General features: G+C 48.1%; 10 protein-coding genes and 1 long non-coding RNA gene across 13 annotated transcripts; 7 read left to right on the top strand and 4 right to left on the bottom strand.

The window, feature by feature from the left end:
- The first annotated feature begins 40859 nt into the window (after positions 1-40859).
- Positions 40860-41635, top strand: LOC100827576 (histone H2B.1). Its single transcript, XM_003568548.3, has one exon. The coding sequence runs from the start codon at positions 40928-40930 to the stop codon at positions 41387-41389; it is 462 nt and encodes a 153-aa protein (XP_003568596.1). The 5' UTR covers positions 40860-40927; the 3' UTR covers positions 41390-41635.
- Positions 41636-43064: 1429 nt separating this feature from the next.
- Positions 43065-47107, bottom strand: LOC112270731. Its single transcript, XM_024458796.1, has 5 exons — positions 46919-47107; positions 46432-46767; positions 45962-46321; positions 43281-43335; positions 43065-43216 (listed from the first exon to the last, which is right to left on the bottom strand). The coding sequence occupies exons 1-5, from the start codon at positions 47105-47107 to the stop codon at positions 43065-43067; spliced, it is 1092 nt and encodes a 363-aa protein (XP_024314564.1).
- Positions 47108-48628: 1521 nt separating this feature from the next.
- On the top strand, positions 48629-51482 carry LOC112271010. 3 transcript variants are annotated; one of them, XM_024459888.1, is made up of 6 exons: positions 48629-48825; positions 49673-49833; positions 49916-50709; positions 50817-50938; positions 51113-51191; positions 51270-51482. In XM_024459888.1, exons 3-6 carry the CDS (start codon positions 50573-50575, stop codon positions 51367-51369), a joined length of 438 nt encoding a protein of 145 aa, XP_024315656.1. In that variant the 5' UTR covers positions 48629-48825; positions 49673-49833; positions 49916-50572; the 3' UTR covers positions 51370-51482. The 3 variants fall into 3 exon arrangements, with proteins under 3 accessions (XP_024315656.1, XP_024315657.1, XP_024315655.1); XM_024459889.1 differs by having other exon boundaries at positions 48967-49833; positions 50671-50709; XM_024459887.1 differs by lacking the exon at positions 48629-48825 and having other exon boundaries at positions 48836-49833.
- Positions 51483-52668: 1186 nt separating this feature from the next.
- LOC112270616 lies at positions 52669-55513 on the top strand. The gene is made up of 2 exons (XR_002962921.1): positions 52669-53027; positions 54941-55513. It is a non-coding gene; the product is annotated as an uncharacterized LOC112270616 (long non-coding RNA).
- A 1158-nt stretch (positions 55514-56671) lies between these two features.
- Positions 56672-59877, top strand: LOC100830205 (nucleolar protein 16). Its single transcript, XM_010233191.3, has 3 exons — positions 56672-57080; positions 59358-59479; positions 59577-59877. Exons 1-3 carry the CDS (start codon positions 56729-56731, stop codon positions 59685-59687), a joined length of 585 nt encoding a protein of 194 aa, XP_010231493.1. The 5' UTR covers positions 56672-56728; the 3' UTR covers positions 59688-59877.
- A 5665-nt stretch (positions 59878-65542) lies between these two features.
- LOC100828791 (histone H3.2) lies at positions 65543-66229 on the bottom strand. Its single transcript, XM_010233190.3, has one exon. It carries the CDS (start codon positions 66127-66129, stop codon positions 65719-65721), a length of 411 nt encoding a protein of 136 aa, XP_010231492.1. The 5' UTR covers positions 66130-66229; the 3' UTR covers positions 65543-65718.
- A 1331-nt stretch (positions 66230-67560) lies between these two features.
- Positions 67561-68297, bottom strand: LOC100829292 (histone H2B.1). The gene has a single exon (XM_003568555.3). The coding sequence runs from the start codon at positions 68205-68207 to the stop codon at positions 67746-67748; it is 462 nt and encodes a 153-aa protein (XP_003568603.1). The 5' UTR covers positions 68208-68297; the 3' UTR covers positions 67561-67745.
- Positions 68298-70500: 2203 nt separating this feature from the next.
- On the bottom strand, positions 70501-79670 carry LOC100828492 (thiamine pyrophosphokinase 3). The gene is made up of 6 exons (XM_003568552.4): positions 79340-79670; positions 79161-79257; positions 78241-78313; positions 71267-71368; positions 70910-71159; positions 70501-70831 (listed from the first exon to the last, which is right to left on the bottom strand). Exons 1-6 carry the CDS (start codon positions 79491-79493, stop codon positions 70716-70718), a joined length of 792 nt encoding a protein of 263 aa, XP_003568600.1. The 5' UTR covers positions 79494-79670; the 3' UTR covers positions 70501-70715.
- A 7876-nt stretch (positions 79671-87546) lies between these two features.
- On the top strand, positions 87547-88567 carry LOC100826123 (NDR1/HIN1-like protein 1). The gene has a single exon (XM_003566278.4). The coding sequence runs from the start codon at positions 87595-87597 to the stop codon at positions 88363-88365; it is 771 nt and encodes a 256-aa protein (XP_003566326.1). The 5' UTR covers positions 87547-87594; the 3' UTR covers positions 88366-88567.
- A 7131-nt stretch (positions 88568-95698) lies between these two features.
- On the top strand, positions 95699-96567 carry LOC104582695 (NRR repressor homolog 1). The gene has a single exon (XM_010233189.3). It carries the CDS (start codon positions 95850-95852, stop codon positions 96285-96287), a length of 438 nt encoding a protein of 145 aa, XP_010231491.1. The 5' UTR covers positions 95699-95849; the 3' UTR covers positions 96288-96567.
- A 7453-nt stretch (positions 96568-104020) lies between these two features.
- On the top strand, positions 104021-104930 carry LOC106866115 (NRR repressor homolog 1). Its single transcript, XM_014898845.2, has one exon. The coding sequence runs from the start codon at positions 104148-104150 to the stop codon at positions 104667-104669; it is 522 nt and encodes a 173-aa protein (XP_014754331.1). The 5' UTR covers positions 104021-104147; the 3' UTR covers positions 104670-104930.
- Positions 104931-141218: the final 36288 nt, after the last annotated feature.

Raw genomic sequence — 141218 nt, 5'->3', positions numbered from 1 at the left:
TTCTTCCTTCGTACGGGGAGGAAAAGGAGCTCGTTCTTCTTTCCTCTTTTGCAGGTGAGCTCGTCACCGGGGTGACGTCGGCGACCACGTCACGGAGCCAAAACGGCTCAGACCCTGGTCCCGTTAGCCGGGCCGCCTCCTTTTCCCCTTTCCTTTTCCCATTTTTCTCTTTTGCTCTGTGTCTCCTGCTCCTTGGTCGGCTTGACCTTGTCTTCTTGCTGTGACCAAACCGACCGGCGAAGGGCTAGGCCCGGACGTCGAGGGGAGCTTCCGCCTATAAAAATGGAGCCATGGAGCATGAGTGGGGCATAGCCCAATCTCGTTTTTCCTCCCCTCCGCTGAAGACACGTTTCGGCGGCATCCGAGGACGAAGACAAGACCGGTGGCTCCTAGGTGCTCCCTAGGGGCTTGTAGCCATTCCTACGGGTTTGCTAGCCCACCGCTGGTGTTGAAGATCGTCAAGTCCTCGTGGGGGACACGATTTTGCCGAGCTTTGGGTTTTAAACGGTGTCGGCATTGCCTGCAATTTGAGCCGAGAAAAGTGGGTGCCCGGGTGTACTCGTGTCCCTGCCAAGGTGAGTCGCGTCTGGAGGTCTTCCCCCTGTTCAACGGTGGTGTGTAGGGCGCGCGACATTGCGGTCGACGGTTGCGGAGGCTCAGGGCATTTCGTCGAGCAGCTTTGGTGCGCGACCACAGCAGTGCGAGGGCGCGCACATTGCAGCCTAGGCACGCACCGGGGGGTGCTCGGGGCGTAGGCGTGGAGCTGGGCACGTCTTGCATCAGAACCGGGGATACATGGCCGTGGAGCCGGCGCGGCGCAGGGCACGGCGTCGAGGCGTGACATAGCGGGAGCGCGCCCGGCGCAAGGAGTGCGCACGGCGGGACGCGGAGCTGGGCGCGTCGGGGGCGCCGGTCACGGCGTGGCCAGAACGCGCGTGGCGTGTTCCGGGATGTCGGCCATTCGGCCGAACACCCTATGGGCGTGCATCTCCCTTTTATCTTTTCCTCTTTTTTTTTACTGGGCCGTCCGAACCGCCTTGGGGACTTGGGCCGTGGACGAGCGCGGGGCCTCAGGCCCATCCTTCTGTCAGCCGAGGTGGGCCGGAGGCATGTAGGCCGCGGGCCGCGGAGGCAGGTTGGGGCGGAGATGCCATCAGGGGGAGCTGGGCTCCTCCCTTCTCATTTTTTTTTGCTTCGTCGTTGCATTGGGCTTGGGCTGACGGTATCGTACTCGGGCCTGGGGCCGTTTCTGAGGGGGATTCTTTCGCTCCTTTTTTTTACCGACGGTTGTACACGACCTTGCGGCGTAGATTTTCCCTAGTTGCTTCCTTAGGAATTTTCTTGCAACTTGTACTAATCTTTTTGCATCTTCTTGTAGGCGAGATGGCGGGATCCGACGTGGAGCGTCGCGATGGCGCCGGCAGGAGCATCGAGAGGGAGGCTTCCCACGGGAGCGGGGCCGAGGCGCGGACGTCGGGGGGCAAGCCACGGAGGTAGAAGAAGGTCACACGCCCGGAGAGAGGACCTTGGCATGAGCCGTATCCGGTCGTGCCGGGATGGGCTCCCAACATCCTTCCGGCGTCGATGATGACCGAGAAGGACTTGTCGGACCTTGTGGAGGCGGGCTACTTCTGCAAGGGCCTTGCCTCGCTTCTTGACGAGGAGCTTCAACTGGAGCCGCAGAGGCGTCGAGGGCACATCGTCGTGTTCACCAGCTGGTTTCACGCCGGATTGTGCCTACCCGTCCACCCGTTCCTGCTGGAGTTCCTTGATACCTATGGTATCGAGTTGGCGCAGTTGCTTCCTTCGGCGATCCTGCATCTGAACGTGTTCAGATGGCTTCGTGAGACCGCCTTGTGGGAGCCCCCGACCATGAGGTTGTTCTTGTTGCTGTTCACCGTCCACGTGGAGGAGCGTCGCACCCTCGACGAGAGTACTTGGAGTGCTTTTGGGTCGGTCGCCGTGAGGCTCCGTCCCGGCTTCCACGACGAGTTCCCCTAATGCTGGCGAAGAGCGCGGTGCGTCTGTTCGACGGGTGGGACTCACAGTGGTTCTTCCTCAACGTTTCGGAGACGAGCTTGCGTCACTCCGGTAGGCTCCCTCGACACTCTGGGCCTTGGGGGCTTCGGGACGTCGTCCGTCCCATGGGCACGTCCTTGGTCGAGGAGTGGGAGCTTGCCGGGATCAAGTCGGCTCGTTCAGAGCGTAGCTTCCGCGATCTTCTGGAGGAGATGGTGATAGCGGGCCGCTTCATGATGAGGGCGCGACCACAGGCGGAGCTGGGGATCCCCTTGGCTTTTCGTCACCCACGCCGCGCGGCTAAGCGTGAGTTTCGTGACACTTGAGTCGTTGCTTCAAGTATTCTTGTTTGCTTGACACTAACCCTGGCTAGTGCTTGTGCTTGTTTTTTCAGCGGCTTTCTCTTGAGAGAAGGCGGCCGAGTGGGCTTCACAGACGGTCAGGCCGTACAACTCGGTGGAGCATCGGGCCTACGTCGATACCATCAGCGAGGGAGGAAGTCACAACATCGTGGCGGCGTGCTTCGATGACTCGGTACCGATGCTCCCGGATCCCAAGTACGGGAAGCTCATCAAGGCCGGCGAACGGTACTCTCGTCTTGCGACTCCGTCGATGATCGCCGTTGGTTCTCACCTTAGAGATACTTGTGGGAAGGTGAAGCCTCAAGTTGTACTTAGGTTGGGTGTGCCGGCGGCCCCAATGCCCAAGATCCCTCGTCCTCCGAGTTCACGCAAGAGGAAGGCTCCTTCTCCTGACCTTGCCGACGTGGTCGAGTTGAGGTCTCCCTTGAGAGAGTCCATGGACATGCACCTAGCCGGGAAGATCGACATTGAGAAGATCCTGCCTCCGTTGCCTCACGAACGTGCGGTTTTTGCCCAGAGGACCGGGCTTCAGCTTGTGGTGGATACCTCCTCGGAAGCCAGTGGCGTGGGTGTTCCAGTGTTCTCATTGGCTTGTGGGCCTGTCGAGGAGGAGCTTCCTGCCACTGGTGAGTGCGCGCGTGTGGAGCGCTTTAATTCCCTTTCGGGAATGTTCTCACGGGGTTTCTTGTCTTGTTTCAGGTACAGGGCCTGCGGCGCCTGATGCTCCCGAGACCGAGCCCCCGATTCCGGAGGAGGGGGAGGTGCTTCCGAGGACTGAGGGAGGAGTGAGATGTTGGGAATATGCCCTAGAGGCAATCATGTATCATGTAATTCCCAATGTATTCATAAATATTATTAAGTTGTCCTTGTTTGAACATCTGATATGTATCATTGAATATGTGATTTGATTGTGGAACTATGTATTCATGTTGTTCATACTAAATTGTCCTTAGTCATTGAGGTTGTGCTGGACACATAACCTAGACTAATGTGAAAGTTGGCTGATGACTCGGTTCCACTTGTCATGGGCATGGTGATGTCATTCCAGCTTACACGGACTCGGCTAAAGAGTTTAGCGAGTCGGACTGACCCATATTGAGATGCAACGAGTAGGTCGTCATTTGCATGTCTCAATCAATGTAATCCTTAGACCTGAGGTTATCGCACAATCCGAGTTGTGGATCACCAACTTAGGTTCTGTCAAACGTTGTTCCGTAACAGGGCAGTTATAAAGGCAGAGTTCGGGTTGGCTGAGAATCAAGCTGTGTGATGTGGATAACCAAGATGGGATTTTGCCCCTCCGACTGGAGAGATATTATCTGGGCCCTCTCGAGTGATATGATTTGGGAAGCATGGCCATGCGCGACTTGGTTAACTGTTAACCGGGTCGATCGACTAAGAGTTAGTCGGATGAATCGTATATCACAGATCGAGAAGAGAGTTGAACTATTAAAGGGATGACGATTAATCGCCTATAGTTCGACAAGGTATATCGTGAGGCAAAAGGGACTAAGACGTATGTCACATTGGAAGGTACGTCGTCATGACTCGATGGTACTTGGGAGTCGGCACGTTCTGCTAGGAGCCGCTACCGATTGATCCATTGTGAGTCGGACTCCAATCGTGTCCAAGTTGCCATGAGCCTGCGGGGTCACACACTTAAGAGCGGGAGCAAGTATTTAGTCGGGTTGGACCCGAACTGGAATTGGGCTGACAATGCGAGTTGGACTCGCAGGGTGGATGGGCCACAAGGCTTGGAGCCCACTTCCACTCGGTATATAAGCAGGGGCGTGGGATGCCTAAGGTACACGGTTTTTCCACTCTCATGCGTTGAGAACCCTAGCCCGATTCAGTTCAACCGTCGCACCGGACCTAGCAGTCCGCCGCCGGAGCTCCTCCTCGCACGTGTGGATACCGGCAGAGGTGCTGTACGTTCAGCACTTCGACGATCGCGGGATTGGATCGGCTGGATCGGATCGAGGGACTGCACTGCATCAAGGCGCCGCATCGATAATCCGCAACTGCGCGTCTAGTGGTAATCCTCGTGGCCTTCTACCTCGGCTAGATCTTGGGAGTTCGCGTAGGAAAAGTTTTTGTTTATCTCTACGCGTCCCTTCATGAGAGACCCGCTCGAGGCGTTGGAGCTTGTGAGTCCGCTTTCCCTCGTCTCCCTTCTTGCTAGGTCCATTTTGTCGGTCAGCGCTCATGATTTCTTTTCCTTTGCCAGGTGAGAGGCTTGGTCGAGGCCGTGGGCACTCTTCCCTCTCTCAAGGCTCAGGTTGGGGTTTTTTCGGCGGCCTTGGATGCCGAGACCTCGAAGGCTACCCTTGCTGATGAGGACATCCCAACTAATGATACAACCACAGCCCCTACAGCACCTACACCTCAAGTACCGGAGCTACATGGACCAATTACTAGAGCTCGTGCACGATAAATAAATTATCAGGTACTTTCGTTCCTCGATACTTCATTTAATATTAATGAGAATATGATGCTGCCTAAGATGGGTTCTTTTATGTGTTTTAGGAATGAAGGACCTAGCTTGGACCTCAAGGATCAGCGTTGGACAGCAAACCATGGAGGTGGCAACAAGGTGGCGGGAGCTAGCTCAAGTGATGATTTCAGAACATTAAAACCGCCATAACCAGGGATGAGAAGAAGGCCGCATCCTCTTCATCAATGGGATTTCGGCCAAGTGAAGAATTCCCCCTCCAATGGGTATCTATGGGCCAAAGATGAGGGTTATAACCTTACTTTATTGGGCCTAAGGCCATGTCATAGGGCCAGCCAATTTTTAGATGTTTTTGTTGTGTTTTAGGAGGATTCCTAGGCCGTTTCGGAGTCCCTCAAGGGCCTGGCCGAAAACCACCTAGTTCCCCTCCTATTTATACCCCATGAGCCCCCCTATGGAGCCTTGGGTTTTGATTAGATAAAGTTTAGCCTTTGCTACTTTCGTGTAATCGCGCGTGTCGGTTAGACCACCTGTTTTACCGTCATCAAGACTCCAACTATATTGAGTATTCAGATTTGAGAACCTTCATATCTCTTATTCGCAATTTCAGATTGCTTTTCATCTTGTTCTTGCTTGTTCTTCGATTGCTTGCAAGAACAAAGACCTTCGTGGTCAGGTTGATCGTGCCCCCGCGGGATCAATAACCTTCTGGAGTTGGTGTATCAATCGCTAAGGCGCTGCCTCCTAGGTTGTAGTCGGATCGTCAACGTCACCTCCTACCAAATCGATAATTAGGTATCTCATCGAAAAATCGGGACACCCTCGAGGCTATCTCTTGCCCTGAGTGAGGTTGCTTCGGAGAAGGCACGGCGGGAGGCCGTTGAGACCGAGGTTTCTCAGATGTCGGCGGAGCTTGCAGCCATGGAGGCGAGAGCTCACCTTGCCGAGGAGGGCCAGAACGATGCGATCGCGAAAACCCGTCGTGCCGAGGAGGACTTGGTGGTGGCCAGCCTCAACGTGGAGCACGCTCGAGCGGAGGTCGCCGCCCTCAAGGCGGGGTCCGAGGACGCCGGGTTCGGACCAATGTTCGCCCCTCGTGCTCGCACCCCCTCGCATAGCCGTTCGGAGGTGGTCTCGCTCGTGCACGCCCAGGCTTCGAAGATTCGAGAGATGGTACTCTGTTTGAAGGGCTCTCCTCAGCCGGATCTTCCCCCGTGTCGTACGACGGACGAGGCGAGTAGGGTGCTTACTTCATAGGTGGAGCTCCTTGAGTCCGCCATGAAGAGGTGCTTTCTAAGTACGGGCGCTCGACTTGTTTCGTCGGCAGTCGCGGCTGTCCTGGACGGCGGTGCCGGGACGAGTGGACTTGAGGGTGAGATGACTCACGGGGCAAAGAAGTTTCTGGCGGACCAAGGAGCTCCTCTTCGCGCTCTGGCTCGACGCTTCGTGTGTTGCCTTGAGCCCGCTCTTCAGGAGAGCGACGGTGGGGCTTGAGTGTTGTTGCCTTTCGAGGCGACAAGGTACCCCAGCTTCTTACTTATGCGATGTTGCATATCCACTTATGACATAGCCTCATGACTTGCATGTTCTAGGCTTAGACATAGAGGTTGTAAGGCAGCTTTTTTGATGTGTTTTATGCTTTGCTATGTAGTCAACATTGTCGGAAATGTCAACTTAACTCGGCATGTATTTTCTTATGTTTTCACCATGTAGTCAACATTATCGGTAATATTAACTTGGCTTAACATGTGTTCTTTGGAGTACTATATTTCCTTCTTGGCGAAGTACTATATTTTCTCAATTTATACAGCTTGCGATCGTTCGCTATGATCACACTTTTGCGTAATCAATTGCTGTCGCCGTTGGGATACGACTTGGCTTTGGTGCCTTGGGCCATGGTTACGAGCCATGGATCCTAGTACCCTTGTGGGGGTCGCTATCGATTGGCCGGTATTGATCCGGACATTTTGACCTGCCGTTCGAGTTAAGGCACATCACCAGAAGCCAGCAGGTTTGCTGCAACCCCTTCCTATACCGGAGTGGAAGTGGGATAGTATTGGGATGGACTTCATCACTGGACTACCAAGGACCCGTTCCGGGTATGATTCCATTTGGGTAGTAGTGGACCGACTGTCCAAAGTCGCACACTTTATCCCAGTCAAGACAACCTATGGTAGTGCCCAGTTAGCAAAGTTGTATATGTCTAGAATCGTGTGTTTGCACGGAGTACCCAAGGAAATAATATCGAATCATGGAACTCAATTCACATCCAAATTTTGGGGTCAATTACATGAAGCCCTAGGAACAAGGTTAGAATTCAACACAGCTTTTCATCCTCAGACAGATGGTCAGACTGAAAGAGTGAACCAAATTTTGGAAGATATGCTAAGAGCCTGTGCTTTGGATTATGGATCGAGTTGGGAAGATAATCTACCGTACGCGGAGTTTTCTTATAAAAACAGTTACCAAGCTAGTTCGAAGATGTCCCCGTTTGAGGCTCTTTACGGAAAGAAGTGTAGAACGCTACTCATGTGGGATGAGGTAGGCGAAAGACAGTTGTTTGGGCCAGACCTAATCAAGGATGCCGAGGAAAAGGTCAAGTTGATCAAGGACAGACTGAAGGTAGCCCAAACAAGACAGAAAAGCTATGCAGATCCTAAGCGTAAGGCAGTCACATATGAAGCAGGAGACCGAGCATATTTGAGAGTTTCACCTCTTAGAGGAGTGAAGAGGTTTGGAATCAAAGGAAAGTTGGCACCTCATTTTGTTGGACCTTATAAGATTATGGGAAGACGAGGAGAAGTATCATATCAGTTGGAATTACCTGAAGCATTGTCTAGTGTGCACAACGTTTTCCATGTATCACAGTTGAAGAAGTGCCATGCAGAGGAATCAGACATACCTCTCAGAGATACAATACCTTTGGAAGCAATACAGTTGAAGGAAGATTTGACTTATGAGGAGAAACCAGAAAAGATTTTTGAGACTACTGAACGGATCACCAGATCAAAGACTACCAGGTTTTGTAAGGTTCAGTGGAGACATCACAGTGAAGAGGAAGCAACCTGGGAACGAGAAGAAGATCTGAAGAAGGACTACCCTCACCCTTTTGCCAGCCAATCCGAATCTCGGGGTCAAGATTCACCTTAAGGGGGGTAGGTTTGTAACATCCCAAATTTTCAATTTCGGATGTTCGCACCTTTTCATTTCTTATGCATATCACCTTGATCATATCTTAAAATTTTGGTGTTCGTTATGATGCATTATTGAAAATGTTTGAAATGGTGTTTTGTAATGTGTTAGGTTGATAGAATTTGATTTGAAAATTTTCTAGAATTTAAAAATGCATTCTAGGATTTTATTTGGATTTATTTAAAGCTTAAAAACATTAAAACTATTTTTGTTACTTTAATTTTGAGTGGGAATAATTTTCCTGGAATCTAAATGAAATATATTATTTTACAGAATTTTTGGGAATTTTTCTGAACCAATTTGGTATTTTAAATGATTTAAATGGACTTTGGGTGAATTATAGATCCTAAAAAGCATTTTATATTCTTTTTCTTCTATTCTTTTCTTTTTCCTCTGAAAGCACGCTTTCTCCGCGGGAAAGCGTATTCTCAGAGAAATACGCTTTCACTTAAAACCCGAAGGGGTATCTTCTAATCTCGGCCGTTCATCTCAGATCCAAGGTCGCTTTCAATCTTTCTCTTCTCTCTCCTTCTCTCTCACTGACAGGTGGGCCCCACCTGTCATCTTCTTCCTCCGGCCAAACCGGGTAGCCTAATTCGCAGTAGTTCTTCTTGTTATCCCTAGCATCACTTTAGTTGATTCTTTCTGTAGTTTGAACTTTAGGCACACCCCTTCACGGAAATTTCCTAGTTGGACCATTTCAACTTCACCTTCACTAGCAGCACGACGGTAGAAGTTCATATCCTGTACTGTTCTGTTTTAGAGTAGCCTTAATCACCTGTTCATAGCTACTGCCTCATATCTCCATAGTTCGTGAAACCAGTGCCATATGGAAGAGTAGATCATATTCTTGGATTCCTATGTTTAGTTCTCTGTCATTGGAATAGTTTAGCACCAGTAGCTTTTCAGTAGAAGTTAGTATTCTTTGTCTGTCAGAATTTGAGTAGCCACCTTTGCAAGCCAGTAACTTTTGATCTGTTTATCCAATTGACCGGAAACCTGTTGCGTTAGTTAGTGCAATCTTTGTAATGTACTTTAGCATATGTTTCATGCCATGTACTGTACTTTAGCACCTTTTACCTGTCAACCCTAGTTGCAATCTGTTAACAGTAGCAGATTACTGAATCTTCAGTCTTAGCCACAGTAGCCTTAACCTTAGACTTCAAAACCTTGTTTGTTGATACTATAGTCTTGTTTGCATGAAGTCGAGGTTCTGTTCTTGAATGTTTGTAATACATTCCTTTATTCGAAGTTTATTTGGAGTTATATTTGGATTTGGATATATATTTGGAACTATGTATTTATTTTGTTTTGTTCTTCGTGTTAGATTATTCGGACTGTGATTGCAACAAGTGCCATGGGGTTGACGACTGCAACAACTTTTCTGATCCAGGCAAGTTACACTTATTGATCATGTAGTACCTATATTTTGCTTAAGCTATCTTGTTTACAAGGTCATAGGGATGCATGTTAGAGTTATTTCTTTATGAAGTATTTATCAAATGCGTTTTCAACATGTTTAGTTATTCCTAGTAGATTGCTTATAGGATTTTATTGCCATGCCACCAAATACCATAAGTTATGTATTTACATTTTTCCAAAGCATGCTATACTATTATAACGGGACGGGACCCAAACTATATTGAAAAGTATTAAGTGCTCTTTATGAGCAAGTATGATTTTGGAAAAATGTTTTCAAAATAAAACCAAAATGTTTTATCTGGATGGAGTGGTATGATTGAGGCCAGTTGGCTGTCGGCAAGTGTTGTAGCCCCGTAACGGGTACACGCTCAGGAGAAGGTGGGGACTGCCGTCCAGAAGTTCAAGAGTTCAAACCTTCTCATGTACCCAAAGGCTTATTGTGCAACCACTTGCTATTATGCGCTCTGGCTTGGTCGACTAACTAGCGGGAAACCCTTACCTGGGTATCGCCATCCGGAGAGGAGCAATGTGCTCATATGGGGCGGGCGGTGCCAGAATTAGGTATCGGGAGGCTTCTAGTGAAAGACTTCGTCACGTTCTTTACCTGTTGCGCACGCTTGTCGTCAGGCAACACTTTGGACTGATTGTGTCAAGTGGGTAAAGTGTACAAACCTCTCGAGAGTGTCAATCTAATCGATTAGCTATGCCCCTGGTTACGGGCGACTTTGAGTCATTAAGTCAGGAGAAGTGGAGATCTTCAGGTTTTGTTTTCAAAAACCCCAAAACTGTTTTGACTCGATGGAAGGTTCCACAGAATGAGTCAGGGAAAAAAGGGATGCTATGTGAGTGTCAGTTGACACAGAGTGCATAGCTAGGTCGTGGAGTGAACTTCCACAGAATGACCATATTATTGATCACACATTGTTTTATCAAAACTCCAGGATTAGAGATTTTCAAAGGAAAGTACTATGAGTAATTCAAAACCCCAAAAGCAGCATTTTGCAAAAACAACCCTAGTAGCCAAACTAGGAAACGCTTCATCATTTCCATGCATTCCTCCTAACCACACATGTGTGACTTGCAAGTACATTCAATGTACTGACCTGCACCTATCATGTGCAGAGAGTGACGCTTAAGAAGAAGACGCAGGGTCGCGAGTCTACACGCAACCTGCCTGTGGCGTTGATGGGACTCCCTCTTTATCAGTTTGCTTTATTTTGAACTTCCGCTTGGTTTATATTAAGTACTCTGGATTTGTAATTCGAACCGATGTAATAGAAATGTGTATGGTACTTCATCAATGGAACTGTTTGTGCTAGCATTTGGCGCCTGGCCCTGGCCTGAACCATGACAAATGTGCCATGGCCGAGGAAGGGCATTTGGCGCCTGAACCTGCAGCCAAGGCTGCCGCGAGTCCCGCTGAGGGCTCGTAGAAGAAGGGCTCCCGGAAGCGCAGCGGGAAGCAAGTCCTTGCCGCGGAACCGGGGGCTACCTTGAGGCCTGCGAAAAAGGCCTCGCCCGCCGGCTTCAACTGCGGGGACATCGGGCATCTCTCCCGCGACTGCCCGAATGACCCCAGAGCTGGAGCGAAGCCGGCCGGCGAGGATGCCGGCAGAGAGGAAGCTCAGGGGGGTCGATCCCAAGTCCGTGCCGGTAGGGAGCGGCCTCACCAGGGACGAGACAAGGCTCGTGCTGAGGAGCAGCGCGGATCCGACTGCAGTGAGGGCGACGAGCCTGGCTTCCAGGAGCCTGCATCCATGGGGGAGCTTATGCTCTCTCATCCCATAGCGCGGTGAAGCGCCTCACCCGGGAGGTGTGTGCGCTGTTGCCGGACATGGAGCCACAGCAGCCGTTGAAGTGGTCGCACGTGCCGATCACTTTCAACTCTGACGATCACCCAGCCCGGCAGCTGGGGTCAGGGGTTGTTCCCTTCGTGGTCTCGCCGATCATCAACAACATGACAGTGACCAAGGTGCTGGTGGACAATGGAGCGGGGTTAAACCTCATGTCCGCCAGGTTGGAGGAGAAGCTTCAGCTGCCGCTGGAACAGATGAAGCCCACCGACCCGTTCCGGGGAGTAAACCCCGGGATCGTGCGCCCCTTGGGGCGCATCACGCTGCCGGTTACCTTCGGCCCTCGGGAAGCGTTTAGGACTGAGCACCTTGTGTTCGATGTGGCTCACACCCCGTTGCCGTACAACGGAATCCTTGGTCGGCCAGCGCTGATCAAGTTCATGGCGGCAACCCATTGTGCCTATGGCGTGATGAAGATGCCGTCCACGTACGGAGTCCTCTCCATCAAGTGCAATCTTAAAGACGCGGCTTGGTGTGTTGGCGAGGTCGTCAAGTCGCCGCCGCAGCCAATTCTAGTGAAGAAGGCTCGTGTTACCCCGCAGCAGCTTGCCGGGGGAAGCACAAGCTCGAGGTCACGCCCCAGCAAGGGCCAGAAGCTCAAGGAGGAGGCCGCCAAGGTGAAGAAGCTGCCCCTCCAGGCCGGCAGCGAGGAGCGCACCGTCACCATCGGTGTGAACCTCAATGCCAAATAGGAAAGCGCCTTCATCACTTTCCTCTGGGAGAATGCTGACGTGTTTGCTTGGGAACCATCGGATCTTCCTGGAGTCCCTAGGGAGGTGATCGAGCATCGACTTGCGGTGCGTCCGGACGCCCGCCCCGTCAAGCAGAAGATCCGCCGGCAAGCACAAGAGCGCAAGGACTTCATCAAGCAAGAAGTGGACAAGCTGAAGGCTGCGGGGGCTATCAGGGAAGTACTGTACCCCACTTGGTTAGCGAATCCAGTTGTAGTACCCAAGGGGGAAAATAGATTACGCATGTGTGTACACTTTACTGATCTTAATCGTGCATGTCCCAAAGACCCTTTCCCACATTGATCAACTAGTAAATTCCATGGCCGGTTGCGATTTGTTGTGTTTTTCGGATGCTTTTTTCAGCTACCATCAAATCAAGATGGCAGTCGAGGACGAGGAGAAAACGGCGTTCATCACCCCGGTTGGCTGCTACTGCTACACGTGCATGCCTTCCGGGTTGAAGAGCGCGGGCTCAACATTCCAGCGTGCATTGCGCGAGTGTTTGGGACCCCAGCTGGGCCGAAATGTTGAGGCCTACAGGGATGATATCGTCATCAAGTCAAAGCGCGGGGACTCGCTTATTGGTGACTTGCGGGAGACGTTTGATAACCTCCGCAGGATCAAGCTCAAGTTGAACCCTGAGAAATGCATTTTTGGTGTAGACTCGGGGCAGCTTCTGGGCTTCTTGGTTTCACACAGGGGGATTCAGGCCAACCCAAAGAAGATGGAAGCTATCAAGAAGATGGAGGCTCCCCGCAGGATGAAGGACGTCCAGCGCCTCAACGGCTGTGTAGCCGTGCTGGGGCGCTTCATTTCAAGACTGGGCGAACGCGCCTTGCCTTTCTTCAGGGTAATGAAGAAGAAGGGCCCGATTGATTGGACCCCCGAGGCTGAGGCGGCGTTCCAGGACCTGAAGCGGTACCTGAAGTCGCCGCCAATCCTCGTCGCCCCCAAGCCGGGTGAGCCGCTGCTGCTCTACCTAGCGGCGACTGACCAAGTGGTCAGTTCGGTGCTTGTTGCCGAGAGAGAGACAGATCTCCTGGGGCTGAGCCTGCGGGGCCGAGGGCTGAGTCAGCCCCGGCAACCACCTCGAACCCGGGAACCGCCATCGAGCCGGCGGCGTCGACGCCACGCAATCGACTCGTGCAGCACCCTGTGTACTTCGTCAGCACGGTGCCACGCGACGCCCGCGTACGGTACCCGCAAGTGCAGAAGTTCTTGCTGGGGATTCTGCTTGCATCATGCAAGCTGCGCCATTACTTCCAGGCGCACCGCATCACAGTGGTGTCAGCATTCTGCCTCGAGCGGGCCCTCACCAACCGTGAAGCCACCGAGAGAGTGGCCGAGTGGAGGATAGAGTTGTCAGAGTTTGATCTACATTTCACGAACACCAACAGTATCAAGAGTGCCGTCCTGGCTGATTTCGTTGCAGAATGGACCTCGACAGGCATAGAAGAAGAGGAGCAGGAGACCAGCCTGCCCGGCAAGCTGGACGAAGGCCACTGGATCAAGTACTTCGACGGCGCGTTCAACCTGCAAAGGGCTGGTGCCGGAGTCGTCATCGAGTCACCTACGGGCGACCAGTTGAAATTCGCCATCCAACTCGACTTCCCCAACTCCACCAACAACACAGCTGAGTACGAGGGGTTGCTCGCCGGGTTGCGGGCGGCCATCGCCCTAGATATTAAGCGTCTGGTTGTTCGCGGGGATTCCCAAGTCGTGATCAACCAGGTTAACAAGGACTACGACTGCCCGCAGATGGCAGCGTACGTGGATGAAGTCCGCAAGCTGGAACCCAAGTTCAAGGGTTTGCGATTCAAGTGCAAGGATAACTTCGCGGCTGATGAACTGTCCAACTGGGCAGCGGAGCGCCGGAAAGCCCCGGTGGGAGTGTTCTGGCACAGGCAGATTGCACCTTTAGTCACTCTCAAGCCGGCTGCCGGGGAAGCCCCCCCGGCAACCGAAGGAAACCCCGCAACAGCGGAGGTCCATGCCACCGATGTGGCGGCATGCATGAGTAGGGAAACCCCACCTTGGGCAGTGGACATCGCCCGCTACCTCAAGGAGGGAGCCCTCCCTGAAGACGACATTGCCGTGGAGCGCGTAGCCCGACAAGCCAAGATGTACGCTCTGGTAGACGGGGATCTCTACCGGAGACGTGCTAGAGCTCCTCTGCGTGCCCCAAGACGAAGGGCGTGCACTTCTGGAAGACATATACCGAGGCACATGCTAGCACCATGTGCCCTCCCGGAATTTGGCCTGCAAGGCTTTTCGGCACGGCTTCTACTAGCCTACAGCATTAGCCGATGCTGGGCAACTGGTCAAGGCATGCGAGGCATGCCAGTTCCATGCAAAGAAGAATAAACAGCCGGCACAAGCCCTGCAAGTTATTCCATCCTCCTGGCCGTTCGCAGTCTAGGGGCTGGACATCGTCGACAAGTTGCCGAGAGCGGTTGGCGGCTACGAGTATTTACTCATGGCCATCGACAAGTTCTCCAAGTGGGTGGAAGTGGAACCAGTGCGGAAGGTGACCGCTCAGGCGGCCATCAAGTTCTTCAAGAGCATTGTGTGCCAGTTTGGTGTGCCTAACGGCATCATCACCGATAATGGCACACAATTTACGAGCGCCGTGTTCCGAGCTTACAACGAGAACATGGGCACCAAGATAAACTTCGCCTCTGTTGCTCACCCGAGGAGCAACGGACAGGCGGAGCGAGCCAACGCAGAGGTGCTGCGAGAGCTCAAAACGAGAACCTTTGAGAAGCTCAAAGGCCACGGGAAGCACGGGGTTGAAGAACTCCAGCCTGTGCTGTGGTCGATCAGGACCACACCTAGCCGGGCAACGAGTGAAACTCCTTTCGCCCTTGTCTACGGGGCAGAAGCGGTGCTGCCCCTCGAGCTCAAGCATGGATCCCCTCGGGTATGCGCGTACGGCAAGCATAGTCAACACGAGCAGAGGGTTGACGATCTTAACTTCATCGAAGAACTTCGATGCCGGGCTGCGCGCTATCAGCTGTTGGGTTCGTTGCATAGGAAACAAAAATTTTCCTACGAGAAGTGCGGAAGAAACCCAAGAATATATATACTAGATGTATGTAACGAGAGGGATCATGAACACCATACCCTCGTAGACCGTTAAGCGTTACGATCACGAGATCGTTGTTGGTGTAGTGGAACTTTCAATGAGATCAATCTCAGTGCCGAACGGACAGCACCTCCTTGGTATCCACACGTTCAGCTTCACGTTATCTCCTCCTTCCTCGATCCAGCAAGCGAGAGGGAGAGGTAGACGAGATCCCGGCAGCACGACGGCGTGGTGACTATGGTGAATATTCTCACGGGCAGGGCTACGCCGTGCGCGTGAGAAGAGGAGGAGAGGAGGGCTCAGGGGAGAGAGAGATCCAACTGAAAGCTTGGGGTGTCTCTCTCCCTTGCCCCTCCTTCTATTTATATAGGGGTAGAGGAGGCGTGGCCGGCCAGGACTATCCCGCGGCCAGGACTCTCCGGCGGCCAGGACTCTCATGCGGCCAGGACTCTCCCGCGGCCAGGACTCTCCTCCTGGCCGCATGGGCCCTGTGGGCTAGCCGCCCCTCGGCCCATTAAGGCCAGGGTGCTCCCTCACAGGCCCATTTAGCCCAGGGATAGGTGGGCCTCAAGGTGGAACCCTCCGGATCCCTCCGGAACCTTCTAGAAGCTTCCCGGTCAAAACCGGGAAATATTCCAAACTTTCCAGAACCCTGAAAACAACTTTCCATATATAAATCTTTATCTCCGGAACATTGCGGAGCTCCTCGTTGCGTCTAGGATCCCATCCAAGACTCCGAATCATAATTCGATATCATCATCATTTATCTCATCTAACCCAAGCAACATGAAACGTTAAGTGTGTGACCCTACGGGTTCGAGAACATGTGGACATGATCAAATATCAATAACCAATAGCGGGACCTGGATGTCCATAATAGTTCCCACATATTCCATGAAGATCTCATCGGTTGAACCACTATGTCGAGGATTCAATTAATCCAGTATCCAATTCTCTTTGTCTCGCGATATATTACTTGCCCGAGATTTGATCGTCGGTATCGCCATACCTAGTTTAATCTCGTTACCGGCAAGTTCTCTTTACTCGTTCCGTAATATAATACCCCCGCGACTAAACACATTAGTCGCATGCTTGCAAGCTCATTAGGATGTTATATTACCGAGAGGGCCCAGAGATATCTCTCCGTCACAAGGAGTGACAAATCCCAGTCTTGATCCATACAACCCAACAAGCACCTTCTGGGATACCTGAAAAACACCTTTATGATCACCCAGTTACGAGATGACGGTTGATGCCCACAAAGTATTCTTCCGGTACTAGGGAGTGGCATGATCTCATGGTCTAAAGAAATAATACTTGACATAATAAAACATAAGCAACTTAAACTTAAGTGACACGATCAAAAGCTATGTTTAGTTTTGGGTCTGTCCATCACATCATTCTCCTAATGATATGACCTCGTTATTAAATGACAACACATGTCTATGGTTAGGAAACCTTAACCATCTTTAATCAACGAGCTAATCTAGTAGAGGTGTATTAGGGACACGGTATTTGTTTATTTATCCACACATGTATTTGAGTTTCCAATCAATACAATTATAGCATGGGCAATAAACATTTATCAAGAACAATGAAATATGATAATAACAAGTTTATTATTGCCTCTAGGGCATATTTCCAACATCAGCAGGGACTCCGCCGTTATTATGATAGGCGGGTCCGTCCCCGGGAGCTCGAGGTCGGAGACCCTGTCCTGCGCCGGATACAAGGAACGAAGGCCGGGAACAAGTTGGCTCCGAAATGGGAGGGTCCCTTCCGGGTACTGCAGGTGACCAGGCCGGGGGCTGTGCAGCTGGAAACCGAAGAAGGCTTGCCGGTGCAAAACAGTTGGAATCTTGAGCACTTGCGCAAGTTCTACCCGTGAAGCGGCGGAGCCTGACCCACAAGTGATGCTGTTGCAGCATGCCTCTTGAACTAGTGTAGCCGGGCAACCCCCTGTTGTAATCCGCAAGTTTCTATAAATAAAGATAAGTGATGTCCTCTGAATTTCAAGTTGACTCGATTATTGCATGTGTTTTCTTCTGTCTCCTGTTCTAGGTGCACAGAAGTCTCTTCTTATCCTTGGCTGTGAGCAGGGGCTGCCGGAGACTCGAAAGCAGAAATCCCGTTGCCGAATCACTCCGACACGGGATCGTGCCATTGCGGGGTGCCCCGCAACGCGCACCACGTGACAGCAGCATCTTGGGAACGAAAGAGTGCTCACACCCAAGTTTGTTATCGACCCTTTTGTGCCAGGGGGCTGGGAGGCGGGATGGTTGTCTCTGCTATACCGTTTTTTCGTACATTTCGAAAAAAATTGCACCATCTCGGGCTTGGTAAGAATCTGACATGCAGGATAAGGATAGGGATCAGGCACATTGTGATGCTCGTTGAGTACTCACGGGCCGTGTCGTCTAGCGGGATGATGAGGACATCCCAAGTAATGATACAACCACAGCCCCTACAGCACCTACACCTCAAGTACCGGAGATACATGGACCAATTACTAGAGGTCGTGCACGACAACTAAATTATCAGGTACTTTCATTCCTCGGTACTTCATTTAATATTAATGAGAATATGCTGCTGCCTAAGATGGGTTCTTTTATGTGTTTTAGGAATGAAAGACCTAGCTTGGACCTCAAGGATCAGCGTTGGACAGCAAACCATGGAGGTGGCAGCAAGGTGGCGGGAGTTAGCTCAAGTGTTGATTTCAGAACATTGAAACCGCCATAAAGAGATGAGAAGAAGGCCGCATCCTCTTCATCAATGGGATTTCGGCCAAGTGGAGGATTCCCCCTCCAATGGGTATCTATGGGCCAAAGATGAGGGTTATAACCTTGTTTTATTGGGCCTAAGGCCATGTAATAGGGTCCAGCCAATTTTTAGATGTTTTCGTTGTGTTTTAGGAGGATTCCTAGGCCATTTCGGAGTTCCACAAGGGCCTGGCCGAAAACCACCTAGTTCCCCTCCTATTTATACCCCATGAGCCCCCCTATGGAGCCTTGGGTTTTGATTAGATAAAGTTTAGCCTTTGCTACTTTCGTGTAATCGCGTGTGTCGGTTAGACCACCTGTTTTACCGTCATCAAGACTCCAACTATATTGAGTATTCAGATTCGTGAACCTTCATATCTCCTATTCGCAATTACAGATTGCTTTTCATCTTGTTCTTGCTTGTTCTTCGATTGCTTGCAGGAACAAAGACCTTCGTGGTCAGGTTGATCGTGCCCCCGCGGGATCAATAACCTTTTGGAGTTGGTGTATCAATCGCTAAGGCGCTGCCTCCTAGGTTGTAGTCGGATCGTCAACGTCACCTCCTACCAAATTGATAATTAGGTATCTCATCGAAAGATCGGGACACCCTCGAGGCTATCAGAGCCACTGGTGCGTGGCAACCGCTTCAAGGTTCTTACCGCAGGAGGGTGTCGCCACGGGTGCCGTGGTGGCTCGGCGCGCGTGGTGGCAGGATTCTTTGCCATGCCTACAAAAGGGCATGGTGGCCACGGAGCAACTCAGGGCAAAGCTAAGGAGATGGCTACAAAGGCGAGGGAGGCCACAGAGACACGGTGGGGGTGCATGCAATCCGTGCTCAGTGCCGATGGGTGCACTGCCACCGTGCCCTTGCCACATCCGTCCAGCAGGTGGTTCCGAGGTGAGGGTTGCCGCAAAGACGATGTGGTGGTGCATGCCATCAGTGCTCAGCGCCGATGGGTGCACTGCCACAGTGTCCTTGCCGCGCTCCTCCAGCAGGCGTTCCAAGTGCAGAACTGATACATTCAACATGAGAACAGACAGCTAAGTGCATTATCCTAGGCGCCCAGCTTTCTAATACTCAACGCTGGCTCATTGCTGTGGGTCGGGTCTGGCGTGTGGCTGGAGTGTTAGAAGGACGTTTGCGGGGGGAGTGTGCTCCTCATGCTACTTGCGGAGTAGCTAACCTGCAAGCGGAGTGGCTTGCCGCTGCTGCTTGGCCCCAGGTTGGCACCGCGGGTCCGTCCCGGGTCCCTGGTCTAGTTAAGTGGGTAGCGTGCGAGTCCCCAGCAACACAAAGCGCAACACACGAGGACAGGAAGATCCACCCCACGAGTCAATTCCAGAAGCAAGTGCCAAGTAGAACCAGAAAGCAAGATTTCTAAAAGTAGCAAATGATTACATGGACTAATGAAACCATAATTGTTCAACGGCGCCAAGCGCCACTTGCAGGAAACAAACGGAAAAACAAAAGCTTGTAGGGGACTATGACGGCTGGTTGCCGAGGTCTTCCGCAGGGGGCTCCGGCTTCCTCTGCATCCGCTCCACCACTTCGTCGACGAACCTGCCCACTGTCCTGGTGTGGGAGGGGCCGTCCTCGCTGATCATGCGTCCAGCAGCGTCTCGAAGGGGAAGTCGGGGTGGTGGTAGTGCACCCGGGCGAGGATCGTCTCGGTGATCTCCCTGGCGCACGACGCTATCTCCCCGTCGCGGAACTTGGAGATCCACACTTCCAGCGCCCCGAGCTTCCCCACCATGTCAGAGAAGAATGGGATCAAGGTGTTGACGTCCGTGTCGTCCACCTTCGCGGCCTGCAGCTCGAACCTGCGGCAAGTGCATGATAAGTACTCCAAACTAAATTGAGGTGCCCAGCGACGAGCGCAAGGGACTTCCGGACAAGTACCTTGCAGGGCCGCCGCGCTTGCGGGGGTAGATTTGTCCCCCTCTGTCCCGGCTTCTGCTACCGGGTTGTCCATTGCAGGCCGGGTTTCGCCTGCAATCCAAGGTAATCACACGGTCACGGGTCAACGTGAAGGGGGAGCGTATACAATGGAATCAGGAGAGGGGTCTGTACCTACTGCGGGCTCCTCCTCCTCTGGGATCGGGTCGGCGGTTGGCGTAGTGGCGGCGACGCTGGCCCGCGTGTTGGCCTAGCTGGCACCAACACTGGCCCGGGTGCGCGGCTTCTTGCTAGACGCGACGGGTGCAGCGTCGGTTCTCCCCCTCTTGCCGGCTCCGGCCGGAGCGCTGTCCCTACAAGGCGTCGATGAAGAGGCGATGGAATCAAGGCAAGCACGAATTTGAAAGTAAAGGGGGAGGATAGACGTCAGCTTACCTTGGGGGGTTGAGCTTCAGAGAGTAGCCGGTGAAGATTCCCTGCTTGGGCAGGACCGCGGACCCTCGCGGAGTTGCCACAGCCCCGGTTGCTGCAGAAGCCACCGAGGCGCCTGCGGCCGTTGCAGAGGTGGCCGCTGCCGCTGGCGCTCTTGGTCGCCGCACCAGCGGCACGTCATCCTCGTCCTCACCCTCCGCCTCGGGGAGGATTGTCCGGGCTCCGGCAACACCGCCAGCCTCGTCGGAGGAGGACTCGTCGCCGGGCCAGCTGGAACTCGATCCCCCCTCGCTTTCCTCGGCCACTTGCTTCCCACGGGCTGCGGGTGGCAGAGGCTTCGGGGCTGGGACCGGGTGTGGCGACCCAGACCATTAAGGTCCTGGAATCACTGTGTTCATAGTACTAGTCCCTGGATCAATGCTAGTACACACAGTTCACGATGAAATATCATAATTCATATCTTTATTACAACGTATAAAAGATAACAATCCAGAGTATTTTTACACAACGAAAGTCTAAAATATCAAATGAAGATAAATGAGCTTCCATCCACGCCACAGGCAAGTTGAATGTAGACTCGCGACCGTGCGTACCTCCTTCCTTTAATTATCACTCTCTGCACATGATAGGTGCAGATAAGTACATTGAATGTACTCGCAAGTAAATACCTGTGAGGTTAGGAGAAATGCAAGTACATGCTTATTGGATAGTTCCTAAGTGGCTTCTATGGTTCTTTTGCCAAAACAGCAAGTTTCATTTTGAAATACTCATAATAGCTTTTCTTTGCAAAACTCTAAATCTAGAATTTCATATAAAATAGTTTTGAAAAGTAGATATGGTCTTTCTATGGAATCTCCACGACCTAACTATGTATTCTGGGTCAAACTGACACTCACATAGCAACCCTTGATTTCCCTGACCCATTCTGTGGGATCCATCGAGTAGATACTCATTCTGTGGATGCTTCCATCGAGTCAAAACAGTTTTTGGTTTTTGAAAACAAAACTAGAAGATCTCCTCTTAACTAGACTTAGTAGCTCAAAGGTCGCCCGTAACCAAGGGCATGGCTAATCGATTAGATTGACACTCTCGAGAGGTTTGTACACTTTACCCACCAGACACAATCAGTCCAAAGTGTTGCCTAACGACAAACGTGCGCAACAGGTAAAGATTGTGACGAAGTCTTTCACTAGAAGCCCCCTATACTTAATCCTGGCACCGCCCGCCCCACATGAGCACATTGGCCCCTCTCCGGATGACGATACCCAAGTAAGGGTTTCCCGCTAGTTACTCGACTAAGCCAGAGCCATAATAGCAGGTGGTTGTACATGTAAGCTTTTGGGTTCCATTGGAAAAGAATTGAACTTTTAGATTCTGGACGGCGGTCCCCACCGAAAATCCTGAGCATCTGCAGAGCCGAATTGGATGCTTCCCTTGTCGACAACCAATAATGGTCTCAAACTTACCACTCCACCCAGTTGAAAACATTTTGAGGATTTTGTTTCGAAAACATTTTTCCAAACACATACGACTCAATTCTGAGCACTTAGTACTTTGAAAATAGTTTTGGGTCCCTCCCGGTACAATAATGTAGCAAGCACTTTGTAAAATCATACAAGTAATAACTTAGGGTAATTGGTGGCATGACAATAACCTATAGGCATACTACTTAGGACATAGCAAATAAATTGCAAATGCATTTTATAAATACTTCATAACAATATAAACCTACACATGCATGCCTACAACTTATAAACAAAGTAGCATATGCAAAAATTATAGGATTCTAGATGATCAAAGGTATCCACTTGCCTGAGCCTGAGTTGCTGTAACGATCAAAATTTCCCTGGCACTCTTCGCACTCACACTCGGGATAATCTATCGCGAAGAACGAAAGCAACAATGAATAACTTGTTCAGCAACTCCAAATTATAACTCCAATAAGAGCCGGATAAGAATTACAAAAACTTAAATTTAGAAAAGCAGCTAACAAGGCACAACCAATACTAATCCAACCGCAAGCACAGATTTAAGGCTAGGGACAAGATTTGGAACCAAGTGGAGACAAATGATAACCTACAAGCTGATAGCAGATAGCGAATCTAACGGGAAGGGGACTGTCGAAACACGTCTGAATTAACGGTACGGAAGGTACTCAAACTAATAACGTAACTTAAGGCTTATAACACAGAAAGTTTCATCTAAAACGGAGCTACGAAACAAAAGATACAAGCCTACGAAAGTAGCTAATCAAAAACAGCATTCTGTGAATACAGTTTTCAATTATTAATCTAGTAGTGTAATCTAATTACATGTTACGTGAAAAGTGTTCTGAGGTGTAGATTTTTAACCAATATTTACATTACAGAAAGAATAAACCAAAAGGGGTTTATAGGTTTTAAACATTAATCTCTACAAAGTGTCTAATCAATAACAGTGCTGGCTAGACTAAACCGGTGTCTAAGTTCTTTTTAACAGGTAGCTAGTTTTGACAAACTTTTAGGTCATTATCTAAACCTACAAAAGGTGCAAAAAATTAACAGGGTGTAACACAAGACCTACTCATCATCCTACAGAAACTTACAACCTAAACGGGTCTACAATCTACTCAACAAGAACGTCGAAAGGTATCTAATCTAAAACAGACTAACTGGGAATACCAATTTGGAACGATGATGCACTGCTGAAGATGATAGATACGGGGCTTCTAAAGAGGTCTAATTTATAGAGCAAGATGTAAGCTACCAGATGCAAAAAGAATTTCTTAAATAGGATCTACGGAACAAAAGATATGGAGTATAGAAGTAGGATAATCAAAACAGACTGCAGCCCGAAAACAGAGCAAGAAAGCTCACCGGAGAAGATGGAGTTCGCCGGAGTTGATGGGAGTCGGCGAAACAGAGGTTTCCGGAGGCAAGGCTGTGGTGTATGGTGTTCTAGGCATCGATAGGGATCTAAAGGTGGTGGTGGCTCGGGCTAATTTGGGGCGAGGCGGTAGGAATTGCTCGCCGGAGTTTGCGTGGAAATGGCGACAAAACTTGAAATTGGTGGCAAGGTTGACTGCGGCTTCGAGCTAGATTTCGAGGGATTGGTCCGGGCTCTCGAGAGCGTCAGCTTGGGATATTTATAGGGCTCGGGGCGCTCGGGATAAGGCCGGCGGCGGGTGAGATTCGAACGGGATTCGGTTTCGCTTAAAATTCGGACGAGATAGAGTCCGGGAGGGTTTCAATCTTGTTGGGATAGATTCCTTGCTGTGTGGGTCACGAATTAGCGAAGAAATCACGGAGAAAAACGGTTCGGAGGATGGTGTTCAAGGTGGACGGCCATGGACGCCGGCGACTCGAGCTCGAGCTCGGCTCGGCCATGGCAGGGGCAGCGCGGGCGGGTGGCGGGGCTGCGGGGCTGCGGCGCGGCGGCGGCGAGGGGCGGAGCCAGGGCGGCGGGGCTGGGCCGGCGAGCAGCAGCGGCGGCCGGGCTGGGCTTGACCATGGATGCAGCCAGAATAGGCTGTGCCTGTGTGCGTGAGGAAGAAGAAGGAGGAAAGAAGAAAAGAAAAAAAAAGAAAAGGAAAAAGGAAAAAGGAAGGATGGCCGTTGGATGGGAAATGGATGGATGAGATTAAAAGATACCCCTTTGGTACACTTGAGTGAAAACGGGTTTCACAGAAATACGCCTCCGTGTAGAGAAAACGTACTCCGCGGAATAAAAGAAAAACAAATAAAGAAATAGCTTTTTTTGGGTCTCTAAATTGCAAGAAAATCAAATAAGGCAGATAAAATACCAAACGGCATCGGAAAAATTCCAGAAAATTCCTGAAATTCTATATACCTGTTTGGAAGCTAGGAAAAATAGTTTCCTCATGAAATGTAGTTTATAAAACTATTTTTAATGCATATGCAGCTCAAATAAATTGTAACAAATGCATATAATCACTCTTAAGGTCCAAATAAACTCCCAATTAAATTGTAAGATCATCTCCAAACTTAAATATGGTCAAAATGATATGCACGTGACATGAAAAAGGTGATAACATCCAAATTAGAAAAATTGGGATGTTACACCGGGGTATCGGACATCAGCCCCCACTCGTTGCAGGGTGGGTAGCTGCCGATGATGTCATGAAGGCCCGCGACGCCGGCGTGAAGGGATGGAGCCCCCGGGGGCAGCTCCGTGAATGGAACGTCCTCGCCGGTGATTCCCTTCACCCACTCCTGGATCACCTCCGGCATCACACCCACGCTTTGCAGGCGCGTGGTGTTGCCGGGCCCCGTGTACATCCACGCGGGGCGGGACCGTAGCTGCAGCGGCACGATGCGCCGGCTGATGTAGGTGCGCGCCACATCCAGATCGGTGAGCCCCGCTAGCTGCAAGGCCTTGATCTTCTGGATGATGGGAAGGAGTTCCGCGTCACGGCTGTAGCAGTCCCGCCAGCTGCCGTTACTCGCCGGCAACTCGGTGGGCGCATGGATGAACTCGTCGGGCTCATCCACGCGAACCCAGCACCAGCTCCCGCGCCACTCCTTCTCGATCTTCTTCTCGCTCCGCACGATGAACTCCGACTTCATCTTGTCGCGGGCGCGGAACGAGACCCCCGACGACATCGCTCCCGACTGCTCGACGCGCGGGTAGAAGTAATGGTGGAACAACGCAACCGAGGGCATCACCCCGACGAAACCCTCATAGAGGAATTCGAAGATGGCGAGAAGGAAGAGGGAAGTGGTATGGAGCTGTGCAACCTTCAGCTGGTATGCTGCCATGAGAGCCTGGACAAAGATGGAGTACGGAGGTACGAACCCGGCAAGGATGAAGCGGCCAAACACCCGGAATTCGTTGTCCTAGTGGTCGCCGCCGACGGGGAAGATGAACGTCTCGCCGTACTCGTTGAACGAGGAGGCGATGGCGTGCCGGAGCTTGTCGACCCCCTCGCCGTTGTACCCGGGCTTGAAGAAAGCCCGCGTGGCCCTCATCTCCCGGTTCTTCTGGTCTTTCTCCGGCAAGGGCTTCTTGGGGGCTTTCTCGCCCTTATCGACCGCGGAGCTTGTGGAACCCTTCCCTCTCTTGGGGGCCTTGGGCGCCATGGAGAGTGTGGGTGGCGATGAACAAGATTAGGAGCGCAAGGAGGGATGGGGATGAGGAGGATGAACTCGGGGCTAAGTGATTGCCCCTCAATGCGGCGGTGGAGTTTTATAGCACCACCTGCGCTGAGCAACGGTTACATTCGCACCATACGGGTGCGCTGGGGATAACTACATTTTAAGAGGGGAATGCGCGACATGGCCTTAACCACCCACGATTAAAGGGAAGGTTAGGGCGGAAATCTCGCCCCCACTGCTCCGCCCGTAACGACGGAGTCCCTGGAGCGGCGCATGGTCGGAAGCCTGAAACGACCCGTGACCCACGCGTCGATTAGGGCGTAGCCCGGCAACCGACCAAGGAAGAATTTTCCCGGGAACAGGCGTTGCCGGCCCACGCCCAAGGGCTATTGTCACACCAGTGGCACCCGGGGTACCACCGTTGCCCAACGCGTGGGTCGCCTCACTTGCTCCCCGCAAGGACGGCACCCCGGACAGCACAGTGCAAACTGCCCGGGAAGCCACCAGCCCGGCAGGTAGCCGGGCTGCGGGGGTTGCCCCGGGTGGCAACGTGGAGGTTCCCGACAGGGTGCCCCCTGGGAAGGACACTTGCCGGGGAGGGTGTGCCCTGGCGCAGGCGCTTACAACAGGGTCGGCTCCCAATGCAAGCAGAGTATTGGTGCCATGTGGCCTCCCGGCAGGCTCCTCTTGTGCAGGGCTGGTCAGGGCGTGGAGTATGGCACAAGCAATCATTAAATGCTCCGACAGAAGGGTGGTTCCCTGTCTAGTCAGCCCATAGTGAGTGGCTCGCAGTGAATCTAAGGCACGTACCGCCCTAGCTACAGCGCTTTGCACCATGCATGCGTGCCAGCGCAGCGAGGGCAAGCTGCCTAGGGTCTTTGGTCGACACTTGTCCCCCATGCATTGAGGCACCTGTGGTATCCCCTTGAGTATAAAAGGAGGACCCGCACCACCGGACAGGGGGTTCCGTTTTCTGAAGGTTAGACTCGAGGGTAGATTGCAATCCCGAGAGATTTAGTCTAGAAGTAGCAAGTAGCCACTTAGCAGAAAGGAAAGAGAACACCCGAGGGCTCCCCCGGCAACCTTGTAAACGCCTATTCATTGGCTAATATAACCTCAGAAGAAGGACGTAGGGTTTTACACCTCCGGGTGGCCCAAACCTGGATAAACGAGCTTGTGCATTGCACGCTCGCCATTGGCCTTGCCGGCGATCGCCGGAGCGATCCCCAACGCCCACTGCCGAACCAAAAAGGGGGTGCCTCGCATCCCCGGTGTCTAAGCCCCGGGCTACGACATCAACATTCGTCAAAAGGAGAACTTTGATCTTTGACCGCCAATGAAGTTCTTGCATACTTTGTCACTCATGATGATATGATAAGGAATGCCGAGAAGTTGCGTGCCATGTCTCAAAGTAGCAAGAAGATGAATCTTGCTTTGAAGCCCAAGCAAGTGAAGATTCAAGAATCAAGTGAAGAAGAAGATGAAGAGGAAGAAGAGGAAGAATCTCATGACACTAGTAAAAGTAGCTTTGAATAAGAGATGGCTCTCCTTGTGAAGAAATACAATCCTACCACCTTCAAGTCCGGAGACAAATTCTCCAAAGGCAAGAAAAGGACTTGCTACAATTGCGGTCAAGTTGGTCATTTTGCAAATGAGTGTCCTTGTGAGAAAAGAGAAGATCCGCCCAAGGTTGATAAGAAAGATACAAGATTTGTCAAGAAGTTGCCCAACCCTCTCAACAAGAAGACATTCAAGAAGAAAGAGGGTAAAGCATTTCTGGGCACCACCTACACATCCGACGACTCCGACAATGAAGATGAAGGAGATGTCGTAGGAATTGCCGGCGTGGCAAGACTTGCCAAGCCCGATTCACTTTTCAAGTACGACTACTCGAAGGACTACAAGGAGGGGTCCCACATGTGCTTGATGGCAAGGGAAACCAAGGTATCACCTCCCTTCATCTCTTCTATACTGAACTCAAGCAATGATATATCTCCCGATATTAATCTTGATGATGATGATGATGATGATGATTGTGTTGAGGATGATGATGAGGAGTTGGAGGAGGCTACTAAAATCTTGAATGGGCTAACCACTTTTATGACTATCCTTCATGGGGAATCTCTCTCTAAATTCCAATATCTCATGGATTTCGTTGTTGAGCGCAATGAAGTCATTATGAGTTTGGAATCCCTCAACATTGAGGAGAAAAGGAGAGTTAAACTACTAAAGAGAGAACTTCACGAAGAGAAAGTCAACAATGCTTCTCTTACTATGACTATTGAAAGTTGTGAAAGTGATAATGTTAAATTGTTGGAGTCTATTAAGCATGTTGAAAGTGTGTCAAGTGAACTTAGTGTTTCAAAGTTAGAACTTGAGGATGCCTATTGTAGACTCACCAAGGATCTTGAGCTCTCCGAAAAATATAACAAGCGTTCTCTACTAGAGTTCACTAAACTTGGTGATTCTCATAAGCAACTTAAGACTTCTTATTTGAAGCTCCTTGCTACACCTAGTACTCCAACTATTACTTCTACTTGTAATACTTGTGTTACTAACTCTACTTGTGATAAAGCATCACTTATTGAATAAAACAAGAAGCTTAAAGCCCAACTTGAGAAAGGGCTTGTCACTTGTATTCAAGGTGAAAAGAATCTCAATGAACTTTTGAGTCAACAAGCTCAAAATATGTCAAAGCATGGGCTTGGATATGATCTTAGGCCGACCAACAAGAAGGTCAATAAGCCTCACAAGACCGTGGTTGTTCAAGAACAACAAGATGAGGATGTCACTATAACGGGTAGTAGAGCCACAAAGGGCAATGCTACTCATGAAAGCTTTGCTGGGGAATTCAACCCATCTTATGTGCTTCGTAAAAGCAATGATGGATATGTCTATGCTTTATTTGTTGGTCCTCGCAATGCTTATAGAGATTATGCTATTTAGGTTCCTAAGACCCTTGTGACTAACGCCAAAGGACCCATTCTCAAATGGGTACATAAAGTTAAGCATTGATCTCTTGTAGGACTATGTCTCCGGTGGATCTTCATGGATTGTGGATAGTGGATGCACAAATCATATGACCAGAGCCTTAGAGTTGCTTGAACAATTCGTTGAATATATTGAATCCACTTCAAGCATTGTGTATGGTGACAATAGGCGTGGAAAGGTAATGGGTTTGGGTAAGGTGGCAATCTCCAAGGATCGTTATCTAGAGAATGTCATGCATGCCATTCCCCTTCATTATAATTTGCTTTCAATTAGGCAACTTACTTTAGCCTGCTATGACACTTATTTTTCAGTGTTTTATGTGAAAGTCTTTAAGGGTGACACTCTCGAATTGGTTTTTATTGGGCATGTGGAAGGTGATCTTTATGTTGTGAATTTCTCAAAAGAGTATTCTACACTTGAAGCATCCCTAATGGCCAAAGCCGATGTGGGGTGGCTATGGCACCGTAGGTTAGCCCACGTTGGTATGAGAAATTTGTCAAAGCTCTTAAAGGGTTAACCGATATATCTTTTGAGAAAAATGGTGTGTGTAGTGCTTACATCGCCGGAAAGCAACATGGAGCCAAGCATCCCATCAAGAATGTTATTTCAACTTCAAGGCCATTGGAATTACTTCATATTGATTTATTTGGGCCTCCATCATATGATAGTCTTGGTGGAAAGAAGTATGGACTTGTGATCGTTGATGATTACTCAAGATACGCTTGGGTGTTCTTTCTTCATTCGAAGGATGAGACTCAAGACTCTTTCATCACTTTTGCCAAACAAGTTCAATGTAAACTCAATCAAGAGATTATGGCAATAAGGAGTGACAACGGCACCGAGTTCAAGAACTACACCATGCAAGAGTTTGTTGAAGATGAGGGGACCAAGCATCAATTCTCCGCTCCGTACACCCCTCAACAAAATGGTGTAGCCGAAAGGAAGAACCGAACACCTGTGGAGATGGCAAGGACCATGTTAGATGAATATAAGTCTCCATACAATTTTTGGGCCGAAGCCGTCAACACCGCATGTCATGCATCAAACCGGCTCTTCCTATGCAAGATCTATGAGAAGACACTCTATGAGCTACTCACGGGAAACAAGCCTAACGTCAAATACTTTCGAGTCCTCCGGATGAGTTGAAGAATCTTGTGATGTGGAGTTTGCTGAGAGTAATGGTTCCCAAGTGGAGCAAGTTGTTCCAAGTGTTGTAGGTGATGAAGACCCATCTCAAGCTATAAGGACCATGGGTGTTGGAAACATTTTGCCCATGGAACAAATTCAAAAAGGAGATGAGTTGGGCTCTAATCATACGGAGCCATCTTCACCACCTCATGAAGAACAAGCAACTCAAGAGGAGTTACCTATCCAAGAACAAGCATCAAACCCTCATGAGCAAGATCAAGAGGTGAATCAAGTTGTAGATCCAAGCCCTCAAGATCAAGCTCAAGGTGGAGAACAAGTGCAAATTGAAGAATCTTCATCCCCACCTAGAAGGATCCGTCTTCAACAATATCAAGTGGTCTACAAGTAGACAACGTGCTAGGAAGCCTATCAAGGGGAGTAACCACTCGTAGACAATTAGCAAACTTTAGTGAATTTCACTCGTTTGTTTCTTGTCTTGAACCACTCAAGATAGGTGAAGCCTTGGAAGATCCGGATTGGGTGATGGCTATGCATGATGAACTTAATAACTTCACCCGCAACAAATTTGGTCTCTAGTCGAGAGACCAAGAGGAATCAAGTACAATGTCATTGGAACAAAGTGGATTTACAAGAACAAGCAAGATGAGCATGGTCAAGTCATTAGAAACAAGGCAAGGTTAGTGGCACAAGGTTTTTCTCAAGTGGAAGGTATGGACTTTGATGAGACCTTTGCCCCCGTTGCCCGTCCTGAGGCCATTCGTATTTTGCTTGCATATGCTTCTTTTCATAATATCAAGTTATATCAAATGGACATGAAGAGTGCTTTTCTTAACGGTCCTTTGAGTGAAGTGGTATATGTTGCACAACCTCCGGGTTTCGAAGATCCTCATTTTCCCAACCATGTATATTGTCTCCATAATGCACTCTATGGACTCAAGCAAGCGCCAAGGGCATGGTATGAGCACCTTAGAGATTTTTTACTTAAAGATGGTTTTGAAATTGGGAAAGTCGATTCCACCCTATTCACCAAATGGGTTAAATGAGGTGGTGTTTTCTTATGTCAAATATAGTTTGATGATATTATTTTTGGCGGTACTAACAAGTCACATAATGAAGAGTTTCCCAAGTTGATGACTAATAGGTTTGAGATGTCAATGATGGGAGAGTTGAAGTTCTTCCTTGGATTTCAAGTGAAGCAACCTAAGAAGGGAACTTTCATCTCTCAAGCTAAGTATGTTCAAGACATTCTCAAGAAGTTTGAGGTCAATGTCAAAGGATGCAAGACCCCAATGCCAACCAGTGGACAACTTGGTCTTGGAGAAGGAGATAAAGCTATCGATCAAAAGGTATACCGTTCCATGTTTGGTTCTTTGCTTTATCTTTGCGCATCAAGGCCGGATATCATGTTAAGTGTTTGCATGTGTGCTCGATATCAAGCCCCTCCAAAGGAGTGTCATTTAGTTGTGGTCAAAAGGATCATAAGATATCTTGTTCACACCCCATGCTTAGGCTTGTGGTACCCTAAGGATGCAACCTTTGATCTTGTTGGTTATTTGGATTCAGATTGGGCCGGTGATAAGGTTGACCGGAAGTCCACCTCAGGAGCCTGCCAATTCTTTGGTAGATCGTTAGTTAGTTGGTCCTCCAAGAAACAAAACTCTGTTTCCCTTTCTACCGCCGAGGCCGAGTATATCGCCGCGGCTAGTTGTTGTGCTCAATTGCTTTGGATGATACAAACTTTGGAAGACTTTGGGATTGAGAAAGGGACAACACTTCTACTTTGTGACAATGAGAGTGCAATCAAAATAGCCAACAACCCAGTCCAACACTCCCGAACCAAATACATAGATATCCGTCATCACTTCCTTAGAGATCATGTTGCTCTTGGAGATATAGAGATTGCTCATGTGGTGACGGAAAACGATTAGCGGACATCTTTACCAAGCCATTAGATGAAGCTAGGTTTTGCGTGCTAAGGCGTGAACTTGGTATCTCGGATCCAAAAGACTTGGATTGAACTTGTGCTCATGTTTTTACTTATCATGCTATCTTGTTTGGATGTGGCACACATATAGAGGGAGCATTTTATCATGTCTTGACATAATGCATACCTATGTGTGTAAGAGTATTTAGAGAAAAGGTGCCTAGTGTATCTTATATCTTGTTGAACAATGTCCTTGAGCTCAAGAATCTATATTCGCAGTGTCAAGTCATATTTGTTCATACATGGGGACTCAAAATCCCCAACCAATTGCCTCTTATGCCTTAGTTTCAAGTTAGTTTGAGGTTTGTGCGTTTTTGATTAGTTCGAATCATATCTATTGCTGCTATCTTGTCGTTTTTCTTCCAATGGATGTGCCTAGAACAATATTTATCTTATCTTGGTGTCTATGCTACTATATCTTGCCCTCTATCTATTCCAATCAAGCCATTTGGAACTTTGTGTGTTGTTTGAGGCTTTGTGTGTGACCCGGAGAGCTTTCGGAGGGTCCGGACAATTTCCGGACGGTGCCCAGCCTGCTCAGAATCCGGACAAGCTTCCGGATGGGCTTCCGGGTGAGTCCAGTAGCTTCTGGGCTCAGTCGGACGGTCGTTCGAAACCTGTCCCAGAATCCGGATGGCCCGGTTGCTGCCCGGAGCTTCCGGCCGGCCTCCGGGGTGCGCTGTGCGTGCGGTTAAGGCCCGAAAGGGTCCTTCTCTTCCTCACACAGACACCCACCCGCATCACCTCACCCGGCCGCCTCCCTCTCCGCCGCCACCCACCTCACCGCCACTAGCCGCCGCCGGTGGTCTCTCCCTCCACCTCCCTTGGGTACCGATCTTCATTCTTGTGCGATTCCATCCACGGATTTGGGAGTTCTTGGAGGTTCTTGGTGTTTTCTTCACCAAATTTCGTGGGCGTGCTCCTAGCACTCATTGGAAGCTTCTAGCATCAATTTTGGAGGAGTTCTTCGACCTCCTCCTCATCTTTCAAGCGATGTCTTCGGGCATTGCTCCTTTGCTCTTCCCTCCCTCTCAATCTCTCAATTCTACACTTATTTGAGATTGTGAGTATATTGTAGGAGATATATTGCAATGTATGATCATTCCAATTAGTTCATGGTCATAGATTCCCTGTGTATGTGAATTTTGTTGTGTTTTGGGGATTTTTGGTGAAACCCTAGCCAGTTTGCTCCGTCCGGATGTCTCCTGGAGGTTCCGGCCTTCATCCGGACTGCACCAGAATACCCAAATCACCTCAAAACTCATGTATTTGCTTGTCCTCCTTCCCATATGGCTTGATATCTTACCTATGCTTCGTTCCTATATGCTTTTCATAGAGGATGAGTCTAGTGGTGAGCAAAGGCAAGCGGCTCGTGCAAAGAAACTCAAGGGTCCTAGTTCATCAGGAATGAGGTCCAATCCTCCTAGACAAGCTGCTGCTCCAAAGCAACCCCCTGCTCCTCCTACTCGCAAGAAGAGATTTGCAATTCGGTCCAAGGGTTCCTCCTCTCAAGCTTCACCTGCTGTGGAAGTCACGCCCGATCCAGATCCCAATACCGATTTCAAGTCCCTCCCTAGGAAGAAGTGGATTGAAGAGAGGAGGATCAACCCGTACAATAAACCAAGAACTTCTGATGATCCTCGCTTTTGGACCAAAGCTCAAGAGATGTATTGGAATCAAATCTTTGAGAGCTTGAAGACCAAGTTGGTGGAGCAAAAGGCTATTGATTTTGATTTCATTGAAGACAATGATGAGTTTGAAGGTATCATTGAGGTTTGTGAAATCTTGGATGGTTACAAGCTTATGAACTTGCAACAAGACTTTTGCCCAGATTTGGTGCGCCAATTCTATTGCACCGTGCACTTTCATGATGATGAAGATAGATCTATGTCGTGGATGTGTGGTCATGAGCTTATTCAGCAAAAGCCTCTTTCCGTTCTAGCTGAGGCCATTGGATATCCTTATCGGTTTTACCGTGACTACCGTGGAGTAAGAATCTTTGATCAAGAACCTTGTGATATGAATGCTATTATGGACTTTTGCTATCCTCCACGGGCCAAGAATATTGGGTTCACATCTACTATGTATCCTTTCTATGATGTGATAAACAAGCTTTTCCGCAACAGCATTGATCCAAAAGTTGGTGATCTCACGGACGTGAGGGGTCGTTTGATCAATCTTATGAAGTATGTGGAGCCTGGCAAGGAAGAGAAGATTGATGTGCTTGATTATATCTATAAGGGAATGCAAGCCATAGTGTATGAGAAGAGATCTCCATCTTATGCTCCCGTTGTTCAAGCTTTCATCAATGCGTGTGCATCGACTAATGTCATGGACAACAACTATGTGATTCATCATTCAAGGCTCAAGCCTCAGACTCCGTCTCAGACTTGTGTTGAGCCTCTCCCCCATGGTCCGATTGCTACAGCTGCTTGGGAGGAAGCTAGAGCTCGTGGTGAAAGACCCCATGGCAAAGGAATTGCTTCTCCAGAATCTTTTGTGCCCAAGCCAAAGAAGAAGAGGAATACGACATATCGTGCCATCCGGTCCATATTCAAGTATGTGCGTGCTATTCACAAGAGGGTTTTCAAGTCTAGCCAACGGTCCAAGCGTGCTTTGAGCCTTATCAATGAAGAGCGTCGCAAGAATGGTGAGGAGATTCCATATGGCTCTGAAGATGAGGACAGCGAAGAAGAAGTGATTGAGTATCCGTTCTCTAGTGGAGAGAGTGATGATGAATCTACCACCTCTGCCCCTCTTGTTGGTTCCGAAGAAGAAGAAGAGTGAGGGTTCTTGGACGTGTAGCATCACTCCTTTGTGCTTTGCCTCTACCTTTTTGAAGCGACCGCCCCCGTACACGGGTTTGATCTCTGTGCTTTAGTGCTAGTCCCTGGATCGACTCACTAGCACACACAGTTTTAAGATGTAATATCATAGAACAAAGGTCTCAATATTACAACGAATCATCCAAAAATTAAAAGGTACTTACAACTCGCCTAACCTCACGGGTTAGCTGGAAATAAAACAATTGTTTAGCAGCGGAAAGCGGAAGATACAAGGGCACATCAACACCACGGTGAGAGCGTGTTGGAATGTAGGCCCGTAACCCAAACAAGCAGAACGTACATCTTACTCGTCGTCGGAGCTCCCTGCATCATTAAACGATGCAGCCACTAGGGTCAATACATTGAATGTATTGGCAAGATTCACCAGGAGTTATAACAGAACCTACCAAGTATATGCAATATTTGGCAAGGTGGAGTTCAGGCTGTTTGTGTGGAAGCAAAACATAATGTTAACTATTGGACACGGGGTAGACACACTCATGCTCCTATTAACCTAGAGCACATTGAAGTGGATTCACCAAGTGCCCCTACCCTGTTCAAACCATTCATTTTATTTAAGAAATTGGAATGAGTGAGACTTTCCTTACAGCTCCACATCTATTTGCTCAAATTGTCCGTTGCCGGGGACACGGCTAAGTACTTAGTTTTGACGCTCTCGAGAGTTTGTACACATTCCCCACAAGAAACCGACGTGTTAATCCCTTGCTGTCCTCAGGGTAGAGTAGCAACGGCATTGATTACGAGATTTTCAGAGGTAATTCCCTAAACCACGAGAGAATCACGCTCCCCCTACATGGCTACCTCAGTACAATTCCTCAGGTCTAGGTTCATACAACTTACTCTTGTCTCGCCAGAGCCCATATAGCCTTGTGGTTGTACTGGAAGCTACTAAATAGGAAACTAGTCTAGTCTCGGTTACCCCAGGTGGCATTCCACATTTGCAACGTAGGCGCTCCCCGAATCCACGGGAGAGACGTCCATTGACGATCCATTCCTGAATCCACAGGAACTCGACTTAGAGGACCCATAGAAATGGACCTGACGCCGCTAATCCTCAAAATCCTCAAAGCAGCCCACCCAGGATGGTTCATTGAATTAGTTGTTTTGCCTTACATCTAACAAAAACATTTCATATAGCCAACGGCATAACAATATCATAATGTAGTTATTTCCCCCACCATACTACCATAGCTTAGCATTCAACTAAAATCGATGGCAATTTGGTGGCAAGGTAATGGTGAGGGTAAACTGTACTACCCGGGATTTATAGCTAGCATAGAGGTACGAGTAATAGTCCTATCAATACATCTCTACCAACAAAACTAATGCATAAGTATTTTAAAACAACAATAATAATGGGATATGATCAAAGTGAACTTGCCTTGTCCAAGGTTGTGATAGTTCTCGCACTCTTCGCAACAACAAGGAATACAGTCCACACAATCTAAAATAAAAAAAACATGCACACAATAAACACAACATTCAATGCAAAAATGATGCCATGATGCATATGCTATGTTAATGCACACTTGGTTACTTTTAATGTAACAAGTTTTGTTTCTGTTTTGAAAAGTTTTTCAAAAGGTTTGGGCAACTTACACATTAACAAAGAGGTAATTAATATGCATGAAACAAGGATAGGGTTTAAATTAAAAAATTGTGTGGTTTTTGCAACATAGAGTAAGATTTAAACTTGTATGCCCTTATTATTCACAAAATAATTTCTTTTCTGGTCCTAGTGGACAGAGAACAAGATTAAATAATTTTACAGCAAGATAACAAGCTCAAAACTATTTGGAAACAATTCATTTGAAATTTAAACCATATTCAACCATTCTGTAAATAGCTTCTTACTAAATTGTTCAAAACTGAAATTAGACAGTGCCAAAATATTCTACAAGTTGTGACGATTCCAGAAAGGTGCAGAACGCAATTTTTGGACAAACGTTTTGAAAAATATGAAGCTTTGAAGTTGTAGGGGCCTTTCTGTAAAAGTGCATTATTTATTTCGGCCGAAAAATAAAATAATAAAAAAAAGCTCTGCCACGTGGCAGAACCTGGTTGGCCCGGTCCTAGGGTTCCTGGCCGGCGGGGCTAGCTCGCCGGACGACGGCGGCGGGCGGCGCAAGCGCGGCGGAGCGACGGGCGGGCGGCTCGGGGTGGCGCAGGCGGCCGAAGGCGGGGAAGAAGACGGGCGGACGGCTGCGCGGGCTGCGGCGCTCCAAAAATAAATCGGTCCGCGTCACTACGTGCGCAACGAAGAGAGGAAGAGGATTAGGAGGTCGGCACGGGCAGAGACTCACTGGAACGGCGGCGAAACGCGAAAAACGACGGCGGCCGAGAGCAACTCCGGCGAGCAATTAAATTGAAACCGGGGCGAAACTGTACGAGCGGTTTGGGGGAATTGGAGGAAAAAAGGAAGAGATTCGGGGTGACGTGCACACTTTTGAAGATTGAGGTCGTGGGTGAGCGGAACTCGGGGTGGAGTCGTGGGCGTCGTGGACTCGGGCGCGAGCGGAAAAATCCGACGGAGGTTGAAGAAGGGTGGCGGGGTCCACCGATCAGTGGCTGCGGGCGGTCCGGGGGCGGCTGAGCCGGTCAGTCCGGTCCGGTTTGGTCCGGTTTTCTGGGTTCTTCCTTTTCTTTTATCTATTTTCTATTTTTGAACCTCAAAATTGATTCGAAGCTCCAAATCACTCCAAATAAAATGCAACAAAATTTGTAAAATCATATTTTCATATAATCTCACTTTTGGAACAAGAATTTACTCCAAATAAAATATTTAAAAATACATTTGCCTATAAAATGGCTTTTAGGGCCCTTAGGCTATCAAAATAAATTATTTTTCAAAATAGTTTCAAAAGCCAACTTATGGGATAGCTTTATATATGCATTAAATCCCTTTTTATACCAATACCCCCATGGGTTAAAATGCATATACTCAAAAGAAAGATCAAAGCCCAAAATCAAATAAAAGCATTTTTTGCAAAAGGGTTTTCTGGGCAAGTTTTAGGGTTTTCAAATGTGGTTAAATGCAGAGTGACATGATGCTCATGATATGCAATGCATATGAAGGATTTTGAAAATTGGGATGTTACACTTTTTGGTGTTTAGATGCCAAAGGGGGAGAGGTAGAGTAGAAGGGAGCTTATTAGGTTGTGCCGGGTCTCCTTTGGTTATGTTTTCAAGCCCTCGTTTTTAAGTTGGTTTTTAGTTGGGCTTGTGAACTCTATTTATGTTTGTGTGAACTTGGTTGGCTTGTAATAGCTTAAGTACTTCATCGTGTGGTTGAACTTGCTAGCATGTTGGTATTAATGCTTTATCTAGAGACTTTGTTATATTGCTTATTGTGGTGTTTGTCTCTTGATATATCCCTTTGTGCATGCTTTGTGATATGCTTATAGATTATTTGTTGCACACATGACTTGTGAGATTGTTTTTTGTTCATTGCAATTGTCTCACTGTTTGGGTACATGGTGCTTATATTGTTGTATCTTGTCACCATGTATCTTCCCACTTTGGTTTGAGTAATTGAGATGTATTCCTCTCTATTGTGTGTACATTGCATTCAAAGCAAATTCTAAATTTGTGCACAAATTTAGGGGGAGTGCTCTTAGTTGCTTAGATTAACTTTTGTGCTTCATATATAGATATTTTGTTATCTCCTCTACTCATGTTGTCATCTACCACCAAAAAGGGGGAGATTGAAAGGACATCTTATCCCCTAAGTGGGTTTTGGTGTAAATGACATCATGTGTAGGTATTTAACCATGTGTGCTAAGTGAGTGAACAGGTTTTAAGTTGACAAAATCATCAAAGCATATGTGGTGTATTTGCTACAAGGATAAAGGATGAAGAAGGCGGTACATTTAAATTTGTGTTATTTTACCTTCTTTGAGTCATAAGAAAGCCGTACTGTTAAAGGGATCATGTGATGAACTTCAATTGGATTTACGTCTCCTTTACACATCCCTAATCCATATACTTACCCCTACAAACAGCCAAAACAATGTCAAGTTCAATTCCAAACATAATTCCTATTGAAATATATCCTTTGTGCTATTTCTGTGAATGCCGGAAGCCTGCCGGAGGTTCCGAGCATCCTCCGGAAGGCATCTGTGCTGGCCGGAATCCGGACGGCCCTCCGGGCGTACCTCCGGATGGGTCCAGTAGCTTCTGGACTCACCCGGAGGCTCCTCTGGAAGCCATCCGGAATCCGGTCTGTACAGGCCTCGTCCAGAGCCCACGTGGAGCCTCGCTACAGTGCACCGTCCGGAATTTGTCCGGAGGTTCCGGGTGAATTCCGGGTTGTGCATTTCAGCTCCAACGGGCAGATTTCTGGCTGGACCATTAAATAGGCCCCAACCTTCTTCTTCGTGGGTGCCTTCTTCCCCACACGAGCTGAGCCTAATCCCAAGCTTCCCCATTGTTGCCCAAAGCTCAAAAGCTCAAATAGCTCTCATTCCCTCGCTCAAATCGAATCGATCCTTTGAGGGAAAAGAGAGAGGAGCCCTAGATCTACACTTCCACCAAAGGGATTCGTCCCTCTTGGAGTTCATCACTTGATTTGTTACTCTTGGAGTTGTGGGGACTCCTAGACGGTTGGAGTCACCTCGGGAGCATCTATTCTCTGTGGATTTGTCCCGTAAAGTTTGTGAAGGTCTGGTGGCCACCTCAAGGCCAACCACTTAGTGATTGAGCTTCTACTTTGGTGTGGGAGGCTCAAGGAGATTGGGTGTGCCCTCTCACGGCTATTAGGGATACCTCTCGTGGTTCCCTCACCCCTCCAACGGTGACTAGCTTCCTCCCAAGGAAGTTAACATCGGAAAAAATCCGTGTCTCCTTCGAGCCCTTCGGTTACTTCTTTACCTGAGCTTAATTACTTTGTGTTTGTTCTTGTTGCTTGATTATATTGCATAATATAGGTTGTTTCACTTGGTTGCATTTAGAAAGCCTTTATATTCCGCTGCGCCTAAACTGCTAAAAGAAGTGAAAATTTGTAGTTGCCTATTCAACCCGCCCCCCCCCCCCTCTAGTCAACATCTTGATCCTCTCAGTAATCGTGTAGACTTTGCGGCAAGTTGGGCACCCGATGAAGTGGGCTTCGTCGGTGCCATCAAATCTTCAATTGCAGCGAGGGTTTCCCACGGTCGGCGCCACTGTTGTTGTTCCAGAAAACAACAGGAGTAAGGGGTGCCAATGCTTGATGGCACAAGTGCGAGAATAGGATGTAGGGGGTGTACGCCGGCCTTATAGCGAAGGTCGCCGTACACTTGAAAAGTTGACACGTCGATATTCTTTAAATAGGTTCGGTCGACCCTGCGGGTACGACTTAGTCATATGTTAGGAGAGGCTTCGAGTGGGTCGTTAGCCGGGTGTTTGGGCCGAACTCGTCTTCCCAAATCACCTATGGCGAGAGATCTCTAGGGGCCGCCTCGGACTTGGGCCGAACTTGTCTTCCCAAGTAGCGAGGTAGGGATACCCTCGAGACTCTAACCCGATCCCTCTACTTCGAGTCGAGGTCGTACTAGACGGCCCAGAACCTCCAAACTAGGCTTCCTAAGTCGCGTCTCCGAGGTCGAGTTGAGACTAGGCTCGACCGAAGCACTCGAGAGCGGGCTCCTTAGATTGCTCTAGCACTCTCCCTTTGATCTTATTCCAATGGAGAGTGATTGATACGTGCCCCCCATGGGGGGGTATTTGTAGCCTAGGGGTTCATGATAAAAAACCATGGTTACCCTTGAGGGAGGGAGAAAGTGAGGACAAGTGGTAAACTCATCCCTACATCTTTCTTGACCCCTACTCTAACTCTTTTTCTCCTTTGACCATGGCATGTAAGGCTTGACCCGTTGACTCCTTTGACTGGCGCCTAGTTGGCATGGCTACACCTTGTTGGCAATTTGACCGGTCTTTGGGATTTGTTGACTTGGTTGTCGCTATGTAGGATTACGACCCGGCCCATGTAAGGATTTTATTATATTACAACACTCATATTTTGAAAATGCCGCTACAAATTTGTAATTTTTTTGAAAAACGCCACTCTAATGGGTTGAAAGATATCAATGCGGTGACATTTTTCAAAGAATGAGGACGTTTTTTAAATTTGCGAAAACTCCAATGGTATATATCAAATTAACCTTCTATGCCGCTTAAAGGAGTCCAGATTTAAATGAGAACTGTTGTATGTCCGACGATTTCTTTTCCGATACTTGTACGACACTAACATATCACCCTCAGATCAAACATGAGACTCAGATCGAACGGCATAGCTTGAGTATCGTACAGAGATCGTACGTGAATGGTGGTATGCAGAGCAATTTCGAATTCAAATTCTGACCACAAGGCACACTATTCTCGCTGTCACTTCATTCATTCCACGGGCGCGTTGCGAAATCGACTAGCCCTTCCGGTTCCCGCTAGTTTTGGCCACCCCATCGATCCACGCCTAAAACAATCGCGACCGTATAAGCAGCCAGCGACGGACGAACCAGGCTTATCCACGTCATCGATCCGGAACACCCAGCCCACGACCAATCAACGCCAACCTCCCCCCTGTATAAACATCCGCCGCTCCTCCTCCTTTCCCCACATCGCATCGCATTCCAGAATCCCAGGATACACAACCCACCAGCGAAATCCCCATCTTCTCTCGAACAAGCGATGGCCCCCAAGGCGGAGAAGAAGCCGGCGGCGAAGAAGCCCGTGGAGGAGGAGCCCGCGACGGAGAAGGCCGAGAAGGCCCCGGCTGGCAAGAAGCCCAAGGCGGAGAAGCGGCTGCCGGCGGGCAAGACCGCCTCCAAGGAGGGCGGCGGCGAGAAGAGGGGGAGGAAGAAGGGCAAGAAGAGCGTGGAGACCTACAAGATTTATATCTTCAAGGTCCTCAAGCAGGTCCACCCCGACATCGGCATCTCCTCCAAGGCCATGTCGATCATGAACTCCTTCATCAACGACATCTTTGAGAAGCTGGCCGGTGAGGCAGCCAAGCTCGCCCGCTACAACAAGAAGCCCACCATCACCTCCCGGGAGATCCAGACTTCTGTCCGCCTCGTCCTCCCTGGGGAGCTCGCCAAGCATGCCGTTTCAGAGGGCACCAAGGCAGTCACCAAATTCACCTCCTCTTAGGTTACGTTGCCTGTATCTAGTAGTAATCGTAGTCGATGTCGACTCTGGTTATCTGCTGTAGATTAGTAGTACTAATCATGGATGGAATTGACGGATGCTGGCCATTGTGTCGGTTGTTGTGTGTTGCTTTTGGGAACTGTGATCTAGAGTATCACAAGCATTTCCCTATTATTTGACTTATCAATTCCTGTGATAATTTGATTGATACTTATTCCGTTCTAAAATACAACTCATATAGATTTTTTTCATTTGTTCCAAAACACACCTCATTTTTCTCTTGGTACCCGCACAAAGCCAATAACTACTCACATTTATTTATTATTAATACAATATGAGTGGTCAGGCACCAGAATGAGAGCTGCTTTGGTCTAAGTGCACAAATCTATATGAGTTGTGTTTTGGAACGGAGAGAGTATTGGTAATGGTTTGCTTTAGAATTGTTTGAAATCAAAAACTTATCTCTGAACCTGCTGTCTGCTCGTTTGACTGCATTACTTGCTGAAGTCTGATGTTTCATGTGTTGATTGTTTTACCTGTGGAAGTGAGCACTGTTTCTTGGTTGCTGCATCCTCCTGTGCTTCTGTGCCGATCAAGTTGGTGAGAACGAATAACAACAATACTGTGATTTGTGTTGTAATATCTTTCTGTTTTGGTTCAGCCCAAATGCCCAATGTTTTTTTAATTTATTCAGCTTGTTTGATACAACTGGCGTTATGCATTTCTTGGTGGAAGTTCCCTAAACAAGAGTGGAGATCTTGGAGTAATGTTACTTATCGCCTTGCTGCTCTGTAGGGGAACTTATTGCTTTGCTGTTTATTCTAGTTTCTGGTTGTAGTTGCTGATTTGCTGGTATCATGTACACTAGTAATATTTTGTCTACTGGCTCTGGGTTTTGGACTTCAAATGAAATGTGATATAACTGCACTTGTCAAAGGCTTACTTATTCTGAGTCTGACTTGCCATGTTACTATTGGTACAAATTCACCTCCTTCAAGATTGCATTCCTTGCGTTTCTTAGTAATTGCAGTTGGCATGTGTTAGTTGGTTCCGTTTATTTAGAATTAATGCTATTTCTGAATGGAAATTGGTGGATGATTGTTAGTATGGAGTCAGGTAGTTATTACTATGCGATGTGACTGATCTGAAATAGTTATGATGTGTCAAACCTCCGATCTGAAATAGTACTAGTTATGCTGCAGACTACTATTACTATGTGAGTGATCTCTGTTATATGATGGCAACTGATGTTAGGTTTTCTGCTACGATATGATGTGCTTTTGGATGCTTGGAGAGATGTTAAGTTCCAATTACTTAGCTCAGTATCCTTTGGTTTGTGGCTGCATCCAATTCCTTCCAAGCTGCTGAACCTAATTTTATTGTTCAATCGATGAACTGAGCATCGACTTGAAAATTAGCAGCTTGGTCTTCACTTCTTTGCTTTGCTGCTTGGTAGGAGTAGGGAGCTGTACCTGTACACATTAGTTGTCAGGTACTCAGGTTGTACAAATTACAAACTTTGGAGATCAATCAGTGATCAGATTTTCTGAAAAGCAAGAATGATGTGGGTTGATTGGTTTTTCTATTTATAACATACATGTCAAGTTCTCGCAAAAATACTGGCCTTGCAGGCTACAAGGGCAGTGGCAGTCTCTGCAGCTTACGGAACTATCTGTTCTCACTTCTCGCCCTGCTCTGCAGACACTGCAGCGACTGGGAGATCATTGAGCTTCATTATTGGCTGGTGAGTGGTGCATTTGTTCTTTCCAAGTTTCCTTGGTTTACTGGCTCCTGTTTTCTGTTCTTCATCAAACAATAGTTTGAACTGACCTGTGAAGCCACTAATTTCATTTTTACATATTGCTGTGCAGAAAGACAGAAATATATCAAGTACACGCAGCCATGGCCGCATAGGTCTCCGAGACTACAATGCCAATCTCTGCTACTACCTTCAGAAGTAAGTCCAGTTTCACAGTGAACTAAACAAATCATTATTATTACATTATAATAATGGTAGTGCTTGCCTTGTTCAATGTTCCAACTTCCAACATATAGTGTAAACTTTGTATGCTGCTCAAGCTCTTCTCCTTATTTTTTGGTGCACCCATGCTGCTCATGCTCTTCTCCTTATTTTTGGTGCACACACACTTGTCCATCAAATTAGAGGCTTGGCCGGCACCCCCTAAGTATTTTTTAGAAAAAGGTATTTCGTACTAATAAAAATTAAACAAGTAATTAGACTGGCCAAATTCTTCACTGGCCACTAGAGCTGAAAAGCCCACAGTCCAAAGCCCAAGCCCAAACTAACTTCTCCCTTCACCTCATTAATTCCATGATTGAGCCCAAACTACAATGGTGGCAGTGAATGTCGATTGATTGCAGCTGTGTATCATTTCATTAATTGCAGTCACAGCAGCTTGATGATACCACTTTTGGTCTCTCAGGTGCATGTTTTCATCGACCATCAGATGTAGCTGCCACAGTAGTGATGAGTGATGACTGATGAACAAATATTAAATCATAGTTTTTCACTATTTCGTTAACCATTGTGCATGCCACATTTTTGGATGAAACTAACAATCTGTAGCCTAAAACTCATCAGTCTGTCAACTGTTTTTCCAATACCGATGGTGATGCTAAGATTTAAGCTATTCATTCAGGAGAATTGCTCATGTATTGTTTGTCGGCTTAAGTCCTATATCATTTGTTGGCTGAACTGCAGATGGTAGTGATAATGATTATTGCAAATGTTAAGGTTTATCAGAAATTTCAAAATCTTGAAATGTTACTTAGACAAGATTTTGGACTCAAAATCATCAACAGAAAGTGATTTATGCTTTCTGCAGTTATATATGGAGGAGGTATGCTTTTCTTTGAAATGCGTGATAATTCAGTATTTTTTTCTTTTCAATTTCATGGGCATACGGATTGTCTTTTGAGTTGGTTGATGTCCTTAGCTTGTTTTTTACTTGGATTTGCATGACTTGTGCATTCTGCTTCAATCTATCTTCAGATGTCGGCTGATCTGACCTTATATGGGTAGTTTGATTCTTTGAATTAAATATTTGGATCATATTACCGCACATTGCTAGAGAATTGCCTTTTGTGTTGGGTACATCTTAGGCATCAGTGACATGTCATGCCAATTATGCTAGAGAGTTTCTAATACATTTCTTCAGGTTCTGTTCTTCTACTTTCTCCTTGTCTGTTAAAGCTAGTTCAGGCTAAATTTGATGGCATTTATCATCTCCTATACCCTGCAAATCTATTTAGTGTTTATACGATTCTCCCAATGATTGGTCGAGTAATTCTTTTTACTGTTGGTAGTATTTTGCTTCATATTTCAGGATGATGTGCTATTCATCATCCTCTTACAGATTTTACATGCTCCACTCCTTTCCTTGAAAATGTAAGCGGAAGATATACTATTTAATGCTTCATAACCTTTATAAGTTACACATGTTTTTTCAAACTTGCAGAAATAGCATGGAAATGGACTTATAAACTGGTTGGTGCTAAACTGTTCTCAATCATTTTTGACTCAGTCCACATCTTCCATCTATTGCCTTTATTGGGAAATTAGTCAATATGTTCTGCTTTTCTATCAGGTTTGCTTGAGGCACAATTATTCTTTGTGCAAGTAAGAAAAATGTAGCAGCAACTGTCTGGTACTCTTCACCATTCCAGGATAGGGCATTCCATCTTTATTGTTTATTTGATTGTGTATTTATGGTTACTATTCCAGGATAGGGCATTCCATCTTTATTGTTTATTTGGTACTCTTAACCATTCCAGTTATCAATGGTACTCTTCACCATTCCAGGATAGGGCATTCCATCTTTATTGTTTATTTGATTGTGTATTTATGGTTACTACAATCCACACACAGAAGGTAGTTAATTAATCAGTTGGTGCTGTAATCATAATGAAGATAATAGGTCTAGGATAACTTGCAGTCCGCAGCTACAACACCTTATAAATAGTATCATTGATAGCTCAATTGTTAAGAGAAGCAAGATCAAGGAACAGCTTTTTCTATGTCCTAAAGTATGTCTCTGTTCGTTAGAACTGTAATAACAAGGATACGTTCCCATATGACCCAGAGCCTCCTTAAAAAGACCATGACAATGACGTTTTTTTCCTGTTTTGCACAGCCATGTTTTTTCTATGCTATAACTGGGCAGAATAATAGGAAAAATATGGTAAGTATAAAAAAACTTTTTTGATAAGGGTATTGTATTAAAGGCTGAAATAGTAAGGACACAAAACTAAAGGTTATTTTGAAGAAACAAGCAAAATTGGGCTTTATTTGGTAGTAACAATGGGTTCTTGTAAAAAATAGGGGAGGGAAGATAAACAGGTATTAGAGCTAATTTGAAAGTGTCGAGGTAGTTGATGGATCTTTCTGAATAATTGCTGTGCGCCGTGGCTTTTGTATCTCACAGCTGCAGAAGTGGTTCCCTTCGCACTCCACGCTCCCAAATAGTCCATGCATGTTATCTTGGGAACTTCCTCGTCCTCAAAACTTGTTTGATATTGCTTACGCATCATGTAAGAATCGATGTTGGTTCTCACCAAACGTGTTGGCCTATTCTGCCACACAAGAGCACAAGGATGCTCACCAAATTCAGAGATATTTGCTTGTACATATCGTCTTGCCAACTTAACGGTCCTGCGCCAAAACTGAACATCCAGGTTACACCGTAGTAAGTCAGCAAGCATGTTTGCAGCTCCGAATGATTGTTTCATCCCCATGACGAGCTCCATGGTGATTGAAGACAGTTTGGGTTGTTCCTTAGGATCTGCACTTCCAAAGGTAAGAACCTTGAAGAAATACCAAAATGCCTCTCGGGGTAGATCGCTCAACACAAGAGGCTGTACAGTACCAAAGTCTAGTATTTTGCTAGATCGACTTGTGATTATTATCTTCGAGTATTATCTGTACAGTACCAATCTCTTCTAGTATGACCAGCATAAGCTGAATATAAGTTTCTCCATGTAGTCTCGTCAATATCCTCTGGCAGTTCGATGATAATTAGCATTGCTTCCTTTTCAGTTAAGGCGCCATTTGGTTGCTTCGTCATATGGCCATCATCATTGGCATTTTGACTTCTGCGTCGAAGATCATCTTCTCCGACTAGCAAAATTTGAGAGAAGAGATTGCGCACATTTTCATTGTTGCAGACATTTGAAACCAGGGTGCTCTTACCTACATGTACTGGACCAACAATTGGCAGGATATCTACACTTGTTTCTGTACCTGGAGACTTTGTTTGCCTCAAGAAATCCATGACCCTTTCCAGCTCCATTTGGCGACCAAACACGCACCTGTCAAGAAGCAGGTGCATGCTGTAAGGTTGCGGGTACAAGGGATGATAGTTCTTCAGAAATGCGATGAAAATCACTCACGTCAACAATGATGTTACTCAAATTGTTAACTACTTGCTGCAGTTTGTCATCATTTGTATCAGCAATAGAGAGAAAGAGACGCTTGGCAGGATTGAATTTCGACAAGGCAAAAGTGTGACTCACTCCAAGATCTGCTCTATTTGCCTGGGTTCTGAAACTGTCTAGAGTGTAATAGCCTCTGTACATCTCTTTCCTGAGTATGTTCAGCTGGCATATCATAGCTTGGTTCGTGATGCACCGCCCCTCTGCCTCCTCGACAATGATACGAACCCGTAGCAGCAGCCGGTGCAGGGTGTGTAGCTTCTCCTCCATAACAGGTGCTGTCGGGGTCGGGTATTTGTCAATCAAGAAAGATATCGACCGATTTGCTACTTCACCCATAATTCATAATTGCAGCGAGAACTAGCTCCCTTTTGTTGGAACGACTCTCCTTGCAAGAGCGCAGATTTTGTGCAGAACTTATAAATGGCAAAGTTTGTATTTAGCCTCTCACCTTCATATAATAGAGGAATGTGGCTGTCTTGTACTCCTTTGCAAGAGTACTAAATTTGTCTTTTGTGGAAGAGGCACATAGGATTTAACATCACCTTGATACGATTCTATCATTGTATGCTAGCGATGAAGAATCTTCCTTGTTATTGATGTTACATGTATTCAAGCGGATGAATTTAAAATAATACTCCACTAGACTCTGCTGCAATCCAGGATAAAAATATTAATTGGACCTATCGTCATATCGACCCTGATTAATACGTTCTGCAATTTGAATTACCTAGTAGTCAGCCAAGATATTTCTGTTTCGGCAACAAATGCTCTTTTTTATGGAAAGACAGTAGGTTAAAAACCTTCTGTCATGCACAAAGAGATAGTGCAGATCATGTAAACATAATAATTTGACCTTACCTGCTATTAGTTCTTTTATTCCATCAATTTCTCCGATGTTTACATTGTTTAGTTTAAATTAATTAAGATCAATGTCGATTTCCTGTGAGCTGCTAGGTGTTCCAAAACTGTGTTTCTTCTTGACATTTCATGTTACTTGAGTAGATTAGAAATGCATGTGCAGTTGCACGCTTGCAGTGCAAATATATAAGCAAAAAAATGCACTATCACATTGTTATATTTGGACATAGATACCAGTAACACAATGTTCTTGAATGACTATAGCTATGTTTTCTGTTTCAATAAATAAATAAATGAATGCCTACAGTTATGGTACAGCATGACATGTCTCGGTCACTTCCTCTCTCTCATTCACCCCTTCCCCAGGCATGCAATCAATTACCTCTGGGCCTCCCTCATCTGTTCTGCTAATTTTAGTTCTATTACTTAGATAGCGTGGAGTCTCTGTGGTGCTACTAGCCAAAAACACATTGGCAGGAACCAAAAACACAACATTTTTATTTTGGTATTAGTGTCTTTACCTATTATAAAAAAAAGTTGGTACACAAAAAAAAAGTTTGACGTCTATAGATGTTGCTTACAAAATGTACTTGAATGCCTGTAAGCTATAGCTATGTTTTCCATTTGAAAAAAAGAAAAGTGCCTACAGACCTACAGGCTATAGCTATGTTACAGTCTTGTTTGACCTGGTAATTCTTTGATATTTCTTCTGTTTTACCCTTTCCTCATGTTTGCAATCGATTAGCTTTAAGCAGGCCCAAGTTCCCAACCCAAATAGAATCTCTCTCTCCTGAGCCAATTCTAAGTAAATCTCCTCTCACTCTCTCCCCCAGCCTCTCTCTCTCTCCCTCCCTCGTGAGCCAGTCCAAATCTAAGTAGATCCCCTCCCAGCCCCTCCCCCCCTATCTCTCTCTCTAATCCAATCCAAGATCTGGTTTGCACCGGCTCCCCTCCCTAATCTGCCTCCCCCCTCTCCGTCTCTCCACGGAACTGTCAATGTATGTGCTCCCTTCCCCGGTATGCTTTTCTCTCCTCGCAGGGGTAGAGCACCAGTCACTCTGGATGAAGCGACCTAGGCTGCAGGTCCTCTGCACATATGCAGATGGGAAAGGAGCTCCTGCCAGCTGGTAAGTCTATCTGAACCATATCTTTTGCTTCACCAAGCTCAGTCTACATCTTCCCTCCCTGAACCATACCATTAGCAGGCTCCAATCTTCACATTCACCCTTCTATATAAATGGTGCTAACCTCTGACTTCCTTTCCTCAGGATCCCTTTCCTCCTGAGGTGCACAAGCACCACCGTAGTAGAGTGTCTTCTTCTTCTGTTCCACTGCAGCACCATCACCAAATAACATGTCTCCTCTCACCTTTTCTATAACATTGGCATTTTCATTCCTGATTTGTAGCAGTATCACCATGAATTACATTTGATAGATGCATGCTATTATCTGAAAACTTCATGTCTATCGTATGATTCTTATATTTTTTGAATGTCATCACTTGAAGAGCTCTACATAGTATAACTCATGCTGTTTGTAGTTAGATTTTATTTTACAACGTGAAGCATGAATTTTTTTTTTCCATGGAAAGTTACAGGCTTTATCTTCATCTCCTGCCCATTATTGTCCCTTCATATATGGACTCAACATTTCATTGCTTCTGTTTGTAGTTAGATTTTTGTTTACATTGTGATGCATGAAATTTTTCCATGGAAAGTTACCTGCTAAACTTTTCTCTGTTTTATCTTCCTCGATGTCCTGCCCATGCTTGGTATTGTCTGTTTATATATGGACTCAACATTTACATTGCTTCTGTTGGTAGTTAGATTTTTATTTTACAATGTGATGCATGAATTTTTTTTCCATGGAAAGTTACCAGCTAAACTTTTCTCTGTTTTATCTTCCTCTCCTGCCCATGCTTGGTATTGTCTGTTCATATTTGGACTGAGCATTTTCCTTGCTTGTGTTGTTTAGCATGAAGCGCCAAAGAGTTTGTGCACCACGTATCCCAACTCTGAAGGATGTGCATCACTGCACCAGATGGAGTTTATGCCTCCGTGTATACCACAAGTTTCATGTTGAGAGAATTGGTCATGGTAGGAAGAGGGTCAACTTTTGTTCTGTTGGATGCAGAGGTAATGCATGCACATATTTCCACTTATGAGTTGTTGTATATTTAAGATCACGCACTTTCTAAGATTTTTTTGGTTCCGATAGGGCACAAAGATGGCTGCCACCATATATGATGACCAAGTTGATCGTTTAGATCCATTGCTTAAAGAAGGCATAGCCTAATATGTGTCGATGATGTCTGTTGAACCAATTTCATGTACGCAACGATGAATGTTTGCTGATAATCCTTATGAATGCTGTTTCACTTCCGTCACTCAAGTGTTTGAGATGAGAAATCTTCTATATCTAAGTAGGAGAAACCCACTACTTGATTTCTCTCAACATGCAAGCATGCCACATCATCACACCATTAATTTGTTCACACATCTATTTAGTGGAAAACTCATATTTTTTTGCACATGCATGCATGTTACTTTCCATCAAGCTATTTCCATTAAGTGAAGAATGTATAATCTATCATACAATTACATTATATGTTTTCAATGGATACTCTTTTGTTGCTACTTTTTACTCATGTATGTTAACTAAGAATTTCATTCAACAACGTGGGCTCACGTATGTTAACTAAAAGTTTCCGCGACAACGTGCGGGGCATCATCTAGTATGGATGAAAGGACAATCCCTTTCTTTCATCCATTCCTTCCATATGATCGGATTTTCCCATCCACTCTTTATAATGATATCTATGTCGGTAAGTTGTCTACTTTACTACCGATTTAGTGTCTTTGTAATAAACAAAAAATGTTCTCACACCTCTTTTCTATCTATCCCATGTTAGATGTTATTATTATGGTTTTGTATGTAAGCTCAGTGACCTTTGTGGATGGCATCTACAATAGGCGAATCCCAGTTAGGAATCTTCTTCTGATGGATGACAAGTATGTGTGCTTAATTATTATTTTTATATTTGTATTCATGAATCTCGAATTATTCATTAAGATAGAATTATTTAATGTCTTGGCTGAACTATTTTGTGTCTTTGCAGGTTTAATTTTGTGAACGTACGTGTGAAGGAAAAATGGAAAGTAGCCACACTCGTGCTTGGGCAAGAAGTGCTGAGGAGCGTACCATTGTTATTTGTTACCATGTTGAGAGTAAAGCATGTTGGTAAGTATGATATATTGGTGGTTGTTTGTAGTTTCGGTTTGTTTCAAATCTTGAAAAATGTATTCACCACCAATAATTTTGTCCTCCAATTATCCCCATAAACTATACAAATTAAATGTATGTACCATATAACTAATGGAATTTTATAATATGTGATTGTTGTTTCTTAACTAGAGCAATGTCTACATACTACTACCTTTAGTAGGGTGCACTTTGGTCCAGATGTTGATGTTGCACGTCAGATGAAGAAGAGGTGATGACTTGTGATATTTACTTTTATTTGGATTTGGATATTATTAAAATATCTTAACTAAATATGTGTATTTTGTAGGATCAACAATGACCTTAGCTCCATGGACCCGCTTTATGTCAGCACGAACAATGGAAGGAGCCTTTTGCAGTCACCTTTTGAGCCAAGGACGCTAGAATAAGCAACAAGTTGACGCCTTGGGGAAAGAACGCAAAACACACTGGCTGTGTGCATCGATGAAAATGAACCTTTTGCAACCACCTTTCAATGCTTAAATGTTTATATTTTGTTAGTATGGCCTCTTAGCACTATTTGTGGCCTGAATTATGTAATGGTGGATTGGAATATGTTGTCTTTGTTATGGATGAAAATGTAGTAATTCTACTCTTTCACAAGTTATGGTATTTTATGATCTGAACCGTGTTGTGTTCCTTGTGAGTCTAATTGCAAATGGATATGAGATTTCTTTAACTAATTGTAAATATTTTTGGTAAAAATCAAACATGAGAATAAGTGTTATGATTTTTTAGCAATGTAAGGTGGTTCCGTGGCAGCGCACTGGTACCTTACTAGTATTAAATTAAAATATGTACATGGTGCAAAGAAAGAGAAAAAAACTATCTAAAGTTTGAGATCCATGCTTCAAATGCATGGTATGTTTTTCTCTCTTAGCTCTATGGAAGACCATGTTGAGTTCTCTTTGAAAAACTTTCTGCATCTATAAAGGCTAGGCTAGATGTTGTCGAAGATGAAGTCATTTCTTGTTCTCCAGATGCTCCAGGCAACAAATGTTCATTTTCTGGGAGATACCTGACATAGTACTAATCTTTATTAGAGTTCCAAGTTACGGTAGCACAAAAGACATAAATAGGTTTTTCGACGGATCATCATTTTAGAGGTAAGCGACGCATATGTCAACGGTGGGACATGAATGATGACTCAATCTCAAAGCTACGTGACGCTGGTCTTCTGTAGATGTTGTGTGGCTGTGTGTGGTGGTGTGGGTGCACGCGTCTACTATATATGTAGTCAGTGTTCTAAAAAGAGATAAGTCCATGTTAAAACTCTAATCATAAAGTTTAAATTACCCTTTGAACCCCAATACCGGATATAACACAACCTCTAACTATTGTTGCCGTCTAAATTACCCCCACCTAGCCAAAAGACATGTACGCGAAATGGGTTAAAATTTTAACAGTAGGCTCATGACAAAATTTATGATTTTCTCTATTTTTTAAGATTTTCTTGGAAAATTTATTGTCGAATTCAAAATTTGAGCCTCAAATAAAATATGTCATTTTTTCTATTGATAATTAGTCAATAAAAGTGAAATTTAAAAGTAGCCACAAAAGCATGACTTTTGATTTCTCCATTTCCTTCAGAATTTTTTGGACTGAATAACGTTAGTTGAATCGTTCAAAACTTGACACGTATGTGAAAACCGGACACAGATCCCAACGGTCCCAACGGTCCTCGTCCATTCTCAAGAAAAAAAGTGACCTGTCATCTACCTCCTCCCCACGAGTCCTTCGCCACCTTGCCCATGCGCCGCCTCGGCCACCAATCCACCGTACCTCTCTCTCCCGGCCATCACCCTCTCTGTCTCCTCTTACGCGGGGCGACCGCGACCGATGCACACTGCCTCCTTCTCCCTATCATCACCACCCTCCTGAAAGTATGAACTCCTGCGCCTAAATCGAATGGCTCTCGCGCGCATATATATATCCACCATGGGCGCCCCCTCCAACGGCTTCCCTGCGCAGACCCGCCAGTGGCTCCTTCCCCCGGCATCATATCCATGCATAACTCTAACAAGCAGCGAGGTCTTCCCGATCTGAGGTATTGAAATGCCCCTTTTCCCATTCAGATCTGTGCAGTTTAATGTCAAGTTTGTGTGCCGCCCCCTATTTTGAATAGTACCATCTCGTATTAAATGTCATCTTCTCTATTTAACTCCTTTACTAACCGGTAATACGCGGTTAATGATTCCAATTGGTGTGCATAATGTCAGTATAGTGGAACTAATTGTTTTCTGCAATATCCATGCATAGAAGCAACAATTCAGAAGCTATGTCGATATAATCTGTGATAAGTTACTTCCAACAGGTTATAAAATCAGTGCATTCGTATCCCTGAGCAAATATGAACAGAGCAGATGAGTTCTATTGTTCCACTCGTACCAACAATGTATTTAGACTGGCTCCTTCCAACCAAAAATGAATTAGCAGTTGTTGCCCCAGTTTGTTATTACTTTGTACCCCTCCCTAACATTTGTGTCCTTTAATTTTATTAAGCGGGTCACGGTGGTGCGATTTACTGTTATTACCCACACAGATTTTTTGTTGGAGGCCACTAGAGGCTTCACCAACCTACCTATTTGGTAGCAACCTTCCAAATTTTGTCTTGATTACATGCCAGATCTGAATCCAAATTCTTATGAATGTTCTAATGTTGATTTTTGTAAAGACCAGATGGGAATGATCTGTTGAGTGATCCTCGTTTTGTTATACACAAATGGATACGTTCTGTCATAATTTCCTTTAGGTTTATACCATTGTTCCTTTGATGTATTTTGTTTGTTTAATATTCCCTCCGATCCTAAATTGTTCTCGAAATATTACATGTATCTAGACGTCTTTTAAGAATAGATACATCCATATTTGGGCAAATTTGAGACAAGAATTTAAGATCGGAGGGAGTAATAAACTGCTATAATTCGATACAGGGACAAAAAGAGGAATAGCTTGCATGAAACTGCTTTCATCTTTTTATTATTCATTTAGTTTCTAGTGGTGTTTGCAACATGGAAATTCACATGAAGAAAGAGAGCCTAGAGCATGAAAGCAGTAGCTTCTTCTACCTGCAAACGAAGATGAAATCGAGCTCAACTTGTGAAACTAAATATAACCATGCATCCTCAGTCTTGACTATAATAATGAGGTATATAATTTACTTCCAACGATTATATCGATGATAAGTAACTTGCTAGAACTCTGTTTAAGAGTTTAGTCATGCACTTCACCATTAGAGCAAATCTGGACTTGTTGCGGTAGTTGATGGATCTGTACGAGCAATTGCCATGCGCTGTGGCTTTTGTATCTCACAGCTGCATAAGTGATTCCTATACGGTGGTAAGCGAGATCGCCATGCCAGGACCTCAATTCTCCCTCCACACTCCAAGTTCCTAAATAGTAGGTCCATGAATGTTATCCTGGGAAGTTCCTGATCTTTAAAACTTGTTTGATAATGCTTGCGGATCACGTAAGAATCTCTGTTTGCCATTCTCTCCAAACATGCAGGCCTATTCTTCCTCACAAGAGCACATGGATGCTCACCAAACTCAGAGATATTTCCTTGTACAAATTGTCTCCCAAACTTTATGGTCCTGCGCCAAAACTGAGGATTGAGGTTAGACCGTAGTAAGCTAGCAAACATGTTTGCAGCTACGAATGATTGGTTCATCCCCATGATGAACTCCATGGCGATTGAAGACAATTTGGGTTGGTCATCAGGATCTGCACTTCCAAAAGCAAGCACCTTGAAGAAATACCAATATGCTTCTCGGGGCAGAAAGCTCAACACAAGAGGCTGTACAGTACCAAAGTCTACTATTTTGCTAGATCGACTTGTGATTATTATCTTACGAGTACCTCTTGCAGTGTGACCATCATAAGCTGAATATAGGTTTCTCCATGTAGCCTCATCAATATCTTCTGGCAATTCGATGATAATTAGCATTGCTTCCTTTTCAGTTAAGGAGCCGTTTCTCTGATTCATCGTATGGCCAAGATCCTTGAAATTAAGACTTCGGTGTCTTAGATCATCTTCTCCGACCAACACAATTTGAGAGAAGAGATCACGCACTCTTTCATCATTGCAGACGTGTGAAACCAGGGTGCTTTTACCTACATGTACTGGACCAACAATTGGCAGGACATCAATACTTGTTTCTGTACCTGGAGACTTTGTTTGCCTCAAGAAATCCATGATCATTTCCAGCTCCATTTGGCGTCCAAACATGCACCTGTCAAGAAGCAGGTGCATGCTGTAAGGTTGCCGGTACAAAGGCGGGTAATTCTTCAGGAACACGACGAAATCACTCACATCAACAATGATGTCATTCAAATTGTTAAGCACTTGCTGCAGTTCTTTCTCACAACTTGTGTCACCAATACAGAGAAAGAGACGCTTGGCAGGATTGAATTTAGACAGGGCAAAACTGTGACTCACCCCACCATCTTCTCCATTGCCTTGGCTTCTGAAAGTGTCTAGGATGTAATAACCTCTATACATCTCCTTCCTCAGTATGCCCAGCTGATGTACCATTGCTCGGTTTCCTATGTGCCGCCTCTCTGCCTCCTCGACGATGACACGGACCCGCAGTAGAAGCCGCTGCAGGATCTGTAGCTTCTCCTCCTCCTTAGCTGGTGCCATCGGGCTAGAGTATTTGTCAAACAAGAAAGATATTGATCGATTTGCTACTTCACCTATAATTGCAGCGATAACTAGCTCCATTTTGTTGGAACAACTCTCCTTGCAAGAGCGCAGATTTTGTGCAGATCTTCTAAATGGCAAAGTTCTTATTTAATAGAGAGGTGTGGCTGTCTCGTACTAAATTTGTGTTTCGTGAATGGACATATAGGATTTAACGTCACTTTGGTACGACCGAGAACCTTCCTTGTTGATCGTAAGTACTCCCTCTCTCCAACAAAAAATGTTTCAAGTTTGTCAAAATTTTGATGTATCTAGACATGACTTAGTGTATGGATACATTCAAATTTGGTTAAAGTTAAAACATTTTTTATTGGACGGAGGGAGTACTTGTATTCAAGCAGATGGACTCTACCATGTTCATTGGAATCTGCTGCAATCAATCCAGGATATCAGTATCGGTCGGATATATTAACTCTAGCATGTTCTTCATTTTAGATTACCTAGGAGTCAACGAAGATGTTTCAATTTCGGCAACAACTGTTCATTTTGTAGGAGACACCTGATATAATAATTCATCTTTACTAGAGGGACTGCTCCAAAGTCAAGGTAGCACAAAAAAAGCTGTAATTGTTTGTTTCCAGATCCAAGTAAATTGGTCGTGAGACCTCATTTCCAAATTCAGTTCAGACAGTGAGTAACAAAAAAAAAACAAAGATGCGAATAATATCAATTAGTACTTTTGATTGTTGTCCATGGCTAGATTAGTATTTTATATTATTATTATTATTATTTTCACAAAATATTAAATCATCCAACGATTTTTAAAGTAAAAGCAAAATGATTCACCATTTACGAGCCACTAGTCACTACTAGTGCTGTACATAACTTCTGTCAAAAAATTCACAGAAGCCCAAAACCCGTCAGCGTCAAACGTCAGAGACGAAGTGGAGTTCCCGGCCCAAACCCCGTCAGTGACGAAGTGAGCTAACTAACGGGCCTGTTCTGATTTTCTCCTTCAGGCCCATCAAAATCTCTTCATCCTCGCCCCTCTCCCATCTCTCGCCAAAACCCTAGGTAACCCCTCGCCCTCGAAACCCTAAGCACCGATGGGAGGTTCGCGGCGCAAGCTCAGGCGCTCCCGCACCAAGGTGCGCGTGGGATTGCCGCGCAAGAAGCCGCGCGAGTTCAAGCCGGCCTTCGACCTTCCCGAGGCGCTCGCCGCTGCCGCCGCCGCAGATGGCGGCGGCCATGTTCCCAGCTGGGACGCGGAAGGTAGCGTGGTGAAGAACTACGCGGCCTTCGGAGTGGTGGCCAATCCTAACCTGCTCGGCGCCCACTCCCGCGGCACACCGCACCTCGTCCAGAGCGCCCCGCTGCAGGCGCCCGATGTCGCCGCCGCGCGCGCCCCCGTCGACGAGTTCGAGCCCGTCGACACCGGCAGTGATCTCGAATGCGACGGTCAGCCACCCTTCTCGTCCCTCGCTTCACATGATAATTTGGATCGGCAAGCTGGCGAATTCATCTTTTATGTCTAGATTCTCATTTGGTTATACTGATGGGAAGCTTAGGTGGCTTATTAGTTAGCTTTGGTGAATGCGCAAACTGGGTTCGTCAATAGGTCTTTTTGTTGTTCACCTGTGTTTGGGCACTACAGATGATTTGCCACTAAATTTGATTTCATTTGTGCTGTGCATGATCCGTTGAACTGACAAAATGATAAAATGGACAATATGTGAACTATACTGGACAGCGCATCCTCATCAAGGTTGTAGGTCTGCTCAACCCAACGAGTTTTGATAAACTTTGACTAGTTCTCCAGCTGACTACATACAGTTACAATGGAATGAGTAGAATTGTGATGAAGAGGGAGTGTTGAGTATGGGTTGTAGCTGTTTTATGCATAGAACAAAAGTGTGCATGGATTTTGCTTTTCGTAATGTTGGATAAACTATCTGTCATATTGGGTAGAGAATTGACACAATAGTCCTCCAAATTTTCAAAACCAAGCAAATACTACTTTGTAAATAATGCATCGTTTTCAAAACTTATGGCCTTATGGGAATTGAACCATGCTTGTTCTTTTGCCTTCAACAGCACCCAGATTAATTTCTGTTTTAGTTGGTTGTTCAGAGTATATTATGGCCTGCCTCATATGGAGCTTCTGAAGTTCAGCAGGTCAGCATAAGCTGAGTAGCTGCAGGAGTTTGTGTATGATGCAACTTAGTATTGCAGTCCATAGATTAGGTATGAACAGACTTGTAATCAGCAAGTTAGAAGTCCCAGTAGATTGGCTAGTTCAGAATAGATTTGTGCTCTACTTACTAAAGACTAATTTAAAAACTGGAGACATATCGCTTCTCTCATCTCATCCACGCTACCCAAAGTGTGTCTTCTCAGCATCTCGGTGCCAAAACCCAGAGGATGGAAGGCAGCAAAGCAGAGGCTGCCAACCTCTCGCAGCTAGCCGTTACCCCCATTCTTGCAGCTAACATAGTTTTGAAAGAAAAAAACTATTCTCACATAGGGATACTGACTTAGTCCTGTCAAGAAAAAAAGAAAGGCACCTGCTAACTGCTGTGCTACTTCTAAAAAATTGTGGTCCCCTTAAGATGTTCCAAAGCCATAAATATTACTCCCTCCGATACTAAATTATTGTCATTGTTTTAGTACAAATTTGAACTAAAACAACGGCAAGAATTTAGGATCAGAGGGAGTAGCATTCAAATTCAAAGTATGAACTAAGACATTTTGGGGCGGTTTTCAAGTGGTAAGCTGTGAAAGACAAGAACTAGTCAACGTGTGTGTTCCTCATGCAGTTTTGTACAATCCAAGTCCCATCAAATATTGATTTTGACGTATATTTAAGTTAAATTGAATTTGAGTGCTTTTAATATTGAAACTGCATGCTTTTATGATAAACTGAAATTGATTGCTTATTTCAAATGTTCTACTCCCTTCGGCTGAAATTACTTGTCAAAATATTGCATGTATCTAGACGCTTTTCAAACAAAGATACATCCATATTTGGCAAATTTGAGACAAATAGTATGGGTTGGAGGGAGTATTTCAATTTAACTGTTTTAAAATATGTTCTCTCTTTTCCACCTGCAGTATTCATCAGTAATTCCCATAAGAAGCTATGGAAGCATACAGCAATGTTCTGGCATAGTTAGTTTGTGCTTGCATGTTAATACTCCCTCCATTTCACAAAGGTTGGCATATTTGGTTTCGTTAAGACAAGCCTTTGACCAAGAATTACTCTATTAATATGTAAGCTATATGATTCGGAACCATGATCATTAGCAAGAACTTTTAAAGACGAATCCATTGATATAAATTCCATGTATGAAAAAACACATAACAATAGAGTTTTCATTGGTCAAAGCCTTGTCTTAACGAAACAAAATACGCCAACCTTTGTGAAATGGAGGGAGTATAAGACAAGTCTTTTTTTTTGCGCAAAAATATTAGACATGTCAACATAAGATAGCAGGACATTATGATGGAAACAAAATGGATGTAATTTTCTGTTTTCTTTGTTTATCGCCTAGGGTGAAGTTCTGGCTTGGCATAGTAGTCAAGATACCATTATTTTTCTTTGAGTTATCTCCATCGCATAAAAGACGTTTGTTATGAAATGCATATTTGTACTTGATTCAATTACAATAGATATAATATGTAAGCCCGCTGATGTACTTGTATATGATCTCATGGAATAGTTTCTATGCAATGTAGATCTAAAATCTGCTCTTGGGAAGAGAAGGAGGGATGGCAAGTCTGCACCGTTGGAGCCACTGACTAAAATTCAGCGTATTTGCATTGGCAGATTAATAGAGAAGTATGGTGATAACTACAAGGTATAACAAAATTTCCAAATATTTTATTTGGCTGATTTTGTGATTAAAAATATCTAGATTCTGAGAATGTAAGCACTAAGAAGCATCATGTTTGCAGGCCATGTTCATGGATACCAAACTGAACTCTATGCAGCAATCGGTGGGTACATTGAAGAAGCTCTGCGAAAGATACCATGTTGGTGGCAAGACTATCCTCTATCCAATGTAGTGCCACACGGAAATGTAGATTTCACTTTCATTCTGTACCCTGCCTCTCCCACTAATGGGACATGAAAATTTTGCCTGTGAGCAATGTAACTTGCTGTTAACTTCAGTATATCAATGAGCTTTCTTGTCGGAGTGCTAGTATGTTGCCATGCATTATTTTCCTCGAACAATATGGAGGTTGCAACTGGTTAGTGTTTTTTGTTGACCCATAACCTATTGCTTTATTCGCTAGAATTGTGTGAGATCATATTGAAAGATCGAGTATGTCTTCAAGAGGGGGCGTGAATTGAAGATTATCAAATTTTACTTCAAATTAAAACGGATTCTTCAAACATGATGAAACAAGTGAAGACAGAAATCAATTCTGAGTCTTGGCAGAGTTACAGCAGCGGAATACAGTGAAGAAAAATAGTAACTGAAGACAGTTCAAACTGAAGCAAACAGTTAATGAAGACTGAAGATAAATAGGTGAGGAAAAGTATCACTCGGACATAGAGACGCGATGATTTGTTTTCCGAAGTTCAAATTGTTGGCACAATCCTACGTCTCCGTTGAGAGGGTTGAATCACACAAGATTCGCGGACACACAAGTCCACCCAATTCTCCTGAGCTAAGACCAAAATCTCGCCCAGTTTCTCGTGATAGATCTTTCTTCGCAGAGGCGATCTTCAAGTCTTCACGGACTGTTTCAGGCAAATCACACTTTGATTGCTCTTCAACAATGCCTAGCTGTCTAGGTGCTGCCAAACACCAAGAGTAACAAGTTCTTCAACGTTCGGTTAGAAGGGAGAAATCATTTTCTTCGGCTCAGCTTAGCTCTAAGATTTTTCTTCACAAAATCGTTTTCGAGATCTCCACCGAATGGTAGAGGGGGTCGGCCGTTTATATAGCCGGGCCGGAAAAACTAGCCATTACCGACATTTGGACCCCACTGAAGAATTGAGACACCACCGGTCTCGAAACACCTACGGTCTCTGTCTTCCACCAAAGACATTTTTCTTCAAGTGCCAACGGTCATCATAACAAATAGTTTGACTGGTCAGACCAAAAAGCAAACACCACGTTTTTCAAACATTTTTGAATTCAAACTCCTTTTGAAAACAAAGAAGTCTTTAGTCTGAAGAAACGGATCCAGGAACATTCGAGCTCTTCTTCACACATGAAGACAGCGAATCTCGAAGCATCCTAGACTCAAGTTTCTTCAGAACAAAGACACACCATTTTCATCCTAAATTGAGCATGAGGAAAATGAATTCTTCACAACCAGCTTACCGCTTGAAACCCCTCTTAATAGTACGGCTTGTCCTATACTCAAAGTGAAGACAATTTTTCACAGAAATTCTAGGAAACATCCTTAGCCTACCCGTAAGCCTTGATGCTTCAAGGCTTCTTCCTATCTTCTAATTTGAGGGATTACCAACGCCGGTTGGAGCTCATCATCCATGGGACTAAGCATCTGAAACATTCAATTTGCACATTAGTCCCTTAACCAATTTGTCATGAATCATCAAAACTCATACGGGGGCACATGATTCGCTTTCACATATGTTACTCTTTCAGCCCAGAAACGGCCAATGGAGAAATACTTACCACACATACAGCTCTGTTCCCTATTCTTCACAAAGATAATTATCTTCTTAGTTTATGGGAATTCCAAGTGTCCCAGCGTGTGTTTCAGAAAATTTGGGTAAACTGGAACGTCCATTGGTGAACTGCATCCAGTTTTACTGTATTTTACTAGCGACGAATAAAAGCTCTGTTGGGGTAAAAGAGGGCAAAAGAGGCCTAACACATACTGCATTCCATTAAACGAGCTGGACATCCTAACTTAAACGAGCTGGACATACACCAGCAACCAAGTCTTTTACATGATTAGGGAATGGGTCAAGCCATACATGATAGCTTCCCTATTCCATACACATACCAAACGCAGCTAGACAATGTGCTGATACATTACAAGCTCTTGGACAAACTTCTATCTTACAACATTGAAAAGAGTACTGAATTACAGCCTTCATTTCTCTTAACGAAACACCCAAACTTGAATTATCGCATTGCTAGTCATCGCTTGCTTAAGCGTACTTGCGTCTGTCTCCAAAATGACCTTGTGACATCCCATTCTGGCTGCTTCCTGAAGGGCGTGAAGCATCGCTGCAGTTTCTGCATGAAGTGGATCAGCAACCATTTTCAGATTACCTGCCCCTGCCACCAGAGTTTCACCATGTTCATTTTTTATAGTAAAACCCCACCCGCCAAAACAAGATGATTGTACAAAAGCCCCATCGGTATTAATCTTCAGAAAATCTGTTGGAGGAGGAGACCAAACCTGTTGGGTGCTCCTCTTTAGCTTCTTGCGCCTTGTAATAACTTCACAATACTCAGTAAGATGGAGCTGATAAGAGAAAAGAATTTCATCAAGGCTCCTAATATGATTTCCTTGATTTGCTTTATTTCTTTCAGACCACCAGGTCCACAGCAGCACACAAGTCTTCATGCATGTCTCTTCACCCAGCTGAAAATTTTCATTCATTAGCAATCGAGCATTAGGGCAATTGAGAAGGAGTTTTCGTATATCTTCCAATTGAGCTAACTCTCCAAAGGGCTTTAACTGGCTTACATTTTAAAAAGCCATGCCCACCATCTTCATCAAGTCTGTAGAATATTGGGCATCTCGTATCTAGATCTATACCCCTTCTTTTTAATTTCGTTCTAAGGGGAAGGCTGTTATTTGCTAGTCGTCATAGAAAATGCAAAAGTTTACCTGGCAAAGGTAGCGCCCATAATTTCATCCATGGCAGGTTAGTACTAATTTCAGGATTGTGTGACGTTGAAGGGATGCCTTTTTCAGATTCTCGTGCTTCAGTATCAAGGACAACTTGATATGCCGATTTAACCGAAAAAGTTTCCTTTTTTATCGAAGTGCCAAGCTAAGAAATCTTTGGCACCTTCTTGAATAGGAATTTGGAGGATCGCCTGAGCATCTTCTTCATTAAAAGTTTGCTTGATAAGTTGTTCATCCCAGGAGTAAGAGACAGGATCAATTAGCTCTGCAACTTTTGTTAGCAGATTATTCCCTCTTCTGGATGTGACCATCCTTGATATACCTTTCGGGAGACAAGGATCTGTCCATATATTACAATTCCATTCTTCAACACTTGTACTCCTTTTAAAATGCTCCTCCAGCAGTACGAGATACCATTTTTCGGTTCAGCCTGTAGCAGATTGTGGTCTGGAAAATATTTTGCTGCAAGGACTTGTGAGCATAGAGAAAGAGGATTCTTTAGAATTCTCCATGCCTGCCTTGCCAACATGGCAAGGTTGAAAGAATATAAATCTCTAAAACCCAGACCCCCATCTTTCTTTGGTTTTGTCAAATTTTCCCAGCTGACCCAATGGATTTTGTTCTCTTTATCCATGTTGCTCCACCAATATCGCCCTATCATTGTACTGACGTCATCGCAAAGAGTCTTGGTGACGTCAAAGCAAGCCATGGCATACACAGGTATAACTTGAGCGGCTGCTTTTATCAAAATCTCTTTTCCAGCTTTAGAAAGCATCTTTTCCTTCCAGCCCTGTAGTTTGTTCCATATTTTCTCCTTCAAGTATTGAAAAGCCTTTACTTTGGATCTGTCTATATATACCGGCAAACCCAAATATTTTCCTGAAAAACCTTCTTTGGAGATGCCTAATTGGTTCATCAATTCACTTTTGTCTTCAGCTTTTGTGTTCCTGCTTAAATAGGATAGCACACTTGTCCTTATTTATAGCTTGACCCGAGCAGGCTTCATATGTATTGGGAATTCTATTTACTTCTTGTATACTGCTGGCGTTAGCTTCGATGAGAAGAAGGGAGTCATCTGCAAATAACAAGTGACTTATACTAGGAGCAGATTTACAAATTTTGATTCCTTCAGTTTCCCATTTAATTCAGTCTCATGAAGCATGACAGAGAAGCCTTCAGCGCAAAGTAGAAATAGATATGGAGAGAGAGGATCACCTTGGCGGAGACCTCACTCCAGAATAATAGTATTGGTTGCATCTCTGTTATACTGTTCAAGCTCTGAATGTTCTGTCCCATATCTTTCCTCTCTTTGACAATGTGGCTTGACACAGATGCGCAGTGTTTTTCCTTTTGACATCGGGGCTCCTTTTTTTATCCCTGAGTTTCTGTACTTGAGCCAGGCTTCTTCTTCTTCTTAAATGAATCTTAGCAGCTCTCCTGCTAATTTTCAAAATATCTTTTAATTTACAACACTCGACCAAATCTTAAACCGCCTACTTTGTGTTGCCAAACAGATGGGCTCCAAAACGAACCTGCATTCTAAGAAGAATGATAGAACAGTTGGAAATACAAGCTTGTTCCCATTGCACATTTTTGTCTTTTGAAAGAGAATATAAATAGCGCCATTCTGATCTGAATGGAGCATAAAAGAAGTCTGACGTAAAAAACAGAATTGTGGCTCATATAACTTTAAAAACTGCCGATAACCAAAATTTAACTGTAAGATGAGCAAAAGAATCCTTTAAGCTTAAAACTAGAGAAAAACCGTCTTCAGGTTAGTGTTTCTGTAATATGTAAGAGTGCTGCTTTGTATATGATAGATCATGTCTTTTCACCCTTGGGCATCTTAAGTAGCATGTCAATGAATTGCAGAAACCTTTCTCTTTATATAGAGTTATATACCACCTTACTTGGCCTTTTGTTCATTATTCGTATCTTCACCTCATTTGGCAGCCCACATTTCATTTCATTTGGTAGAAATGATATCAAATTTGACACAATTTCATTCGATTGGATTTGAATTCAAAAATCATGTTTGCCAGCCACATGGATTTATAAAATGCAAGACAAATCCAGACGAATGATGTACTTTAGAGCGGAATTAGGTAGAGTGATTCGACAAGATTGTGGACTGAGTTCATGTACCCATCTATATTAGCCAAACAAGTTGATTCCTAAAATCATAATGAATTCTAGTATTCAGGCCCAAATGATCGGAGCCAAACGAGCTCTAACTTTTTTTTCTTTGCATCTAATAGATCATTCTGTCATTGCACTCTTCTGCATCTTAACTAGCACAAATGAATTACCAAAATCTCCTTTTATATAGCACCTTACTTGGCCTCTTGCATGGTAAGCTACAACACTAAACTGATATCACAATTTCTTGTTGCTCAAGGGCAAACTCAAGGCCTAGAGATACTTTTTGCACAGCCTAAATCCAAATATTCATCCAGGGATGGACATCTTTGAAATATTTCCTCCAAAAGGATCAAAATCCAGTTCAGTTAGCTCATGTTTAAAAAGAATCTCTATTTGACATTCAACTAACTGTCTATCTTGAAGTTAAACTGAATCAGACACTATCGTTCTAGGAAACATTGTGGTACCCAACTGTTGATGTGTTTCGTTCCAAACTACTTAGCGCCCAGGCAGAAATTGCCCACTGTTATATTGGTGATTCCAATACCAAAAGCCTCCTCGATATGCCTTGTAATCCTCACTGCACTTTACCATTGCAAAAAGATATGATCAGGGATTCTCCCAATATAACGTCAGCCAAGGATTTGCAACGTTCCAATGAAGTAGTAGTAGCCAAATGACAACTACAGCAGAACAGTCGCTGGTCAGGCACCCATTAGAAGATGTGAAAAAAGAGAAACAAAAAACCGAACTGTAGCACATGAACGAGGCTCCTCAGTGAGCACCATGTTCAGATTCAGAGTAACCAAACCTAGCACTTTCGCTGAATCTGATCTTAAGTGACAGAACCAAGGATTAATTCTTTTTTTTTGCAGGGAAAGAACCAAGGATTAATTCAATGGGACAAACGAAAGATTGCTGAAATCAGAGACTAAAAATAACATGCTTAAGATCAGATTGCAATTTCTCATTACTGACTGATGATAACAAGATGGTAACACCAGAACAGGCACAAGGAACATCCCTACCACAGAGCATGACTAAGATAAAACGAACAGATCTCTACACCACAAGACGGATTCAGATAACAGAGGTACAGAGTAGTCTACTACGCCCTCTCGCCACGGATGCGGCGGGCGAGCTGGATGTCCTTGGGCATGATGGTGACGCGCTTGGCGTGGATGGCGCAGAGGTTGGTGTCCTCGAAGAGCCCGACGAGGTAGGCCTCGGCGGCCTCCTGGAGCGCGGAGACGGCGGAGCTCTGGAAGCGGAGGTCGGTCTTGAAGTCCTGCGCGATCTCCCGAACCAGGCGCTGGAAGGGGAGCTTGCGGATGAGCAGCTCCGTGCTCTTCTGGTACTTGCGGATCTCCCGGAGAGCGACGGTGCCCGGGCGGAAGCGGTGGGGCTTCTTCACGCCGCCCGTGGCCGGGGCCGACTTGCGCGCCGCCTTGGTCGCCAGCTGTTTCCTCGGCGCCTTGCCGCCGGTGGACTTCCTCGCCGTCTGCTTCGTGCGGGCCATCGGGATGGGAGGAGGCTAGTCTGGGTTTTGCTTCCCGGTTCTGGGTTGAGCTCTTGGGAGATCTGGGAATTGGAGTGAGGAAGAGAAGAAGGGATCGGGGGGAATTTAAGGAGGGTAGGGGGAGCACGATGGGCGGGAGCGCGAGATGGGGAAATTTTGTATTATCGGGAAGCTTGGCGTGGGATTTGGTTTTCGGGAGGGAAGATGAGTTTGGAGCGTTGGATGTTCGAGGAGTGGACGGTGGCGATTCGGTAATCAAGCGAGGCACGCGGATCGTGGGGAGCGATCCGCGGCATGGGGGTTCTTGCTTTCTGATTGGTTCGTTCCAGCCGCGTTTTAGCCAGCCAGGCGTGTGCCAGCAGTGGGCCGCCCTTGGGCTCGTTGGTGCTGCGATCGTACATGGGCCGCCACGATCCAACGATGAAGGAATCCGAGTTGGGACACGTGCCTCAGCTTGCGATACATTCCTGTGAACAAGGCGAACTTGCCACTCTACTCCAAAAGTTCAATACTGAAATTCGAAAAATCTGCCTGCCACGACACCCTAGAGGCTATCCGCTATCCAACAGGTAACACCGTAACACCTATAAGTAACTCCTAATCTGTAAGAGGTTCAAGAAGATTACTCAATTATATGATCATGTATTGCTAACAAGACGATTATTAGCGAACTGTGAAATGCACAAGCGAATTGGATTACCTAAAATGGTCCGTGCTTATCCTGCCAACCCAAACTTAATCGAGATTATGAATTAGGAGATCTTAGCCCAGTTAGAAAAACATTTTTCTAAAAGGAGAGCAACCCCTCAGCAATTATTGGAAAACACGCCGACCAGAATTACAGTGGAGAGAATTAGAGTGTAAAAGTTGCCACAACTGATTCAACTCGCTGTAGGATACAGCTATCCTAAATCAAAAACTTCGCAACACTAGTATACAGTGGCAAGACACAATTACTATCATTTGACAAGTGCGGTTATTTCAAATTCCATTTGAACTCCAAAACCCAGAGTCAGTACACAAACACTAGTACATGTTACCACCAAATCAGCAACTACAGCCAGAAGCTCAACCATAGAACAGCAATAGCTGTTACAGCAAGGCAATATGTTCCACTAAAAACAACAGCAAGAAATGCCTCACTCCAAGTTGCATAGAACATGCTGAATAAGTAAATAAAATGCCGTCAAACAGGCCAAATAATTGACTAAACCAAAACTGGAAGACAAATCACAGTGCTTCTGCTTTTCATTCTCACCAACTTCATCCGCAGAGCAGCAACGACAAAAGCATCCATGAAACGGTGCACACTTCCACAGGCAAACAAGCTTCTCCACATAATGCAGTCATAGGAACAGACGGCAGATTGTTCAGGGATCAGTACTGGATTCAACGTACTGCAGAAAACCCAATACTACTACCAACCAAATATCACAGAGGAATTAACAGAAATGGTTTATTGCTATTCTAGATCTCAGTTTCTAAAAGGAGCAGTACACAACCAACGAAACATTGGCAGGCATTCATCAACTTCCATCGATCACTACTACTAACATAAAGCAGATAACCAGAGTAGACAGACACTACAAACACTAAATAGATACAGGCCAAGCAACCTAAGAGGAGGTGAACTTGGTGACGGCCTTGGTGCCCTCCGAGACAGCATGCTTGGCGAGCTCTCCTGGGAGGACGAGGCGGACAGAAGTCTGGATCTCCCGGGAGGTGATGGTGGGCTTCTTGTTGTAGCGGGCGAGCTTGGCTGCCTCACCGGCCAGCTTCTCAAAGATGTCGTTGATGAAGGAGTTCATGATCGACATGGCCTTGGAGGAGATGCCGATGTCAGGGTGCACCTGCTTGAGCACCTTGAAGATGTAGATCTTGTAGGTCTCCACACTCTTCTTGCCCTTCTTCCTCCCCCTCTTCTCGCCGCCGCCCTCCTTGGAGGCGGTCTTGCCCGCCGGCAGCCGCTTCTCCGCCTTGGGCTTCTTCCCAGCCGGGGCCTTCTCGGCCTTCTCAGCCGCGGGCTCCTCCTCCACTGGCTTCTTCGCCGCCGGCTTCTTCTCCGCCTTGGGGGCCATCGATGCTTCGGGAGGTGAAGGGAGCGGGCTTCGCTGGTGCGTTGGTGGTTGGGGAATTTGGATCGCGATGTGAATGCGGAGCGGAAGAGGTGAGTTTATAGAGGAAGACACAGTTGCTGATTGGCGGAGCGTATGTGCCCCGGATCGGTGACGTGGAGCCGTGCGATGCGCGCGGCTCTGTTTCGGCTGGACGGGCGGGATGCGTTTTGGCGTGGATTCGCTTGGGTAGCGAAAATCTGGGCGGGAACGGGAAGAGCTGCTCCTTTTTTTTACTTGATTTTTAAAGCGCGGGATGGACCGGCACGAGGTCTGGTTGTTTAGATTTCTGCTTCAGTTTTTTTATTGTTTTTAGCAATCTTAATTTCATATGTAAACGGAAGAAGTGCTTTTGAGATTGTTAGAAGCATCAAAAGCTGAAGCTGAAGCCCAAACAAACAGGGCCTGAATCGCTTCCGACTTTCGCGGTTGTTATTTCGAAAAGGATCCATTGGTTGATCTTTTGTATCTGAGATGTCACTGTCAGATTCTGAAATTTCACATACTGTGCACGGAGCTCCTGAAAGAAAAAAAAAAAGTACACTGCGGCCCTATTTAAACCATATAAATTTTGAAGGAAGAATTGAGACTTTCAATCCTAATAAATAATCCCTATACATATGTCATTTGAATCGTATGATTCACATGAAACGAATTTCGTGGGATAGGAAATTTTCCAACGTCCAATTAAAATGCATACAACTTTGTACTCTTGGATGAATTTAACAATAAACTTCTAATGAAAAACAGGATTTCAACAAAAAGTATATATAAATTTGAACTAACTTTCGTGAACGGTTTTTGTGAACTTTCAATGAAATTCAAAATCGGATCATTATACCCTAAATTATCCTAAGTTAATGTGTACGTACGGCTGTCCAATTAAAGCTAGATTTCGCATTGAGATGAATTATTATAGTTCAGCCTTTTCGTTTGTCTAAACAACATTTTCGTGTTTCAATGGTGTGTATTTTTTCTCGACATATTATAAAATAAATTTACCGCAACACAGCTCAGCAAGCCAAACTGAGCATAAGCAAAGGCACAATCCATCCTGAGATAATGCAGACTATGTAGTCCGGAAGCGGGATGTGCTCATGATACCTTCCCTAGTACGTACATACCATCCAAGCGTTACCACATACATACATAAAGTATTGCAGGTTAATTAATTATTACAACGACGACGTCATGTACACAAATAGGATACACGTGTCGAATACAAATAACATGAGCAGACAAAATCATTGGCGTTCATCTACCACATGGCTAAGCCAGCATTCATATAATCCTACTAGTCTTTGTCAATGTACATACCAAGATTACCCTCACGTAGGGCATCCATCTTTGGGTCAACAAGAATTACTTTACAAGTTTAATTTGTTGAAGCAATTAATTAGCACCACTATTTAATACAAGGGCTAATGACCAAGATCGGTGAAATTCATTTGAAGTATACATGCTTTTTCGATTAACTAAAAGGGTATAATGGTCATTTCCCAAGTTAAGTCCAACATGTTTCTAAGTTCTTTGAAACATATTAGTCTAGCTCTGTACACAACAATGTTTCGGATTCATGCTTAACCTGTCATGTATTAAGGATATGTTTGGTTCATGCCAGTTCATGTCTTACCAATTCTTGCCAACAATTGGCTAGCCAAAGAAAGGGTTATAGATTACCGGGCCTCAAATTGCTCAAAATTTTGGCAAAAGTTGTACTCCCTCATATCCATATTATTTGTCGCGGCTTTGTCTAGATACACATGTAGCTACATAATAAAACATGTCTAGATTCATAGATAATATGGGTCGGAAGGAGTAATGAAATTGTGAGGTCGGTGAGCAAGATTCCACAGCCAACCAATATTTAATCAACCAACCAAACGAAGACCAAATTTCTATTGGCTACCAAAATTTTGGATTGGCAATTCTGGGCACCAACCAAGCATGCCCTAAGTCCAATGGTATCGGTCCAGTCAACAAACTCTAGGTGTAATCAATGACAGTAATACGACTCCACACTCCAAAATGCAACCACAGTATCACGACTTCATTTTGTTCATCCGAACCGACTAGCGACTCTGTGTCACTCATCAGAACCAGAAGCACCCCAGTTGCTCAATCGCGAGCACTAGGTCCAAGCTATCATGCTCGAAACGAAAATCTTGTACTCCCTCCGACTCAAATTTATCCAAATATGGATGTATCTATGTTTAAAAAACATCTAGATACATTTAATATGTCGACAAATAATACGGATCGGAGGGAGTAGTAATTTGCAAAAGATGCCATAGCACATGTATTTCCACATGCATTCATATTTTTTTGGTAGATACAGTGCCAAATATGTATATTTGGTTGCCAAAACTACAAAATTACATGTTGCAAGGCTTGTAATTCAAATGCGCCTGTATCTATTGTCATCACTGCTGGATGTACCGGGACAATGGCACAATTGTGCTGCACATAAGCTCAATGTCGGAGCGATATTGTCCAGATCAGGTCAGAATCTGAAGTGACCGTAACCTGGTCCTCATCAACGACGTTCGATGTGCTAATCAATCCACCATAGCTCATGCACGTCTTATCTGAAGATAAAATGCGTTCGAGACATCAGTTGCTGTTGATTAACACTACAGGATGCAGATGAAGTCAAACACACTTACCTAAATTCCACCGGAGACCAGTGGTCGTGGTGCTAGTTGAAGGTGCGCCTATGGGGATCAACCCACAGTGTGGCCCCTCAATGGACCGTTCAATGTGGATATTGTGAGTGTGCGTTCTTGGGAGCAGAAAGATCAGGCAATCATCCGATAGGAGGACGATCCTGCTATTTGGGAAAAGATGAAGTACATTGATGTTCCCCATCTCGTGATCAAACCTCCCTCCTAGGGCCCCGAGGACAAGGATGCATAGCTGCCATTAAAGACAAGGCAGTATATTTTGTGAACATGGTCATGTGTCGTTCTGATAAAATGATTTGACAGGCAACGGGTCCATAGTATTGAGCTAGAGCAGCTTACATTAGATACGTCGGAGACGAGTGAATTCTGAGCGATAAATGCTACACATTTGTGTAAGTCAGTGGTGTCCTGATCGTGTGATTCGTCAACTATTTTGGTGCCCTGCAGCAGATCAAATAATAAGATATTTCATTAGATTTGCCATAAGACAGAATTAGATTTAAGAAAGGACCTGCATGAAGTCCTGGGTCAGGATATTTCTTTCCATGCGACAACAGAAACATTAACTTGAATGATATATACAGGTTTTAGGCTCGTTTGGTTCACAGTTTTTTCAAAGGAAACTCATAATCCAGAGGAATGGGTACAATTTGTGCGTTTGGAATGCAGGAAAAGGGCAAATCCAGAGGAATAGTGTAGCAATCACTCAAATTTTCCGGTCTGGTCTCTTTTTTTCCTTTCCTTTGCGTCAACGGAGACAAAAGGCAAGTTTTAGCTTAGAGCTATTCCAGAGCAATTAGTCCCCTGTGTCTACTTTTGATCTGTCTCCTTGAATGGTACTGTATTAATTTCGACTGGAGATCGTGTTGCCCTGCTGCTGCCTAGGAGAACAAGCAGAAGATACGAACATGACGATTAGTTCCTTTCTGCCTCCTCTATGATATGTGGGCCACTTCTATATTTCAAGTTATAAAAGCAGTGTACAAATGGTTTTGGAAAAAGCATTTCTACATTTTACCCATTCCTGCATTACAAAAACATTGTTGTCAAATTTTCCTATGGTTTTCAATCCTCTGTTTTCCATGTGAATTTCCTACCCTGTTCCTATGTTTTTTCCTATTCATATGTTTTGTATTCCTGCGTTCCAAACGGGACCTTAGCATAATGGTATTATCTACAATACATGGGCTCGCATCACAAAAGAAACAATATAGGTCAAGGTCACATCAATCATCACACTATTTAAAAAGAAGAAGATGCTATGCTAGAAATCAATGGGCTAAATCCTAAGTAAGATAGCATCAGCTCTCTCATATTTCAAACCAGAACATGAGGAAACATTCATATGTAAGACAGTCTGTCACGTGCTTGGGAACCAGGAAGCTGTGGATTGGAACGGAGGTTGTAGTCGTGGTAGGTTAGACGGCGAGGCTGGTAGCCACGCCGCCCTATGGCTGGAGATCGGGGTGAGAGAGAGGCGCAGAGGAAGGGGATGAGAGATTAGACTAATTATTCTGCTTGCTTTATTGATTGACTAGGGTGGGCTATAAATAGCCAATTACAACTTGGGAAAGAAGAAAAGAACTCTAATTAGATCAGGTCGGCAGGGTAACCTTCTACGGGACAAAACCTTTCTGACTTAGATCCTATTTCTTAACTTAACTAGCAAGCAATTGAACTAAACACAAACTAGGGCTGAGTATCTGCAGCAGGGCGAGCCCTACGCTGGTAGGTACGCCCCCACATGACATCTCCCCCTCCATTATGAAACAGCTGGTCCTCGAGCTGGAAGCCTGGATAGCGAGCCCGAAATGCCGGAACGTCTTCCCATGAAGCATTGGCGGCAGACTGGCCTTCCCATTGAATCAACACTTGCTGCAGACCTCTGCACAGGCGGGCGTGCAAGGCTTTGCTGGGCGCTGGCTGCACACGGCCGTGGAAAAGGGGAGGCAGTGCCGGCGGTCCTTCCGGCGGCGACCCATGATACTTCTTGAGCAGACCCACATGAAATACATCGTGAATGCGGGCACTGGCTGGTAGCTCCAGACGATAGGCCACCGAGTCAATCTTGGCGATGATCTTGAAAGGGCCATAATATTTAGGAGCCAACTTGCCCTTGGCTGCAGAACCCAGAAACGCTGCTGGCCGATGGTGAAGGCGCAGCCAAGCCCACTCACCAATGTCAAAAGACAAGAGGCGATGCTTGCCATCATAATAGTGCTTGTAATGTTGCACTGCTTGAAGGAGCCGAGCACGCATGTCCTGGAGGAACTGATCACGATCAACAATCTGGCGCTCCACCGCTTGATTACGAATCTCCCCTGGAATGTAATCGCGGAACGATGGAGGATCGCGGCCGTAGACCACCCGGAACGGAGTATCCCGTAAAGCCGAGTGGTAGGATGTGTTGTAGCAGTATTCGGCCCATGACAACCACTGGAGCCATTGGCGAGGCCGATCACCGGTGAGGCAGCGTAAGTACATGGCGATGACCCGGTTAACAGCCTCAGCCCGCCCATCAGATTGCGGGTGGAAAGCCGTGCTCATGTGAAGACGGGTGCCCGAAGCTGCGAATAAGGCCTTCCAAAAATTCGAGGTGAACACCACATCACGATCTGACACAATGGATATCGGCACTCCATGGAGGCGAACAATGCTGGTGAAGAATGCCTTGGCCACCGTCTCAGCTGTATAGGGATGCGCCAGTGGTATGAAGTGTGCATATTTGGAGAAACGGTTGACGACGGTGAGGATGACACTTTTGCCACCGACCTTAGGCAGCCCTTCGATGAAATCCATGGAAATATCCTCCCAAATGCGGGAAGGGACTGTCAAGGGCTGAAGTATACCGACTGGATGAAGCTGCTCGGTTTTGTTACGTTGGCACACCTCACATGCGCGGATATAATCCTAGAGCACCACGCGGGCCCGAGGGAGGTGAAAATCCCGACGGAGATGGTGTAGCAACTTCTGGATGCCCTCATGGTGGGAGTCATGGGCAGCAGCCAGCACCTCAGCCATCAATGGAGAAGATGGCGGTACATAGGCCCAGTGCTCGAAAGTAACGATGCCGTCGCTGAGAGCCCCAGGGGCGCTCAGCTCGCCCGAATGGAGCTGCTCACGGAGTGCCACCAAAGCTGGATCAGATTGTGCCGCCTGCCAGAGGGCGTCGAAGAGGTCAAAAGCCGGTCCCGTGATGGCACAGGCGTGGCCCGGCGAGAGAGAGCGTCGGCCACAATATTCTGGCGGCCCGGCTTGTATTCCACAGTGAAGTCGAACCCCAGGAGCTTGCCCACCCAGTGGTGTTGGGGGATGGTTGCCAGGTGCTGGTCGAGCAAGAACTTGAGGCTATAGTGGTCCGTCTTGACGATGAAAGAGCGCCCCCAGAGGTACGGCCTCTAGTGCCGCACTGCCTGGACAAGACCAATCAGCTCACCCTCGTATGCCGCAAGGGAGGCGTGACGAGGAGCGATAGCCTGGCTGAAATAGGGAATCGGACCTGCAACCTGGTGTAGCACCGCGCCGAAACCGGACCCGGACGCATCGCACTCCACCGTGAAGGCTTTGGTGAAGTCAAGGAGATGCAGAACCGGCGCCGTGGTGAGGGCGGTCTTGAGAGCGAAGAGAGCGAAGGAAGCCCTCTTTTCTAAGCAACGCCGTGAGTGGTGCCGCGATGATGCCGAAGTCACGGATGAACTTGCGGTAGTAGCCGGCGAGGCCCAAGAAGCCGCGCACGGCACGTACTGACCTGGGCTGCGGCCAATCGACGACGGCCAATACCTTGGCGCTGTCCATGGCGACGCCGTCAACCGTAATCACGTGACCGAGGTACGCCACTGATTCCTCACCAAATGAGCACCTGGAGCGCTTTAGGAAGAGTCGATGAGTCCTCAAGGCCTCCAGGACGGTCTTGTCATGACGAAGGTGGTCCGACCAGGAGGAGTTGTAGATCAAAATGTCATCAAAAAATACGAGCACAAAGCGGCGTAAGAAAGGACGGAGCACATCGTTCATCAACGCCTGGAACGTTGCTGGAGCATTCGTCGGACCAAACGCCATGACCATGAACTCGAAGAGCCCTTCATGGGTACGAAACACCGTCTTGTGGATGTCCTCTGGGGCCATGCGTACTTGGTGGTAACCCGACCGCAGGTCCCGCTTTGTGAAGAAGCGGGCGCCCTTCAGCTCGTCGACAACGGGAATGGGAAACTTGTCCTTGATGGTGATGCCATTAAGAGCTCGGTAATCAACGGAGAAGCGCCAAGTGCCGTCACGTTTCTTCACCAGCAGAACCGGGGAGGAGAAGGCCGATGTGCTGCGACGAATGAGACCGCGTTCCAGCATCTCAACGCATTGCCTCTTGAGCTCGTCCTTCTGGAGTGCTGGATAGCGATACGGCCGGACAGCCACTGGCAGGGAACCGGCCTCCAATCGGATGCGGTGGTCTTGGACTCGCGGCGGCGGCAGGCCCGTGGGGTCACCAAAGATCTCGGTGTAGTCGGCGAGGAGGCTGTCGAGGAGCTCACGACCGGCGCACACGTGGATGTGAGTTGGGCGTCCTGGAGCGGCCAGTCCGTACCACTCGACACGGTGGTCAGCATGCCAAAAAGACATCCAGAGACGGGAGAAATCCCAAAGGATTGGCCCGAGTGTCTTGAGGAAACGTGTGCCCAGTACGACGTCAAAACCACCCAATGGGATGGCGTGGAGGTCAGCGACCAAGTGCTCTTTGTCGATGACGATGGCAGCGTGCCGTAGGAGGCCGCGACAGGTGACGTGGTCGCCGTTGGCGACCGTGACACGAAGGCGACGGCCTGACGAGAAATTGGCGCCCACGGTGGCAGCGATGTCCTCATTGATGAAGTTGTGGGTGCTTTCCCGAGTCGATTAGTGCGATGAGCTTGCGATCACCAATGCGGACGGGGACCTGCATGGTGTCACTAGTGTGGACGCCCGTGACCGCGAGGAGGGAGATTTGAATGTCGTCGTCGCAATCCTCAAAGTCGTCGGTGTCGTCGTCCGTGGACTGGATGTAGAAGAGTTGTTTGCAGCGATGGCCACAGACGAACTTCTCGTCGCAATTAAAGCAGAGCCCCTTCGCGCGCCGATCGTCCATCTTCGCGGCTGTTAGTTTTTTTAACACATGTGTTGGAGTGATGCTGGAGGGGTCAGCAGTGGTGGGGACCAGTGCTGCAGGGGCGCGGAGCTGACGAGCCGGCCAGGACGCGGAGGCCGCCGTAGCCGCCGTAGCCGCCGACACGTCGTGGAGGTGCTACGAAGGAGACAGCCAGGTCCATGGCCGCTTCCAAGGTGCCTGGTTTCATCATCTCGACCTGAGTCTTCATGGGGTCGCCCAGGTTGTTGGTGAAGATGTCCCGTTCCTCAGAGTCGGGTATCGAGGTAATCTAGGAAAGGTGCTCGAGGAAGCGCTTGGTGTAGTCTGCCACCGTGCCTGATCGGCGGAGGGAGATCAGTTCGCCGAACGGATTAGCACGTGTGGGAGGCCCGAAGTGGTTGGAGAGGAGTTGCCGGAACGTCTCCCAAGATGGGCGACCAATCTTGGTCTCAAGGTGGCCGTACCATAATGCGGCGATGCCGGTGAGATGGTAGGAGGCCAGCCATGTCTTATCGGACTCCTGTGTGCGCTGACCGAGGCCAGCCATGGACGCGGATCGCTTTCCCCATCGAACGTGGGAAAATCGATTTTGTAAAGGCGTGGGGGCCGGTCGCTGCTCTCAGAGTTGTGGGTCAGATCCACCGCCTGGGACCTGTCGCCGGGCGTGGGCATGATGCCTGGGCCTCCCAACCGCGGTGCCGAGCCGCCCTGCTCGAGGCGTTGGATGGCCATGTGTTGCACGCACTGCTGTTGTGCACTTTCAGCGGCCTGTTTCTGAACGGACTGCAGGACCTCGGTGAGTTGCTTGATCGAGGCGTCGAGCTTGGCAGCGTCCGCCTGGCGATCTGCGCGGCGCTGGTCTGCATCAAGTTGCCAGTCGGAGGCGAAGTTGTTGAGGGCCTCCACCACACCATCATGATCTGTCTGCTGTTTGGTGATGAGCTCGGCGAGGGTTTGAGGGGGCGGAGGTTGACTCATGGCGGCAGCGGGGATCGAAGATGAATCTGATACCAAGTTGTCACGTGCTTGGGAACCAGGAAGCTGTGGATTGGAACGGAGGTTGTAGTCGTGGTAGGTTAGACGGCGAGGCTGGTAGCCACGCCGCCCTATGGCTGGAGATCGGGGTGAGAGAGAGGCGCAGAGGAAGGGGATGAGAGATTAGACTAATTATTTTGCTTGCTTTATTGATTGACTAGGGTGGGCTATAAATAGCCAATTACAACTTGGGAAAGAAGAAAAGAACTCTAATTAGATCAGGTCGGCAGGGTAACCTTCTACGGGACAAAACCTTTCCGACTTAGATCCTATTTCTTAACTTAACTAGCAAGCAATTGAACTAAACACAAACTAGGGCTGAGGATCTGCAGCAGGGCGAGCCCTACGCTGGTAGGTACGCCACCACATGACACAGTCTAATGCTGTTCTTTTGTTCATATTATAATACTATAATAAGTACTCCCTCTGTCCTAAAATAAGTGAGGTGGATTTGTATAGATTCTTATACAAATCCACGTCAGTTATTTTGGGACGGAAGGAGTAAAACTTTTTTTTTAGCCTATAATAAGTAAAACTTGACACAAAGGAACATATCTACTTGAATGTTTAATACTCCCATGACACAAAGGAGTATAGCACGTACCACGTTTACACTCTCGAAAGCTGCAAATGCAGACACCCATGCATGATAAATTAAATCTGCATGTCTGGTTCCATCTAAGAAACTATGTGGGAAAGAAAGCGAAGGTACAGAATCAGCAATACACCAAACATGTCACTCTAACATGAGCTGAAGCTGTAGCATAGCTTATTACGGACGGGTTGAAAAGAGGATAAATAACTTCCAAGAAGAATGCAGATGTACCGTCCACTGAGGGTGTTTACAGTAAGGATCTGCTAATTAAGACTAACTAAGACTCACAAACCAAACAAACCAGCACTGTTCATTCCTTTCGGTTTTCACATTTCTAAATACTGAAAGAACAATTAAAACTAGAAAATTCCACCCAAGGGAGCACCGCATATTGCAAACTGATGAGGCACCTTTAGTAAACAAAATTAATCATATTGTGCTAAATAACTCAGATAATAGTTCAAGATAATATTGGCAAGATAATATTGTATGGTTCAAATATTATTCGTTCCACGCAAGTTGTTTTGGTTAACACAAACTAAATGGAAAAATATTGAATTAGTTTACCAAATTGGAATAGTATTCCTTCACTTCTGGTCGTACTGAATCCATATCCCCTTTGATTACATCTGGTTTGTATCTGCAAAAAAACAAAGGACAAGCTGGTGAAGATTGGCAATAAAATTCTTTGAAAAATTGATATGAGTCATGATAATCTCGCAGACCAGTTCCATTAGTAATTCAAATACAGGAATGACATGTGATTTGAACCTTTGGCTCGGTGAAGTTAAAAGGCTAAGTATAAAAGATGCTTCTGGTAGCTCAGAATATCCCTACTAACATCACTTCTTCTAATTAAATAGATGAGTTATTGCATTAACCACTACAGCTACAGTACTACTAACATTACCGCTTCTTGTGGCCAGTAAGACGAAGTTCTTACATGTAAAAGAAACCACTTTCAAATAATGAATTGCACTAAAAAAAACTGGTTTACCAGCATATCAACTGAAGCAGTGGCACTCAACGTCAGAAGAAGCATCAACGCTAGCTAGATGGTCACTACAATTAAATTATGATTTCTGGAGAACATGTCACATCAGCAAATTTTAATCCCTTTCCACATGAATATACCAGATATATCACACGGTTACACATGTCGAGTTCTCTAACGTAATATAAAGCACTCAGTAGGCAGTGCATAAACATAACCACTCCAAGCATTCCATCAAGCAGATGGTGAGCATGCAACCAGTTGGACTTGCAGACATGACAGAGATTGCATTACACGACTGAAACTGTCGATTCGATCGAACATTTTCTACTTTTTGCTGGCGGACAGACCAATCCAAGAGACCGAATGGCCACCACGGCACCACCAGGGCAGGAGCAGGAAGGTTCCTGTGCACACCCCCTGGCCCCTGCCCTTTAACTTGGGAGTAAGGCGCGACCGGAGAAACATACACGTAGCCGAAGGATTGCATTACCTGAGGCGCACATCGTCGGCGTCCTGTTCCGGGAGCAGCTCCGGCATGCCGTCGAACACGCGATTGGCGCCCCCGTCGGCGCACACCCGCACCTGAGCTGCAGAGAGAGGGACCATGTGAGCAGCTGGAGGCGAAGGAAGCCCCATATCGTGGACCGGCGAGGCATTGGCTCTAGTTACCACGGGCCCAGAGGAGGGGCGCGAAGCGGGGCAGGCGCTGGTTGAGGACGACAACCGCGTAGGCGTCCGCGGAGCCGGTGCGGGGCGCGGAGGAAGGGAGGAGGAAGGCGGAGGAGTGGGACATCGCCGGCCTTGCTGGCGGCGGGGTAGCCATGGTGATGGCGGGCCGTCGGCGCACGGCTAGGTTGGGTGACGTGGCTCCGCGGAAGCCTCCGTGTTGAGGTTTCAGTCGCCGGAAGAAGAGTCGCTATGCGCGTCGTGCGTTTTAAACTGGATTTGGTTCGCGTCGCGGGCGCCTCGCTGGTGCGGGAGGAACGGCAACACAGCGCGTTTCATCCAGTACGTTCCGCCGCCGTGACCTGTACAACTTGTACATTCCCGTCAACGCGGTTTTCCCCGGCACATGCTGGGATCCCTCGTTATCCGATGGCCTAGATTGCTTCAAAATCGGTGATTTGTAGTTTTGCATTTATAGCCTTCTAGTATACCACTTTCCCGTCACCTACGCAATCCTCACTCATTTTCTCTCTATACTGTGCTCCCATCTCCTTCCTCCATGAGTCGTCTTTTCTCTCTTCTTCGGCGGAGGTGATGCGGCGACCGGAGGCCGGTGATGCTGTGAACAGCAGCGGGCGATGCTACGAACGGTGGCCGTGGGACGATGATGCTGTGACCGGCGGCGGCGGTGCTGCGAACAATGGTGGCGATGCTGTGAACGACGGCTGGAGGAGCTACGAACAGGGGTGGCGATGCTGCGATCGGGCAATGCTGCGACCCATGACAGGCGTTGCGGTGAAGATGATGCGCCCGGCAGCCGGAGGTGCTCCGAACAGGGGTGGCGATGCTGCGATCGGCGGCCGGCAATGCGGCGACCCACGACAGGCGTTGCGGTGACAATGCTGCGATCGGAGACTAGCTATGCTGCGAACTAGGGACAACGATGCTACGACTTGCGGCCGGCGATGCGGCGAACGGACTGGTGGTCGGCGGTGCTGCAAACGACGGCCGACAGTGCTGCAAACGGCGGCCGGGAATGCTGCGAGGATGCTGCGAACGGCAGCGGGGGGTGCTGCGAAGCATGAATAACTAAATCTAAAAGAGTTTTAGGATATGTATGAAAAACACCTAGGACTACACCTCGAGAATAATGGTAAGATGAGGGTCTAAATTGTAACAATATAATATATCATCAATCTTGATGCAACGAAGGTGCAATGAAGGGTAGAGATAATATGTTGACCCCATTATATGTTGGGGAAGAGGTTTCCAGCATTCTCGGCCCGTTCTGCGGGGTGCAGGGAAACCGGAAAAAGAACAATTCTACAATAATTTTCTTATGTGACTTCGTTACTCAGCCAATAGTGCATCAGATACAGGACCAGTTTGCCAAGAAAAAGAGAACCATCTTCCCGCGGGGTTGTGTGATTTGTATTAGCTAAACAGTGATGCATGACCAGTTTACCAAAAAAATGGGAACCATCTTCCCGCTGGGCCGTGTGATTTGTATTAGCTAAACAACGGGTGTTACAAATACTCTCAAAAGGAAGCAGGTCGATCGGTTCTTTGCGCCACAAGATTACAAGATCAGGACCAAACAACCCAAAGACGGAGGATACCACCGCCAGAGTCTGTCGGCGAGTCCGCTTAGAGAATTGAGTCATAGTTGTAATTTTCAAAAGCCTCTAAAGTGACTCTCCCAGCAATCGAGCGGACACGTGCACAAGAGTAAAGAAATAGAGTTTGTAGATCTATTGATTGCAACATTGAACTCAGTTTGACAATTTCTCGTCCATTAAATCTGGAGATCAATGACATTGACTCTCTCACATGCTATTTGTGAATCGACCCGAATGAACAAGAAACACGAGATTGGGTCATAAGCTTAGTTAAAGGGTTTGAATGCTCCTAAAAAAGATGGGGAATATGTAGTTTTATAACTAGGGGCAACCCCCTTAGCTAGATGTGAAAATGACTAAAAATGACTCTGCATTTGCATGTTTGACTTGGGAGAATATGTAGTCAACTTTGAGATTATTGAGTAGCTTCTCGAATTCCCGCACAACCTTTAACAATCTGGACATTTCCAGACTTATCTGAGCTTTTTCTATATGCTCATCTTGGATGTCCTCATCATTTCCGAGATGTCATCATGACTATTTGAATCCGAAATCTGATTATTGGGCTTTGCAAAGGTTTAGTATACAGTTACTAATATGGGTTGGGTCGAACTTATTTTATAATCGGACGTGCCCACACTTACCTTATCGTGCGGCGCGCATCAAGCTACACGCGATGGCAATCGGGCGGCCAAGCTGTTTTTCTCTTTCCCTGTACTTCTCTCTCGTCTCTTCTTCCCGCAGTAGGAGGCACGGTGGAGCAGCCTTGGGGCTGCGGCGGAGCGGGAGAAGGCGCGGGGTCGCGGCGGCGCTGGAGCAGGGGCGTTGTCGGAGCAAGCCGCGGCGGCGAAAGGGGGCGTTGCAGCAGATCAGGGCGCGGCGATGCTGGAGGTTGGCGTGTCGGCGGAGCAGGCAGCGCTGGAGGCAGGCAGGGAGCAGGGGCGGCTGCGTTGCGACGGAGCAAGGGCAGGCCATAGCGGCGCTGGAGAATGGCGCGGCGGCGGAGCAGCGGCAGGCCGCGGCCGCGTTGGAAGGCAGGCCGGGTGACGGAGCAGCAGGAGCGGCGGTTTCTTCTTTGCCTTCTACGGCGGTGGTTCCCATGATTATTCATGCACCTGGTCTTGGCGAAGTGTTCTGGTCATGCTGCTGGTCACGGCAAGCTGCTGTGAGAAAGGTGTAAGCAAGCTATTTGATGAAATGTCTAATAGGGGGCCTCGAGCCTGATTTTTGTGATGTACACTAGTTTGATCCAACACAAGTCATGGCCATGGAGACTTGTTTTAGGCGATGTCGAACTCCTTCGTGATGCGGAGCCCAACGGAGACGTGGGGGAAGTATCGAACCTGGTCGTCACGGTCGAGCTCGACGTCGTCGAACTTGAAGACCCGAGGCACCACAACGCTGCAGTTGGTCAGCCACCATGACTGGGTGTTTCTAACGAGGAACAACACCTCGTCGCCGAGCTGCCATGATAGCGGCACCAACGCGTCGCTAAAGTCACGGACGTGGTTCCCCGTGAATCCGCCAAGCGCGAACACGATGGCGGATGGTCGCCGTCAGCGAGTTTCGGTTTGACTGCAGCCACCCGTTAAAGACCGCGAGATATGCAACAACAAGACCATCGGGATCATGTCGCTCTGCCGATCTAGCTTTTTTTATGTATAAGTTGACAAAATCTATGCAGCATGTTGACACGTTGTTGTCCCTCCTAACTGCCATGTATGTCTTACTGTCCAAATAACCTGGTAAGCTGACACAGTTAACCTGGTAAGCTGCCACCGTTAACCTGGTAAACATAAACCGTTAACCTAGTAAAGACACACAGTTAACCTGATAAGCACACATAGTTAACCTGGTTGGTAGGCACCGTTAACCTGGTAAACACACACAGTTAACATGGTGAGTTTGCTCCGTTAACCCGATAAACACACACAGTTAACCTGATAAACACACATAGTTAACCTGATAAGTGGGAACAATTAACCTGGTAAGTGGAAACAATTAGCCCGGTAAACATGCACAGTTAACCTTCTAAGTAGGCATATTTAATCCGGTAACTTTTTTTCCAACTTAAAACTTACCATCTATTAAAATATGAATTTATCATCCTGATAGGATGGTAACTTGTGCAATTTGGCCTCATAACTTCATACAAATAGGATGGTGACTTGTTTATCAAAGTTACCACCAATAATTTATGACTACAGTGTTAATCTCAAGTTATGATGATTTCTCCTTACGAGTTACGATGGAAACTTGCGCAATTTGGCCTGATAACAAAAGGGTTCGATTTTTTTGTTGAAACATACTCGAGTAAGATCTATTTTTGAAGCACTTGTCGATACAAATCTAGAAGACGGATTGTGAATCGGACAAACGGTTTGAGTTATAAAATATCTTGAATCTACGAAATCAACTAGTATAAAAATACCCAAAATCAGCTTTTGTATGTAGTGGGCTGCATCGAGGAAATTGGTCCAGCTGGGCCACGCCTGCTCGACTCTATTGGGCTGCACGTGCAAGCGAAGCAGCCAGCTAGCACGCTTCGCTCAAATAAAAAAAGCCAGCTAGCGCGCAAAGGATCACTCGATGGGCACTGCACGGTAAGCTCCGTGGGCACGTGCGCTGAATAACACGGTCCTTTTATAAACCGCTGTGAAAAATACACACAAAAACAAGAAGAAGTTAGTTAGCCAAACAATAAAACGAGAAAATCAGATAAAATGCATCATAAATGCAATCAACCTGATCTTAACTGAAAGTCCTAAACCGATAGTTACATTTTTTCAGGGCCGTATCTAGGAATTCGGGGTCCTGGTGCGAAATATGAAATGGGGCCTAAATAATAAAAAATGTTGCATAATCAAAATATATTCTACTTAATTATATTACTTCAATACTTCCTCCTAAATGACTCAAATTTGCTCAAATATTGATGTATCTCTATCCAAAAAAAGTCTAAATACATGTAATATTTTATCACTTAATATGGGACGGAGTATCTTCATAATACATTGAAAAATTCAAATTTTATGTTGAAATAATAAAGGTTTTATTTAGAAGCAGACCAAGCAAATAAAGATTACCTCCCAACGGCTGTAAAAAAAAAAGCTGACCTCCCCGCGGCGCCCACCGCCTGCTGCCTATCGATCCATCCGCACACTCAAGGAGTTTCAGCCGAGCAGGCCTGTTTTTCCTTTGCCTTCATGGGCTTTTCTGTTAATGGTTTTTCTTTTCTGTTAATTAAGGATGGCTAAGCACTAATCAGTACCACTATTAAGGCTAGATTTGGGGGCCCTTAATTTTTGGAGGCCCTGAACAGTTGCCCAACTCGCACCTGCCACTGTACGGGCCTGAATTTTTCTTTTCTCAGTTGGGTCGAGAGAACACTGAACGACCATTCGGAAGGGAAAGGCATGGAGTGAATAGAAGGCGATTTTCATATATTTCGCTGCTGCGACATATAAGGTCGCATCGCTTCATGGGTCTTCAGATTTCGCTTTTCGGGTAGATTTTTAGCTAGGCTTGCAACTGTTTCTTTCATGGGCTGTTTCCTAGCATGGGATGCGGCTGCAGTTAGTAGAAGAGAGATAGCCCAGAAAAATAACAGTTTCCTTTTTATTCTTCCCTTTTCTTTTTAATCACTTTATATTTTAGAAAAATCTACAACATGTTTTGTTACAGCCATCAATTCTTCTGGAAAAGCATTTTTAATAGTGGGTTGGACCATTTTTTTTTTATGAATACAAGCATTTTCATTTCCACTAGTAAGAAAACCGCAGTGAACATTTTTATGTTGCAAATGAAGATTTTTTAACCATGGTAAGAAATTCCACAATTTTTGTCTAGTGAATAATACTCCTACAATGCAGAGAAAAATTTATCACGACACAATGATCATTTTTAAGATGTACACAAACACTGTTTTATAGTAGACGAGAAAAAAAATTCACATCGTGTTGCTAGTAAACATATCAAATAAACATAATAAACATCCACCCGTGTGTGGTGGTGGTGTAAATGTGGTACTCCCTTCGTCCCAAAAAAATTCACATCATGTTGCTAGTGAACATATCAAATAAACATATTTTTCTTGTATAAGAGTATATACAAATCCAAGTCACTTATTTGGGACGGAGGGATTATTTGATAAGAAAAGCTATATATATACAGAGAAGATATAGGCCCCCTTCTTTTGTGCCTGTAGGCCAGCTTCCAGGTCCCAAGCAGCTGAAGCCCAAAAGAAGAAAAAATTTCTCATCGGCTCTTCATGAAAGCCCCTCCCAAACGTAGTGCAAAGTAGGCTGTGGGGAGAAACTGGTCTGGACCAGCTTCCCGAGCTTCTCCGGACGCATGTTTCTAACTTACCCTGAGGGCGAACCGTTATTGCACTCGAAATGCCACCGCACAAGTTCCATGGCAAACCCCTAGACCCCGACCTCCTCGCGCTCGTCCTCCTCATCCCAGTTCCTCGCGGTGGAGCTCTCCCTTGCAGCCGCCGCCCCGAGCCCGCCCCACCTCCTCCATTCGACCTCGCCGGCCGCCACCCTCATCATCTCCCCCGGATCCGCCGCCGCCCCTAGACCAGGAGCTCATCGCCCGCCACCCTCTCCTTTCATCCCGACCCCATCCCCCATCAGCCCTCAGCGCACCACCTTCCCATCTCCCCTGCACCCGCAGCCTTCCTTCCTCATCATCCCTGGATCCGCCGCCGCATCTCCCACTCGTACCAGGAGTTCTCACCGGCAGCCGTCCAATAGTCCTCACGCCACCAGCGTTCCCCAGCCAAGCCGTAACCGCCGTTGTAGTTTCCTGTCTCTCCCATATCGCCGGATCCAGCGCCATGCGTGGTTCTTGATGGTTCTGGTCCTTGATGCTTTGTCAGTTTGTCTGCAAATCCTCCCCTGAAGGTCTTGTATTTAGTGAAGTACAGATTCATATAGCAAGTAGTGCAGGAATTGCTGGATCTTTGCTTCTTCTTTTTTACTCTCTTTTTTTTATCCAAGATCTGGTGTTTGCTTCTATATATTTAGAGACTGTGCATGTACAAATGCTCTTTTTCCAAATGGGTGTACAGATTAAGGGTGTGTTTGGTGGCCCGGGTGAACACAGATTCACTCTCCCACTTGAGATATTATGACCTCATACAAGCTGGCCTGAGATTCTTTGTGGTGTTTGATAGCCCGTATGTGTTGAGAGAAGTTGGACTAATACTTTGTTTGGTAGCATGATGGGTTGAGATTGGAGCTGTCCAAAACGTTTACACAAAGGTCCCTAAACAAAAACAAAAAAAAGCAACCGGGTCCAAGCTTCAGCCATGGGGAGGGGAGGGGGCGACGGCGGTCAGAGGCCAGGAGGGTGGCGGCGGGCGGCGTCCAAGGGAGGAGGCGACGATGGCCGGAGGCCAGGAGGGCGGCAGCGGGCGGCCAACGACGTCCCGAGGCGGGGGCGACGGCGGCCAGAGGCCAGGAGGGCGGCGGCGTCCCGAGGCGGCCAGGGGAGGGGGCGACGACGGCCAGGAGGGCGGCGTTCAGAGTAGGGGGAACGAGTTGTCGTTCGGGAGCAAATGAGGGGCACGGGAGAAAGTCTGGAGGTGCGCTGGTGGGCCCATGAGATGGATTGCGGGATGGGCTCAGCATGGCGGGGTTGTGAAGCTCGATTTGAGCTTCACAACGGGGCCAGGCTGAGGGGCATTTTTCATATGAGGTGGGTTAAGCTCTACACGTCCAATCCAAGCTAACAAACACAATCTGAGTTGGAAAAGTGGGACGAGAAGAGATTTTCTGGATGGATTCAGGCCACCAAACACACCCTAACAGATGCATGTATGTATGTAAAGATATGCATAGATGAATGATCTATAGACGCAGATGTATATACAGATGTGTGTATGTGTGTGTACAGATGAAAAAGAAAATGTGCAGGTGTTATAGATGAACTGATGAACCAGAGCAGATTCAAGAAATTGCAAGTGTGTGTATAGATGCAGGTATGATTAGACCGTAAAATGTATGCATTGAGCAACTATATCAGATGCTGATGTACATCGGTATAAATTGAACATAAAAAAAGGATGTCCAAGGGTATTACAGTTTTTTCCTACTCAAATAAGAAAATAAGCTAAATTTCCAGAAGCCGAAAAGAAAGGAATAAGAAAATAAGACTGTTTCTCAGAGTTTCCTGTGGTAGCAGCTTCTCACAGAAATTCAGCCGAAGCTGGAGCGGAAGCTGGTGCAGCCGAAAAGAACGAGGCATAGACGCGTGGTGGAAGTGTGGTATTTAATGAAAAAAATGAAAATATGCCGATCGAGGTACACGTACAGCACAGAAAATATTCTAAAGCTGTTCGAGTTGTTTTGCTAGGTATACAAACTGAGCACCGATCGATCCTCGGTGCACAACAGCCAGGACGAGTGCTAGGTGGATCCAAGGATCACCGATCGGGCGCACCAGGCCATGCATAGGCTGACGGCCGCGCAAGTGAACCCGGCCAACACGTAGTACTGAGAGGCAAACGTCACTCTATCTCTACCACCCAACCTCTTCGACGGTTACACACCGACACACGTACTGATATATATACTCCATGTACAGGGATGCAAACTTGCTCAAGAATTCCCCAAACTTCCATATCTCAACATGGTAGACCACCACCTCCCGCCGGAGGAAACCGGCCACCACCACCACAAGGGCGAGAAGGCCGTCCACGCCGACGACCTCAAGCCAGCCCGCCGCCGCGGGTTCAACAACTACTACTACGGCGGCCACGCGGCCGGCCACGGCGGGGCGTTCCGCACGCTCTGCTTCGTCCTCCTCGTCATCATCCTCCTGGCCGGCATCACCGCGCTCATCCTCTACCTCGTCTACCGCCCTTCCACCCCAACCTTCGCCGTCACCTCCGTCGCCGTCTACTCCCTCGCCAACGCCACCGCCCCGCCGGCTGCCGGTGCTCTCGCCGGACCCGGGCCCGGGGCGTCGCCCGCGCTCATGGCGGCGTCGTTCCAGGTGACCCTCGTGATCCGCAACCCGAGCGGTCGGTCGGCGGCCACGTACGACACGCTGACGGCGTACGTGGCGTACCGCGGGGAGCCCATAACGGGGCCCGCGTCCCTGCCGCCGCTGGCGCAGGAGCCACGCAGCGCCGTGGCGGTGGCGCCCGTGGTCGGGGCCGGCGCAGCGGTGCCCGTGCCCGTGTCGCCGGACGCCGCGGCGGCTCTGTCCAGGGACGTAGCGTACGGCGTGGTGTCGCTCCGGGTGGTGCTGCTCGGCCGCGTCCGCTACGTGTCCGGCCCGTTCCGGAGCGGGTGGCGCTCCCTGTACGCGCGCTGCGACCTGCTCGTCGGCGTCCGCAAGCAGGAGCGCGGCCGCGAGGCGCCGCTGTTCGGCAATCCCTCCTGCGATGTTAATTAATACGGAGTACTACTACTCCGTGTGCGATACCGGCTGCGCGCGCGCCGCTGATCCATGTATGATCATCAGATAAACAGCTTGATCTCCCTTGTACGCGCACAGTTACCGTGCTCTGCACATGCAAGCATAAATGGATATTTGTATGTTGGTAATGTCAAATAATGCAATGCTTTGGCCTGTAGGTACATAAGATTTCCGTTCATCTATCAATTGATTTTTTTTTTGAGGGGATCTATCAATTGATGAACCAGAACGAGCACGTCATCTGCAACTGCAAACATTTCCAAGTTCCAACTCATCGGCATCGGCGGTTTGGAGTTTTCCTTCTTGGACGGTAGTCGCGACTTCCTCTTTGGGCTTGTTGGCCTGTTATTGGGCGACGAGTTCAGACCTACAGCCCACGCAAAGAAAAACAAGTGATAAGCCCATGGCGCCCACGAAAGAAGTCCATATTTCATCCCTAAATGTATCTTTGTAGCCGCATACCCCCTCAATTGCAAAACCGTCTAATTTCAAGCCTGAAATCTCTAATACCAGATAAATCATCCCTTTTAGCGGTTTCGGGCTTACGTGGCACATTTCGAGCAGTTTAGAGGCCGATTAGGATCGTTCACACTTTTGTTTGACCGATGACCTGGCGTTGGCTGGCAAATAGCTTCTCTGGCCTTCCCTTCTGTCGGTTGTCGGCGACGCCTCCTCGCACCTACAGCAGCGCGGAGACGAGACGAATCTACTCGGGCCGGTGGCGGCGGCCGAGACGCACAGGAGGAGGCTGCCAACGACGGTGAGCGGCCGGCCTCGGAGCCGGGCATAGCGGGGGCTGCTCAGGCTCGCGGAGGTCCAGGAGAGGGCGTGGTCGCGCTCGCAGTGTCTAGGCGGAGCTCCAGAGGCCGAAGGCGAGTCGACAGAGGGACTGGAGGCGTGGCTTGGCGTCGGGCGGCATCCGGCCGGAGTCGGGGAAGACGAGCGCTGGCGGCGGCTCGGGTCTAGGCGCTCGTGCAGGAGGCCGCTTTGATACAAGGGGAAAAGAGAGAAGAGAAGAACAGGCGCGGGGGAGAGAGCTCGGGAGAGGAGGAGAAATACAGCTGCAGTGTGTTGGTGAGAGCATGGGTGTTCGCTTACTACAAGGAAGGAGCCACTGACGCGACATTCCTGTACTTCACGCATGGGCTGATTGGCTGAAGGAGGTCAACTGCGAGAGGAAAGGCGTACGCTCCCAAGCTCTCCTGCCAAGCCGCGTCCCCAGCCATGGCCTCCGGCGGCGAGCCGAGAGAGTACGCTTCGGTGCCCCTGCTCGCCCACCGTTCCGCCGAGGTCTCGCATCTCTCCTGATAAATTATTTTCCCTGTAATTTCTCTCCTCATGAGTTCCTGCCAAGAAACTCAAGGAGACGGAAGAATACACCACCGTGGGCGGCGCGGCGAGGGCGCGGACCGAGGTGTCGATGCAGGCAACGTGGGAGGCGTGGCCGCAGAGCGGGAGCAGGCGGAGGCGGTCGTCGGCCGCGAACTCGCAGAGGCAGACGGCGCAGTCGAACGGCCTCCGCTTCTTCTTGGCGCGGTGGCTCTTGAGGAACATCCGTCGCAGGATGTGGAGCAGGCCGGACACCAGCAGCACCACGGCTAGCACCACCGTGATGAACAGCACCGCAGGCGTGATCCTGGCCCGGCCCAGGCTGCTGCTGCCCCATCGTCGCGACCATGCGAGTCTCCCTTCGTCCTCTCCCGGCCCGCGCCTGCCCGAATCGCCGCCGCAAGCTCCTCGACACCCCGCCTCCTCTGTCAACCCCTCACCGAGCCGCTGCCGCCGTTGGACTCACCGCGCCGGCGCGCACGCGTTGAGGTTCACGGTTCGCCTCGCCATTCACCAGAGGGCCGGATCGGTCCCCGTCTTCCCCGGCTCCATCCCCTTCCCTGCCAGTGCCGCCTCCCTTCCCTCCCCTAGCTCGCCACTGAACTCCATTGCCTCCCTTGAGCTCGCCAGCGACAACAGCCAGAAATTGATGGGATTCTCGCCGGAATTCCATGGGATTCTCGCCAATGAGTACCCGAGCTCCTCCCTCCAGGACGCCGGAGGAACGGCCAGGCCACATCATCAGTAAAAAAAAGTTCACTTTGCCTAATCAGCCACCAAAAAAGGGACGATTTATCCGCTATTAGAAATTTTAGGGTTAAAAATAAGTGGTTCCGCACTTTAGCTGGTTATGTGTCCCGCCAGATATATCTGAGGGTGTATTATGGACTTCTTTCCACCAAAATCGTTGCTGTTGGGGTGCCATTCTATCGTTCTCCGCTGCCGTGACCGTGAAGTATGAAACATTCCTTGTTTGCGTGGGCATGTATCCCATCACTAGGGCTACCCAATTTGTGTCCGTAGATTTTCTTTCTTGGGCGGTCCGTCCGGTCCGTCCTTCTGCGTTCATGGGCTTATTATTGGGCGAGGAGTTCAGACCTAGGGCCCAGGCAAAGGGAAACAAGTAACTGGCCAAGGTGTTTTCGTTAAAAAAAACTGGCAAAGGTTTTTCGTGGCAACGCACGATCTTGCAGTTGGGCTCCCCTAAAAAAACGATCTTGTGGTTGAGCTGCAATTTAATTGCGCCAACCGGGTCTCAAACTCTAGATCTCCTGACTATCTAAAAACTCAAACTGCCGATGGAGAAAAAGGGCAGTCCACTTATACTTCACCACATTCTATTCTAGTTCTTGATGCATTTGGCGGGCGATGTCCCGTAGTCTTGGGGGGTACGTTTGGTTTTTGTCATTTTCAATTCTATCTATCTACCAAATATTAACAATAATTGATTTGCTAACTTTTAAGAAATATTATCCAGTTCTCACTTTGCGAAGTATTAATTTGGCAAAAATCTATGAGTGTGATGACATGACTCATGTTGACAACCAAATATTTTGACAAAGAATCAAAAAAACAACCAAATAAACATAGAATGTCGATATTTTGGCATGGTTAATTTAGGTAAGATGAAGCTGTCGGTGCATTGAACCCCTCGGCTATATACTACGCCGACGGTGCATTGAACTGCCGGTAATAGCATACCCAACCGTATGTTGAGCCTCTCGGTTATACTCTAGCCCGACGGCCAATAACCGTCGATAAATATATAGCCGACTGTAAAGTGAGCCTCTAAGTAATATACTAAGATGACGGTCACTCGTCGGGGTTTATACCGTAGGCTAACATGATAGCCGACAACACCGTCGGCTATAACATGAATGGCCGACCAAGCATGCCCGAGTGGAGATAGCCGACGGGTCACTCTTGGATAATCTTATACCTGACGGTTATCATATTTAACCGACAGTTTATTGACTGTCGGGAAATAGTAGGATTCTAGTAGTTATACGGCACCGGTGAACGCCTATCTCCCACGGTGCCTCTCCCCCATCGACGACCGCTGCTCGACACAGACCCGAATGACATCTCCACCGCCGCCGACTGCGGGACGCAAACCCTAATTTTTTTCCTGAATTGCAAAGTGTTAGTTTCTTATTTCGAAGCGGTAAACCTTCTTATCCAGCGTGGCCTAAACAATCCTAGCTTAGACCCTGCCACGTCAGCAATCCCGGGCTAATCCTACTTAAGGGCACTAATTATCGGGATTTGAGAGTTCAGGGTGCTAAGTTCAGCGATTTGCAGGTCAGGGTTTGATTGGGTCGATCCACCTCTACAAGCACAGGGTTTAAAACGGACTTTACTCTTTACTCTTGAAATATCCTTTGGGGAGAAGAAATGGCACGTTCGGAGAATAGATGAACCAGAACGAGTTGTACGTCATCTGCAACTGCAAACATTTCCAAGTTCCAACTCATCGCCATCGGCGGTTTGGAGTTTTCCTTCTTGGGCGGTAGCCACAACTCCCCCTTGTGGGCTTGTTGGCCCGTTATTGGGTGACGAGTTCAGACCTACAGCCCAGGCAAAGAAAAACAAGTGATAATCCCATGGTGTTCCCACTGAAATCGTTGCCGTTGGGCTGCCATTCTATCGTTCTTCGCAGCTGCGATCGTGAAGTCTGAAACGTTCTCCGTTTGCGTGGGAATGTATCCCATCACTAGGGCTAGCCCCATTTGTGTCCGTCGATTTTCTTTCTTGGGCAGCAGGGTTCGTGGGCTTATTATTGGGCGAGGAGTTCAGACCTGGGGCCCAGGCAAAGGGAAACAAGTAACTGGCCAAGATGTTTTTGTTCAAAACAAAATATAAAAAAACTGGCCAAGGTGTTTCGCGGCAGCGCATGATCTTGCAGTTGGGCTCCCCTAAAAAAATGATCCTGCGGTTGAGCTGCAATTTAATTGCGCCAGCCAGGTCTCAAACCCAAGATCTCCTGACTACCTAAAAACTCAAACTGCCGATGGAGAAAAAGGGCAGTCCACTTATACTTCACCACATTCTATTCTATCGTTCTTGATACATTTGGCGGACAATGTCTTGTAGTCTTGGAGGGTACGTTTCGTTTGTGCCATTTTCAATTCTAGCTATCTACCAAATATTGACAATAATTGATTTGCTAACTTTTAAGAAATATTATTCAGTTCTCACTTTGCGAAGTATTAATTTGGCAAAAATCTATGAGTGTGATGACATGACTCATATTGGCAACCAAATATTTTGACAAAGAATCAAAAAACAACCAATTAAACATAGACTGTCGATTTTTTGGCATGGTTAATTTACGCACCAACTAAACAATTCCTTGTTTCACAAGAATTCCCTGTTTGCGTGCGCTTTATGTGTGGGACTGTACCCCACATTCTCTTGGATGGTCCAACTTCTGGCTGTAGATTATCTTATTCTCGGGTTTTAGAATATATTTTGTTTCTTTTCACTTTTTTCTTTGGTTTTAGTTTCCCCCCTATCTTTTGATTTTAAGTATTTCATGAACATTTCTTTAATAGATACAAACATTTTTCTTGCGATGAGCACATGATTTTTTTTTCTGACGTGCATGTCAATTTTTTTTGATACAAGAATAAAAACATTATTCTTCTCTCTTGCATATTTGTTCTTTTGCATTTAGCCCACTGGTAGAAGCTTCTTCTCCACTTCTCGAATCTCATCGCGATGATGAAGGTACCCTAATTACGTACTGGGAGGGACCACTCATGGTGCTAAGTCTAGGATAAGTGCGTGGCGTGTATTCACCCAAGCTTTGGAGGAAGGATAAGAAAATTGCACAACAACGTTTTGTTTTGGAAACTTTGAAGGACAAGGATGCTGATTTTGTTGTTGTGAGACATATACATAGCACAAGGCGACGTATCTTATGAAAACTTTTTTTGGCTCAAACTTTCAAACCATCATCGTAAGTCATTAGACAAAAAAAAAACACATTGCTCGGATCAAAGGTGAAAACCTTACAAACCACTTAAACAGTTTTTTTTTGCATATAATCCCTTCTCGTTGAGTTTAAGTGGTTGGTGAGACTTCTATCTTTGATCTTAACCGTGCATTTTTATCTAATGACCTACGATGATACTTTGCAAGTTTACACCGACTGAAAGTTTTCACCGGATACGCCGGCTACATACAAAGAGCACCTGGGAGAGGAGCGGGAAGAAGCTGCTGGCAACGAGTGGCAGTGGGCCTGAGTGACGTAGGTTTCTCCCATGCGACATGAACGCTAATCTGGTTGGGCTGAGATGGAGTATTCTACGAGCTGACATGGCGCCACACCAACAAACCCTGGGACAAAACCAGACAATCTGAACGGGAATGGTGTGTTCTAACGTTTTTATAGCTTAGAAGGGGTTGTTAGAACTTAAGCATAATGGGATTAAAATAATCATTCACTAGTCGTGACTAGAGTACTAAGACAAAGGAGATTAGTGAGTTCATACGTGCGACGGATGAAAACATTGCCGTTGGCTCGGTGCAGAGTTGAAGCAGTGGCGATGTCGTAGAGGTAGTAGAGGACGTGGTCCATGGAGGAGTTCTCGAAATCCTTCTCCTTCCTTCAGGCCGCCATTTGCACTGCCCCGGGACGGGAGCAGCTAGCTCTGGCCTTCCCGTCGTTGTCAGTGCTTCCCACATCGGTTTGGGTTTTGGGAGTTCATGGGCAAAATGAGGACTAGCATCGGTCGCGTTTGTAGCCCGTACTCCCCTTATATATTGCACTGCACGACAGGAGATCAAAACCATGAATTGGTTAGGCACCCCTGATCAGAGTGCGTTCAGTTAGGATAAGGTTCCGAACGTTGGTTCGTGTACCCCCTTTAATTGCCCCTTACTCAGTCTAAGCCGAGATAAACCATCGAGGGTGATTTAAACCAAAATAGACTACAGTTGTGACATGAACTATGCTAAAATTTAAAGTGGTAAAGTGGACTTCACTATTTTAAAAAAAAGTTGTGGTAAATCCACATTTTTTTTAGTTTGTTCGAACAACTGACACAGAAAAACAACGACTTTTTTTAATTTTGCAAAAAAAAATGTTTTCATTTGTTTGCTAGAATTTTTTCCACATCCTTTGGTAGAGCAAGATCCAATCGATGCACCAAAAATTCACACGAATCGCGCAGTGCATGTATGTCATGCCGTGCGAATCCCGCGTGACCGGCCGGTGGAATCAAGTGTAGCACGGTAGCAGCCGTCGCTTTTGCCCACCGGCGCAAGGCTTCCAAAAATAATACTCTCAGCAGGCAGTCCACCACGACCGATCCAATAACATGCGACACACGGACCAGATCGAGGTGACTCGCGAACCGGTATGACACCATCACGCATACGTCAGCACGGTGACGCCAGTATCCCCTCTTCCCAATTGCAGCACCAGCAGGTCTCTTTCCCTCGTTCTGTCCTCAGGTCTCTTTTCGTTTCAGAACACGAGGCACTGTTACTTTTTCTTTTTTCTGACGGCAGGAAAGTGTGTGTCTGTGTGTGCCGTCTGCCCGTCTAGCAGTTCTTTTGGAAGACCGGGCCAGGGTCAAGGTCTAAAATACAGTTTCGAAACAAATAACCTCTTTGTTTTTGCCGGGAAGAATAAACGTACCCAATTTATCTTGACTAAGAGGTTTTCAAAGCCCATGTCAACTCTAAATAGTTTGCTATACACTTTCGAGCAATTAATCCCCAGTTTATCTTGACTGACAGAGATCATTCATTTTGGAGCATAATTTTTCTATTGAAGGAAATAGTACTAGAACGACTCCATGTAATTATTGAGTCTTGTTCACGGGATTCAGCCCAAACCTAAAGTCACGAGACACGGGCAGTACTAGTGCGCTGGCTTGCAGGTTGCAGCAGGTGCAGGTCAAATTCCAGCATTCGTCACCGGCACTCACGCCGTGCCGTGCGGTGCCGGCCTATTTAAGCCCAGCATTTTCCGTAGCCTCCTCGATCCATCCATCAATTCTCTGATGGTCTCTCTCTTCTTTCTTACACAAACACAACACCTACTGTCAAGGAGACCACCACAATTATAGCTCCTGTAGCTCTTGCAAGCTTTCAACGACCCGGATCCCGGAGGCGAGGCGATGGATGCCACGGGAGAGCACGAGAAGCTGCAGAAAGCTCCGCTGCCTAGCGCCGGAGGGGCGTCAAGCCCCCGCGCGCCATTGCCGGATGCTGTGGCCAGCGGCGAGGACGAGCAGGTGGAGAGGTTCTACGCGCTGCTGGCCAACATCCGGGCCCTGAGGGACGTGTGCGGCTTCGGCGGGGACGGAGGCGGCGGGTCGTCGAGGAAGCGGGCGAGGGCCGCGGAGCCGCCGTGGAGGCCGGCGTTCAGGATGGAGGACTTCCGGGAGCCGGACGAGGACGACGGGGTGTCCGCCAAGAAGGAACGGAGGGACGGCGTGGAGCGGCAGCGGCCCGAGAGCGACGCCGCGGAGGAGGACGGCGAGGTCGTCCAGGGGAAAGATCGGGTCCCCGCGTCGCAGAATGCGCGTGTGCTCGCTGCTGACCAGCCAGCCTAGCTAGTTGTTCGAATCCAACGCGCTTGAGGTGGACGTGGACAATGTTCATCCGTTTAACTCTAGTTGTCATGTAACTTTTCTGTTCTTTTTGAAAGTTGACACGCATCGAACTGATAAGAACGTGTGGGGTTAATAGCAGGGATAAACATGAACTTATCATGAAAGGGGAATACTCATCAGTCACGAAACTTGTTACTCCAGATGGTTGTACACATTTGAGGCCGTGACTGAAAAACCATTTCCCCATGAAATCCTCAATCTAGAATAAAATATCATGAAATCCTCATAATTCAGACTTTTATTAGAAAACACAACTCTTGGTTTTTTATCACATAAACACAACTTTTGCGTTAATCAGTCATGAAAACCCAACTTTGGCACTCAAGAGCAGCTTTCTAGCACTCAAATAAACCCTTTTTTTTGGCTGAACAGTCTAAGGGCATGTTTGGTTTGAGGCCTGAACACTATGCCTTGAGAAAAAGTTGAGTCCAAGTGAAACTTAAGATGTTGATCTTTCTTACCTCCTCAGGCAAGATTGGGCTAGAGGTGTTTGGTTGGTGACCTGACCTGGTAAGGTGTTTAGCAGTAAAGTAGTATATGATTGCTCATTGCTTGTTGTTTTCATAGTACTACAAAGAAACACCACGTGGCTGCAACTAAAGTCAGGCAAATGTTGTGCCTCACCAATGGGCTCAAAATCGGAGGACTCACGGGTGCCTGGCAGGCTAATCACACCAAGAAGATGGTCAGCCCAGGCTAGTGTTCTTTCTCAGGCACCAAGCAAACAATCTTCGGTGCAGTCCTAGGGACTCATCCGGCCAGGCACGATGCTCTCAGGACACCATCCAAACACCCCTAAATCTGGGTTGAACCACCGATTCGATTCCGATACAATAGAGCACTATGCTGCACTTGTGTAGTTAGGGAGTGGCCAGGGAGGTCCATCAGTATACTTATATTATAGGATTTAAAAAAAATATAAGCCACTAGCTTTGCAATGTTTAGGTCCTCTTTGGTTGGGCTTAAAAGTACCTTTTGAGTTTTGGCTTATAAACCACAAAAACAACTATTTAGGTGCTTTTACCTTTGGTCTTTTGCTTATACCATCAACAATATCAAGTAAAAAATCAAAAGCCAAAGCCAAAAGCATTAAATAGGTGCTTTTGTGGCTTATAAGACAAAACTCAAAAGGCACTTTTAAGCCCAACCAAATAGATCGGTATATTGATGATTCCTCGATCTTCTTGTATATTTTGTTTCCATGTATGAATTGTATGTTCGTTGATCTTGATTGTACTTTTTAGACCTGATTACTTGAGCACAAACATTTTGTTTCTCGGTTTCCAACCATTAGCGTGCGGAGAGCTTAGCGAGATAGGACGAGACAGCCAATGGCGTGCAGAAACGTTAGGTGGAGGCAGACAAAAATGGTCGACGTATTTTAGCATGTTATATTTGTTATATTATGTTTTGTCAATTAGAACACCCTTTTACTCAAAATCATGACTACGCCACATGGGTATGTTGAAAAGTTAGAGTAATTTTGAAGAAAAAAAGAACCCTGGTTTTTGAGCCGTTCAACCATTCACTTGATGGCGTGTCCGGAGTATTTGGTAAATGGACCATCACGTCTGACTGACAAAAAGACATAGCTTCGGTCCGTGACCGGACTGAATATATTATTATAATAAAATTTGAGCTCTGAAATAAAAAAAAATTAGAGTAAAAGAGGCCTTGCCCCCGTTTCATTAAGGAAACCGAAGTGTTGTGACATAGTGGTTCCAAACAAACGCAAACAACAAAAGAACTTGAGAAGTAACCAGCTCTGAAATAAATAAAGATAGGTGTGTACCAAATTGTGACCGTCGGTAAATTGAATAACAAACTTCCAAGTTTTGAGCTACCGTACTCCACATGTTATTTTTTTTTCTAGACGAAACGTGTTACTCATGTGTTGGCACCTCAATTGGTGCAGAATTCGCGCTCACAACGTTTTGGGGAATATGTAGGTACTAGCTACAATGTGATTATTTCACATCACGGTATGGTATCATGCCATAGTAGCATCAATCGACAAGGGGAAAAGATCTTCCCCGAGCGCTGTTGACGACCGAAGAAGGTGGCGACCCGTGCCTGCGTGTGGGCGGTGGGCCTCAAGAGACCCTGAAGTGGCCGATGCAGCACGCATGCATGTTACCCCGTACCCACCCCCGCAAGTAGCAGCTGTACCCTCCTACAAAATTGACCCAACAACTGCACTTGCGCGGCGGCAGTCGTCACAGGCACTTGCGGTGCTGACATCACACAGGAAATCGTCAGCATGTGACCGGGCTGGTTTGATTCGCTGCTGATGGAGGAGTAGCGTATTTGAGTCGCTTCGCCCTCTGCTTTGGGTCCATGACCCGATTAAGACAGACATGGAGCCATCTGGTGTCGTTTGCGCCTGCGTCATCGGGCTGACGGCATTATTGCCACCCATGAGTTCTTTGCCTCCGATCCCCCGCTATGCCCACCAGGCCACCACCGACGCCGACCCGTGCCGGTAGGTTTGGACCAACTAACCAGGGGCAGTACAGGAGTACTTGTTCCGTAAAGCCTGGGATTAAAGAAGGCCAAAAAAGGACCTCGATCACTCGATGCAGAGTCTATATTTTTAAAACACGGCGTGGACGATGACGTGTGAATCGTGACGTCGTTGCCATTAGCCTTTCCGCTTTCAAAATTATACGAGTACTGTACTACTGATACAGAACGGTGTTGAAGCTAGTGCTGGCAGGAGACACGCCCTGCATATTTTTGGAAGACTGAGCGCGGGTCACGCCCTGAACGTATTAGTAATGACTTATACCCTGACCACTTCTTAATTGCTACCTATTCCTCTCAGCAACCACAAAAGTTATAACTTGTGCTGCGTACAAAATTTGCACTATATTATTTTTCTGGAATACTAAAAATTACACTATATGGCTACCATGCGTTTAGCTGTTTTCTTTTAAACTACCATGCGTTTAGTTGTTAGTAACAAGCAAGTTACCGTACTTGCAAATGATAATTAGGCAACTAAGAGGCTATGAAAGTAGCTCAATTTGCTATTCACACCATCTTTTTTGATGTGTGAATCTAATTTAGATTTGAGCCTTTATGCCGCGGTGCATGTATATTATTGGTGTTTTGTCAAATCCCTAGAGAACTTTTTTTATGACCATTTAATAACCTAGTTGCATTGGTAGCACGGTACTACTATCTAAAATAGCGGCAGCACTAGTCTCTCTGGTTTCTTGTGTGTTCTTTTACTGCCTCGTCGATTAGTAACGAGATTGCTGATGCTTTACGTATCTACCGTACTACATGCAATGAATCAGAATGGTCTGCACCATTGACCAAAGGATCTAGCGAAGTCAAAGTGCAAGGTCCATCGTGCGGGGTATTAATTGCTAGCACGTTTATATCACGAGTAAATGCTTCAAGATCATCAATGTTGGGTTCGTCCTTATCTAAACTACTACCTCCGTGCCGAAATAAATGATGTGGAGTTACAAATGCATGCCACTTATTTCACGATGGAGGGAGTACAATTTTTATAATTTTGTTACACATAGCTACCATACCATGGGGATAACGTTGCATGGAAACAAAATGAATAGTTCCAAAGCTCTATTGGTAGCCCACTTATCGAGCTGATGGCCTACAAGGCACCCTAACAAGTATGGGTCTCACCTATGTCAATCTTGATGAGGTGTAGCCTCTTTCATTGACATACTACAATCAGTGGCGGTGTCAGGATTTGAACTCTGTGATGTCAATCTATATGACCTAATAGTTGTGTGGTCAATTTGATAGCTGATTTGTTGAGCGCTAAGATATGCATTGCTAGAGGTATTAAATTTGTCAAATACTTCTTGTGTAGTCAAGTGACTACATAGAGTAAAGGTGGTTTCGCCACTGCCCACAACCCTTTCACCCACCCAACTGTCTTCATTCGTCCGGACGCTTGCACTACCACGCCAGCAACGATTCTTTGTACAATGTTCAATTCTCCATCCCTCTCTAAGTCTAGGGACATTGCGTTTTCTTCTTCATGTCTGCTCCAGCGAAGTGTCTACGAGAACTTTGTTAGAGCAGACCATGGCTAACTAAGCCGCACGGCCTTCAGTCACTCTAGAGAAGTGTCCATGGTCTGCCCCACTACCTTTGATGATGTAAGTTTTCATCATCGTCATAGTTCACCACGAGCATCACCAGGATGAAGAAGGTGAACCCTTTGCAACAAGGAAATAATTAACTTCCTGGCAAATGTAAAATCATCTAGCAACTAGTTAAAACTAAAATCACCACTTTGGTTTTGGGAAAAATCATATGAAGACTTCGATAGGAAGGGAAAGTGGTTTTCAGATTAAGAAAACCACAACATATTTTGTGCTTCCTGAATATTTTGCTTCACTGAAGGTTTTTAGCTCAATCTATCTTTTGTGGCCAATCATACATGATTTAATATAGGTAACAACAGCAGTGTGTTATGAACACATATGAGGATACGGGGATGGCGACATATTTCCAAATGGAGAACTTAACCGTCAAAACACACAACACTGTATAAAAATTTGCTCAGGTGCCTGATGAACCATTTGAATTTTACATAATTTTCATTGAAGCAAAATAAATTTGTTAAAACATGAATATAAATTATCTTTATGAAAAAATACTTTCTACCTTGTGTTCAGACTAAAACTCCAATTATTGTGGTTACTTGATATTTACCCTTGGCTGAGGCCAGTTCACCATGGTTTTAGTGGAGAAAACTATTGCTAGGTTTTTCATACTAAAACTACAATTGGTGTGGTTACTTGATATTTACGATGGTTTTGGTGGAGAAAAACTATATCTAGGGTTTTTTGGCCAAATAAAGATGGATCAATGGGTCCAACCAGTCAGTTTTACTGTCAAAAGACTCAAATCTCATGATTTGGGTTCTTTGCTCTTAGAAATTGATAATTGTTGGTATATGATACTCCCTCCGTTCCAAAATATAACGTGCCCGTGCATTTGGTGGTCTAACTTTGACCATCCGTTTCACCTACAAAATGTGAATTTCATGTTATAAAAATTATACTAATAGATTCATTTCCTAAAGAAGTTTCCAGTGGTATAACTTTTATTGGTCTAATTGATGGTTAAAGCAAAACCTCGAAATGTGTGCATGTGTTATCTATAAACTCTATAAAGTTGTAGCCCACTAAGTACAGTTAATTTAGCAAGCCGCACATGCAGCCACGTCATTAATGGGCCAAAAAAAATATCAAGTTCTCCTGCTTCGTATATTCATTCGCAGCTGCTTGCTCTTCGCCCACCGGCACCGTGGTCAGCCTCCCTCCTCTGTCCCGCTCTCCTCTAAAGATGAGGTCCGAAACTGCCACTGCTCTGAGTTCCTAGCCTATGGACGCCGCCGTCGCTCGATCTCTGGCCACCGGCGCGGCCGCCCTCCACTGGACGGTGGAATGGAGTCACCGCTTCGTTCGAAGCCGCCCCGAGGTCCCTCCGGCCGCCCCCCTGCTCCCTCCTGCCCTGAGATAACGCCACCAGACAGATTCACCGTGGGGACACCTAGGTCACATGCCGGACTCCGCGCCTGCCGGAGCTCCGGCGAGTCCTGCGGGCAATCGAGCGCTCACGAACAGAGCGTGCCCTGAAGACGAACATCCTGCCCACGAAGACGAACGAGATCGATCGTTTTTCTGGGCCACATCGCCTCTCCCCTTCTTATTTTCCTTGGCCCATTATCCACCGTCTGGATCATGGCCTGGTCCTCTCCCATAGTCAGGAACTCTCGCCTCAGCCTGAAACATGGGCGATCGGTCTGAGGCCGATCAATCTGCCTGGTCACTGTGCGAATGCAGGAGCATATAGACCGAGAGTTTGTGGAACCCAAGCCGCCGCCAGGAGAAAAGATGACGGTGTCGTCTTCGTCGGTTCCCTCGTCTCCGGTAGCCTTTTAGGCATCAGGAGGTGAGGGGAACCACGGATCAACATCTGGCCATCGTCTTAGTATTTTTTTTATACGGTTTTGTGTATCCTTGGCAACGACGTCCTGATGGTGGAGGCGACGACATTCGGAATTTTGGTCTTCCGGCTCCATCCCAGTTCTGGAGTGGCTATCATGGTCTACTCCATGGAGTTTGTGGATCTCACGGCTCGTAATTTCGTGATTTTGATCTTCTTCCTCGTCAGTTCGGCGATGATTCAATGGTTTGACAACCTGTCTTGCTAGGGTTGTGTCCCCCGCCACCGCACGTTTCAACGATCTTAAATTCTCACCCGCTGGGGTGGGCGCTCATGCGGCTCGGTAAAACCTATAAGGTTAGTTCAGGTTATGCAGGTTTGGTCTTCTACTGTTTCGTCACCAGAGATTTGGAGAAACATCAAGATGCAAAAGACGCAGACAGAGAAGTTGGCTTCAAAGCTTTTTGATGTAACTTCGGTTTATCCGAAATCTTTGTTGTCGTTTTATTTTTTTTCGATCTGATGTACTTTCGTTGAATAAATAAAGCCAGATCGTTGTTCTAAAAAAAATAAAAAATCTGCTCGCTCCTCCCCTGCGAGGGAATTCTTCAGTTCTCTTTCTCTCCCTCTCCCACGACTCCAATCCGCAAATTAAAAAAGCCCCGGTTACCCTAATTCTACTTCAGAGAACAAATTAAGATTGTTGTGGATTTTTGGTTGTCAACATTAGAACTCATATTTCCAAATCCTGGTGTTGTATTTTGTAAATCATCATCTACTGATCCTTACTTTGCTGACCCTTCTCCGACTCAGTTGTTGGAGCATCTTGATGTAGGATGGAGTGAAGCTATTGGTATATACACCATCTAAAATGCCAAGTTAAGTGAAAAATCCGTCAGCATTGAAAACAGGTTATAACATGTTGTTGTTCTTTTCACTTTTTTCGGTGGACCATATCTGAAGTTTCCACGGCAACGCGCGGAAAATCACCTAGTATTATGAAACGGAGGGAGTATATTTTTAAGAGTCCTGGTTATATGATACCAAACCTTCTATTGTGGCGATTTTATGATGCTTACTGAAAAAAATTGGATGCTTCTTATCAGATCGAAAGGAATTTAATTTTTCCAATATAAAAGATCAATATATGATGGATACACAAATTCTTATCCCCACCTTTGCAACAGAAAGGCATGATAAATTGAGGATATGAAATATATTGTTTAGAACTTCTCTTACAACCTGTTTGGCTCCCATCATTTGGGTCTAAAATCTTGAAATTCATTTTGGATCCTAGGAACTAACTTGTTTGACTGACATGAAAATGGGAAGATGAATTAACTATGAAGTTTCATCGAATCACATCTATACGTAACCTCAGTCCGTGTCTAAAAGTCCTCATTTCTCTGAATTTATCTCTCTTCTCTCGCTTTACAAATCCATCTGAGAAACAAACATGACTTTAAAATCTAAATTTCAAATTCAACCAAATGAAATCCTGTAAAAAAATTGGATTCATGATGATCAAATGATATCAAATTTGGATTTCATTTTATTTCTGCCGAATAAAATGAAAAGAGGGTGACCAACGAGCCGTTAGATCGATTCGAATGGTGATGGGGTTCTTTTCACCTTTCCCTTCGTTACTAGCGGTACTACTTTGTTATCGGTCATCCACGAGGCCACACGACTCCTATAAATTGTTTCCCCATGCCTCGTCGTTCTCCGCGGCATCAATCAGCTAGCCCATAGGCGTCTCTCTCATCTGTCCTCCTCCCTTGCTTTCTCGTCGATCAAAAATCAAAGCGACATTACTATCGCGATCGCAAATTGAACTAGCTGAGGCCTGCGGCTTATATTGACATGGAAGCCGCGACGAGGGCAACTAAGGCTGTGGATGGAGGCACCAAATCAACAGAAGCGGCCACTCCTCCGTACTCGTCCTCCCGCACCGGGGGACCGGAAGCGGTGCCAGGGCAGGCGGAGTCCTCGACAGGGAACGCTGCGGCTGAGGCTGATCCGGCGCCCGCGACGGCAGCGGCAACGAGGTCGAAGAGTGCTGCTGCGGAGAGCGGCGTCGAGGACGAGCAAGTGGAGAAGTTCTACGCGCTGCTGGCCAACGTCCGAGCCATGAAGGGCTTGCACACGGGAGGTAGCACTAGCAGCGACGCCGGCGAGGAGGTCTGCGGCGCAAGCGGCGGAAGGAAGCGGGAGCGCTGGGCGGAGCCGCCGTGGAGGCCGGCGTTCAGGATGGAGGACTTCGAGGAGGCGCCTGCAGAAGGCAGCGCGTCAAGGAAGCAGAGGAGGGACGGCGCCAGCGCCAGCCCTCGGCGATCGGGGAAGGAGACGACGACGGACGAAGCGGCCGGCGGACGAGCCGGGTGACCACCACGTGGCAAGCAAAGGCTTGAGTTGTCGGTCGTGATCAGAGAGGAAAGTTTGACTTAATGTTGCCGATGCGCATGAAACACATGCGCGTGTTTTTTCTTTCTTCCAGAAGCTTTGCTTCACCTGTCGGTGGAATTTTGTTTTTATACGTATCGTAAAGTTGCAATCTTGTGTTCCATGTCGGTTGTAACCATGGCATAAACGCTCCGTGCTGGCCGGCCATGGACAGAAGAGGACTATTCAAATGTTTTGAGAATCCCAGAACTGCGTACTACCCCCTCCTTCCATGATTTTGAGTCAGAAATTGGTTTTGGGGTAGACAATAGCCTGCAGGTGGTCTTGTATTTATACAGGTACAACGATTACAAGATAGATTAAAAGTTGTTAGCATTTCAACAAAATACAATTACCTAATAGCCAGATAAGCTACAGAACCGGCATTGCCGGATATGCTACGGTGGAGATATTTTTGGGGTTAGTTTTACATTCCCTCTCAATCTTAACCGGAGGCTCCGAGGTTAAGATTGTGCTTCATCTTCTAGATCATGAGTTTGGTAGCGGGTTTCGTGAAGGCATCGGCCACTTGATCAGTGGATGAAACATAGCGAATCTCCAAACACCCAAGCGCCACCTTTTCCCGCACAAAATGAAAATCTACCTCAATGTGCTTTGTGCGGGCACGAAACACCGGATTGGCAGTCAAATAGGTGGCGCCGAGATTGTCACACCAGAGAACTGGAGGACGCGGTTGTGGAATGAGCAGCTCGTGAAGTAGAGATTGCATCCAAGTAACTTCGGCAGCACCATTAGCTAGAACTTTATATTCTGCCTTCATGCTGGACCGAGAAACTGTTGGCTGTTTGCGCGCACTCCACGAGATTAGATTAGGACCGAAAAATACAGCGAAGCCTCCAGTGGAACGCCGGTCATCTGCGCAGCCGGCCCAGTCGGCATCGGTGAACACACTGAGAAGTGTGGAGGGAGACCGCCGAATGTGGATGCCGGTAGCAACTGTGCCTTTGACGTAGCAAAGAATTCGCTTGACAGCATCCCAATGTGCCTCAGTCAGTGCAGCAAGGTACTGACAAACCTTGTTAACAGCAAAAGAAATGTCAGGACGTGTCATGGTCAGATACTGCAGGCCACCGACCATACTCCGATAGCGGAAACCATCTTCATCTTTGAGAGGAGAGCCAATATCACGGGCAAGTGGTTCCTGTACAGCCATAGGAGTAGAGACATGCCGGGAGTTCTCCATGTGAGCACGATGAAGAAGATCCAAGGCATACTTCTGCTGGCACAAGTGCATTCCCCCTGAAGTAGAAGTAGCCTCAACCCCAAGAAAATACCGAAGAGACCCAAGGTCTTTGATGGGAAAAGACACTTGTAGTTGTTTCAGGAGACGATCGACGGCTTGAGGACAGGAACTAGCGATGACAATGTCATCGACATACACGAGCATGTAAGTCGTCACGCCGGCTCGAGCAAGGACGAACAAGGACGTGTCAGCCTTGGAAGGAGTGAACCCGAGCTGATGCAGCTTGTCGCTGAGCCAAGCATACCAGGCGCGGGGCGATTGCTTCAGACCATAGAGCGACTTGTGAAGCCGACAGACATGACCAGGCGATCGCGAGTCTTCAAAGCATGGGGGCTGCTGCATGTAGACCTCCTCAGAGAGGATGCCATGAAGAAACGCGTTGTTGACGTCGATCTGACGAAGATGCCACTGCTTGGAGACGGCCACGGAGAGGACAAGACGCACCGTGGCCGGCTTGACCACGGGACTGAAGGTGTCGAGATAGTCGAGGCCGGGTCGTTGCGTGAAGCCGCGAGCAACGAGGCGAGCCTTGTATTTGTCGATGGAGCCGTCGGGCTTCTCCTTCACTTTGAACACCCATTTGCAGCTGACCACATGCTGACCGGGGGGCCGAGGCACCAAACTCCACGTGCCATTGGCCTGGAGGGCAGAGAACTTGGCCTCCATCGCAGCTCGCCATGCAGGCTCGGAGAGAGCAAGGCGATGGGATGTTGGCACGGCGAAGAATGCTCGGCGATTGGGGTCATACCGGATTGTCCCATCCGTGATCAGACGAGGCGTGCGAACATTGTTGCGAAGCCGGGTGACCACCGTGAAACGTGCCAGGAGCTGGAGGAGGCACGGCCAGAGGCGACGGAGGGCTTGGGTCGTCGGGCAGTGTGGCTGCCGCGACAGACGTCGGGGAAGAAGGCACCGTCGCGGCCGGATTTGCTGTCGCGACAGACGTCGGGGCAGAGGTCGCTGCCGCGGCAGCCGTTGCAGCCGGATTTGCTGTCGCGACAAACGTCGGGGCAGAGGTCGCTGTCGCGGCAGCCGTTGCAGCCGGATTTGCTGTCGCGACAGGCGAAGAGCTGCTCCTGTCCAGGGAACCTGGCGAGCTCGGAGCGTCCAAGCCAGGTGCAGGTCGTGTGGGCGAGGGAGTTCCTGCAGGGTTAGCGTCGACATGATAAAATCGCATAGAATCAAGGTGTATGGCCGGCTCGAAAGTTGGAAAATCTGAGGGATCCGAAGGAGAAGAACTAGGATTAGACGATGCAAAAGGGAAGACGTGTTCATAAAAAATGACATGGCGAGAGATGTAGATGCGGCGGTGGATTGATCTAAGCATTTGTAGCCTTTGTGCATGCCACTGTAACCCAAGAAGATGCACTGCCGGGATCGGAACTCCAGTTTGCGGGTGTTGTAGGGGCGAAGGTATGGCCGAACGTGCGAAGGAAAGAGTAGTCCGGAGGAGTGTGGAGCAGTCGTGAGATGGGGCTGTCATTGCTGAGAACCTTGGTGGGCATGCGGTTGATGAGGTAGCAGGCGGTGAGGAAAGCTTCATCCCAGAACCGCAGGGGCATGGAAGAATGAGCAAGGAGAGCAAGTCCCGTCTTGACAATGTGTCGATGCTTGCGCTCGGTGACGCCGTTCTGTGCTGACGTGTGTGGACATGAAACAGGATGAGCGATGCCCAGCTTCTCGAAGTGCTGATGAAGTCGATGATATTCGCCACCCCAATCAGATTGGAAGGCATGAATTTTAGACTCGAGAGTACGTTGTGCATGGGCTTGAAAATTATGGAAAGCAGCTTCAACATAAGATTTACGCTTAAGCAAATAAAGCCAGGTGAAATGACTAAAATCATCGACAAAGGTAACATAGTATTTGAAACCTCCAACAGAAATACGAGCAGGCCCCCACACGTCGGAGTGCACAAGCTCAAGAGGAGATGTCGACACACAGGTAGAATCTGGAAACTGAAGTTTATGACTCTTAGCCTGCTGGCAGGCATCACACACAGATGAATCTAAAGAACACGAAATTTTATTTGATCGAAGAATGGAGTCAGCGACTCCGGACGACGGGTGACCAAGCCGTTGATGCCATTGGCGAGCGGTGACACTCGAGAGACCTTGGTGACTAGATGATGAAGAGCAACAGAAAAATGGAATTGGGTAGAGCCCGCCCTTGCTTCTACCGAGAAGTAGAACCTTCCTCGTGACCTTGTCCTTTACACAGAAAAAAGTAGCATGGAATTTAGCAAAAACTGGGTTGTCGGAAACAAGTTTGTGAATAGAGAGAAGGTTCTTGTGTATATGAGGAACATGTAAGACATTGCGAAGGTGTAAGGAAGGTGAGCCGGGCACAACAAAATGACCAATATGCGAAATTTTCAAACCTGCGCCGTTGGCGACCTGGACTTGATCCTTGCCGTTGTAGCATTCATGCATGGTAAGCCTGTCGAGGTCGCCGGTGAGGTGATCGGTCACGCCGGTGTCGGCATACCAATTGGTGTCGACGTGGTAGCCGGTCGGTGAAGATGAGTTGCCGGCGCGGGAGCTCTCCACAGAGTACGCGTGATTGAAGCGATTGTGGCAACGCAGGGTGTCGTGTCCGTACTTGTGGCAGATCTGGCATGTGGACTTAGGGCGTCTGTTGCCATTGCCTCCGCCGTAGTTTTGTGGAGGCCGATTCTGCTACTGGTGGTTGCCGGAGTTCGCCGAGTCGCGACCGCCGCGGTCGCCACGGTCACCGCGATCACCGCGGTTGGAGGAGCGGGAGCGGTTGTAGTTGTTGTTGCCGCCGCCCTGCCGAGACGCGCTGTTGCCAAAGGACTGAAAGTCCGGGGCCGAGTGGTTCTGCTCAAGATGAGTTTCATGACTCAACAAATAAGAGTAAAAATCATTGAGTGACACGGGTTCGACACGCGTAGTCATGGACGTGATGAGAGAGTCATACTCGGGCCCGAGGCCAGCGGGCATGTACCCGATGATCTCCTCATCGTCGAGCACCTTGCCGATGGACGCCATAGCGTCAACGTCATCTTGTGGAAGAAGTCATCAGCCGTCATGCCCTTCTTCTTGGGATTCGACAGTTGGTACCGTATCTAGGCAACTCGAGCCCTGTTCTGTGAGGAGAACATGGCGAGAAGGGCAGCCCAGACGGCCGCCGACGTCTTGAGCTGGACGATCTGCGCGAGGATCCCCTCCATCATAGAGGAGAGCAGGATGCTGAGGATGGTCTTGTCCTGCTGAAACCAGCGTAGGTACGCTGGGTTGACAACGCGACGCGCATTGTCACCGGTCCCCTCGGTGATCATGTCAGCGGGGGCGCGTATGGAGCCGTCGAGCTAGCCAAACAAGCTCTGGCCGGTCGGCGTGAGCGGGCCGCTTAGGGCCGGCTCGACTTGTGCACGCCGCAGGAGAAAGTTGTCACGGTTCAGCTTGACGCTGATGAGGCCACCGAGCGAAGTCACGGACATGGTGGCGTCGACGGCAGATGATATTGATCCAACGAGCTCGGATCCGGAGCTTGCAGCGGACGTCATGGTGGAGATAGATAGGGCTCTGATACCAAGTCAGAGATTGGTTTTGGCGTAGACAATAGCCTGCCGGTGGTCTTGTATTTATACAGGTACAACGATTACAAGATAGATTATAAGCTGTTAGCATCTCAACAAAATACAACTACCTAGTAGCCGGATAAGTTACAGAACCGGCATTGCCGGATATGCTACAGTGGAGATATTCTAGGGGTTAGTTTTACATTTTGGACAGGACTCTCTTCCATGGTATACTCATGTACAGATGTACTCCATAATACTCTCTCCATACCATATTAAGTGACTTTCTATTACATGAATCTAGACCCCTTGTAGACATAGATACATTCATATTTGGTTAAATTGAAGTCGCTTAATATGAGACGAAGGGAATATATTGTAAGGCCTAGTTAAGAACAAACATTTATCAAGAATTACACCATTAATAAATGCTTACTTGCACCATTAATAGATTTAGCAACTTTCTACTAAGCCCCGACACTTACTATGGTTCGGGGGCGCTAGTGTACTCTAAAATGCAAAAACATAAAACAGTAGGTCCTGCAGAGTAGATGTCATGACCATGGACCACGTTTTCTCCTGTACCTAATACTCCACGGAGTTTAGGTGGAGTATTAGGAAGGGGTACAACAGACTTTTCACATTAAAAGAAAAAAGGAAAAATATACTACTCGGCCTCATATTTCTCCCGATTGGCCGCACTTTGAAGCACCGGCGGTGCTCTCCGCGCAGCAATTTGCTGCTGCTGTCCTCGCCCTCCTACAGCGCCGCCACAGCTCGCCGCTCAGCCATGCCGCGTTACCTTGGTGCCCTCCTCGCAACGTGCTGCTGCCGCTCACCGCCAAGCCCATGCCGCCTGCCTCGGCGTCCTTCTCGCCGCGCGCCGCCGCTGCTACCCACCCATCCCGCGCCAGCGACCTCCTCGTAGCGCCGCCGCCGCCGTTCAGGGATTCGTGTCGCACGCCGGCGACGTCCATCTCGCAGAGCTTCTTCATAGCTTGCTCGCCGACAGCAACAGGAGGCAGAAGATGGCGCACTTCTTGGGCGTGTTCCTAGGGCTCGGGTGCAGCAGTTGCGGCAGGTTCGGCACGGTCTTCTCGTCCTTTCCCTTGCGTTTGTCGGGCAGCCGCTAATTAACGTCGACATCAGTGCCGCACCTGCGGCCTCGCGCGCGTCCGAAGGAAAGCCACATCACCAGACGCGACAGAGGAGGGAGATAGGGAGGCGGCCTGCGGCGGCGGAGAGACCTCGGGAGGCGGCCTGCAACGGCGGACGGGGAGAGAAGAGGAAACGGCGAAAAAGATGAAGCCACGGTTTTTTTTACATTTTACTCCGTTCGTTTTTTTTGATACTCCGTTCGGTTACTCCACGCCCCTAAATTAGAGTATGGGGAGTACAACTCATCTGACCCTTTTGATCAAAACAAATTAACGGTCCTAATTAATTTCGGAAAAAGTAAAAGAACTCATTTATAAATTATATAAAGTTAAAACTTAATAAATGCAGTTAATTTAGCAAGCTGCACATGCAGCCTGTTCCGTCAGCGGTCAACAAATCTACTGCCCATCTTCCCCTGGTCCAACTGCTGCTTCGCCTGCTCTTCGGCTTCTGCCCGTGTTCCCCCGTCCGTCCTGTGCGCCGCTCCAAGCTTCCCTTCCCCCTGCAACCCGACTCGCGTTGTCTGCCCTCCCAGGCGACCGTGCGCGTCTGTTGCCGGCACGTTGGGCGCCACCCTGTGTGCTGCTCTCCTATCCTGCAATCGAGAATCGACTCGCCCCCTGCCCTCCCAAGCGACAGCGCAGTCCCCTCGACTTCTCCTTCTCATCCCCTTCTAGAAACCACCGACCTTTCCCCTTCTCCTTCCTTTTCCAACTTCCCACTCCTCCTCTTGCTCTCTCACCTTCCCTGCGATCCCATATCTCTCTCTCCCCGCCTCTTCCTCTCCATCTGCTAGGAATGGCCACGGCAGGGAATCTTCTAGCTTAGGCTGCCAGTCACCGCCCTCGCGTCACCCTAGCTTCTCCCCTTGCTTCTGCCGCAGCCTCCGCCTGTGAGCACGGTCAGTGCCACCCCTCCGTCGTCCTTGGCTACTCTCTGTTTTGTTCCTATATATGTGTGCGTGCTTCAACTTTATATCCATTCCCTCGCCGTCTATTTCTTTCCTTTTTTGTTTGCAAGGTTAACTGGATCTATGTCATTATAATTTCCACCGGTTGGAGATATGCTATTACAAAAACTTGACTCGAAGAAATGGCACTCTAACTTTTTTATATCTCTATTCGTGCCATTTTGTTCAATACCAACACGTATACTGTCTAAATACGTATAAACATAACTCTATACGGACAGTTTTTTCCATTCCAAGTCAAACAATTATATTTCTCTTATTCCCCACGTGTTCCTCATATCTCGTCTCTAACGGTGGACTCATATTACTGTTTTTTATTTTCTGTATTGTTTATAGATTTTTCTGAAAAGATTGAATTTTGAGCGAAATTTGAAATTTTTTGAACTTTTATGTCGCCTGAAAGACTCGAACGTATTGCTGAATTGTTGTAAATAGGGGTATTATGGTAAATACTGTTGTACACGCTGAAATACATGTATTTTATGAACACTTATTGGTCTTAAGTGGACAGAATGACATTGATAGAAGTATAAGAAAGTTAGAGTGGCATTTCTCCAAATCAAGTTTTTGTAATGTCATATCTCCAACCGGTGGAACAGAGAGAGTGGCATAAATTCAATTAACTTCCTTTTTGTTTAGTGTTCTGATTTTTGTTAGCGGCTCTAGCATCATCAAAATGTTGCGACAATCCAACAACTATCTTCATGGGTGGTCTCCTGCATCCAACAATTCGTTTTATCAGGTAGTCATCCTGATTCACGCACCCTCCAGCTCTGATTTCATTCCATGTAACTATTATGAATGTTCATCCCCAAGCAACTGTAACCCATAATGTTTCAGATGGTGAATAGCCCATGCAGTGGTGTTAATTTTCATATGTGATTCATTGTCTCTATTTACTTTCTTACTTACGTGTAATATTTTCCACTGAATCCAGTCCTTTATAGGTTTCTCTCGTCATGGATGCTTAGGCCACATACCTCTACAAGCATAGGAGATATGATTTCTATCAGGTGATTGTAAGTGCAGCAATTGATATATGAGTTTTCTTTTGTGCATATAATCTGGTTTTTCATGTACCGAATATTCCACCATTTGGTATAAAGGTTGTGGTTTATGCAGATCAGTCATTGGCATCCAGAAAACTGACATCGTGGGTGAGAATTGGATAGGAGTAGATAACATACAGGAAAAAAAATATGGTGTCTTATTACATTGATTTGATATCTTATCACCTTGCTATTTGTATGCGCAAACATGTATCAGGGTTTTTTTTTTAATTTTTTTTTATTATTATTTTAATTCAGTTTTCCATAGCAAACCATTTGAACCATGTTAAGATTAACTAAAACTACAGTTGCATGTTATAAGTTAGGAGCTGAAAGGATAATACGAAGAGAATTATTACCAGGTGATATACATCTGGCATGGCCACGGTGAAAAAATTTCTATCAGTGATTGTTCATCAACATTGCAATTCTTTTCCTTGCAAAACAAATTGTGCATTCTTTAGAGTGGAGATGTTACTGCCTATACCAATGAATCCTTCTAGGAAAGTTGGTGATTATCCTTTCTTGCTACTGTCAATTATAGCCATCTGATTTAAAGAGTGTCAGATAGCGGTTGCCTATCTATTCTCACAGCTCTGGTACCTATGTTTGAAAATTGATGCTAATATATTTTTCTTCATGATCGCTAGCAACAAAAGTTGAAAATAAGAATGTTGGTGAGCCGGCATGCAGAAGACATGAATCTAAAAGTTTTTTGACTGAAGGAATCTAAAAATTCAATACAACAAAGGTCTGTTTTTGCTATTTAGGAGTTGCAGAATTTAGACAAAAGTCTCGGGGTAAGAGAACTATGTAGTTATGCCGTATCACTTCCATTTGATTTTTTGCTTTTCATGTTAGCATATTCTGATTGATAAATCTCCAGTTGCAGTTCTAAGGCTTTTGCAGCTTCATATATAATTTTCTTTTTGGACATTGTGCATTTTGCATCTGCAAAAGACCCTGATACTGTAAAATTGATTCTGCATCTACAAGGATCGGAATCATGTAGATAAATTTCCAAATCCTGTATTTTGTAAACCGCCTCTGATTGATCTTACTATTCAGATCCTTCTCCGATTCAGTGGTAGCAGCATTTTGATGTAAGGGTAGGAAGAAGTGAGGCTATTGGTATATATAGTGTCTTAAGTGTAAAAGTTCAGTGAAAAATCTGTCATCTGCATTGGAAACTCTTAACATGTTATATATTTTTGTGCTGTTTTCGCTGAGGACCATATCTAAAATTCCTGCAGCAACGTCCGGAAAAATCACCTAGTTTTATCAATTCTCTTGTCTGAAATGACAGTTGCCACTGCACTACACCACTCGACATTTTGAGAAAATGAAACTCTCATGGAAGAGAAGCAAATGAAGCGCTTATGATATTAGGAAGTCTTGATGTTCTTTCATGGAGTCCCTTCTTCAATCTTAGATTGGAAAATGTGGAATGCCCCTAAGGAACCTTTTCTCTCTTTGGATTCAAGATTTTTGACATCTAGCTTCGTAGTTTTTAATTTTAAAATAGCATCAATAAGAACCATTACACATGCTTTTATTAATTGCGGCAAGGGCATACGGCTCTGATAACAACCACCCCTTCATCAGGCTTGTAAGAATAAATTGATGCTTTTGGTTGTTGGATCGTTGTATTCATTTTGCCAGACTTAATAACATAATAAAATATAATTGTGTGCATCGTTTTGCTGCAGAGGAAGATCAACATCCTTTGGAAAAAAAGCAAACGTTTATTGATAATCTAAATGAGCATTTAACACCTTGAGGTTCCTCTCTCTTTCTCTTTTTTAGCACCGACCCACGTGACACACGATCCTCTTTTATTTTGAACACTCGATCCGGCAGCACACGTGCAACAGGTGTCTTGTGTGTATCATGTCCCACATGTGCTCATCGCACGTGACTGTTGATGCTCGATTACTCATGGTTCTAAAAGAGAAGAAAACCTTTCGATTGCGAATTGGCCTGCTAGTAAGAGGCAAACTTCCCTCAAAAAATAGTAAAAGGCAAAAAGAAATCTGTTTTACTATACATCACGCGTCTGGTTTTTGTTGGAAAGCAAGTGATTTCTACACTGTCCGATCGTGCGTCCAGAACTCCAGATGCGTGAGATTTTCCTTGCTTTTTCTCTCTCGAGTTGTCTGCTTGATGTGTGTTTGTCTGAGAGAGTTATCGCTACCGTTTTTGCGCTCATTTTTTTTGCTTTTGGCAGCAGTGTTTCACGGAGAAGACGGCAGATGCGAGGACGGTTTTGATATGTGTCGTCGGCGGTGAGGTTAATTTATGGGGTGGCTGTCTGGTGAGTTGCTCATGGGTTTGCTTCGGTTTCTATCAAATGACTGTAAGTAAATCACACCTCGTCCCTTCCACATCGCCTTCTAACTCTCAGACAGACACACATCAAGCAGACAACGAGTCAGAGAGAGAGAAAAAAAAAAGAATGGCAAGGAAAATCTCACGCATCTGGACGCACAATCGGACGGTGTAGAAATCGTTTGCTTTCCAACAAAAATCCGGACGCCTTATAGCAAAACTGAAATATTATAAAAATCCTTAAAAAAGTAGTGTTCCAAACGAGCTCTTGGACGGTTGCACTGTCTTCTCGTGCCTTATAGACTCAGAGGCTCAGGACGTAAGACGTAAGTGCATACTACGTCCATCCACAAATAAGTGTATTTCTAGGTTTGTTCTAAGTTAAAGATATCAAAATTTGACCAATTTTATTGAAAAATGTATTAACATTTATGTCCCCAAAAATGTATTAACATTTATTATCATTAGATCCATTTTGAAATGTAATTTTATAATATGCCGATTTGATGTCATATATATTTTTACTTTTTTCAACAAAATTGATCAAAGTTAAAAAAATTTGACTTACTTATTTGTGGACGAGTAGCTTCCAGCACAAGACTTCACATCTTGGCCAGAAAGCCTAACTTCAGTACTACTACGGTTCTTCCCTAGGGGCTACCTGCCCACCGGTGACCATAAATGCGCTGACCTGCGCCGCGGCCCTGCCATGCTTCTGCTGTGCTCCTGCATGCGGCCGCGTGCTTTGAGATGACAAAACTCATGTAAAACTAGACAAGCGGCCGTAGGCCATAACAGCTATATTTCCTCACGATTGGAGGAGCAACGTTTCGCTCGTACGGTTCAACCAGCATGGCGCTGATATGACTCCTTCTCTTTGAGTTTTATAAGAACATTTCAAATGGCGGGAGGTTTATCACATCATGATTAGTTGAATCCTAATGAAACACAAACACATAAATAAAAACCTAACATTTCAAGAGAAAAAACCTCGCGGAAAGGGATTATTTCACTACTACAGAATCCTTCATTAGTAACAGACGAAAAACAAGATCGGTCCGCTTCCTATCAGTGATGTGTGCACCATTAGTGACGGGCTCCATCAGTGGCGGTCGCACCACATCGCCCGACACTGATGTGAATTTGAAGAAAGAAAAAAAAGTGGCCGGCCCCCAGCCAGCCCCAAATCCCCGTCGACCTCACCGCACCGGCGTTATCCACTCCCTGACGTCGCCGTCGACTCCATGAACGCGCCACCCGCACAACCTTCGTCGTCGAATCCACAGCCGCCGCTCATGCCGCTGTCCTGGAGATGTCGCCGCCACCGGTCGCGTTCAATGTTGTCGTCGTCCTGGGGATCCATGGCGGCCGAGGGAGGGCTGAGGTCGAGCTCCATGGCTGCATTAGAGAGAGATAGAGAGCGTGAGAGCGAATGGAGAGAGGAAGAGAGAGGAAGACTTACCGGCGGGAGAGAGGGAGGACGGATCCTGGCCGGATCCGCGGCGGGTGGGTCGGTGCAGGCCGGATCTGGGCGCGGGCTGCCTCCAAGCGCCGCCCTGCGGCTCCTCCAGGCGAGGGGCTCGCGGGATGGCGGCAGGTCAGGCTCGGGCCGGCGGCGGTGGCGAGGCGTGCGGCTGCAGGTTGGGCTCGGGGCGGTGGCGAGGCTTGGCGGCCGGAAGCAGAGAGAAGGAGGAGGAGATTGGGAGGAGGGAACGCGACCAGTCATCAGTGACAGGCAAGAACGCGACAGTCACGGATGGTGTGTCATCAGTGATGGACATGGTTGGCCCGTGACTGATGATGGTCATCAGTGACGGGCGCGAAAGGCCCGTGACTGATGACTCGTCACATATGCACTGTTTTATATGTTTGAACAATCCATATAAACTGCACTAGTTTGAAAGAGAGAAATTAAGATGTGTGCAAGACGGATTTATTTTTTTGCATCAGGACTAGAATCATATGAAATTTAGGGTGCTGGATTATAAGTTTTAGTTGTGTCTCATTTTCTTAATGCGAAGGAACTCTTTGGAAATGTTTCTGTGGATTAAAATCTCATACAGAAGACTTACGAAATTGTTGGAATTTGGTGAACGGCCCAAGGCCCAAACTGAATTTAATTCCTGGACAATCGGAAAAGCCCATTCATAAAGTGGAATAAAGGAAGTGAGACAGTCCCACATTGCTAGTTTAGAGAGAGGGAGACCATATATATATATATATTTGGAAACGGTCATGCAAGTTTATATTAAGATACGAGATCAAAGGACCTCGATGCAAAGTTACAACCAGAACTTTCATCTAGGATCCGAAAAAGAACAAAGATTACAACTCGATCCCTAGAGGACACGTACACAGGGCCCGCGTCGAGTCTTCTCGTTCTGGTCGCCACGCGTCCAGAGGCTCGTCTCGCTGCCGACCACCGCTGAAGCATCCAAAGCTTCACCGTCACTAACCAGCAGCCGAGGCAGGCTCATGGACGAAATCCTCCAGATCTGGAGGAAGAAGAGCCTCTCCTTGACGCCATGGATCATGGTTGCGCTTTTGCGTCTGAGAGTTGGAATTTGCCCCTTTCATGGGCTGCTGTCTTCTGGAATTAGAGGAATCACCATCGCCCTTCTTCTTGAGAGGCGGCAAAGCCTGATACCCACAAATGGGGCCTCGCGAGGAGGTTGAAGAAGGCCCTTGCCGGGATTGTAGGTGAAGAGAAGCGTGCATCCTCCACCAAAATACATGATTAAGGTCACTTCTTGGCTGCCGGCGAGCAGAAGTCGGAGATATGAACTCCGGCCGTTGGGGAATCAGGCCTCTGTAGGATTTATTGAAAGGAAAAGCAAGAACGGGAGTAGGCTGGTTCAGGTCACGGCGAACCTCATCAATTTCACTCGTCTGAGGCAGAGGAGGATCTCGACAAGACATCGCCATGGTTGAGCCAAGTGCAGCTCCGAGAAGAAATGCCACCGAGACGACGAAAAGCATCCTAATAAATACAACTAACGCACATACTCCCTTTCCCATTCCACTCCAGCCGGCGGAGCCGACGGAGGGAAGGGAAAGGGGAGCAGGCGAAACTAACGGCACTTGGCCGAGCAACAGGGTCCAGAGAGCTCGAGCTTACTAGAGGAGAAGAGAGGAGAAGAGAGCAAGTGAAGTAGCTGGTCAATATACTCCTATAAGGAATTTGGTATACCATCTAGTAGGAAAAGTTAGTAACAAATTCCCCACTCGCGCTCCTCCTCCTCCGCACGACGTGCGCGTTTCGTGGATCCGGTTCGAGTCGGTCGGCCGGTCCGGGTTGTTGCTTATCTTTTTGGCAGTTGGAATCTGTTGCGACGCGTAACACATCCCGATAATTGTGGAATCTGTTTTGATTTCCTAAACCAAACCGACTTCCGCCTGCATGCCTATATAATAAGACAATCCCAGCCACCGAAAAGACGCGCAAGAAACCCTAGCCGCCGTGCTCACGCACGATTCAATCTCGTTGTTCGCCGTCTTATGCTACTCCATCCGGTCGGCTGCGTGCACAGCCCGCTGGGAGAGCAGACCTCCGGAACCCCGACCTTCGAGATTCTGCCTGGGAGATGGTCGATAAGGTTTTTGGGGAGCGTTCCTACGCGACAGCTCACTTCGTCATGTCCTTGTTTCTTCGGCTTCCAACATCCCGGGTTTTTCTCAAAATAGTCCTCCACCTATTTCTATTCTTTATTCAGTAGTGTGCGATAATGAATTAGAATTCCCACATATCGAAACGGGAGAGATCCAAATTCACATCCAAAGATACACTTGTACTCCCTCCGTCCCGAAAAGACTGGCGTGGACGGCAGTTTTGCAAAAACAACCTCATGTTTTGTTCGCATCAACATGCAGTCCACTTCTTCAAATACCGTCCCTTCGGTTTTCTTTTCTTTTCGTCTCCTCCGCCCCCTCCCCTCTCCTGACTCCTGTGATCTGCTCCCCCTTGTCTCCTCCGCCCCCTCTCTTCTCTGCGTGTCTTCGTCTGCCTTCCCTCCCTTGTGCCGTGCTCCACCTCCTCTCCCCTGTGATCTGGTCTAGCTTCCCCTCCCCCGTGTTGAGCTCCTGCTTCCCCTCCCCTCACCAAGATCCGACTCAAAGGTGGCTTGTTTGGTCCAAGAAGGACGATTCCGGCGGTGGAGAGGCCGGATCCAATGGCGGCGAGAGCAGATCCGATGGCGGAGAGGCCAGATCCGGTGGCGGCAGGGACGGTTTTGGCGGGTTTAGAGGAAAGTAGGACATGTTCGACGCGAGATGAAGCTGCTGGCCTACCACTACCGCATGGACGAGAACCTGCCGGTGTACGAGTACATCCCCAAGGGGCAGCCTCCTCTACGTGCTCCACGATGACCGGCGCATGGACTACGGCGAGCTCGCAGACTGGCCCACCCGCCTCAAGGTCGCCGCCGGAGCCCGCCTGTTCTCTGTTGCAAGGTTAGTCCTAAGTGTAATAATTTGATAGCTGCAGGACTCAATTGTAAAGTTGACTTGTGAAGGCGTCTGCGCCAATCTTTTCGGTCGGAGGGAGTAACTAAGTTCATCATCCTTAGCACTACATAAACAAAAGATCTCGCTTTTATGTAAGTTAATTTTAAGACCGGAAGCTGCTCAAAGATGCAAAGAATTAATTTCATGTTAACGGTTTTCGCTAAGTTGTGTTTCATGAAAATAATCTGGTCGACTAAGAAAGAACTATTTTTAAGTCGAATGAGAAATACACACTCCTAAAAATATAAGATGATTGTCGATTTTTTTCGAAAAAGAGGTTAAAACCCCAGCTTCTGCATAAAGACGGTTGTCATCTAAATCCTGATGATATAACTTTAGCGCATCTGGAGGATGACTCAACGGTTTGCTCTTTTGCACTATGTTCTTGCTGGAAGCACAGCTAAACAGTCATGCCTATGACCTACGGCAAGCTCTACGAGAAGAAAGAAGATTAGGCTTTCAGTTTGACAACTCCTAGTTTTACTCTTGACGTTTCTTTCGAGAAGAGATGCAGCAGAAAGGCCAGAAAGCAAAGCCTGAACTCTGGGCTTGCAGGCCTACTTCATTTAACTTACTTCCAGATTCTGTTCATGTGGTATCCACCATTAAACTTCCATGATCTGGGCCCAACACCTGCGGTATCACTACCACCACCACCAGAGGTCCATCACTGACACCCCTGTCCTTGAGATGCCAAGCCTGTACAGCCCAGACCATACTGCTACCGACTGTTCTAGCACCTCTATCTAAACTAGTTTTTTCTTTTTTTTTTTGCGAATAGAAACCTATCTAAATTACTTTCACGTCTCTATCAGACAAACTCGTCCTGGCTAGGCCGTCCAAGCTTTTCTTGCACACTTTGCCCTGTTTCATTTGTTCCTCTGTTATCTTAACGGGCAGCAGCAGCGGAAGATGTCTTTAAGGCCCGGACTGCGGTCATGGTCATGCTGCAGCATGCGCGCCAAAGGTGGTCTTGCTATGCAGTGCCCTGCAAAATTATAAATGCACTTTGCCATGTTAGCTTCAGCATATCCTGCTGCGGAGAAAGGTGAATCTAGTGGCTTTTGCTGGGTGGTTGCTCAGGTCAGGCCATTCAAAAGACGAAGAAGAGGACACTCGAAGCTCGGTCAACTCGAGCCTTCTTTTGTTTCGCTTTCTTCTAAATGCAGGAAAACACAAAAGGGAACAAAGAATGGCAAAGCAAAATGGCCAATTTCTGTTCCATGATTAGGATAATGCAGGAAGGTGTTATTTCTGTTCGGTGGCAATCAGCAGTAACATTTTCACTCTTTGAAAAAAGAACCTAGTGCCTCGACCAGACTGAACCTTTACAATCTACATCATGCAGGTTTCTTACGTCGATTCAGTTAAATCCGATTTGACATGTATAAGAGCCTGTGGACCGAAACTGACTAACTGAGTGATTAAAAAATCACTACATCACATTCAACTCTTACATAATCAAACCATGAGTCATGATCAACTAGTTACCCTTCTCCGAAGATACTTTTGCTACAGCAGTAAGTTTCAGCCAAAAAGTCACACCTTCTAGGCAATTAACTCACTGGAGTTGACAAGTAATTTGCACCTATATAAAAGATATAAACAACAATTTAAAAACTGATGGCCGGGTTCCCTTACAATGTTACAAAGGTAGGTCATCACAACTCACTATTACTAGAATGCCACCTTAAGAAAAGCCAGAAGCCTCGACTTGGGATGAACATCAGAACAGAGAATCATTCAGAACCAAGATTTTAAATCTAGCGCTATTCAAGCGATTTTGCGGCACTATCAAGGTTTAGGTGAGCTCCCGCGACACGACGATGAATTTTGCCGCAACGCCCGCAATTCAGCGATACCAACGCTAGTTCGCGCGAAATCGCGCGAAACTGCATCTGCAATCTTGTCCGCAATAACGCTATGGACCTCCACTGGATCGAAATCAAAGCTCACGTAAATTAGGAATATTTTTCAGCCCAAATACGAACCGTCGGTCAAATACGCTATTAATAGGAATAAAGCGTACGGAACCGCAATGAACTCGTTAATTGTTATGTTGCTCATGCACTCTAGGCTTCAGTTGTCACGGTTTGTCATGGTTAATATTCATGTGAACTTCTTACATGTCTTGGTCCTCAACTTATTATGACTTATATGATATTATTTTCTAATGGTTTATGTCAAAATTATGTCGAATTTTCCTACTGAACGAGGCATATATGTCATTTCATATTCAAAACACGAAATGCCTTATAGGTCCGCAATCTAGCGTTTTATAGGATTTATATGTTTTCAAAAGGCTCCGCGAAATGTTTTCAAGCGTGATTTAAAATCTTGTTCAGAACCCAGTAATCCAAGAACAGCCTACTAAATAACCTAGACAGACTTGAAGTTAAGCAACTCTAAACTACTATGGACGAATTAACGGAAGGTGGCACACAATCTCTTCACATCACACTGCAGGAGTTGGCGTTGTCATCGCTGAAAAGATCCCCGTAGTGGTCGCGCGCCGGCGAAGCCAGGGTAGTACGCCGCGCTCGCGCTGGGCCGCGCCATGCTGTAGCTCACAACGCGCACGGGCTGCTGCTGGAAGTGGTCTGATGCTGCAGTCACCACCATGGCATCCACTGGTTTCTCCTCCTCCTCGTCCTCCTGCTTCCGCTTCCTCTTGGGGTCTCTGCATTGCTTCGCCGTTGCCTCCTTGGTGCCATGGTTGACAGCACCGTCTCCGTCGCCGTCCGTGTTGGTGCCGTCTTGAGCCGGCTTCTCGGTGTCGCCATCCGGGTTGCTCTGCTCTGCTGCGTTTGTCTCCGGGTCTCCCGATGCCGGCTTCTTGGCGTTGTCAGTGCCAATGCCACCGGGCTTGTCTGGCTCAGTGGCTTGGGTCTTGGTTTCTCCGGGGCTCTGGGTACTTTGGGCTGGTTGCTGCTGCTCGGGCCACTGCTCTGCGCGCTTGCCGGACCTGCGCAGCCTCTTGACTAGAGCGTCGGCGCTGACATCCGCTGTGACGGCGACCGTCGCCTTGTTACTTCGGGCGTCGATGTCGCACCTGAACACGCCTGAAGAGAGGCTTTTTTTTTTGAAGGAAAGAAATCCATTAACTCAGCGGTAGCACAGGTATACAAATAGGATCAATGTTCTCCTGTACTGGGACAGGGACTGCATGCTCCAGGACCTCACTAGAACTAGAACCACTGCTTCTAGCAAACTGCGCTAGGGCGTGTGCAAGGCCATTGCCTGCACGGCAAACCCAACTACACTTGTAGAGATCGAACGAGCCTAAAGAGCTGCAAACTTCACGGATAACAAAACAAACCCCTGTTCGGTCTGCCGACGGATTGAGCAGGCTCGCAATGACGGCCTTGCAGTCAGACTCCAGGTGGAGGTTGGCAGAAGCGGCATGACGAAGAGCAGCAATACCATTGCGGGCTGCTTTTGCCTCAGCTTCAGTAGCGGACCCGCAAGGACCAATCGCTCCCCAGGCAGATGCAACCACGGCACCATCGCTGGATCTCAGGACAGCTCCCCACCAAGCTTCCCTTGTTTGCTCAATAAAGCTTGCATCGACATTGAGTTTCATCCAGTTGGCTTCAGGAGGTGACCAGGAATTCGGAGTCTTCACTGCGGCATTCGTTTCCATGCCGGCATTATAGGTTTTCAGATTACTGGTACTGGGGCTGGGGCTGGGCGTTTCCATTGATCCCTCCGCATACACAAAGCAGTACAGGATCTCAGAGTCGCTGCACTTCAGATTTTCCATAGCCAAGGAGTAACTGCTAATGAACCTGGCCGAGTCTTCGATTGTCTCTTTCCCATCGCCAAAAATAGAGTTGTTCCTTAGGTGCCACGCTCTCCACCAAAGGAACAGCAGGTGCTGTTTAGTACTCGCGTCCACTGAGTCGAGGATGATCAGAGCCCAATCCTCGCCAACATGGCGCAGAGCATTTTCCTCAGGCAGGTTCCATTCCTTTCTCATGCGTCGGCGAAGCCCCCTCGCTTTAGTGCAAGACATGACAGCATGGTAGTTTGTCTCATCCTCCATGCCACATATGGAGCAAGTTGGAGTGCACCTTCCAATGCGACTGCTACGAAGAGAATTCACCGCGAGCGAGTTGGTGGCCAACTTCCAGCCGAAGATGCGGACCTTAGGGGGAACTGCAGCTTTCCAGATGACGTCCCAGATTTTCCGATCACCTTGCGGGCTGTTGCTGCTGCTGCCACTTTGCTCGCCGGAGGAAGCGTCAAGAGCCAGCCGGTAAGCTGATTTAACAGAGAAAAACCCCAGCTTTTCAGGCTGCCAAGCAACCACATCGTCGACATCATAATTTGGGAGAGTAATCTGCAGAATCGCATCGGCATCGTGAGGGTAGAAGATTTGATGAATGAGCTCTTCATTCCACGTGTGCAGTCCGGGCAACATGAGATCAGAGACGCGCCTGAGTCTTGTGTTACCTGCTGTTCCTGAGACTTGCAAGTTTCCCCTTGGGAGCCAGTTGTGTCTCCATATGTCCACTGATCTGCCATTGCCGATGCGCCAGATGTAGCCTTTCTTAAGTAGGTCCAGCCCGTGTTTGATCCCTTGCCACACTGGGGAAGAGGACTGGATAACAGCTGTGTCAAGCAGGTTACCGTGGGGGAAGTACTTTGCCTTAATCAACCGAGCACAGAAGCTGTCAGGTTTATCAATAAGGCGCCAGGCCTGCTTTGCGAGAAGGGCCTGATTAAAGAGCGCCATGTCACGGAATCCCATGCCACCCTTAGACTTTGGCTGGATCATCTTCTCCCAAGCAAGCCAGTGAACTTTTCTTTTGTTCTCCTCATCCCCCCACAAGAAGTTTCTAGTGAGTTGCTCAAGGTCTTCACATAGTCCTTTGGAGAACTTGAAAACACTCATCGTGTATGTCGGAAGCGACTGGATGACTGATTTTATAAGCACCTCCTTTCCGCCCGCCGATAAGTATTTTTCGGCCTAGTCGTTGAGCCTTTTCCTTGCTTTTTCCTTGATCGACTGGAACCTACCATTTTTCATAGTTCCATCCGGAACAGGAAGGCCCAAGTATTTCTCTTCAAAGGTGGTGACACCCAAGATCGCAGACACCGCAGCCCCGTTTTCTTGAGAGACATTTTTCCCCAATAGGATGGAACACTTTGTCGGGCTGAGGAGTTGGCCAGTGCCGTTTTCATAAACCGAGAGTATGCTCTTTACCACTGCAGCCTGGTGTTTATTGGCTTGGAAAAACAATAAGCCGTCGTCCGCAAAAAGAAGATGGGAGACGCCCGGACCCCGTCTGACAAGTTTGAAATCTCTGAGTGAAGCCTGTTCGATTTTCTTTGCAATCAAGGTGGAAAGGCCATCAGCAACAAAGATGAAGAGGAATGGCGATAGAGGATCGCCTTGGTGGAGACCTCTTGACGGGCAGAAGCTTTCGAGGATGCGGCCGTTCACTTTAACTGCGTACCTGACTGAGGAGACACATGCCATAATCCAAGCGATCCACTTTTCATGAAACCTGAATTTTCTCAATGCATCCTCAAGATAGTTCTAGTCAACTCGGTCGTAGGCTTTGGCGAGATCAGAAGTCACCTCCAGAGGCACTATGCTGGAGGGCGCGGATGCATTCAAAAGCGATCATAGCATTGTCCGAGATCATTCTACTCGGGACAAACGCGCTCTGTGCCTCAGAGATTAGCTGGTCCAACATCGGCCTCAGACGATTCACCAAGCATTTTGCCACGATCTTGTATATCACATTACACAAGCTGATTGGCCGAAAATCCTTCAAAGACAGTGGATTTTTTATCTTCGGAATTAACACGATCACCGTGTCGTTAACTCCTTCCGGCATAGTTCCTGTCTCGAAAAACCTTTTAACAGCGGCAATAATATGAGATTTGATAGTGGCCCAGTGACGTTGGAAGAATCGTGCAGGGAAGCCGTCCGGACCCGGAGCTTTCAGCGGGCCAATCCGAAAGAGAGCGCTACTAATTTCATCGTCAGAGAAAGACTTACAGAGATCTTGGTTCATGGCCTCATCCACCTTCCTGTTTATCCAATCAATGAGCTGCCCCGGCTGCACGCGAACGTCCTTAGTAAACAGTTCCTGGAAATAAACAGTGGCCATATCCTCAATCTCAGCCCTGTCCTCGATGATTGATCCATCACTTTTTCTCAATCTAGAGATACCATTTTTCTTTACTCGCCAAGATGCTTTCCTGTGGAAAAAAGCTGTGTTTCGATCACCTGATCGTATCCAGTCCACTCGCGATCGTTGGTGCCATTTTACTTCATCCTTTTCAAGGACTTCATCAACCTCTTGTGAAAGTTTGATGTACTGTTTCCGGCTCAGATTATCACGTTTGTTTGCTAGGTTTCTCATATGTTTTCTCTTTTTCTCAATGTTCTTTCCAATCGCGCCGATCGTGTCTCCACTCCATTTATGCAGATGGTCCATAACTCCGTTCAGGGTTTGTGCAATGCCCCCGAGACCAATATCAGACCGGTGCAGGTCCCAGGCAATCTGCACCTCATCGGCAAGCTGCTCCTCACGTTCCCTTCATAACGCCTCGTCGCTAGCCGACCCGACGGCGGTTCTTTCTTGGCAAGCGTGAGGAGGATCGGGCAGTGATCTGACCTCGAGGAGACGAGACGCAGAACTTGGTGATCGGGGAAGATTTGCGACCAGTCGCCACCGCTCTGTCTAGTCTGACACGGATGTTTCGGTCTGTCAAAAGTCCAATCCGCACCTTTGTATCCCAGGTCATGCAATTCACAATGCGAGAGTCTGACGAGGCTAGCTTCGCTTTGAAGTGTTTGGTTTGGAGCCTGGCCTGAGATGCATCAAGTAGGTAATAGTAGAAAATGAAGACAAAAAAATATATCTGCTAATTGTTGTATGCTCTGCCAGGCAGCTGTTGCTGCACCCAGGCGTGCAAAATAGGAGGCGAACCAGGCTAATCTTCTTCTGAGCTTGTCAGTGCTATCAGGTCAGGCTAATCACTGCGCTACCCTCGTCAGGCCAGGCTACCATCCTCAATCTTCAGGACAGCAACCAAACAACCTTCAGGCACACCTCAGGGAAGCTCCAGGCCAGGCGCAAGTCTTCCAGGAAGCTAACCAAACAGCCCCTACATCTCTGAAGTCTTGCATCTGTCTTTCCCCTCTCTTCCTCCTTGAGACATGTTCATACTGCCACATCGCCTCTGTTGAAGTCACCGATCACCATCCATGGTTCAGACTGGGTCAGGTGAATCCGCCTCAAGAGTTCCCACATGTGGTGTCGAAGGTGGGCACGAGGCTTTCCGTACACGAAAGTGCATCTCCATTTTATTCCATTCTCATCATTGATTATTACATCGATAAAACGATTACTAAACTTAAGCAGATCCACTTGCACACACTCATCCCAAAACAAAGCTAACCCACCTCCTTTACTATTCTCTGTCACCGTTATAACGTGCTTCAGACCAAGCTTCCATCTCAGCCCCTCCACCATTGCCTTGCGGTTGTGAGTCTCGGACAAAAACAGGATCTTTGGTTTGTGTTTCCTGACCAGCAACAAGAGCTCATGAACTGTCCGGGGCTGCCCAAGCTCCCGGCAGTTCCAGCTGAGGAGGCTCATTCCTCCTGACGGGCGCTCACAATTGCGCCCGTCAGTTCACCGGTGGTCCCTGCACTGCGACAGAAAGGTTTATCAGTAATGGTTGAAAAACAACATCAGTAACGGTCGGAACCGCCGTTACTAACTTCGTGTTATTGATGATGGGTATCATCAGTAACGGTCGCTCCAACCGTTACTGATGTACCTATCATCAGTAACGGTCTTTGCGACCGTTACTGATATACCATCATCAGTGCCGGGCGGCCCGACCCGACCGTTACTGATGAATACCATCATCAGTGACGGTCACGTTTTCGTGCCCGTCACTGATGATATGTACACAGTAACGGTCGCTTTGCCACATCAGTGTCGGGCGAGCGACCGACACTGATACATTTTCGGTAATTAAAATAATAATTAAAACCACAGAAAATACACAGGAAACACACAGAAAAATAGATACATCACAACACATCACATCGCAGCACGGAAAAATACACAGCCACTTTATTTAATGCATACAAATGTATATAAAGCCGCATCATTTAAAGCATATAAAGATTATAAATGTATCTCACTTCACGACATTGATTACAAAGTGTCAAAATTTCATAAAAACATATAAAGAATACAAATGTATCTCATTTCAAGTTTGAAGTTATTGTTGTGGGTGAACCCAAGTCACCACTTGTTCCACGCGTTTGTAGAAGTCCCCACTAGACTTGATGACCTCATTGTTGATGAGATGGGCAAACTCCCTTTGAATGTTATACACGACCCATTTAGGTCGGTGTGCCATTGTCATCCGGGGCCACCAGTACTCTTCCACAGCCGTGACTGACCCCTTCCACTTAGGCTTGAACATGCTGGCATTCTCCATAAGGATGTGACAGCAGTACTAGCCACAGTACACACTGCTGGCCGGTTGTTGCTGGTAAGGGAACCTGTGGTTGTGATGAGGCTCATCTTTATAGCCTTTACCAGCTAGTTTTCCCTTGGTCGCCACTTTCCAAGCAGTGTTAATGAGTGATTTGATGGGTTTCCAGTACCGACCTCGAACACTTCTTCGAAAGTAGTGAATCGAAGTAGTACACCGCGGACCAAGGCAAACAAATGAGTAGTGTCACCAAATGGTCTCTGTTTTCAATAGAAACAAACTTTAATTAGTATCTAAGGGTGTATAAGAAAGACAGAATTATAAAAAACAAACGGTTCCATATATAAAATTCAACTTACTCCAAATTAAGGAAGAAGAGGATAAAGTCGTGGTCCGCGTATTTCTCCAGACATGCCACTAAGTATTTAGATGACAGGGTTCTTGAGTGATCCTTTTCTGGCTCAAGACCGATGTCACCGTAGTTGAACACCGCGGGGTCTAGAATGGCTACTTTTTTGACCTCCATTCGCCGCATTTCCCTTATTTGGTAGGCAGACCACATCCTTAAGAGGTTGATATCAAGCTTTTGGCGGTTGAAGAGGTGAAACTGTTCGTTGAACTCCACACCAAAGGTGATAGGACATTCCTAAATGTTCCCAGTTTCTTGGTCAAAGAAGTAATAGTCTCGTGGGATTTGAATATTGATTTGTTGGGCATGCTGTTGAGAACCAGATGATGCTTGCATGTAGAACTGATGAAGCTCTTGCATCTCTCTGGACACGGCACGCAGGGAATCTTCGGTGACCATCGGTCTTCCAGGATAGTAAATAAGCACCTGGTCAAACTCCCTAGCCACGAAATAGGATCCGTCTTCGAATCTCTGGCCTTGACGGGGGTTCTTCATGAGAATGTTAGGCCTATTGTCTTCCCAGACTCCAGTTATGTCAGGCACATAGTGCATCTCATCTTGATTGACATTGGAGGACTCCTTGATGGTCTTGCCACCGCGCCCCCTTTTTTTATTGTCCCATGCCTTTTGCTCCTCTGTCTTGTACTTGTCATCGATTTTGCGGCCACCCATGGACTCAGCGGCACCCAAGAGAGAGAAGGTTGGAGGGACACTTCCAGCCTGTGCTGACCCTGTGGTCTGGCTATCTTTGAGCTGTGGACGCATCGACATTGCCCGCTCTTCATCTCCGCTGGCATCGACAGGAGGAAGTATTCTAGTGGAAAGGCCGAGCGGCGATTGAGAAGTACCTTTGTGGGCGGACGGAGATGGAGTCATAGAGGGCCAGCGCTGGTTGTAGAGAGTACCAAGCTCCTAGGCCACATAATGCGACAGTTTGGACAACTGCCTAGGATATCCACGCCTTCCTCAGGAGGTAGCGGGATAGCATAATCACGATGGTCGTCGACGACGGAGTCCACCATCACACTCACTTGTCATGCACAAGAGGCGGTGATTGTCTGGGCATCAGGCGGCCAATGGCGCCTACAGGCTTTCCAGGCTTGTCTACGTGGATACGACACTTCACCGGTGCCTGCGTGTAACAAGAAGATCTTTATTCATGAAGGTAAGGAGTAAAAAAGAGTTTGAAAAGTATGCTTACAAGGATGTTGTCGCTCGGACCTGGATCGTTATCCCGGATGGCCTCGCTTGGGTCCGGTTGGCTAGCGAGGGGGTTGTCCATGCTAGGAACCGGGCTATAACCTGGGGTGTAGGTGTCTTCGTCGTCCATATGTGTGTCGAAGGCGGCGTTGCTCTTCAGCGGGGAAAGAGGAGGAAGAGGAGGAAGGAGGTTCCTCAAACCTTCCACTCCTCCCCCGAGTATGGCGTCAGGGGCGGGGTGGTCTTTGGCCAATGCCGACACCAAATGATGGATGGCTTGCACTGCATATTCTCTTGACACCTCTTGACACACCATAGATGCCTGCTCTCGCGCCTCCGTCTTAGCTTGTTCTATTATTTCAGCAGAAGCGGGGAGCTTTTTCTGGACCCTGCTTCGCTTCGGAGCAGGCGGGAAATAATCATCCCAACAGGCCCCTTCGCCTTCCCCTAGAACACGGCCCGTGTGCTCCGCCTTTTGCAAGCCGGCGGTCACAGCCGACTCCCACCTCTTGCTCTGCACGGAGTTGTCGGATGTTTCTGACCTCTTGCTCTCCTCCCATTTGTGGGCATTTTCCTGTTATCATATAAGATAGGACGTGAGTCTATATGGATCATGAGTGTCATAATTAACACCGAAAACAAATTAATGCACGTGAACTCTTACCGTAAATTTGTTAACTGGCGGCTGCATTGCCTCAATGCCAGCCCACTCCTCTGGTGTCATGTGCTGACATGCATATTCTCTAGCACGTTGGTCGTCCAGCATGTTATGCACTCGAGGCACCTTGCCTGCCGCCTCGAGAATTCGGTCCTGCTTGTGCCATACCTTCTTCTTCCCCTCTTTCCCTGCACTCCCTAGCCTGTGGTTCAAGGGCTTCCTCGCGTGCAACGCCCTCATACGTTCACTCTTCGCAATGAAGGCAGGGTCAGGCGATTCCTTCTTGAATTTTTCCCATTCGGCCTCATCAGTTATCGACGGCCATTTCTTCTTGATGATCTCGTAGGGTTTGTCTGTCGCACCAGTGGCATCGGGGTACCACCGCCGCATGGCGCGTGGGCCACCTCGCTTGCTCCCCGGAAGGATCGCGCCCTGGGCAGCACCGCACAAGCTGACCGGCAAGTCATCAGCCCGGCAGGGCTAGCCGGGCTGCGGGGGTTGCCCTGGAGGGCAGCGAGAGAATTCCCGCCTGGGCGCTTGCCGGGGAGGTCACTTGCCGGGAAGGGCGTTGCCGGGCGCAGGCACCCGTTACAGGAGCGGGACCAAGTGGGCAGGACAACGACGCCACGTGGCCGCTCGGCGGGCTCCCTGTGCGCAGGGCTCGTCAGGGCGAGGAGTGCAGCACAAGCAAACATTAAATGCTCCGACAGAAAGGGGATTCCCCGTCCAGTCAGCCTACAGTGACTAGCCCGGTGTGAATTCTAGGCACATAGCTCCCTAGCTGCAGATCTACTCATCATGCATGCAAGCCAGCACATCGAGGGCAAGCTGCCCTAGTTCTTTGCTCGCCACTTGTCACCCATGCACCAAGGCACCTGTGGTATCCCCTTGAGTATAAAAGGTGGACCATTGCCAACGGTCAAAGGGGTTCGGTTTTTTTACTAGTTTTGCCTAGAAATAGCAAGTAGCTCTTAGCAGAAAAGGAGAGAACGCCCGGTGTCATAGCACGGGGCTCAAACATCGGGGATGCGCGGGCACCCCCTTTGAGGTTCGGCAGTGGGCGATGGGGATCGCCTCGGCGGTCGCCGGCGAGGCCAATGCAAAGCGTAGGAGCACAATGAACACGAGATCGTTACCCAGGTTTGGGCCACCCTATGTTGTAAAACCCTATGTCCTGCTTCTGTGCTTTCTATTATCCTGTGAGCAAAGGTTTACAAGTCCCCAGGTGCTCTCTCTTTTTTGGCTAAGTACTATTTGTTGTTTTTGGCCTGTGCTAGTGCGAATCCGAACAAACCGAGCCCTTTGACCATTGGCGGGGGTCCTACTTTTATACTGAAGGGGATGCCACAGGTGCCACGGTGCATGGGTGACAAATGGCGAGCAGAGAGCTAGGGTAGCTCCTCCTCGGTGCGCTGGCTTGCATGCAGATTAGGTAGCCCTGCAGCTAGGGGTCTAGGCGCCTGAAATTTACCCCTGGCGGGTCACTGTAGGCTGAAAGGATGGGGAATCCCCTTTTGCTCGGCGCATTTAATGCTGGAGTGTGCTTCACTCCTCGTCCTGACGAATCCTGCGCGCAGCGCGCCCGCTGAGCGGTCACGTGGTGCCGCTGTTGCTCCCGCTCGCTCCTGCCCTTGTAACGGACACTTGCGCCCAGGCGGAATTTCTCCTGCTGCCCTTCTAGGCAACCCCCGCAGCCCGGCTAGCCCTGCCGGGTTGGCGACTTGCCGGGCAGCTTGTGCGGAGCTGCCCGGGGTGCGATCCTTCCGGGGGGCAAGCAAGGTAGCCCACGCGTCATGCAGCGGTGGTACCCTGGGTGCCACTGGTGCGACAGTAGCGCTCGGGCGTGGGCCGGCAACGCCTATGCCTGGGTAGAACCTTCCCTGGTCGGTTGCCGGGCTACGCCCTTAATCGACGCGTGGGTTCCGAGCCGCTTCGGGGCCCTGCTTATGCACTGCTTCAAGGGCTCTGACGTTACGTGCAGAGTAGTGGACGCGAGATTTCCACCTTAACCTCCCAATTAAACACGGGTGGTTAAGGCCACGCCCTGCGTTATCCTCTCTTAGGACGTAATTATCCCAGTGCACCCGTAGGGTGCGGATGCGACCGTTGCTCGGCGCTATAAGACCCCGCCGCTGCGCTAGGGAGCAAACACTTAGCCCCCCAGCTTCTCCCCTTTGTCTCCAACCTTCCTCGCACCCCTGCCTCCGGCCAGGTTTCACCCACATCTCTCATGGCGCCCCTCGCTCCCAAGGGAAAGGCTCCAAGAGGCCTACAGCCGGCAGGAGCGAGACGGCTTCCCAGAATCCCGTCTCGGATAAGGACCAAAAGAGGAGGGAGCTGAGGGCCTCATGCGCCTTCTTCCGGCCTGGCTACAACGGCGAGGCACGGGACAAGGTCCGGCACGCCGTCGCCTCGCGCTTCAACGAGTACGGGGAGACCCTCATTTTCCCCGCCGGCGCCGACCACCAGGAAAACGACTTCCGAGTTTTCGCGCGCTTCATCCTTGCCGGGTTGGTGCCTCGTACTCCCTGTTCCTCCATGCGCTCATGGAGGCGTACCAGCTCCGGGTGGCGCAGCTCCACCCCACCTCCCTCTTTCTCCTCGCTGTCTTCCAATTCCTCTACGAGGGATTCATCGGGGTAATGCCATCGGTGGCATTATTCCGGCACTACTTCTACCCGCTTGTCGAGCAGGCAGGTGCAATGTCGTCGGGGGTGGTCTTCCGCGCCCGCGACCGGATGAAATCGGAGTTCATCGTCCAGTCGGAGAAGAAGATCGAAAAGGAGTGGCGCGCAGACTGGTGTTGGGTCCGCATGGAGGAGCCAGAGGAGTTCATCTTCACGCCCACCGAGCTGTCGGCGCCCAACGACACCTGGCGGAACCACAGTTGGCACTAGCAGTAGCCCAAAGTAGTAAGTAGCACTTAGCCAAAGGAGAGCACCCGGGGACCCTCCCCCGGCAACTTGTAAACACTTGTTCATTGGTTAATACTAGCTCAGACAAGCAGGATGTAGGATTTTACACCTCTGGGTAACCCGAACCTGGGTAAAAACGTGCATGCACGTGTTCATAGTGTTCATGCAGACCACGCATTGGCCCCGCCGGCGATCGCCGGAGCGATCCCCGTCGCCCTCTGCCGAACCTAAAAAGGGGGTGCCTACACACTCTCGGTGTCAAGGCCCCATGCTGCGACATCTGGCACGCCAGGTAGGGGGCGCGTGAGGAGAGCTCGCCGGTGACCGCCAGGGGCGTCGTCTACACCAACATCAGCCTCGTCTTCTTCGACGACAGAGCCAACCACCATGCCTCTCAAGCGGGCTGGTGACCCCCGGATCGATCCGCGTGAAGCCCCAGCGGCACACACGCGGTCACATGACGTGCAGCCCACGTCGCGGGCTCAGGAAAACCCTGAACCCTCACGAGCGCAGCAATCGCAGCTGCCAACCCAGCCTCCTCGGCCGTCGATGGACAACCGGCTAGGGGGCCGCCGGCTCCCAGCGCTGGAGCCAGTCGCCTGAGCAGCCATGGTGCCGCCCGCGCCGGCCAGAAAGTCGAATCGCGGGCCGAAGACGCGCAGCGTCAGCTGCGCCACGAGCACACCGCGTCACGAGCGACGCCGACAGGGTGACGTGCGCGGCATCCTTCATTTCCGGCAGCAGGAGGACCTGCGCCAGCGTTTGGAGCGTCGGCATCGGCGCGCCGTGGGGCGCCAGGACCCGCAGGAGTAGGAGGATGCTCCTATGGGCCCCGAGGACGGCTGCACCGCGTTCACACGCGAGTTGCAGCGGGTGACATGGCCCTGCAAGTTTCGAGCGCCCATGCTCGGTACGTACGATGGGACCGTGAATCCCAAGGATTTTCTCCTGACCTACAAGTTGGGGATGAATGCCATCGGCGCCAACGACAAAGTCAGAGCCGATGGTCCTCAAGGGATCAGCGGGAACCTGGCTGCTCAACTTGCCCGGCTGGTCCATCGCCACTTGGGCGGACTTGCGCGAGCAATTCGTGAGCGCGTTCCAAGGCGGCTACAAGCGCCCGGGAACCATGGCGGAGCTGCACACCATGGTGTAGAAGCCGGGGGAGACGTTGAGGAGCTTCGTCAACCGCTTCTCAAACCTCTCCTACTCCATCCCGGAGGTGGAGGCTGCCGCCATCATCAATACCTTCGCCATCAACGTTCGCGACCCCAAGATGCGTGAGAAGCTGAGCACGCATCAGGTCTGGACGACGCAGGATCTATACACCCTGGCTCACAAGTGTGCCATGGCCGAGGAAGGGCGCTTAGGGCCTGAACTTGCAGCTAAGGCTACCGCGAGCCCAGGCGAGGGTTTAGAGAAGAAGAGCTCCTGCAAGCGCAGCGGGAAGTAAGTCCTCGCTGCGGAGTCGGGGGCTACCACGAGGCCCACAAAGAAGGCCTCGCCCGGTGGCGGGTCTGGCGGCAAGCAGGGCGGCGCGTCCTGCTACCCCATCCACGCCAACTCTACCCACGATGCGCAGGACTGCCGCATCCTGCAGGGTATCAAGCAGCGGCGTGAGCAGCGCCACGAGGAGCGCCGAGCAGCCGCACCTGCTTCAACTGCGGCGACATCGGGCATCTCTCCCGAGATTGCCCGAATGCCCCAGAGCGGGGCTGAATCCTGCCGGCGGTGGCGCCGGCAGGGAAGAAGCCCGGGGGGACCCAGCCAGGCCCGCGCCGGCAGGGAGCGCCCTCCCCGGGGACGAGACAGGGCTCGCGTGGAGGAGCAGCGCAAGTCCGACTACACCGGGGGCGATGAGCCCGGCTTCTAGGAGCCCCGCGGCATCGCCTGCATCCATGGGGGAGCTTTGCTCTATCATCCCACGTTGCGGTAAAGCCCCTCACCCGGGAGGTGTGTGCGCTGTTGCCGGACGCGGAGCCGCAGCAGCCGCTGAAGTGGTCGCACGTCCCGATCACCTTTAGCTCCGGCGATCACCTAGTGCGGCAGCTGGGTTCAGGGGTCATACCCTTTGTGGTTTCAACGATCATCAACAACATGACGATGACCAAGGTGCTGGTGGACAACAGAGCGGGGTTGAATCTTCTGTCTGCCAGGTTGGTGGAGAAACTCCAGATTCTGGTGGAGCAGCTGAGGCCCACTGACCCATTCCGGGGAGTGAACCCCGGGATCGTGCGCCCCTTGGGGCGCATCACGCTGCCGGTAACCTTCGGGTCCTGGGAAGCGTTCAGGACCGAGCACGTGGTGTTTGACGTGGCGCACACCCTGTTGCCCTACAACGGGATCTTTGGTCGGCCAGCGCGGATCAAGTTCATGGCGGCGACGCATTGCGCCTACGGCGTGATGAAGATGCCGTCCGTGTACTGAGTCCTCTCCATCAGGTGCGACCTCAAGGACGAGGCCTAGTGTGTTGGCGAGGTCGTCAGGACCACCGCCGCAGCCGACGCCGGTGATGAGGATGTTGCGGGAGACGAAGACTCGCCGGGCGACGGCCCGGCAACGAAAAAGGCCCGCGCTGCCCCGCAAGAGCTTGCCGGGAGAAGCGCATGCTCGAGCTCGTGCCCCGGCAAGGGCCAAAAGCTTAGGGAGGAGGCCGCCAAGGTGAATAAGCTGCCCCTCCAAGCCGGCAACAAGGAGCGCACCGTCACCGTCGGTGCGAACCTTACTGCCGAATAGGAAAGCACCCTCATCACTTTCCTCCGGGAAAATGCCGACGTGTTCGCTTGGGAGTCGTCGGACCTTCCCGGAGTCTCTAGGGAGGTGATTGAGCATCGCCTCGCAGTGCGCCTGGACGCCCGCCCCGTAAAGCAGAAGATCCGCCGGCAAGCACAAGAGCGCAAAGACTTCATCAAGCAGGAGGTGAACAAGCTCAAGGCTGCGGGGGCTATCAGGCAAGTTTTGTACCCCACTTGGTTAGCTAACCCTGTAGTAGTACCCAAGGTGGGAAATAAGCTTCCCGGTTGGCTGCTACTGCTACACATGCATGCTTTTCGGGTTAAAGAACGCGGTCTCAACATTCCAGCGCGCGTTGCGCGAGTGTTTGGGACCCCAGCTAGGCCGGAACATAGAGGCCTACATGGACGATATCGTCATCAAGTCAAAGGGCGGGGACTCGCTGATTGATGACTTGTGAGAGATGTTTGATAACCTCCGCAGGATCAAACTCAAGTTGAACCCTGAGAAGTGCACCTTTGGTGTAGACTCCGGCCAGATTCTGGGTTTCTTGGTTTCGCACAGGGGAATTCAAGCCAATCCAAGGAAGATAGAAGTTATCGAGAAAATAGGGGCTCCCCACAGGGTGAAGGATGTCTAGCGCCTCAACGGTTGCGTTGCCGCACTGGGCCGCTTCATCTCAAGGTTGGGCGAACGCGCCCTGCCTTTCTTTAAAGTGATGAAGAGTAAGGGTCTGATTGATTGGACCCCCGAGGTCGAGGCGGCGTTCCGGGATCTCAAGCGATACCTGAAGTCGCCGCCCGTCCTCGTCGCCCCCCAATCCAGGCGAGCCGCTGCTACTCTACCTAGCGGCGACTGACCAGGTGGTTAGCTCGGTGCTGGTTGCCGAGAGGGAGGAAGACGTTTCGGGGACTGAGGCTGCGGGGCAAGCGGCTGAACGGCCCTCGGGAACCGCCTCAGACCCAGGGACCACCCCCGAGACAGCAGCGCCAGCACCGCACAAGCGGCTCATGGAGCACCGGTGTACTTTGTCAGCACGGTGCCGTGCGACGCCCGTACGAGGTACCCGCAGGTGCAGAAGCTCCTGCTGGGGATTCTGCTCGTGTCCCGCAAGCTGCGCCACTACTTCCAGGCGCACCGCGTCACGGGGGTGTCGGGGTTCTGCCTTGAGCGAGCCCTCACCAATCGTGAAGCCACCGGGAGGGTGGCCGAGTGGAGGATGGAGCTGTTGGAGTTCGATCTGCACTTCACCAACTCCAAGAGCATCAAGAGTGCGGCCCTGGCAGACTTCGTCGCGGAGTGGATGTCGACGGGTGTAGAGGAGGAGGAGTCGGAGACCAGCCTGCCAGGCAAGCTGGACGAAGGCCACTGGATCCTGTACTTCGACAGCGCGTTCAGCCTTCAGGGAGCGGGCGTTGGGGTAGTCATCGAGTCACCAACGGGGGATCAGTTGAGGCTTGCTATCCAATTCGATTTCCTGAACTCCACTAACAACACGGCAGAGTATGAGGGTTTGCTTGCCGGGTTGCGGGAAGCAATCTCCCTGGACATCAAGCGTCTGGTTGTTTGCGGGGACTCTCAGCTCGTGATCAACCAGGTCAACAAGGACTACGACTGCCCGCAGATGGCACCGTACGTGGAGGAAGTCCGCAAGCTAGAACGCAAGTTCAAGGGTTTGCGATTCGAGCACGTCAAGCGGAAGGACAACTTCGCGGCTGACGAGCTGTCCAAGATGGCAGCAGAACGCCGGAAGCCTCCGGCGGGGGTGTTCTGCCACAAGCAGGTGGCGCCTTCAGTCGCCCCCAAGCCGGTTGCCGAGGAAGCCCCTCCGGCAACCGAAGGAAACCCCGCAACAGCGGTGGTCCATGCCGCTAACGTAGCGGCATGCGTTTGTAGGGAGAGCCCTCCTTGGGCGATGGATATCGCCCGTTACCTGCAGGGAGGAGCCCTCCCGGAAGATGACGTTGTCGCGGAGCGCGTGGCCCGGCAAGCCAAGATGTACGCTGTGGTGGATGGCAACCTCTACCGCAGGCGTGCGAATGGAGTCAAGCTCCTCTGCGTGCCCAAGACGAAAGGCGCGCATTGTTGGAGGAGATACATTGAGGCACATGTTCTCACCATGTGGCCTCTCGGGCTCTGGCCGGCAAAGCGTTTCGGCACGGTTTCTATTGGCCCACGGCCCTGGCCGACGCGGAGCAGCTGGTGAAGACGTGTGAGGCGTGCCAGTTCCACGCGAAGAAGAGCAACCAGCCGGCGCAGGCCCTGCAGGTCATCCCGTCCTCCTGGCCATTCGCGGTCTGGGGGCTGGATATCGTCGGCAAGCTACCGAGAGCAGTTGGCGGCTACGAGTATTTGCTCGTGGCCATCGACAAGTTCTCTAAGTGGGTGGAAGTGGAGCCAGTTCGAAAGGTGACTGCCCAGGCGGCCATCAAGTTTTTCAAGGGCATTGTGTGCCGGTTTGGTGTGCCTAACGGCACCGTCACCGACAACGGCACACAATTCATGAGCGCGGTGTTCCAGGCCTACTGCGAGGGCATGGGCACCAAGATTCACTTTGCATCTGTTGCTCACCCGGGGAGCAACGGGCAGGCGGAGAGGGCCAACACAGAGGTGCTGCGGGGGCTCAAGACGAGAACCTTTGACAAGCTCAAAGGCCACGGGAAGCACTGGATCGAGGAGCTCCAGCCCGTGCTGTGGTCGATCAGGACCACACCTAGTCGGGCAACGGGCGAGACTCCTTTCGCCCTTGTCTACGGGGCAGACGCGGTGCTGCCCCTCGAGCTCAAGCACGGATCTCCTCGGGCACGCGCGTACGGCAACTCCAGCCAACATGAGCAAAGGGTTGATGATCTGAACTTCATCGAAGAGCTTCGATGCCGGGCTGCTGTGCGAGCCGCGCGCTACAAGCAGGGACACCGTCGTTATCATGACAGGCGAGTCCGTCCCCAGGGGCTCGAGAACGGAGACCTTGTCCTGCGCCGGATACAAGGAACGAAGGCTAGGAACAAGTTGACTCCGAAATGGGAGGGGCCCTTTCGGGTAGTGCGGGTGACCAGGCCGGGGGCTGTCCGGCTGGAAACCGAAGAAGGCTTGCCAGTGCAAAATAGCTGGAATATTGAGCAATTGCGCAAGTTCTACCCGTGAAGCGGCGGAGCCCGACCCTCAGGTGATGCCGCCGATGCATACCTCTCGAACTAGTGTAGCCGGGCAACCCCCGTGTGTAAACCACTAGTTACTATGAATAAAGATAAGTGCTTTTCCTCGAATTTCAAGGTTGCCTCGTTTATTTGCATGCTCCTCCCCCTTTTGTCTCCTGCTCAAAGTGCACAAAAGTCTCTTTCCATACTTGGTTGTGAGCATAGGGCTGTCGGAGCCTCGAAAACGTTAACCCGTTACTGGATCACTCCGGCACGGGGCATGCAGTTGCCGGGCTTCCCGCAACGTGCATCACGGCATGCAGCCGGGGGCTTCCCGCAACGTGCATCACGCAGTAGCTGCGTCTGGGAAATAAAAGTGCTCACATCCAAGTTTGGCATCAACCCTTCTGTGCCCGGGGGCTGGGAGGCAGGAGAGTTATCCATACTGCTCTGTGTTTTCGTGAATTTCGAAAATTTCTTGCAGCATCTTGGGCTTGGTAAGAATCTAATGAGCAGGGTAAAGGTGGAATCTTACGCACTGTAATGCTCGTGGACCGCCCACGGGCCGTGGCTTGTAGCGGCGCCTTGTGGTGTGGAGTGACCGCATCACGAGGGACTCGCCGCACTTCGAAGCCCCTGATTCAGGAGGAAGCCGCCACGTGTGCCACAGCAACTTCGCATGCAGAGTGGCGAAGAGCGTACCGCACTTCAAAGGGCGGGGCGCCACACGTGCTGCGGTGACCCGGTGCACGTGGTTGCAAGCCCCTCCACCGTGCCTATAAAAGGGGCGCCCTGGCCATGGAATAGCTCAGAGCGAAGTGAAGGGAGAGGCTGCAAAGGCGGGCGGTGCCGCAGAGGCGCGATGGTGGTGCATGCCATCAGCGTTCAGCGCCGACGGGTGCACTGCCATCGCGCCCTTATCGCATCCCTCCACCGAGCCCATGCTGAGGGGTGCTGCAGAGACACGGTGGGGGTGCATCCCACCAGCACTCGGTACCGGCAGGTGCACTGCCGCCATGTCCTTGCCACACCTCTCATAGCAAGCAGCTCCGGGGCGAGGGCTGCCGCGGAGACACTGTGGGGGTGCATGCCATCAGCGCTCAGCGCCGATGGGGGCACTGCCACAGTGCCCCTGCCGCACCCCTCTAGGGGGTATCTCCGCAAGGAGCGAGGGATGCCGCGGAGACACTATGGTGGTGCATGCCATCAGCGCACAACGCCGACGGGTGCACGGCCGTAGTGTCCCTGCCGCATCCCTCCAGAGGGTATCTCCCCAGGCAGCGAGGGCTGCCGTGGGGACGTCGTGATGTATTCGCCACCCACGTTTGCCAGTGGTGGCGAGGATGTCACGGCGTCCCTACTGCACCCCTTGGAACAGGTTCTTCCGAAAGCGGGGGTTGCCGCGGAGACGCGGCGGTAGCATCGTCATCGGCGCTTGTCACCGGCGGTGATCCTGCCGCAGCGTTCTTGCCGCATCCCTCAAACGGGCTCTCTCAGGGGCGGCGTTCCAGGCGCACCCCTCCGGCAAGCATATCGAGGACAGGACCGAACGAAGAGCTAAGTGCTTGTACCTGAACGATAGACTCTGTGAAAAGCATATCCTGCCGTAGCTTGGCACCTCATAGTCAGTCACTGCCTTTATCCACACCTCTTCGAAGAGTGTTCCGACAGCTTTGAAGTCGCGCGGCTCATAGCCTTTCTTCCGTCGGAGTGGATCAAGATACGTCACCGACGCTTCTTCGAAAGAGAAGGCCACCACCACCCAATGTTCGCTGTTTACAAAAAGAACACACATTTATAACCGAAAAGAGAACAACTTAGTGGAAGAAATAAAACAAAGGTCGTGAGAACAACTTACTCTAAATGGTAGAGTGTAAGAACATAACGGCGTTGCTTGTGCATTGCAAAGAACTTAGCCAGGTATGAAGTTGCCTTCTGTCTCGAACCCCGTTTCCATTCTTCTAGACCGATGGTTGCTTTGCTGAACAGGAGAGGATCGGCAATGGCAACGTGTGGTTCTTTCAGGCGGAAGGACTCCCTTGTGAAGTATACACACCAGAGTCTTAACATGTTGTTGTCTAAGCACTTCTGGTTGAAGACGTGAAACATGTCAAGGAAGTCCACACCGAAGGTAAAATCCTTTGGC

Source organism: Brachypodium distachyon, chromosome 2, assembly GCF_000005505.3.
Source record: "Brachypodium distachyon strain Bd21 chromosome 2, Brachypodium_distachyon_v3.0, whole genome shotgun sequence".
Classification (NCBI taxonomy): Eukaryota; Viridiplantae; Streptophyta; class Magnoliopsida; order Poales; family Poaceae; genus Brachypodium; species Brachypodium distachyon.
This window is presented reverse-complemented; position numbering and strand designations above follow the sequence as displayed.

What these genes read in the sequence shown, in the direction of transcription:
- LOC100828791 (XM_010233190.3), bottom strand. Translation starts at nt 66,129, where the DNA reads ATGGCCCGCACGAAGCAGACGGCGAGGAAGTCCACCGGCGGCAAGGCG.
- LOC100829292 (XM_003568555.3), bottom strand. Translation starts at nt 68,207, where the DNA reads ATGGCCCCCAAGGCGGAGAAGAAGCCGGCGGCGAAGAAGCCAGTGGAG.
- LOC100830205 (XM_010233191.3), top strand. Translation starts at nt 56,729, where the DNA reads ATGGGAGGTTCGCGGCGCAAGCTCAGGCGCTCCCGCACCAAGGTGCGC. An exon ending in CAGTGATCTCGAATGCGACG is followed by an intron (nt 57,081 to 59,357) that starts GTCAGCCACCCT and finishes TATGCAATGTAG; the next exon opens with ATCTAAAATCTGCTCTTGGG. An exon ending in AGTATGGTGATAACTACAAG is followed by an intron (nt 59,480 to 59,576) that starts GTATAACAAAAT and finishes TCATGTTTGCAG; the next exon opens with GCCATGTTCATGGATACCAA.
- LOC112270731 (XM_024458796.1), bottom strand. Translation starts at nt 47,107, where the DNA reads ATGGAGGAGAAGCTACACACCCTGCACCGGCTGCTGCTACGGGTTCGT. An exon ending in GCGCCTTAACTGAAAAGGAA is followed by an intron (nt 46,322 to 46,431) that starts GCAATGCTAATT and finishes CTGTACAGATAA; the next exon opens with TACTCGAAGATAATAATCAC. An exon ending in CTATGCGGCCATGGCTGCGT is followed by an intron (nt 43,217 to 43,280) that starts GTACTTGATATA and finishes GTGGCTTCACAG; the next exon opens with GTCAGTTCAAACTATTGTTT.
- LOC100828492 (XM_003568552.4), bottom strand. Translation starts at nt 79,493, where the DNA reads ATGGCTACCCCGCCGCCAGCAAGGCCGGCGATGTCCCACTCCTCCGCC. An exon ending in GCCGACGATGTGCGCCTCAG is followed by an intron (nt 78,314 to 79,160) that starts GTAATGCAATCC and finishes GTTTTTTTGCAG; the next exon opens with ATACAAACCAGATGTAATCA. An exon ending in TGGTCTCCGGTGGAATTTAG is followed by an intron (nt 70,832 to 70,909) that starts GTAAGTGTGTTT and finishes TTTTATCTTCAG; the next exon opens with ATAAGACGTGCATGAGCTAT.
- LOC100827576 (XM_003568548.3), top strand. Translation starts at nt 40,928, where the DNA reads ATGGCCCCCAAGGCGGAGAAGAAGCCGGCGGCGAAGAAGCCCGTGGAG.
- LOC100826123 (XM_003566278.4), top strand. Translation starts at nt 87,595, where the DNA reads ATGGTAGACCACCACCTCCCGCCGGAGGAAACCGGCCACCACCACCAC.
- LOC106866115 (XM_014898845.2), top strand. Translation starts at nt 104,148, where the DNA reads ATGGAAGCCGCGACGAGGGCAACTAAGGCTGTGGATGGAGGCACCAAA.
- LOC104582695 (XM_010233189.3), top strand. Translation starts at nt 95,850, where the DNA reads ATGGATGCCACGGGAGAGCACGAGAAGCTGCAGAAAGCTCCGCTGCCT.
- LOC112271010 (XM_024459888.1), top strand. Translation starts at nt 50,573, where the DNA reads ATGTTCTCACACCTCTTTTCTATCTATCCCATGTTAGATGTTATTATT. An exon ending in CTTCTTCTGATGGATGACAA is followed by an intron (nt 50,710 to 50,816) that starts GTATGTGTGCTT and finishes GTGTCTTTGCAG; the next exon opens with GTTTAATTTTGTGAACGTAC. An exon ending in GTTGAGAGTAAAGCATGTTG is followed by an intron (nt 50,939 to 51,112) that starts GTAAGTATGATA and finishes TTTCTTAACTAG; the next exon opens with AGCAATGTCTACATACTACT.